General features: G+C 37.3%; 4 protein-coding genes and 1 long non-coding RNA gene across 5 annotated transcripts; 1 reads left to right on the plus strand and 4 right to left on the minus strand.

Moving 5' to 3' along the window:
* The first annotated feature begins 68,482 nt into the window (after positions 1-68,482).
* LOC141280020 (uncharacterized) lies at positions 68,483-71,364 on the plus strand. The gene is made up of 5 exons (XR_012334826.1): positions 68,483-68,568; positions 68,992-69,034; positions 69,914-69,970; positions 70,037-70,135; positions 70,912-71,364. It is a non-coding gene; the product is annotated as an uncharacterized lncRNA (long non-coding RNA).
* Positions 71,365-74,339: 2,975 nt separating this feature from the next.
* Positions 74,340-83,415, minus strand: rragca (Ras-related GTP binding Ca). The gene is made up of 7 exons (XM_065298374.2): positions 83,050-83,415; positions 82,201-82,404; positions 81,672-81,871; positions 77,726-77,840; positions 77,114-77,256; positions 75,875-76,023; positions 74,340-75,707 (listed from the first exon to the last, which is right to left on the minus strand). The coding sequence occupies exons 1-7, from the start codon at positions 83,227-83,229 to the stop codon at positions 75,571-75,573; spliced, it is 1,128 nt and encodes a 375-aa protein (XP_065154446.1). The 5' UTR covers positions 83,230-83,415; the 3' UTR covers positions 74,340-75,570.
* A 3,422-nt stretch (positions 83,416-86,837) lies between these two features.
* gja9a (gap junction protein alpha 9a) lies at positions 86,838-88,313 on the minus strand. The gene has a single exon (XM_065239866.1). The coding sequence runs from the start codon at positions 88,308-88,310 to the stop codon at positions 86,838-86,840; it is 1,473 nt and encodes a 490-aa protein (XP_065095938.1). The 5' UTR covers positions 88,311-88,313.
* A 5,874-nt stretch (positions 88,314-94,187) lies between these two features.
* On the minus strand, positions 94,188-100,943 carry rhbdl2 (rhomboid, veinlet-like 2 (Drosophila)). Its single transcript, XM_065298372.2, has 8 exons — positions 100,584-100,943; positions 99,870-100,101; positions 97,649-97,797; positions 97,269-97,381; positions 96,264-96,364; positions 96,111-96,171; positions 95,917-95,978; positions 94,188-94,962 (listed from the first exon to the last, which is right to left on the minus strand). The coding sequence occupies exons 2-8, from the start codon at positions 100,095-100,097 to the stop codon at positions 94,777-94,779; spliced, it is 900 nt and encodes a 299-aa protein (XP_065154444.1). The 5' UTR covers positions 100,098-100,101; positions 100,584-100,943; the 3' UTR covers positions 94,188-94,776.
* A 181-nt stretch (positions 100,944-101,124) lies between these two features.
* Positions 101,125-110,020, minus strand: akirin1 (akirin 1). The gene is made up of 5 exons (XM_065298373.2): positions 109,632-110,020; positions 105,683-105,829; positions 101,987-102,121; positions 101,738-101,809; positions 101,125-101,618 (listed from the first exon to the last, which is right to left on the minus strand). The coding sequence occupies exons 1-5, from the start codon at positions 109,834-109,836 to the stop codon at positions 101,608-101,610; spliced, it is 570 nt and encodes a 189-aa protein (XP_065154445.1). The 5' UTR covers positions 109,837-110,020; the 3' UTR covers positions 101,125-101,607.
* Between the last annotated feature and the right edge of the window lie 11,876 nt (positions 110,021-121,896).

The following is a 121,896-nucleotide window of genomic DNA, read 5'->3' on the forward strand; positions in this document are numbered from 1 at the left end:
TGGGTTAAAAAGGGACAAACGCAGCCAAAACTGGGTTGAATATATGCATATGCATACGCATACAAACACACACACAAGCATAAAAATAAACTATGCTGCAGAAGTTGATATATTAATTTGTTTTTCACTTAAATTTTATTTATATAGTGCTTTTCACAATAGTTTAATTGTTTACATATAGACTGTGTAAATATAGAAAAAGTCTATAGACTATGTACATCTATGTATGCAACATCTACTATGAGCATCTGCTGTGTATGTGCAAAAACAACAGTACAGTTGATGTGCAAATTAAGTGCAAATAATTACAATAGCAGAAGATGTGCAAAATGAGATGAGGCTACTTGATCATAAAAGCAGCAGTAACAAAATGCAATAATACTTAAAATAGCACCACAACATGTGCATGTTTAGATGAATGACCAGTCCATCTATTCTTTGAAATACATTTATGTCACTACATAGTTACTACAGTAAGCAATTTTTGGCAATTACAGGTTTCTAAAAACTATGAATATCCTCCAAAGCTTATAATTATCTGCAAGATTCTGTGAGGTTTCTGAACTGCTGAAAAGAAATAAGATACAGATCAATGCAGTGTTACAGTACATACTGTATGTTGCTATGTTGTGAAGCACTGTAAGTGGTTGATAAGGATGTATGTGATTTGTTTTCTAAAATGCATATTACAAACAATTATCTCAATCTCTACTGCATTATGTAATTGTATTTAAGTTATTCAAACAGCACATGAGAGGAGTTTAGTATTTCCGTCTGGGCTAATCCCATTTGCATCAATTGCCACTTATCAGTATCATGCAAATGCATAAATGCTATAATGTCGTTTTTATGGATTTTCTGAATGAAGTGCTGAAAATGATTATAATTGCTCAATATTTAGCGGCTTGTGCATGTGGAAGAGCCTAATAATAATGCTCATAGTTGACATTTTTATCAGCTTTATATTAATCTACTGAGGTCTTGACCCTTTTTAGGCCAAGGACCCCTAATGGATATAGAGGAGGAACATGGACCACCACTACATTTATCAAATTAAGACTTTATTTATTATTATTTATAAGGCATATTTTGTTATTATGGTTATGTTACAAATTAAAATAATATTTTTTGGCATACTACACAACTTTATTTTTATTATTATTAGCCTATTAATTTATTTTTGTTTATGATTAGTTTCACTTTTCCCAAAACATTATTTGCATTCAAACAATATTTGGAGGACCCCCGGTAACACCACCACAGACCCCCAAGGGTTCAAAAACCCTCTATTGAAGACCTATAATCTCCATAAAACAATGTGGATTGTGGAGGGCTACTTTTTTGATATAGTCTACTCAAAACTTGTATTGTTTTACTTGATTAAATTTTATTTTACTTGATGATATGTTTTATCATTGTTTAAAATGTTAACATACATAAAAAAAGCCACACAAATATAAAAATGTGTAATACTAGTTGAGGCTGTTAGATGAATGTGCTTTTGTGGGCAACTTACAGACTTAAAGGCAACCTGGTTGGAGACCATTGATCTACAGTGTTAATGCCAATTTTTCATAAAGATAATGGGCTTGCATTTAAATTCTTTAGAGAGGAGGGATGAAAACAATCATCCTTAATCCATTACAATAACATTGTAATACAAATACTATATGACTAAAAGGAGGATGAAAATTTAAAAGTGTATTTAAATTTAAAAAAAGTGTAAAATAGACAAATATGCTCAGATATAAAAAGCCACACAGCAGTTTCCAAGGAAGATGGAGGGAAAGCGTGAGATTTATTTCAGCCCTGTTGTTTGCTCTGTTTGTCAGCTTTTGCATGATTAATATTCTGGTCCACCCCATCCCATCGCACCCCTGCAGACACCCAGCAGCCTAGAGCTCGGACACTGCACTTCCCTCCAAAATTCCACCCCGAAACTATACAAAGGCCCGCCAACGGTTAAAAGAAGGATTCTGGTGATGATGGTCCTAGTGAGGAAGCTAATGATGATGATGATGATGGTCTGAAAGACAAGTGAAGGCCCTTCTGGGAAATGAGTTGTGGGGGTGATGGGGGATGCGGTGATATGCAGCGTCCATTGTGTAGCGATTATGTAGGACGAACACGTTGGGTGCTAATCTTACTGTGGGAGGGTACGTGCTTGTGAATGATTGAGCACGAGGAAAAACAGAGCAAGGAGGAGAAGAAATGAGGAAGAACAGAGAGGAAGAGAGAGAGAGAACCCCCTTAGCAGAGATTAAGAAATGGTCTGTCACAGATTAAAGCTGCGGGGAGGCAGAAGGGAGATGAGGCGCAGCCTCCCACAGATACGGGCTCATGAGGACGCTTTGCTGTGAATACCTGAGGTTATACGCAAGCAGCTGCTTGGGCGCACATAAACAGAAAAAAAAGGTGAGAGAAAATGAGAGGAGAGACATTGAGAGCGATGAGAGGGGGTAAAACAAACTTAAACCAAATAGGCCTGCAATTTACAAGGAATGAGGAGACAAGGAGAAAGATATAGCTTGAAAGAACAGTCCTTTATATTTTGGTTTCAGAAAGAAAATGGAAAAGTTGATTCTGTGGGATAATTATTCCTGGGTTCTCTTGTTTTCACACTCTACAGCTTTCTGAGGTGTACTGACAAAATTTCTTGACTTTCTCATTGGCTGATTGACACATCTGGGCAACTCGCTTCTCACAATGCAGCTTGTCGGTCAAGAATTGTTTTAGCTCAAACTGAGTGAAGAAAAAGCAGTTTATTGCAATCTCTTGATTGACAGGTGAGACTTGATTTGAACTGCTGGAGCAATTAATTGATCAGCCAGTTGGAACTAGATAACCTGCGGCCGTGCGTCTCGGTACAGGAGACAAGGAGTAAGAATAGACTATAAAACTGGTTAAAACAAATGCGATAGACAGTGTTATAGTTTTAGTTAACCAATTTGGACTAAGAACGGCAGCTTTATCTGGATCAATGTAAGAAGTTCAATTAAGAAAATGTGCTATTGTAATCATCTGACATTCCTTATTTATTGTAACTTGTTATCTCCTATACCTTTTTCCTTAAAACTGGAAATGAAGTGAATGTGATGTAACTGCCCACACTTAAAATGTGACCTCTGCATTTAACCCATCCCAGTGAGTTGCGAACATACACACATACATTCGGAGCAATGGGAAGGCATCACTGCAATGCACAGGGAGCAATTGGGGAAACATGCATTGCTCAAGGGCACCTCAGTTGAAGCCTGTCTACCGTGAGACTCGAACTGCTGAAGCCCAACTCTCTAACCACTATGCCACAATTGTGTCATTAAAAAAAATAACAATACAGTAGTCACAAAAAAGTGTTCCTGTAGCTCATTTAGTAGTGCATTGCGTTAGCAGAGCAAAGGTTGTGGGTTCGATTCCAAAGATTACATGTATAGCTTAAGCGCATTAAGTCACTTTGGATAAAAATGTCTGCCAAATGCTTAAATGTAATTGATTTAGGTATTTAGACACAAGTAAAAATATAAAAAATGTCACTGCTTTAAAAAAAATTTGACAAAAAAAATGACATTTATTTTAGAGGTAGCTCATGCACCTGTTATAGCAAATACTTAAAATTTTTGTTTTAAGTTGGTTTAAATTATTACGCATTGTTTTCGATTAGAAACTTTCCATGGGACCTTAATCTGGGGAACTCTGGAAATATTCCAAATTGGAAACTTAACTGGAATTTATGGGAATTATTTGGAGATTTATGGAAATTTGTATAAACTATATTATATACAAACATAAATAAACATTTTGTTTGATCATAAGCAGACATGCCTGCGAGGTAATACACATTTTAAAGAATCCTTACGCTCATCAAGCCTGGATTTATTTGATCAAAAATCCTTCAAAATCATTCTTATATGATTGATGTAGCAGCCCTTGGCTCAAATGCAGCAAATGTGGCTTCTGTGGTAGTCAAGGCCTAGAAAATAGAGGGAAATCCTCCTTTAAGGGATATATGGAGATTTTTTATTTTAGGGGGAATTTTTTTTACTATATTTAAGTTCCCTGTTATAGGCAACTCTGCAATTTTTTTAATTCCCAGTTTATTCCCATTAATTCCCATATATTCCTGTTAATTCCCATATATTCCCATTAATTCCCATGAAAAGTTTCCAGCCTTAAAAATTCCCAGAATTTTGCAACCCTATTATCGATACATTATTATAAAAGTAGTGCCTCAAATGAAAACAGGATTTGAAGAGAAAGAATGTGAGTACAAATACTACACTTCACCATAACTGGAAAAATGCATACATTTTATTTGATAGAAATTGTAAGTGGGGGTCCTCCAAATATTGTTGTGTACAAGGGGGGCATCAAATAAAAAAGGTTAAACCCCTCGTCTAAATTCTTTGGGGGCCTCTGTATGCAATCTGACAGTACAATTATATAGTCATAAATCTGCTCTAATATATAAGATTAGTACATGCTAATAATATTTGGGCTTGCAGTAAAGTATCTTGTGCTCTCTGCATTAAAGCATCATATGCAATTCCTTCTCTTTCAAGAGCTCCATAGACCTCCATTGCAGGTCAAAGGCACAACAGCAGAGCCGTGAGATTTCAACCTGTTGACCTGCCGGTCCCTAGTCCATCTCCACAAGCACTAATAAAACGCTGCGAGTTGTGAATTATTACTGCATTTCTCCCGACATGTCTCTGACAGGCTACGGTAGGCGAAGATAATTGCCCTTGCACTTGCTGCCTAATGAACATAATTACACGTTATTTTCCATTCTCCCCGTGATTAATTGTTACAACGTTTCTTTGTTGGGTTCCCGACAAATTGCCACTTCATAATGACACTATTGCCTCTCTGCAGAGAGCACAATCAAAAATGCTCCTGGCACTTCAGCAGGCAGGCCTGAGGTCCTTAACAAGCAAAGTTAAATTGGTAAAGTAAACAGTCTTGACATCTCTTTGACCAATAAGCAGTTAAAGCTCTTTATTACCTGCTGGCTTATTCTTTTGATGATATTGGGGGCTTAAAACCACAGTGAGGTTCTTAAGACGTCAATGATGTTTTATATAAACATTAGTCATATTTCATTTATAATACTAGATTGTAAGAGGCAATTCAAATAAATCTTTTAGACATATTCAACAATCATATGGTTAACCTGTGCAGGAAAAAATACTGACTGGTTGTTTGTCAATCCAAGTGCGTGTTTATCTAGTACACACTCTTTGCATGTCTATTTACTGAGTGTAGTCACTAAACACCTTTAAAATTGCATTTGGTATTACTGCATATGCTGCCATTTAGTCACCGTTCCCTGGTCCACTTTAGCATCGGGCACTGCATGTAAAGTGAAGGATAAACCAAACCAACGCCAAGCAAGCAGAGCAAACGGTGAGGTTGGCTTACATTCTCACATGCTGGCTATGTATGGGACAAAAGTTGTATCCTGACATACAAAATGAACGCCGGCCAAGTAGCACATTAGCTCTGCGCCTAGGTAAGATGAGATAACCTTCCATACCAGTAGGTGTCAGTAGTCTGTATTTATTACTAAATATGAGAAACCTGAAGAGCCAGTGATACAAAACATAAAGTGTAGAGGCATTTTTTGTCCTGGTTCGGTTGAAACACGCCCCATAATCACAGCCCAATTGAGCATTATTAGACTCATATTCTGTCTAAAATTGAGTATGAAAACGTTAAAGGCTACTTTATCATGGAACTGGTTGGCTATGCCAAACAGCCAATCAGAATGATCCAACTCCAAGGTGACCTCCAGAATCAGCCAAAACAAAGCAGTCGGTGTGTAACACACCAAAAAAACTTAGTCAGATGATCCTCAGAACCTGCCAAACCACCGACCGCCGGCTTGGTGTGTACCTAGCTCAAGACCATACATACTTAGTTCAAATCATAGCTAAAGCATTTTAAAATGACACTAAGCTAACGTTATTGTGTCAAATGTGTACTATATAATGTATACAATGTTAACTACAAATCGGCTACCAAACCTCCCTTCACATAGCGGTGATCCATGATCGCCGTCACCCCTCATCTTTAGAAAACCAAAACATTTGTTATTTTCGACGAGGTATTTGTGGCATAATTCAGTTTAGCCACCAGTCAGACCATTAAACAAACAGACACGGGAAGTTAAGTTCCATTTAGACGCGTAAACGCAATGATGAAAGCATTTATACAAACCAAACATCAAGCATAAAAGTGTCCCTGTAGCTCAACTGGCAACACATTGCATTATTTAATTAAAAAGGTCATGGGTTTGATCTCCATGGGTTCGGTACACACATTCTGATAAAAATGCGAAGCTCGAATGCACTGTAAGTCGCTTTAGATTAAATCATCTGCCAGATGTGTGAAAATAATGTAATCTACCGCAACCAGCATTACTGTATGGTCATCTCACATAATCATTCATTAGGAAAATATCATCAAACATTAATGCTCTTAGTTCGTCGTCAAGGGTGATAAGTTTGGGATGTTTTGCACAGAGAAGACTTAATTGAGAGGTTGTCTCCCAGTTAAGCAAGGTCTTTCTTAAAAACATTTGCTTAATAAGGCGTGAGCTAATGCAATAGGGTGCTTATTTCAAATTAGCCATGACAAAGACTATTTGAGCAAAGAGAGCGTATGGTAATGACACGAGAGACATTGCAGCCACAACAGCCGGAAACTGTGACTTAGACTTGAGGAATGAACTTTACTCGGGAGGTAAAGTGAGGTACCGTTTCCCCAAAAATGTCTGTGGGCCAGACCTGAAGAAGACGAAGCGTTTGTCGCTACGAAGGCTCACGCTGAGAGGACGTGCGTGTCTCTCTGCCTCTGTTGGTGAACTCCTGCAGGTTGATTGATTCGCTTGAGTGGCAAATCGTTCACGCTGACAAATCATCCGATGACACCGCAACACAAAACCGGGGCCGTATTCTGACACCTAACCTGTGAGGAAAACCGGTGACACGGGAACGAGGGTGGGGGTGCAGGAAAGGAGGAGGTGGGGAGCGAGTTGAGAAGCGGTTGACCCAGAAGATACGTCTGGTACGTCTCACTCTCTCTTTCTGGAGCAGGGAGTGATGAATTCCTTCTTAGTTCATTTATCCAGGAAGGCAAGGAGACGTGTGTGTGTGATGTGATCCATCTCTGGGCTATTCAGGAGAGCAGAGTGTCCCTGATCACAGACCTTATCAATCTCACTCATGGCCTGACATCACTACTGCTGTCATAGAAATCACCACTCCTACACATACCTGCTGTACCTGCACTAAACATGCTTGGTAGTTAAATAGAGGCTGTGTTAACTGTATTGTGAAGTACACCAGCAGTCAGATGTTTAGATTGTGCTAAAATGTGACCCTGCCCGTGAAGTCCAAGATGGAAAGCCAACACAATCTCAAGGAAATTTGTGCATATTGTATGAGGTGGCTAATTGTGATCCTGGACCACAAAACTGTGTTGCACAAGTATATTTGTAGAAAAAGTAAAGAATACATGGGTCAAAATTATAGATTTTTCTTTTATGCCAAAAATTATTAGTATATTACAGATCATGTTACATGAAGATATTTGTAAACTGGATGCAGCAAAATCGAGATCAAAATTGGCCAGAAACTTGCCTACAAACATTGCGTTGCAACCCGTTCCTTGGGGATTTTTGCTTTCTGGTGATGTATAAATCTCAATTTCAAAATGGTCACAATTGGGTTCAGGCCTGGATTGGCCATAGGGAGGACCGGGAGAATTCCCAGTGTGCGGTCTGTTTTTTTTTTGCCATGAGGGCTGGTGTTGGAATCCAACGGGTTGAAGGTTGCTGTCCCTAGGCTGCCAGCACTTATCCAACCCCACTCGCATAATTTGCGCGTCGTAAAGATGTGCCCACCGCTTTATGCACAAGTTGATTGTGTCCTGAGTCCAGAGCACTTATTGGAAGAATTCTTGCATTAGGGTCTATTAACATCTAAAAGCAGGACGTGCCATTTTCTTCTGCTTTTCAAAGCACTCGCCCCTAAACACAAGTTTTGTTTGAGACGCATCAATTATTTGTGTTTGATTATATGCACGATTATGGAAAAAATCATAATTGTTTAGGCTACTGTATTTGCATTGAATCAGAATTTATAAATTTGAAAAATACATTTAATTACAAGGTCGCAGAGAACAATGCACTATTGCAGACTTATGTTGGCAAGAGGACAGAGGGGGACAGAGAGGGATAGAGAATGAAGAACCATTTTTACCTTGTCTTTGTTGAATAATGGTAGTCTACCCGCATTCACAAACATACAAAAAGTGCTAGACATGCTAAACATCTCAGTCTCATAGAAATTCCTCTTTTAGAAATGTCAGCCAGAAAACGTCCCAATCTGAAAAACTGATGCTTATGACATCACAGGCATCTCCCTGCCCCTCCTCTTTAAAATAATTGGCTACATTTTTAGAGGGCAGCAAAGTCAGCCAATCAGTAATGAGATTGCAAGTTAAGCCAGTAGGGGGAGCCAAATAGGTGCAAAACCACTTGTTTAAAATCCCCCACCTTAATAGAGCTATCTGAGAGAGGTTTTTAGGAAGCTTCTAAGGCATTACAGACCCAAACAAAAACATTTTTGTCTACGTCACATCACAGAACAAGGATAAATACCCTGTTCAATCATTCTATGTCACCTTTAAGTGGGCTGGTTCAAGGCATGAAATTCCAGAGCTGAAAATGAGTCCCACTCCAGCCCTGATTTGTATTAATTCATATGACCACCTCCGTGCATTTTTTTTTATTTGCTTTCACCCTTACTGTGCTTTCACACCGCCGCCGGCGATAGCGTCAAAGTGGCTGGAAGTCATTCATTTTCAATGAGAGCCCGCAGCGAACTCCGTCGAGCAGCAGCACGTCATGTACGGTGTGAGCGTCGAGGAGAGTTAAAATCAGCTCAACTATATGGTAATGAGCTATGACAGGGTTCGGCGGCAACCAATCGGAAGGTGGAAACGATCGGCAGCAACTACACCTTTTCTATTGCGTCGTTGTTAGGGCAGCTGGAGCTTTTATTGACGCTCTCGCCGGTGGCGGAGTGAAAGCACAGTTATGGTTACGAGTGGGGCTTCATTATTGTTTTTTTATAATAATCGTAAATGTTTTGCAAATCGCTTCGTACAAATTCATACGAATTAACCAACTTGTAAAAGGAATTACGCTGGGAAAGCTTGTAAGAAATTGTCCATTGTGAACAGAGCTGTAATCTAAGCAAAGAAAATCTACTTCAGAGAGAGAAAAAAAGATTTTATTTATAACATTTTTGGTAACTTATGTCCATTCTATCAATTGTGTTATTTCCTAGTTTCGATGACTTTACTATTTTAAATGTGCGATATAATAATAACACAAAATGAATGCATGTGTCCAACTTTTTGTTCTAGAATTACTGTATAACACGTCCTCCCAAAATAAAATATGCAGAGAAATCAAACTGTATGTTCACACTTTATGAGCAGACGGAAACAGCTCAAAATCACCCACAATCCACAATGTACTTGTGAAATGCAAAAAAAAAACAGAGGACGATAATCTCCGGTGGGAACAAACTCAAGACAAACAGTTTTAAATATCCTACCTATATCCTGCCCACACTTACACAGCGAATGTGCACAACAGAATCAGCAGACCATAGAAGACCCGGTTTGTGCCCGACACTTTCGACTGATCAAATTAGGCTTGATCAAAACATGCCATTCAAGCAGTCCAGATCTGAGACACGCACACTCAGGTATATACACTCAGCTAAGACTCTGACCTTGGGAGCAATTAGCACGACTGCTGTGCCCTGAGCTGCATACTGAAATCGCAGTTCACATTCGTACGCAAACACATAATGTCTGTGTGGTCGGTCCAAGGGGTCTGGCATACAGACACTTTCCATTATCTGCACTAATAGGAGACAGAACTGTACCACTTCCATTCTTCATTTAGCACTCTCTTTCTTCTAATGCAATTCTCTTTTTCTCATTACTAGTCTTATACAGTATATACACAATCATTGACGTTATTCTTGAATGAAACTGCAAAAAACATACTACCAATAAATATTAATTGATATTCATTTACACAAAATATTATAAAACATCAAAAATATAATAAAATATTAAATACCAAATGAATGACAATACCTAAAAGAAAATCTGTCTGGCTCAATTGCATAATGGGATTGCATACTGGTTCAAAAAGCCATTACTGCCGTCTGGGTCCATCTATCCTCATCTAACATATTCAAATCCACCCCAGTCTGGGCATCCATGTACACTTCAGCAGAAAATAAGCTTACACTGCTTTCCGACGTAAACTGATACACATCCCGGATTGAAGCTGTGAAGCATAAGCGTAGATTGACTTCTATGCGTAAGCCTATAGAGAATCCACTGTAATCCATAAAAAAACGGGAACAACATAAACAAATGGCTTTCGTGGCCCAAACTTAACTCCCTCTAAAGTAGATTATTTATGATAACAAGGAAAATAAATAACAAGTGAATTACCTTAGTCCAGCTAGCTAAAGCGTATCAACTACTACACTGAGCTAACGTTAGTGTGTAAAATTAATGTATACACTGTGAGCTACAGATCCTTAAATTTTTGCCTGGTTGCAAAACCTCTCTTCACTCAGCAGTGATCCATGCTCACCATTTCCCTTAGTTCAGTTTAGCTACTAGCCAGATCATGGTCCGATTCACGATTTCCTTTGGTGCGTACTTGTGTATTAGTACATGTTAATATGCAAAAGGTACATACCCCAAAGTTATTGCCTCCAACGTAAATCTCTTTTCTTGGACTACAACAAACACACGGATTGTAGGCAACTATTTAATTTCTGGGATAGGTGATGCAGGCAAGAACGATATATTATCATAATTCCTCCCACTTCGGACTATAAGCCTGTAAGTTAACCCCTGTTAGCATTGCATTGTGACCGAATCTTTCAAACATAGTAAGGAGTGTCACATTTTCGGCTGATGTCAGAGGTATTCAGGCCAATCACAGCGTAGAGATTAGCTGGCCAATCAGGGACAGAACTCTTTTCAAATCGATGAGATCAGGAAGAGAGAGAAATCTGGAGCTTCAAACATGTACAGTATGCGGAAAATAATGTGTTTTTTTAACCATAAACCATGCAAACACAATGTATTCTACCAAATACACAAATAACGTTGTTTTAAGCAATGACAGGTGCCCTTTAAACAAACACAAGCGTAAGTTAAAGGGATAGTACGGCCAAAAATGATATTAAACCCATGATTTACTCACCCCCAAGCTGTCCGAGTTGCATATGTCCATCGTTTTTCAGACAAACACATTTTCGGATATTTTAGAAAATGTTTTAGATCTTTCAGTTGATTAAATCTAATGTTACGGGGTCCACGACCTTCAAGTCCAAAAAGTGCGTCCATCCTTCACAAAATAAATCCAAAAAGCTCCAGGATGATAAACAAAGGTCTTTTGAGGGTAATCTGCACGGTTTTGTTGTTGAAATATCCATATTTAAAACTTTATTAACGTAAATAACTACCTTCCGGTAGCGCCGCCATCTTAGTCGCGTCCGCATTCAGGATGAGACCTTACGCAGCCTACGGAGGCTACTCTGCTGCTGCTCTGTGCCCCTGCCCTCCGAATTTGTCATGCGTCACTAAGAAAAGTGTGTACACTACGCTAATACTCTCTCCTGAATACAGAGGAGTCTAAGATGGCAGCGCTACCGGAAGGTATTTATTTTCGTTAATAAAGTTTTAAAAATGGATATTTCTACAACACCACCACACGGATTACCCTCAGAAGACCTTTGTTTATCATCCTGGAGCCGTTTGGATTTATTTTGTGAAGGATGGACGCACTTTCTTTGGACGTGAAGGTCTTGGCCCTTACATGTAATCAACTGAAAGATCTAAAACATTTTCTAAAATGTCCAAAAATGTGTTTGTCTGAAAAACGATGGACATATGCAACTTGGACAGCTTGGGGGTGAGTAAATCATGGGTTTAATATCATTTTTGGCCAAACTATCCCTTTAACCTTAATACTGTGCATTTCTAATGAAACCGTCTATAGGCCTGTAGTATGTAGAACTCACATAGATTATGAATAAGATCATGCACCCCGCCTTTAAGGCAAATTGTTTGATTGATTTATGACAAAGATATAAAGTATAAGACATAGATTGTTCAATGTGAAAACCTCCTCTCCAGTGTTGGGGCTAGTTACTCAAAAAAGTAATATATTACGTATTACATATTACTCTCAAAAATAGTAATGCCTTACTTTACTTTATTACTCCCTGGAGAAAGTAACTAGTTATATTACTAGTTATATTACTAGTTACATTTTTTTTCTGGACAAGAATGTTTATTTGGGCAAGCCACAGCATAGAAAATGCTGGCTTCCTTACCCGCTACTGGACGTGGGGCACAGCGTTTGGAGAAACATTAAAGAGTGTGCACTTCACCGTCAAGTTATTTTCCTTCCGTTGAACATAATAAAATGTGACTGAATCTCCACCCGTCGAAACTAGCTGTCTGTTGCTGGGAACCTTACTCTGAAAAAGAGCTTGCCGTTGTTGACGCTTCCATTTACCCGATCTGTCTTTGAGTGTGCCGCTGCCGCTCTGTGCTGCTGGCTGCCGGGTGTCGACCAATCGGTGATGGTAAATGATACCTCGTGCCAAACTTAGACCAATCACTGTTCCATTCACGCCCTCCTCCCCTTCCCTTTTGTTCTCTGTGTTTTGTGCCTTGTGTGATGAAGGTGCTACTGGCGAATGTAACTTAAGTAACTAGCTCGGGAAAACTGTAATAATATTACCAATTTCAGACGGGTAATGCCTTACACTACTAGTTACTGAAAAAAGTAATATTATTACAGTAACTAGTTACTTTGTAACTAGTTACACCCAACACTGCTCCTCTCTGAGAGACACCTTTCCCCAGGAGACACGCACTCTCCTAAAGCACTTGCATTAAATGTGTTCAGCCCTGGCGGCACACCAGCTCAGTGTGAACAACTCCTCACTGCCAGATTATAAACAAACCAGAACTATTCATTAATTCTTACTTTCTCCTCCTCCTCCTCTCTCTCTCATTGGCACTAAACCTGCCTGGTGTTATGTTTAATAACCATCAAATACTGTATGTTTACATGCGCAAACAAATCTCCACATAATACCTCTCTCTTCTGTCATGATAGCACCTTAGTGTTATGCTAAATACTCCAGCTTCAATCTGTAGCAGAATCATTTATCAGTCTGTCTTCTCCTTCACCAAAAACAAAGAGCAAATATCCTGATAAGCGCTTTAGGTTTTCTTGACTTATAGTCTCCCTCTTCATTTAATATTGTGATGTAAATAGAACTGTTAGTTGCTTTTTGGATTTAATTACATTCAGATGTGGTGCACACAGTAAATACTGTTTCCTGCAGCACTCAGCAGCTCCATACATTAGACCTACAAAGCTTATAACAGCAATGCGTGTAAACACGCGGATGTTATAATGTGTGAATGCCATGGGAAGTAGTGTTCACAGATACTTTTTTTAAATGAGTGCTGTTCTTTATTGTGATGGAGTCTTGTTTTTGTCTGTTTATGTGCATAGTGTCTTGTTGTTTGTGCAGGGCTGTCATGCACTTATTTGTTATTTATACATTATGTGCCGATTTGAATCACAACCTTAAATACATCCAGGAAAAAAATAGAAATAACTATACTGTATTTATACCAGGGGGCTGTTGAATGCTTTCATGGGTATGCTACCCATTGATAAACGCACACCTGACTTGTCTCTGCTTCGTGTTGTGCCGCATTACCACCTTGGGTGTGCATTATTTCCGAATAATTCAACGGCCCCCTATCAATTATTCCTTACATATAAGACTAAACTTACCAAATTCAGACTTTTTTATAGCATTACTGCTTAACTCTTGATTTATCTGAGAGTTGATATTTCGTTTTGTGTGTGTTTGTGTGTGTTGAAAGCCTACTTAAAGTCATTAATTGCTAATTAGTGTTCACATATAACCATGTCTGATGCATTTCAGGGGTCTATGCGGGACTGGCAAGCACCAAATGAGAAGATCAGGAAACACAGTGGCCTTGAGTGGTCATGTCATGCCCCACAGCTACATTATTGAGCCATGCTAATAACCCGCCTTTATTCATTTAAACTAACTTTAACACAATTTTACCAACTTTACACATACACCTTTCCCTCACAGTCACACATTCAAAATAGACAAATCTGCCTCTCTTTCTCAAGGCTGTTTCGGCACTGGTTGCATGTGCTTGCGCAGATTTTAATAAGCACAGTAACTAGAATCACCAGCCGTACAGTTAGCAGCACCGGGAGTCGTTGTCGACTTAAACAAACCCTCTGCAAGCGCAGGAGTTTGCCACACACACAGCTTTACTATAGTGTTAATTGGTCATTAATGGTAGTAGTTTGCAGCCTCACTAAATCTTTAAACAGGCCATGAACAACAGAGGAAAGCTTGGCCTGCAGGAAAGAGAGAGAGAAACGTAAATGCTTTTGATCATTAACTCCGAATTAGACTGTCTGTTGATAATTGTTTTTGTTTATTTCATTAAACAATTATAAAAAATAAAATAATGTTTTTAATCAGAAATGTGTAGTTTGCAGATGCAACATGGAACATAACTTCATGACTAAATAATCCTTACAAATGCACATGAATTTCACGTTTTTCATATGATCACGTGTGCATGTGGTGACAATTGTGTGTTCGACTTCATGCAGGGCTGCACAGAACGATCAGCGTCTGACTTGAAGCAGTGCATGCCAGTTAGAATTTTTTCCGACTTGAGATGGCGCTGAAGACATCTGACGTATGGTTTTAAAGTACCGCAAGAGTGTTTTTTGAGAGTTAACAGTTGGCTCAGCGGGCGCAGCCTCTCCATAGCGGCTGCACAGAGTTCTGATGATGAAACAGCTCTTCGTGATCACGTGCGTCTGGTTGCAAACTACAAATGTTTGTTTTTTAACAAATTCACCCTCTAACAAGTTAATTTGCACTTTTTTTTTTTTTTTAAGATTTAGTTGCGCATGGTACAGCAAGCAGCAAGTGTCCGACTTTACGGCTTCGTCTTCAGCTCCTCCCTCAACTGAAAGCGGAAAACCTTAACGAACGGTCTGCGCAATGTCATTTTTTTACATGTGATCACATGTGGACAACATGTCACCACCACATGTGCCACATCTCATGCCCATAGATGGGTTTTACATGTGTTTCACACAATTTACACACAAATTCATGTGACTTTTCTGTAAGATAATAACTACAATCACTGTAACATTTTAAATGACTTTAAAATTTAATGAGACCATAGGTGACTCCGGGCCTGATCTGCACTGGATTCACGCCAAAGTCAGCTTCTCCGGTACAGATCTAGTGCAGATCCGGCCCGGAGTCGTCTGCTGTCTATCATGTACAGAACAGATTGGGTGGACCAAAATCTAAATGTTATAGTATAAAAGAGGCAGGTATTGTCCAAGGCAATTTATATATCTTATATGTACCTTATATGTATATGACTATATTTATGCAAAACCTTCTTGATTACAAATGTGCATTTTTTTATCGCCCTCTTATCGGCACCTATTTTCTGACTCACCATTTTACATTTTCTTTGTAAGTGTGTGTTAGTACATGTTAAAGATATGCAAAGGTACAAATCCCAAAGTAAACGATGATGCGATCGACGTTATCGTCTCCGTTCTTGGATTACAACAAACACACAGATTGTAGGCAACAGTTTACTTTCTTTGGCTTGTTGACGTGGACTTAACGGTCATTATCATAATTCTGCCCGCTTCTGAAATACAGCCTGTAAGTGGTCTATGTTTTCATATTTAAAGAATTTACTACTGACTATTTAAGCCATGACTCAAACACAAGTTTTGTGCAGTGCAGAGTATCGCATGTTGTTTCTATGATTAAATTCAGACATGGTTTTATGTTTTAGTATCCTTACCTTACCAATATGATACGTTTGCTGAAGCCGTGCTGGTAAAGTTGGTCGATCAGCTTGATCATTGCATTTTCTGGATCAGATTTGGCTCGTATTGATAAGGTGATAAAGACGATATTAACTCCTGTCAGTATTGCATTGAAAGGTGATCTTCCAAATAGGGTAAGGAACGTCACATTTCCGGCTGATGACAGAGAAATTCAGGCCAATCACAATGTACTGGTTAGCGCTTCTCAGAACGATGAGCTTTGTGCAAAAACAACACGTTTCAGGGAGGCGGGGCATATAACATTGTTTATATCAATGTAATAGGTGGTCTTTAAAGCGTCTGTTTGTCGTGATCCCATTTTTCGAACTTTAGTTGGTGTGGAAGGATGCAGTAAGAGCATAAATAATGCCTGCAAAATTATAAAGCTCAAAGTTCAATGCCAAGCGGATATATTTTCTTTAACACAATTCACTTTTTAAGGACTACAGCCATCTAATTCCCGGATGTATGACGTCATTATAATAGTTTTTGACAAACCTCCGCCCACAGGAATACGACAGTCGCCAGCTAAGCTAAGCTGCTGTCGAATCACAACACACTAAACCAGCTACACAATCAGAACTCGTTATGTATTTCTGAATGAGGGACTTTACAGAACAAGGAAGACATTAGCCCATTTTTAGGACAGTGAAAACAGTGGTATAGATATAGATAAGTAAATTGTGTGAAAAAATACTAGGTTACGTGCTGTAACGATTTGTTCTTCCATGCACTTAGAGGACTTGGGGAGCATTCGGTCAATAGCATTATCTAATTTTGGACGAAGGTGGTGTTTAGGGGCTTTTGCATCTGAGCTCTTCATATATACTCCTATATGTGTTATTTACCACATCACATACTACTTTCTACAGAAAGTGATTTCTTTAATGTCTTTTATAAAAGTGGTATCTTTAATAATACTTTTACATGGGAGTCTTTCTTAAGCAAGAACACTCTGCAGTGGACAGGGAGCCATTTTTGAAGCTGCTGATCTCCTGGAAATGTCTGATGTCACAGGTGCATTATGCGGATTTAACTCTCTGAAGAGCAGTACAACAGATTTAATCACTGATTTGTGCTCTCTGGCTTAAAAAGAACTTTGGACAATTACTACGAAATGTTTAATCCTTTAAAATTACTACGATTTATAATTATTACTTTTTGTTTTAAATACTTTTAAGTGAGCTGAACAATGTGTTAACTTTGCTTGCATATTAATGAATGCTACTGGGCAACTTTCTGTTTACATCTTATATTGGGTAGCCTATATTTAATAACAGGCATGTTTTTAAAGAGCACTTCTCCTTTAATAAAGCATCAAGCACTGTCAGACTTCATTTCTAAATCAGTAAAAACATTGTTTCTTTCAAATTTCTCTCTTTTCAAGTCTAAAAACTAAAGGCTTCCGATGTCAAGGGCTTCAAAGGGGACAGATAAATGTAAAGATAACAGCTGTCTCCCTAAGAGTGATGATTGTCACTGCATGACTTGTCTTTTATTGATTTCAGTCATGATATCACCCCCTGCGCTCCTGTGTGGGTACGCATATGTGCAAAATACCAGCAGTTGGTGTCCACGCAGTGTGTATGGAGAGGGAAAAAGGGAGAAAGCCAGCGTTAGGGTGTGCGTGGGTAAATATGTCAGGGGGTCGCCTGGTCTCCGTGACATCTGTGGGAGCTGGGGCTCATTGTTGGGGTATCAGTTCAGGCCGTCAATAATGAGGCAGCAGAGTGTGAAAAGAAGGGCGTGACCGAGTCCTCTCGTGCGCACACCCGTACACAGACACACACGCAAAAACACACAAACTAACCCCAGACCGCTGACCCCTCTGTCAACCCCCCTGCTCGAGCTATACTGCCGTCTGTGTCCCTGCACCCCAGCCTCTATCCTTTTTGTCACTGGCTTTTCTCTCATTGTCTCGTCTCTCTATTGTCTCAGCTGGAGATACACAGGACAGCCTGAACCCTCACATGTGCCACAGACAGAGGGCCCCCTCTTTTTGTGCCCGGCTTTAAACTCACCTTGAACTGAATCACTTAGGGACGGAAACATGGTTGTTTAAATGGAGTCTAAAGTGAGGTTCGTTGAAAACCAGAGCTGTATTTATACAACTACATGATGAGGTTCAAAAACGCTTAATCATTAAAAGTACAGAATTTAGACTGTTTTTAAAAATAAAAGTTAAAATAACAAAGTAGCCTAATTACCCTCATCACTTTTGAATGACTTCAAACTTGTACCTACCTTCTCCACGGTGGAAGACTCCTAAATAAAGTCTTTGCAATAAGTTTTTGCAAAAGTGATACATACTGAATGATGCCAATCCAAAAAAAAAATGCAGTGCTCCGTCTGTCTCTGTATGAAATAAAAATGTAGATTGAACTCATATAAACGTTTATCCCGGCCTTTTTTACTCGCTGCCAGTCAATGGATTTCAACACTGGCACTTTTTAAGGTTTTGACTGCCATCTACAGGATAGTTTTAAAATTGCATCGTCTTTTTCAATTGATGCAAGCGCAACTCAAATAAAAATAAAAATAAATATATATATATATAGGTTATTTATACGAAACATACGTTTGTCGTATGAATTATGATAATCAATTATAATTGTTTGTTTATTTATTTATTGACAAATGAAGTAATTTGATCAAGCAGAATAGTGAGTATTTACATAGTCGACCTATGAATATTGCGTGTAAAAAAACTGTGTTCATGTAAGACAACTTTTCTTTATCTACATTTTTTAAGATACATTTCTTGTTTCGTCATGTATCTTTAAAAAAATGCCTCACAATAAAAGTTACAAAGAGACTTATGAGACTATGGGAAGCTCACCGAGTGTCCCTGATATTAAACACTAGTTATAAATATAATAAGCCGGGGTGAATTGAGTTAGACTAAAGCCCTGGGGGTTTGCTGCGATGAAGCAGTGGCTACTTAACAACTGCGAGAGGAGAATATGAAAACAATACAATTATTTCTCTCAATAACTACACACAGCACTCTGCACACACCAAGTCCCAGAAGTATATTTAAGAAAAAAGGTAAATTTAATTCACAGCATACAAAGATGAGAAAAATGCGTTTACCGGAGAAACACTGTAACCCGGGATTCAATTGAAAACAACATCATATTGAATTGCAACGTGTTATAATAGCCTTGTGGTTTTAAAAAGAAATATATTTTTTGATGTTGTTTTTTGGGGTGAAAACCTTTACTTAATTATTGACATGCCCTGATTACTTATAAAATATTTCCCTTTCATTTTCTATACATGATAAAATGTCATAAAACGAGAGCTTTGTTTTTGTTTAGTTTTTTAAGGGAAAAAACAATTGCACATGTTATTGCATTTATTGCAGCCTATTGTATTACGACGAGCCTGTATGTAAATCTGTAAGACTGATTAGAGATTGTGAATTAAACAGCAGTATCACTCTCCGGATCAGCTCTCCCACCGTCTCGCTTGCCTAAAGTGATTTTTTTTTCAATAATGTATTAAAGCGCTTGTTTATTATTTACTGTTTACACAAGCTGTGGAGTGACAAGCTCAAGCTGTATGCGTTGTATGAGTGAGGCTCGCGGAGACGCGCTGCTCGCTCCAGTGAAGCCAAAGCTGCTGGACTGCAACATGAAAGACATCTCGCGTCATACGAACTTCTCTACACGCACCCTTAACTTGTCAAAGACAAAAAAACTGGGGGTAAACATGGGGTGTATTGAGTAGTGCTATTAATATTAATGGAATATTGTTGGAAGTGGCCATTGGGTTTATAGGTTTTGTTTATGGAGAAAGATAAAATAAGTTAATAAAAAGAGAGTAAGAGAAAGTTTTGTAGATGCTTTGCAGATGTCTTCACGGGATATGAAGTACTATTAAAGTGGTATTGACCCCTTAACATGATGATGGAAACACTGAAAATCCTTTGCATTGTGGAGGTCTATAAACATGTCCAACTGGTATTTGTTTGAAAGAAATATAGCACAAGCACATGTATTACTTTTTAAAAAAACTTGTTAGGTTTCAAATAATTAAACAATTGACTTGTCTTTCAAAAGTATTTTGTCTGTTTCTGGTTAATACACTAACATCCATATTTTGTTTAATAAATTGCACTTGTGGTTGCTCTGCTTAAAGTGCTATGAAGTTAGTTTAGAAAATTTCTAGCATCATTTGTCTGTGTATGCCACTCAAATGAATTATTTTTTTTTCTAATACAATGACATTCAGACATTTTAAAGTGTCCAAATTCCTGAATCTAATGTATAGTTTTTCCGTAGTTCAGATGGTTGAGCATGGCGTCCACAGTGCAAAAGGTCAAGTAGAAGTAAATCGACTTTGAATAAAAGTGCCTGTCAAATCCATAATCGTAAATGCAAATGCACGAATACATGTAATGATAGACTTTATGCACGTCAAACATAGCCAAACAACCACAATGATTATGTACTATAGTTACGGTCCAACATATAGACATACAGAATTTATCTTAATGTTAATTAAAAAATGATAATAATATATAGAAAAATTCGCAAAATTCAATCATGCTCCAATTTCATTGCTCCAAATGAACACAAACAAAATACCCCCCCCCCCCAAAAAAACATGCAATTTTCCAAACTCTAAAATGAGGGACATCAAATGCATGCAGCTATTTGTTTGAGGCCTGTTGTCAGGGGAATAGGCTACACGACTGCCTGGCTTCATTAGAATTCCTTTCAAGTTGTGAAGTGTGGCCTCCGAGTGTTTCTGTCTCTATATCCCCTGACCCTGACGATGCATCTCCATGGGGCTAAATAAAGGGCGGGGCATGCACGCACATGCACAAGCAGTAACATTCTCCTCCTTCCAAACACTGTCACCCCACTGCATCACCCTCCAAGGGATAGACAGAGTTTCACCTTCACTCATAGTCTGGGGAAAGTGGGATCGTGCATGAAAAGTATGCAGAGAAAGAAGTTAGGTTTGTTTGTGGCATGTGAAAGAAAAAAGACTATTCTGATGCAGAAAGAGGTCAATAATGAATGTATCGTCTTAGTCAGGCTAATATGCGGTTGAGATTGGGGGTAGTACTCCCATTTTTAGGATATATTTTAAGTCAATTTCTCCACATGGCTACTTAAAAGTCCTTGAATATTTTCACCATTATTGCCCAAAAGGGACACACAACCTGACCTTTTGTGTAATATGCCCCAAAAGCATTGATGTTGTCGTACTATACTGTCAAAGGTTCCTTTTTGTACCTTTATATATGGGTATACAACAAACTGAAGTTTTTTACATTTTTGGGTACAATATTATACCCTAAGAACCCTTTGTGTACCTTTAAGGACCTATTTTGTACCAATTAAATGTTAAGAGGTACAAAACATTTAGCTGTAACTTAACAATAGGTCTTTAAAGGGAAAGTTCACCGAAAAATAAAACTTCTGTCATCATTTACACACTTTCATGTTGTTATAAACCTGTATAAATTTTTGTTCTTATGAACACCAAGTAAGATATTTTGAGCAATGTTTGTAACCAAACCGACTGAGGACCCCATTTACTTACATTGTAGTAAAAAAGAATACTATGGAAGTAAATGGGGTCCATGGTTTGGTTACAAACATTTCTCAAAATATCTTTGTGTTCATCAGAACAAATAAATGTATATGGGTTTATAACAACATGAGAGTGAGTAAATGATGACAGAAGTTTCATTTTTGGGTGAACTATCCCTTTAAGGTACAGTAATGTACCCAAAAAGGTACAACATTGTATTATGTTTTGTATACCTGTACAAAAAGTACAATAAAAGGTACAAAACGGAACTTTACCCCACCCAGTGACAGAAAAGGTACAGTTTTGCCATTATGAAACCTATTTAAACCCATTTGCCATTAAAAAGCCTATGATTAACTTTAAAGCTGAATTAAATGGAAAAACAATTGTGGAAAAAAATAGAAAAATTAACATTAAGAATACCAAATCATTATTTCACAGGTGTTTCACTGTGGAGTCCTAAATAACTCACTTACTTTTAATCTACCTTTATAAGTTGACCCTTGTTTAAATGCATATTGTTCATTTGTTAATTTTTACTGCAAAGTTCCTTAAATTTGATTTTTAGTTTGGTTTATAAAATCAAGCAATCAAAAAAAAGACAATGAATGATAATAATTTCGTTTTAAACTTTTTTCATAACCTCCATTCTTTCCTATATTTTTACAAGGATAATTTAGGAAGTTTTTGATACTATTAAATAACACAATAAAGAACCAGAAAAGTAAAGATGCTATAGGATCACACAATAATGCAGGGCAGATTTAAAAATGTGTCTCTAAGCACAACAATATGTGCACTACCACGGTCCTGACCAATCTCACTAAAATTGCTTTTTACAAACACAGATTAAGGTATTTTTATAATGAATTCAATGTCACTCAGATCGCCAGAATCAAGTCTTTCTCTTTCTACAACATGACAGAATTTTAAACACAGCACAAGGTCAGGATCAACAGCTGTTTTCCCAGCTACGTGTAAACATCTTATTTGTTCTGGATCTTTGCACAAAGGTCTCATCAGCTGAATGTTCTATAAAAAGATATTCAACATTTAAGACTGCCATCTACAATGAATCTATGGACTCAAGTCTTTTTCTTAAGATACAATTTGGTGCAGAACATCCCTTATATTTGTCAGTTTTAAGCTACAAAGGTCATAATTTTTAATTAAACTACAGTCATTCTGCTCTTTAAAACGACAGGATACTGTAAAAAAAAAATATGCAGCATTTTTGTCAAATCAACATATCTTTATGTTAGTTTACCTTAAAAGATTCAGTTATGTCAACTTTTTAAGCCAAAACTTAGAATAGTAGGTTGAAAACTTCATGCAGCATCTTTTTACAGTGTATGTGTTGTTTTTGAAATCAGTTCAATTACATCAATCTTTTATATCTAAATATCTTCTCACCAATAAACACATTTAATAAATCAAACCATTTTAATGTTTTTGGCTGTATCTCTTTAATATCTGTATCTGTTTCTCTAAAACAGCAATGAGACTAAATGGGAAACAAATAGAAGCTTGTGTCTCCTCAGATAGTTCAACTGTACAGAAGACAGACAAGAGAGAGATCCTATCAATTTAACAAACTCAAGTAAATTTTAACAAACTTTAAGTAAACTCAAATTTACCAAGTCAATCTTACTAAAGATTTTAATAAGAACTCAAACATTTCTTAAAAAAAATTCATAACTTGATTATGTTACAATCTATCTAAGAAAAAGTTACTTGAACACAACTACCATGTCTGAAAAAAAATGGTCAATAATGGTCCCTAGCTGGGTAGTATCCTTTTAAAATGTACACGTTTGCACCTAAAGAGTTAATATTAGTACCTCAGAGGTACATATTGGTACCAAAGATTGCATCAAAGCTTCATATTACTAATTCAGACATATATGTTCACTCCTGTACATATAAACATATTATATACATACATACAATGTATCCGGTTGTTAAGTGAGGACGTAAGGAATACTGTTTCCGGGTCCAAACCTCACTCATTTTAATAAAGGATATTATTTAAACAGCCGATTATGAGCACTATTTATTCATATCACACATTTAAGCAACAATTTTATAAACTCACGTGTAAACTGCAGTCTCCATGCTCACGTTATGCGACGTCAGACTCAACAACCGGATCGTACCCTTGTAATGCACTGTAAATTTCTTTAGATTAAAGCGTCTGCCAAATGCGTACATCTATGCATATACCTAAATGGTACATAGGGCCTTTTAAAAGGGTATTGCCAAAGTGACAAAAATTTTTCGGACAGTGTAAGAACTCTAAGATCAAATCACCTGAACTATGAAAAGCTCTTTTGGACCTTGTGATAAATATAGCTTGTTACTAAAAAAGCAGAATAATTTTAAAACACCTAACACTTTTTTAGTTTATTTAGACCTAATTTTAGTTTTTTATTATACACTGATTTTTCATCAAAATATTTTTTAGCTAATGTAAATGGGTGGTGTATTATACACAGGATTTCCACAACAAATGTTTAACGATAAAAAAAGAGGGGGCCACAGTCATTTAGGGCATCTGAGGAGGGGGCTCTGGATGGAGGCCTTTGGCAGGACTCGCCGGATGGCCAGTGGTGGGTGCCAGGCCACGTGGGGTGAGGAAGATAAAGAAGTGGTGGGGGTTGAGGAAGGAGCGTGGGCCGACCGTCACACCCCACTGCCTGTCTGACGGGCCAGAGACCAGACTGACACCCATAGAGAGAGGGAGGGGGAAGAGGGCAAGAGAGAGTGAGGGTGGAAATCTCAGTGCCCGACATTGTGTACAGTGCCAAAGTGTCCTGAGGGCAGCTGCTCAGTGAGTGTGTCAGTGACAGAACAGACCATGTGCAACACAACCAGACGAAGACGTGAAAATAGCCAACAAAAATGTTCAGAAAAGTGTTCCTGTAGTTCACATGGTAGAGAATTAAGTTAGCAGCACAAGGTCATGGGTTTGATAGAGAAAATATTGATAATGAAAATGTATAGCTTGCCTTGTAATGCACTGTCATGCAAGTAATTTTGGATAAATGCATACCTGTGAAACTGTGCTGTGTCAAAATTAACTGCAGATTTAACTCTGGAGTAAAGCTGGAGGAAATCATTATTGCTCAAATTTTATAGTTGAGGAGAGTTCTCAGTTATGCGTCATTTAAGTAACAATTCTGTCTCAGATGGGTGATTCTCGTGAAATTAGACTTATGAGGTGTCATGAAACATTTTGATAAAAAAAGTAAATGCAAAGTAAGAGTATCAAAATAAGAAGCATACAGTTACAAACATTTTTCATGTAGTATTTTGCACATGATTTCAAATGACATCATACAAACCAATTTTGTCGTTTTTTCCACATGTAAGGGGAAAATTATCATTACCGCAACGTGTCCATGACTGGATTTGGGCTCTTTGACATGGAAAATTTATAATTAAAAAACGTAAAAAATAAAAAGCTTCAGTGCATGTTATATTATAAACATTTACAGTAAAGAAATGTGGTATTTGGTGATCATTGGTAAATGTAGAGACAATAATAAGGAATATAAATGTTCTCATCCTCCGCAACAATTTTCAATCATTGTTTAAGCCCTGAAGGAACTAACATTTAAAAAAAAAAGTTGGAAGGGACATACACTGTAAAAAAAGTCCGTAGAAATTACAATGTTATTGCAGCTGGGTTGCCGGTAATTTACCGTAGATTTACATTTATGTTATTTACTGGCAAGAGTTTGTTCAAAGTTAAATAAATTTTAAATATTAACAAGTCTTTATCTTTATAGAATAAAACTATACAATAACAGCCTCATGCAAAGCATTCTGGGAACCAGAAATCATCATAAACCTTTTTCTGTTTTTTACTTCAGATTTTGTTTCCCAGAATGTTTTGCTTGATGCTGTTTTTTTAGTTTTACTCTGTAAAGACAAAGACTTGTAAATGTTTAATGTTCATTTAACTTTGAACAAAATGTTGCCAGTAAATAACATAAATTTAAATCTACGGTAAATTACCGGCAACCCAGCTGCAATTTCTACGTATTTTTTTTACAGTGTAATTGACTGTGACACTCAAGATGGCTACCAGGTAAGCAGTTCTTATTTTTTCTCTCCAGATAAAAGTTGAAATTTTGTTTGTCATAGTACCTAGACAATTTTTTTGTTCTCATTACCGAAACATGAGTTTGTAAATGCATATATTTAATGTAATATCATGTTGCGGTAATCAAAAAAAATTAAATAATTCCATAGGAAATATTTTTTAAAACCTCTAAAAATAATGGTTATAGTAAGTTCAGACCTTCAAAATTGGCTTCATAGACTTTTAAAAAATTCTGATGCTGGACACCTTCTAAATCTGGATTTCGTATGAATCACTTAGATGTTTCCCCTAAAATTTGTCAAGAAAGATGACAAACGACAATATTATCCGCATGAGTGAGAGTATTGTAGAGCAATTAAATCACTTAAAGCAATTACATTAAATCAACCAACTTGGATTGCACCCCAGGAAATTTGGCTTTGAAAATATCTAAGGGTGTTTTCACATATAGTTCATTTTAAAAGAACCAAACCCAGTTCACTTAAAGTGAACCAGAAAAGGAACTACCCGAATGTGACCTCAGTCCTTTTGGTGTTCACAATATAGTGGACTCAAAAGAGGACCCAGTTCTTTTTTTGGTCCTCTTCAGAACTGAAATGATCTCAGACCTTTTCTTGTTGACATCACAACTTCATAAGAACTCAGACCCCAGCTTTCTGTGCAGCAGTTGATTTTGATACAATGTCAAAACAACATGCGAACCGGACCGGGACCTCATTGATTTCACATCTCAAAAAGAAATCGAACCACAAAAGAACCAAAAAGCGAACCGTACTCAGACCACCTTCTGACGTGGTCTGAGTTCGGTTCACTTTTGGGTCCTTTTAGGGGGGTCTGAGTCCACTTGGTTTGTTCACATATACACCCTAAACTGGTCCGAGAGCGTTTGGAGGGCTCAAACGAGCTGTGAAAACACCCTAAAAGTTCATAATTAAATAGAAACTTTGTCATTACTTCTCACTCTCATGTCATTTGAACCTTGTGTCTTTCGTTGTTCTTCAGAAACCATATGCAGATTTTTTTAATATTGATTGGGGTTTTCTGGTTAATGTGGGTGTAAATGGTGACCACCTCAGTCACTATGCACTCCCATATTAACCAGAAAACCCTTCAAGCTACAAAATGGCCCAAAAGTGTTAAATAAATAAGTTTTGTCATATATTTAAAGACATTCGAAGAGCACAGATGCAAAACCCCCTAAGTGCGTATGCATGTGAGATTCATTTCAGCTTAAAAGATCAGAATAATGTTGTTTTCCGAGTTGAATTGCACCTCTAACACGAGACGTAATGATGCTTGCTTTGATCTGTAAACACAATCCATTCTAAACCGCTCGTTTAGACTATGCAAACTACCCTGTAATGTAAAAGCTTTGATTTACAACCGATTTACAAAGTTTGCGGGTACAAAGTTGCAAACAACGTGTGTACGTGCATCGGTATGAAGAATAAAGTAAATAAAATGCTGACGCCCGGGGGGCAAATCCCTGACAGTGAGGAATGTGTTTGTATGTGTGTGTATTAACGTGCTGACATAATGCCTTTCAGTGTATTTGAGTGCCAATGTAAACATGACACCCTCACACAAAAACACTTACGTGTGGCCGTGTCGATTCAGATGACTCTAATTCTCTCTCTCACTTCTTTCTCGCACACGGTCGGTCAACGTGAGCCATTAAGTCATTATTGTGAGTTGTGACTTTATTTCTGTATGTATATTGCGTTGTTATGTTTCTGTTTGCGTAAGGGTAAGTATGTTTATTTACAGCGTTACTGAAGTACGTATTACGTTTTGTTTATATACACATTATATGTGTGTGTGTGTGTGTGTGTGTGTAAATACAAAGGGTTGGGGGCCTCAGGGGCCCTTGCTAATGAGCTATCTGTGTGTATTTCTAACAAGAACGCACTACAGCGCTCACAGCACTGTCATCAGGGGCCGTGGCTGACCTTGCTCTGCTGCTAGGCTCTGTCATTTGCTATATTTATGGCACCGGCACCTATTTTGTGTGTGTGTGCCTTTATAAAAGTGGGGAGGGAAAGAAGGAGCCCGTTCAGGAAGCAAATACTGTGTATATCAGCATAATGAATCAAGTGCCTCAGCGAGAGAAAGCGAGGGAGAGAGAGAGAAAAAGAGTAGGAGGAAAGGAGATCCATTTTTCTCTGCTACTTTTTCCCCTTTTCCGCCACAAACCCCTGCGGTTAGTATTCCTTCAGTAAGTCTGTCCCCCTGTTTTATTTTCTTTCCCTCTAACTCTCTGTGGTTGGAGCGAATGCTAATTTCGTCCATTTTTGTCACAGGCTTTCCCATGCGCTCAGCAATCACTCACTGGGGAAAGATCATCTGCGTATCACTCTCTTGATAGGTTGACTTCTCCCGGTCTCTGATATTGCGCTTCAAATCCTCGTGAAACATCTTTGCGATGTTTACTTGACGTTTTGGCAGCATTACCACAGTTGATAACCGCCAAAGCTTGAAAAACAGACCTAAAACATGCATGCCTGCGCATGCATTTGCGCGCTCGCACATCTGTCAGTACCCAAAGCCCTGGGCGGCAGGTTAAAAGACAGCAGCGCTGCCTGGAATACTCATTCAGTGTTGACGGAACAAAACGCCGAAAGGCACGTGCTACACGGGGACATCCACCTTAGCAGGACACATAAGTGGGAGATTACGGCAGAAAAGAAACAGAAACGGGCCTGGCCAAAAGTAAACGTTTTTAATTCTGCCCTCCAGGTTCGAATGCTTACTCATCTCTCAATCCATACATCCTCACCCGAGGAAGTTCTCCGTCGGAAATCTATTCAAATCACATTTTCCCTAGCTTTTATTGCATTCCGCATCATCCCATCACCACATGACAAATCACCTGTAAGGCTGGAGACAGACTCGGTCCCGCTGCCCGCGTTCCAGCTCCAACCGCAGTGTACTTTATTTACGTCCTTCAGCCCTAAACAGATAAAACTCGGGAACACAGCCTCACCGCAAGGACCCGCTGTCTGTCTGAAAGTTCTTAAAAAGTGAAGAGATAAGGCAGAAATGGTGTCAACACCTGATGGAGTCGCACAAACTGCTCAGTCGCACTCGCGAACACTCGCATACAGGATACTCTTCTCCTAATAAAGTTGGCGATGAGAGTGTCGGAGAGGATAATTAGTTTATCCCGACACATGACAGCAGCGCCGGCTGAATTGTTATTATTTCCCCTCTACCGTTGCCGTGACACTAGCGACGCTTCCGCGCCCCAGCCGCCTCTCCCCGCATCCAGCTCTACGCCACTTGATATATTCCTAATGTTCCTTAATATTTTCATTTTGATGTAATTTGTGGCCCCGGTTCTTTAAATATCCGCTCTGTAATAATGTTTAATTTCAAGGGTCAGTCTGCCAAGGAGTATATTAAAGCAGATAAAACTCATTTTCCAAAGCTCCAATATCGCGCCCAGATCAGGTTAGGAGGCCAGCCGCCGCGAATATTTCATCTTTTATCACGCCGATAATGGGCCGATGACAGAGGCGCGTTATTACAATGAGAGAATTGCTCATTTTCCAGGAAAGGGACGGGGCTGTGGGAAGCTGGGGGGTCTGAGTATGTGTGTGTGTATGCATGTGAGACTGAGTGCGTGTGCCGACTCACTCAATAAAAGGCAATTCTTCCAAAGAGGAGAGCAAAGAATGGAGAGAAGTGGAGTGAAGGGGGTGTGGGGAGGAAAGCAGCTTGCTCCAGCCCGCCTTTGCTCTTATTTGATTGGGATGAATAATAAATGCAGGCTGGGTGAGGCGGTCAGGAGGCTGAAGAGGGGAAGGTGATGAGAGCTGATTTGAGGAGGGCCGCTTTGGAATTAACCTCTTTAATTGAACCATTAGGAAGAAACAAAGGATGATGAGAAAGGTGTGGAGGAAAGAAGGAGAGGGAAGGAGAACGGGGGATAAAGGGGGCAGAGCTCATCAGGACTCCAGGAATTGGACTTGAAAGTGGAATGACTATGCAAGCCATCTCCGGCCCTCTCTAGCCCATAATAAATAGGCCCGATCAGAGGGGTCCTATGGGTCCTGTACAGGTCAGATCTATTAGAGTCAGATTAGCCTGCTGACAGACCCATCACATCACTCAATATAAGCCATGGTGATCATCTTAACCCAATTCTGCTGCACTTATATAGCCCATACCTCGATGGTAATATGCAGTGGGCCAGAGCGGCACTGTTTTGAGGATTGGCTAAAATGCATGACCTACATCATCTGACTCAGGTAAGAAGGTAGACGTGTTAGACAGTGCCGTTAGTTTGGCTTAGACTAATTTAATACCTGGAAGTAGTTAGTTAGTCAGTAAAATACTACTACTTAAACTTTATGTTAAAGGCAACAATCGTTTAAATCATACAGAAGTTTAGGTGTGCTTTTACTTTTTAAAGAAAAAATCCTATCATAACACCTAACAATTAATAATAACACCATAGCAAAAAACTAGACTAGAAAACTAGAAAAATGTTGGGTACAATATAGACAAACCCAACCGTTGGTGATGAACTTAGAAAAGTACATTTTTGACCCCACCATGGCTTGAAGCAGCCCAGCATTTTGGGCTTAAGCAATTCTAGCATATGTTAATTTACACCAAACTATGATGTTTGTCCATGTTTTATTCATCCAAAAAGACAGCATTTTGTAACCCAGTCTCACAGAGTTGCATATAAATAGAACAAAGTGTTAAAATCGTGCAATACATACGCCAAATTCCACTTTGGCGTATATATGATACCCCAGTCCTTCCCATTCACTTAAACGGCGCATCTTTTTTGTCGTTTTATTTATTGGTTTCTCAAATTTCTTGGGTTTAAGGTTAGAACAACTTTTTTATATAAAAATGACATCCTAACCCAAACACCAATTCTAACCCCAACTCCAAGTGACAATGGCTTAAATACATAGAGAAACCTGTAAATTAAAGGATAATTCCGGTATTTAACATTTTGAGTCTCATTTCTGGTTTGTTTTGGATGAACTACAGTGATGGACACTGAAATTTTGACAATGGGTCGTGTCTTGAGTTTTTGACTCGTTTAGAAGCGTCTCTTGACTGCTTCAGAATGGAAGTCGAGGGCCATGCACAAACATGTCATTAAAACAACACTTAATGTTCATTTTCAAAACTGTACTACTCACCGAGTGGTTCGTGGTGTTCGTTGATGATTAAAAACAAATATATTGGCGCAATGTATGATTTCAATTCGTGTTATTTGCTATAGTGGAACTATTTTTTCAGATACCTCACAACCGCGTATATACTTCCGCTCTATATTTGAGTCTGAAGCGTTAGCACACTCCCGACCACTTGATGGCGACAACCACTTTGCCATACAAGTACGCTCGGTGTCTAGCGTATAGACAGTCACAATTGAGCACAACTTCAAACCTGGCTGGTCACTGAGCCATCAAATATGGGGAAAATTTATTTAAACCGAGCGGAAAAACTACAACCACATGTAAACAGACCCCTTTTCCTTTTTCCAGCGGCGGAGTGATATATCAGCGAGCAATGAGTCTTCCAAGAGAAGTCAATGGAATTTTACAAAATGCCAAATAAAACACGACAGAAACTGTATTTCGCTACACAACTTGTTTTTATTCATCAACAAACACCACGAACCACTCGGTGAGTAGCACAGTTTTGAAAATGAACATTAAGTGTTGTTTTAATGACATGTTTGTGCATGGTCATTGACTTCCATTCTGAAGAAGTCAAGAGACGCTTCTAAACGAGTCAAAAAGTCAAGACATGACCCATTGTCAAAATTTCCAAAACAAACCAGAATGAGACTCACAGTGTTAAATACCGTAATTATCCTTTAAATAACCTCCTTAAGCAAATCTCAAATCTAACCCTAAACCCAACGAAAATGGTTTAAAAAACAGAAAAAAATTGAGAAACCAATAAATAAAATGACAAAAAAGATGCGCCATTTAAATGAATGGGAAGGACTGGCGTATCATATGCACGCCAAAGTGGAATTTGGCATATGTATTGCACGATTTTCACACTTATATGCACATGCTATTTATACGCATCTACATGAGACTGGGTAGGCATTTTCAAGGAGTGAATTAATTAGTCCTAGTGAACACCATAGCAACTGCCATGTTTAGTATCACTGAAAATATCGCAATACACCTTACCAACAGCGTGGTAAGGTGATCATAAACGACAAAACCATATTTGAAAATGTAACAATCGAGTGACATTTCATGCATACGTTACATTTAAAGCCAATATCCACGTATCACGCTAAGTACAGACAAGGTATTAGATCGAATAAAGTTTTGTCTTAGGAGTCTGAAGAGTTGATAAAGGTTTTAAAGGGTGATGGGTGAGTCAAGATTATAGCAGCGGACTGAATGATTGTATTAAGAGATGGCCCCGGGTGGTAATGTTCAACTCAAATACCAGCCACTAACAGCAGGGGATACATGAACTACACTCATCAAATCATTTCTCTCTCTCTCTCTCTCTCTCTCTCTCTCTCTCTCTCTCTCTCTCTCTCTCTCTCTCTCTCTCTCTCCCCTAATCAATGTACCAGCATTGTGCAACAGCACCAGGATAGTCTATCAACCCCCTCCGGTGTTCATGCAAATACCAGAGTGCTTCTTTTAAGCTTTAAGGTATTTTGCATGGAATATGTGTGACGTCATTAAATGCGAAGTACAGTAGGTAGATGACCCACAAGGCAATACTAGAGGAGGAGAGGGTAAATATTTTCTTATTTGAAGCCGAACATTAAAAAATATGACATGGTTCACATCATGGCAACACTCTAAGAAGGGATGTGTTTATTTTTAACACACTGTTTTGTTTAATGCATTAAATGTGTTGTCCTTAAGTAGACACAAAATGTGTTGTTTTAACACAACCGTTTTAAGAGTGTATCAGGCCCGGCTCCATGAAAAGTGAGCCAAGTGATATTCCAAGTGGGCCGGTCGGATTTGGGGAGGGGGGAGTTCTTTAATGCTTTAATCTCACATTATTATTATTGTTATTGTTGTGTTTGTGTTTTCTTTATTTAACATTTTGTTTTGTACATATTTTGGAACTTTTTAGTAACTTAGGACATGCTGGCCTGTTAAACACAGTAACTAAAAACTGAACAGAGAAAATTTGCTTTAAAGTTGCTTTAGTGTGGATTATGCAGTTTCCGCAGTGTTATAATCTGGACAACTGCTTAGATTCATAAAAGAGAAACCTAAACAAATTGTATACAATAATTCCTAATTTAACTTTTCATGGCAGCAACATGGTTACAGCCCTACATCCAAAATCCATCTTGGGAAAGCAAATTGGCAAAAGGTGACCCTTAAGTTTTTTCTATAAATAAAACAAAGGCAGTTAAACACACAAACATAACGTCAGATTATGACGGAGTGCAACAGATAAAGAAAATGAGAAGAGAAAGAAGAAGGGCAGGGGAGGTGTGAAAGGTCTCCACAACAGAGCTAACCATGAAAGAGGTGCCAACTTGGTCCCCAAAACCCCCAGGTCAGGGTGGAGAGAGAGGGGAAGATGGGCCAGCAGGCTGGGGCACCTTGGGGAGTTGAGGAGGAAGTGGCATGCACCATGTCTCTTGCTCCTGTTGTTCCCTCATTTGATTTTGATGAATAATGCATGGGGAGGGGGGCCCAGTCTTAAAGGGGCACCGCTGCCACAGTGGGAGTCATTACTGAGCACGCTGCACTGATGAGAAGAAAGAAAGAGAGAAAGAAAGAAAATCAGAAAGAAAGAAAGAGGCAGGGGGATGGGGACAGAACGCAAAAACAAACAAGAAAATTAGGGAAGGAAAACACTTCTTTGAATCTTCTTCAAACACCCCAGATAAACTTCATTTTACATTTGCTTTTTTACCCTGTGTGTTTTATCTAAATATGTTTGTGTTAGTTATGTTATGAGTTGGTTAAAAGAGTTATTTAGAGTCCCCTAATCCAGGGGTTTTCAAACTGGGGTCCAGGGCCCCAAGGGGGCCTCCAGGAGGTTCTAGAGGGTCCCCCAAAAAATGTTAGAGAAAAAAAGTCAAAGAAAATTATACAAATTTATCTCTCCTTTTTTGCTACACTTTAGAATCATTTATATTTGCTTTGTAGCTTTTTAGTGTGTTTCTTGTTACAGTCCCCTTTATTTCACTTCTTTGGATTTATAAGGAAGAATTCCTTATATAAAGCTGCTATGAAACAAGATTTGTTGTAAAAGTTGCTGTAGTACAAATATATTTAATCGAAAATGTATCTCTTCATGTTTATACATCCAGCATTACTCATAACTGTATAGTCAATTATATATTTGTTATACATAAAATAATATAAATAAAAATATGAATTAAATATAAAAAATATAATTTGATATATATATATATATATTAGGTTGTGGGTTCCTCACAAAAAGTTAATCATATTTTGGGCTCCTTCGCATCATAAAGTTAGAAAACCCCTGCTGTAATCTGATTGGACAAGTAGTATTTTAAGAGTGCTGATATTTAATATATCACTTCACTTGTATGTGTTTGAGGCATTATGAACAGGCTGTCAGTGTCTATATTGCGTGTGATATACACAACCATTGACACTGATTTGGCTTCATTCACAACTACTTATGTAAATGGAGAAAAATAGACAAAATTTCTGCCCACATTGTGTCTAAATTTTCACATGATGTCAATTTAGGATTTACAAAAATAGCAATACTGCAATCAAAATCATGTACTTGGCTATGATAATTTATGCCTACACTGTTAAAAATAATTTATATAAATTTATATAAATAAAATGAGTAAAATCTATTAAAAAAATGTATTCTTGTTTTTTAACAATTTTTTTTAAAATAACACAAAAGGGTGAGTAATTCTAAATGAACACATTATTTAGTAAATTCAACTAAATTTTATCATGTAAAATTTGTAAGAAGGAAATTAAATTAATATTTTTTGGTTGAAACTACTTGAATATATTTAAGTAAATAAAACTGACTAGTTATATTCCATGTAAATTCCATGTAAAACGTACTTAGTTTTTTTAGTAAATCCAGCGTATTGTTTTTTTCAGTGTACATTAAAATATGCTGGGTTTTATTATATTCTTGGATATAAAGGAATAAACCCAGCCTTTGGCATAAATTAACACAGAAAATGTTTATATTTGACCCAATAATGGGTTAAAACAATCCAGCATTTCCAGTTGAAACAACCCAGCATTTTCTGTTGAAACAACCCAGCATTTCCGGTTGAACCAACCCACACTCTAAAAAATGCTGGGTTGTTTTTAACCCAGGGCTGGGTCACTATTGGACAGAACACACTGCCGGGTTAAAATGACCCAATTGCTGGGTTACTGTCAATCAACCATGTTGAAACAACCCAGCAGTTGGGTCATTTTAACCTGGCAGTGTGTTCTGTTCAATAGTGACCCAGCCCTGGGTTAAAAACAACCCAGCATTTTTTAGAGTACAGCATTTCCGGTTGAAACCACACAGCATAGGTTAAATTACATTCCAAAGGGGTTGTGTTCGTTCCTTTTTGACCAAATGCTGGGTTAAAAATAACCTCTTAAATGCAAAACCAATGAGATACGATGTTATTGGAATGTAAACATAAATCAACTTAATGCACAAATCTGTATAGCCTATGTAACGTTTCGATTGCTAAATACACTTACATTTTTATAATTTATGTTGTTTAGTTACAAAAGACATATTCACCTACTGAAGACATTAGAAATATTTTAATGACGGGTGTATTTGCTTTTATCAGCTTCACTATTTTGATAGCATCTCAATACGTATCAAACAATTTGATAACTGAACAAAGGAAGTCATATAAGCTACATGTGGGATGGCATGAGGGTGAGTAAATTTTCATATTTGGGTACTATACTGTACTTTTATTATATCATTACCCTTAACCAGATATTTACCCACTTTATAGCAAACACCAAATAGAAGGAAGAATAAAGCTTTGAAATGCCACTCGTTGATTCCTCATGAGCAAAATAAAAGTTCAGCAGGATGTAAAAAGTATGACACCGCTGTTATGTCAGGTTGCGTACTATATCATTTTGGTGTACGGCCATCCGTGCAAGCTTTAGACATAAGTCGGGTCACAAAACACTCATACAACTACACTTGCTTTACAAAACTAGTGATATACAGCACACACACGTCTTTCAATGTTGCCATTACACCCCAGTAAGCCGATTTCACATAGCAGAGTTGCTGACTCACGTATGGAAAACGTATTTCCACTTGGGACTAGACACTGACTTCCAAGTCGAAGAAAGTATCGTGTTCAAGCAGAACTGGAAGACAGAGAGAGGCAGGGTAATGCTACGGAAGGGGATGCGGCAGGCACAGCGCAAGGTGTCATCACTCATTGTGATTGGGTATTACAGCATGACGGATGGGACCCCGCGGGCCACTGCGCGTCTCCTCCGTGCTTATTACGGCTGTTCTTAAGTGGGAGTTGATTTAGCTTAAATAGGTTGTTTCATAAGGAGAAGACACCGGCGCTGTCACCGCATCTCTGTTCCCTCGCACTATATCCCGCCACTTTAATTGAATAATGCCTCCTCTACATACCTATTAGTGTGCTTAGCTACATACCATGCCCCTATAATTGCTTATACAACCGAGCTAATTCTACCACTACCCCTCCTTTCCTCTCTTTTCATGCGATATTTCACGCGGTTAATATAGAGAGTGCGCTGGTGAGAATAAAGACTGCTTGTTTAAAGGGTTATCGGGTCCATGCAGTGCATGTTGCCTTTCCCCCTACGTAATGATTCGTGTAATCATTAAGCTGTAGTTTATCAGGTTTTAGGGGCTTTATTAATTATAATACTGAACGATTTCATGCCACTTTTTACACGCATTATTAGGGTCACATAATTCACAAGCCATCGTCATGCTTCCAGTGCAAAAGAGATGAACAAGGTTTTCACAATTCAGTGTGACATTATTATGTAAGATTTATCTGAAATCAAACAGCTCTGCTTTAATATTACTGAATTAAACACAGACATCATGTAATTTTGTAGTTATCCAAATTGCTTTGATTTTGTATTAAGACTATGCTCTGTGGGTCTCATAACGGGACCTCTAGCACTTCACAGAGATGCCACACTAGAACCATTTTTGGTATCCCAAAAGTTTTTAAAGAAACTAGTGTCAGACAAAAATGGTCAAAAAATGTCTGTCTGTCAGTGCCCTTTCAAAAAGTACAGCTTTGCACCTAAAGAATATCTCATATTGGTACCAAAGAGTGCATATTTGTACCTCAAAGGTGTTGGTACCAAATGTATACATAATCCGTACTTATATGGTACATAATACAAATTTTAAGGATCCAGAGTCAGTGACTGGTTGGGACCACTTTTGACCTTTTCCTTTTAATAGCTAAATAACATTTTACAATAAAAGAACCTTTTGTGAAACAGAAAGGTTCTGTGGCTGTTAAAGGTTCTTTATGGAACCATACAGCCAAAAGTGGTTTTCATACGCCATCATGAAGCACTATTTTTTAACAAAAAAAAGTATATTCTAAATTACAGTTTATACAAGTATCAAGCTTTTCAGATTTAATTCTATTTTTATTTATTTTAATGTGTAGATAATCTTATTGCTGTTGTAGAAAGACTGTACAAAGTAATTTATTCATTTAATTTATTTTATACATTTCTTCAAACCTACATTTCCTGTATAATGAAATAGTCCAGAAAACCAGCTCAGTTATTTGACCAGCAACACAATGTTTGTCCCTGAGATTTATTTGTGGATGTAGGGAAGTTTTTTGCCGGTCAGAGCTGTCCAGTCAGCACCATCCACAGAGGTCACTGACATCAGCACCATGGACAGCTCCAAATAACAATTCCTGCAACCCCTCTGTATTTAAAGCAAAAGTGAACTTTCTTTCGGTATTTACCCTTATAATCCTGTTTTAGTGGAAATAAATGCAATCACGTGCATTCCTTCACAAATATGTTACGAGTGTCTCTAAGAAAAAAGTCATGTTATTGGTGTCCAACTGCTGCATAGCTGCTATATTTGATTTGAGAGCTGTTGCAGAAAGGTAAATTATGATTGAATAATGAGTTAAATTTATAATGTCAGAAAATGTTTGCAAAAAATACTTTAGGATTTTTTTGGAGCATGGCATCCTTGCAAAGGTCTCTGCAAAAACTGTATAAAAAGTATTTTCTGTGTGTGTTCTACCAGTGTACACCTGAACAATGACATATTGCAACAACTTTAGTTTCACCCTGTCTACATAGCACAGTATTGTTAGAATTTTCACAAGAATATTGTGTGAACAACTATATTATCTAGATTTATTCACAGCTACAATTTATTGGCATTAAAAATATTATAAACAGATTTTTTAGAATGTTTATTTTGCTACAATATGCACAAAACTCCACATATGTATATGACTCGGACATAAGTAGTTTCACATAATTGACCAACCCTGTATCACGAAATTATGTACCTATAGTCACATAAATTTGTGAGTCTTTTCCGTGACACTGACACATTTTTCCGCCTTTTTGTGTGAACATATCACATATTTCTGTTTACGTGTCATTGTCACGTATTTGTTACTCAACTGTTTTGCCCTATTTTCAAACCATTGACGGTTCGGTTTAGGGTTAGATTTGGTGTTTGCGTTAAGATGTCACTTTAAGTTTTGGTTTATACATTTTTTTCATGATTTATTTAATATATTTTATGATTTTTAAACTATTGTCGCCTGGCATTAGGGTTAGAGTTGGGTTTGGGTAAGGATGTAATTTTATGTATATCTAACCCTAAACCGAAGCGACAACGGTAAGAAAATAGGACAAAACAGTTGAGTAACAAATACGTCACCATGACACGTAAACAGAAATACATGACATGTTCACGCAAAAAGGCGGAAAAATGTTTCAGTGTCATGGAAAAGACTCACAAAGTTTCGTGATATAGTCACGTATTTTTTTTAATTCTTTTTTCGTGATATTGTCACAAATTTCTGAGTTTTTTCATGATCGTATTAACGAATTCCTGTTTTCGTGTGATTATCACGTATTGGTTACTCAACTGCCTTTTCCTATTTTTAAACCATTGTCGCTTCGGTTTAGGGTTACATTTGGTGTTTGCATTAGAATGTAACTTTATACATTGGTTTATACTATTTTTTCTGATTTATTTTTTTATATGTCGCCTGGCGTTAGAGTTGGGTTTGGGAAGGGATGTCATTTTATGTAAATCTAACCCTAAACGGAAGCGACAATGGTAATAAAATAGGACAAAACAGTTGAGTAACCAATACGTAATAATCACACGAAAACAGGAATTCGTTATACGATCACGAAAAAACATGGAAAAATATAAAATAAAAAATGAAAAATAAAAATATGTGACTATATAACGAAATAGGTACGACTATAGGTACGTAATTTCGTGATACTGGGTTGAACTGACAGTAAAACAAAGGATGTCCAAGAACTAATCTGTCAAACTTCTACTATCATCCCTATCAGGCATCATAGGAGTCTCACAAGAAGCTTTAGTCTATCTTATTGTTAAACCCATGACTTTATATGTTGCTCTTTGCTGGCACTGATTCAATGAATCACTTTCATTACATAATCTATTAACTTACAGCATTGAACTAAGTTACAGATGTATTGCTGATGAAGTCACATGCTGTAAAATAAACTCCACAAGTATTTAAACTCCTTTTTACAAGGTGGGTTGGTATTAACTGCAATGACGCATTAGTTTCTAAGCTGTTGGTTTTAAGAAAGAATGTCAACACACAAATTAAGAAGCAGGCGGAGGTTGAGTTGTGCCAAACACAGTCTTAACATAAGTGATGCCAATTTTGCTGCCAGTCATTCCCCACAAACCTAAACATTCATATTTGTCATCAAACCCCTCAACTGCACAACCATATCTGTCCCACCCTACACAACGCAAGCATTGGCTGCCTGAGGTGCCCGCTGGTTCCGCATGATTGATGACGCCGATATAGAGGCAGATCATTTGGGTGCCCCTCTCTACCAAGGACGTAAATCACATCAGCCCACTCTAATGATTTCTCCCAGACCCATTTGGCAGAATCCACAATAACCTATTGAGCCTTGCATGGGGACAAAAAACATCAATAAAGTCAAATAATGATTTTATTTAACCACTTTATCAAGGATTGACACTCATTTCTTCCAAGGTTGGAGGGGGAGAGAATAAGCGTATGGAAACCGTCAAGGTGTCTTGGTATGTTAAAATGGCAGCATGACATAACTATTTGCAGGTGTTTTAATAAGTAAAGTTGTCTTTGGTGCACTACACCCCTCAGACGTTTGTTATCAGTGATAAATGACGATCTGGGGAGCAAATTTGGACTCTCCGGGCCTTGAGGGGTGACCCATTTCAACTTTTCATTAAAACGTCCAGCTCAGGCCAAGCCATGATTTGCTCCTAATTGATGAGGCCATTATGAACTAATTAACCACACATTTTCAAAGTGACACTTACTTTGGCTTCTTCATAATACTGGAATTGGCACCAAATGTTCAGATACTTGAAGATATTTGACAAAAAAGGGGCAATTAATTTAGTCTACGACTTCATTATGAAATAGTTGCTTAGGTACAATAAAGTTGTAAATCCATATCTTGACTTACTGGTCACATCATAGTGTTAAGATACAGCTTATTTGCTAAATAATTGTGAAATTACATGTGTGTACTTGAGAAGCTTTCTAACTAATGCTGAAGTCAGGGGTTTTGTCCGGTTGCGTATGAATAAAGTCAAGATCTGCATTATTTGACCTAACACTTACCTCTTGAGTAATGTTACATAAGGTTAAAAGTTTTGGTTCACAGATTTGTCTTTTCACTCAATTTCAGCTGCCAAGTTTATGCCAGTATTCAGCAACTAAACCCTGTGATTGAAATGTAAAAGTTTGTTGTTGATGTGGCTGGCAATGGAATGGCTTATGAAACTGGCTGCCAAACACTTTCTTGCAGCCCATGCCAAAGATTTGTTCACTGAGTTGCAGAGATCAATATTAAAAATCTGTATAGTTTATGGCAACTTTTTTCTTGTATAGCTCCCCCATCCAGTCTCTTCTGAATCATTCAGAGAGCAGAGCAGCAGGAGGGTAATTTAAATAAAATGTATAATTAGTCAACAATTTTGCCCTATGGTCCGATTCACAATTTTACATTTCCTTCAGTGTGTAAGTGTGCATTAGTACATGTTAATGATATGTAAAAGGTACAAACCCCAAAGTAAACGATGACGCAAGTTATCGTCTCCAACGTAAATCTCTTTTTTTTGGACTATAACAAACACATAGATTGTAGGCAACAGTTTACTTCCTGGGATTGGTGATTTAGACAAGACCGACATTATCATAATTCCTCCCGCTTGGACTGACAAGCCTGTAAGTTAACTCCTGTAAGTATTGCATTGTGACCGAATCTTTCAAACATGGTAAGGAGCATCGCATTTCAGGCTGACGTCAGAGGTATTCAGGCCAATCACAACGTACAGATTAGCCGACCAATCAGAGACACAACGCTTTTCAAATCGATGAGTTTCGAAAAAAAATCAGTGCGTTTCAGGAAGAACAAACATTGTTTTAACGTTGTTTTTAGCAATAAAATAGGTGCACTTTAAAATTAAATGTTGTTTAAAAAATAAAATTCTGTCATTTACTCACCCTTGTTATTTTACACATGTATACAATTCTTTGTTCTGCTAAACAAGGAAGATATCTGTAATCAAGCAGGAAGCAGGAGCACCATTGACTTCCATAGTAGGAAAGAAAAATACCATGGAAGTCAATGGTGATTCAAAACTGTTAGGTCACAAACATTGCTCAAAATATCCTCCTTTGTGTTCAAAGAATTCCATACAGGCTTGAAGCTTGAGGGTGAATAAATAATGACAAAAATATTTTTGGATATACTATGCCTTTAAGACTTTTAGCAAAAATGCACATGCTGAACCATGAACAATGGTCCCTTTAAGTCAATGATCCAAGTGGATAAACTGAAATAAACAGAAAAATAACTCATTTATCCAATTTTTGTTTAAAGAAATCTTTTTAAGTCGTAGTGGATTCTTTGTAAATCCTTATTTGATCCCTTTATGATACATAGAATTGACTGGATTGTCCTCTGTTGACGATACATCCTATAAAAACCTGCGGTTGCAAGACTGATACTGAAACTGCTTGCTATATACAATAAAACTAAAAGGAAATTATACATAGGCTAGTGTCTTATTGTAAAACATTGATCAAATGACTTACACTGTATCACATTTGTCATCATTCTACAACATTACAAAGACTTCTTTAAACAGTTTGCTTTGTAAAAGATCTGATTCAGTAAGTGGCATCCTTGGAAAAAGTCAACTTTAGTAAATGTGTATGTGTGCATGCTTTATTTCCTTATTAGAGATATAACGCTGTATAAAAACATAGCTACAGTAAGATTCGAATAATCTTCCCGTCCCCAGGCCAGGGTTTTTGTGTGGATAGAGAGAGTCGGGAAACAACAAAAAGAAAAAATGGATGAATGGTTGAATGAAAAACTTTCTTTTAATTTGGAGTCTAGAGGGAAATGTGCATATACAATTACAGCACACACCAGTAGAGCCTGCGAGAGCAGAGCGGCACTAAAGTAGAAATAGAAGAATGAAATCCAAAGAAATAAGATGATCTGAGGTCTTTTCGTTTCTTTCTTCCATCTGTGATCTAATAGCTTCCACACACACCGACACACACAAACAGTCTATCATGCAGGAAATGATAAATGTAAGTAATGCCACTGTAATCCATTATTAAGAACCGGCGGTTAGCACCAATAGGGCAAAGAAGTTGATAGGGGAGGGGCTGGGTTTCATCAAACTCAATTATCATCTTATTACAAGCACTAAGTGGCCTCATATTAGGGTCACTGCCCTTAATTTCAGGGGGGAAATAATTGGTAGCCCCCATAATAGCAACGCACAGACACCATTTAGCAAACCCCCGGAGGGATCCTTTGGGCTAATCAATGGAAAGTCGGATAACACAATGTGACCGCCGTCTGAAAAGTGCCCATCTCTATTTGAATTTGGTGTCTATCAAACTTCAAATAAAGCAATATAGCTTACTATTTTAATATCTGCAAGTTTGCAATTAAGATTAATGTACTTTTATTTTCAAAAGATCAGATTGGATTTTAAATTTATTTATTTTAAGTATGGTTAGTTCACCCTCAAATTCTCTAAGAAATCTCAGGCACCTTTGGATATATATATATTTATATATATATGGTCTGTCATAAAATCCAGACCTTGTGTGGCTCCTCAACTATTGCATTTAATTTAGAAGTAAATTGTATCCTCATGAGCCAACCGGAATGAAAGGCTTCTGAGAGGCAGATATGGGAAAATCATCTCTCTAAAGTGATATTGATATCAGATTTGACCAAACACTCATTCACAGCCCTATTTTTTATTCCCCAAAATATGCGCCTCAGGTCTCAGGAGGGATCGGTCAGAGATGAAATAATCCATCTGTATTGTAAAAGTAGTTTTCTTATTCAAAGGGCAGCCCCTCGGGTCCTCAGTTTTGTAGATTGAGAGTGACACTGCCCATAGGGCTCCACACACTGAATCGCCCTCTAAGTAAGTTACCCGAATTTGTGGATACTGCAGATTCAATATAACACTTTACTGTCTGTTCAGTTTTTTCGTCCACGTACCCACACTCCAGCCTATCTTCTCACCTTCACTGCTCTCTCTGTTTCATCACTGCTCGGTTAACCTGACTGGTTAAATTGGTAATGTACAAACAAGGTTTGTACCTTTCTTTAGAGAGGCTGTGGGCTTACTTGGTGCCTTAGTCAATAAAAGACAAAAACAAAACTTTTTATAACTTAGTAGTGAATATATAAAGGTTATTCTAATTAGTATAGTTTGCACTTTGTTTTAAAGTGAACCATGTTTCATACCAACTAAATCAACAAACATCACCAAATTAGAGAAATCTGCCACGAACAGCAACCATGTAACGAAACAATCAAAGATGCAAACCAGTTATGAATTTAACTATACAGGTTTGTGGGATAGATGCGTTTCTCTCATTAAGCCATCGCTGTAGCTCTTATCAGCGTTACAATTGCATTTCCTCACCCCTGCTTTTCCTTTATTTCCCAAGAGTGGGAATTAAAGGAGTTGCCCAAAATGCCTGGGGACACATGACATCATTTTGCGATACAATTAAGTTAAAGACTCTTATGGGATCTTTTAAAACTCTGTACTATGATCCTATCTGGCCCATAGGTTACTATATCTTACATCTCGAGAATAGTCTTTTCCCAGAAGGCTCCTTAAAAAATAAATACCATGCAATTATTACAATCGATGCGATAGATCAGATTGGAATTTACATAGAAAAAATTATAACACTTAACAATAAGGTTGTATTTGTTAACAATTAGTTGTTAGCTAACATGAACAATGAATAATACTTCTGCAGCATTAATTAATCTTAGTTTATGTTAATTTTAGCATTAATTAATATATTATTAAAAATTAAATGTTTAAACTGTTGACATTATATAATGCACCATGAACTAACATGAATAACTGTGTTGACATTAACTAATATTTAAGGGACACTCCACTTTTTGGGGAAATGTGCTCATTTTCCAGCTCCCCTAGCGTTAAACATTTAATTTTTACCTTTTTGGAATCCATTTAGCTGATTTCCAGGTTTGGCGGTACCACTTTTACCATAGCTTAGCATAATCCATCGAATCTAAGTAATTTTTAATAGCAGGGGACTATTTTCGGGCACTGCGTAATATCATTGTGCCTCCTGCAGCCATGTTACGGCAGCAAAGTCCTTGATTATTACGCCAGAATCAAAAAAGTATAGATCCTAGCCATAGATTGCAACTTTTAATTTTCTATCGGTCTTAGTACACGATGTTACTACAGAAGAGTCAAGTTTTAAATAGGAAAAATATCGAAACTCTTTGGTTATTTTTTAGCGCGATGCTAATGGTCTAATCAGATTCAATGGATTATGCTAAGCTATGCTAAAAATGGTACCGCCAGACCCAGAGATCAGCTAAATGGATTCCAAAACAGTAAAAATCAAATGTTTAACTCTAGGGGAGCTGGAAAATGCATCTATTTTCCCTTCAACAAGAATTAATACATGCTCAAAAACTGTATTGTTTATTGTTTGTTCATGTTAGTTAATGTATAATAAATGACAAAAAAACAGAACTATTATTGTAGATTTTTTTAAAGAAACATTACTATGCTCTGACAGAAGAAATCTACTTTAAAAATATTCTGCTTATATACCATTAGCATCCCTGCACTTTTCTAAAACTGTCACAAATTTTTTTAAAGCTGACTTCGTAAAACTAAAAAAATATCAACTTTAGACTGAAACTGTAAATTGAATTTGTTGAAAACTTGAATCATAAGCTATACTGTACATATATATTTTTTTCAAAGTGCTACACAATGCAATAAAGGAACCATTTTCTGCTGTCTGGTTAAATAAAGTGGTTCTTCGTAGTGAAAAAAAGAAATCTTTTGTAACACCTTTATTATTCTTACAACTGCACTGCACCAATAACCAATAATGAAAAGATTGAAAAAGTTAAAATGTCACCAAAACCTTCTTCAAATATGTTCATTTTGTCAGCATAGAAATAAGTTGCTTCCAGACCTTTAGACATCAGTAGGCACAATGATAAAATAAGTCAATTCATTGACGTTTAAAACAAAATTGTATTCTAAAAACAAAGTATTGGAATCGCTGGCACACACAGAATGTCAATGCATCTCTCTCAGCCTGCCACAACTCATTTATATTATCCATACCCAATCCTTAAACAGTAAAAGTAAGTCACAGTGCATTCTTCTAACCTGTGTTGCTCCTCCCCAAGAGACGATGGTCAGAAGTCAAGATCATTTTAATTCCTCTCACCTCAGTTTTCAAGGCAGCGACGCAAAACAACTCAGCCTTCCTTCAGTGCTACACCAGGCAAAGTTTTCCTCTCTCTAAGGGAGATGCTATTTGATAAGGTAATTACTACAGTTTTGGGGATCCCATTGTAGAGGGTGGATGGAGAAAGTGACAGAGCCTGAAAAAGAGGAAGAATAGAAAATAGTAAATGGTAATCAGGAAGTTTAGAGGAGCTGGGGTATGAGTGTGTGTATGGGTGATCTAATGTGCTGACCTGACCTGTGTGGTGAGTGTTTTGGTGATAAGGGTTGGAGATGAGGTGGGAGGTTCAGTGACAGTTCAGTAGTTGTAATTATTTTAAGGTTAGGTCACTCTCCCTGAGAGGGCAGAGGTGATGGAGGCTGGAGAAGAAGGGAGCGAGATGTCAGGAGGTCACAGTGTTGTTAGCAGTACAGTTTATTCTGTCTCACCCTTGCACACACAGACACAGCTCTGTCCTGACACCTGATCTGAGACACCATAAATGCTTCACATAACAGCACTGTGAAATACTGAAAATGTAAATGAAGGATATTTGGGATGTTGAGAATACTTAGGTTTTTACATTTTACTGTCTGACAATAAAGCTAAATTGTCATTAAAGAAGTATTATCAAGGCAGCTTATCAAGGTGTTGCTTAAAGGGGCTATTTCATGCATTCTGACTTAAGGGCTCATTATAGTTCTGCGTAGGTCTTACAGCATAAACCACAGTACAACAGCCAAAGAAGAAGCAGCTTGGCCAGTAAACCCACAAACGAAGAAGAAGAAGCAGCTGAATGTTATTTGAGAAGACCCACTGCGATTGAGGTAAATGGAAAGTGACTATTTTTTGCAGCTTATTTTTATCACAACCTCAACTTGGCCTATCTTTGTTTTAATTGTCACAGGTGGAAATTCGTATGAGGAAAGCGACGCAAATTTTTTTACCCTATAGGAGGGGTTTTAGCCGACCAATCATAGCACTTGCGGTCTGTGTAGAACAGACATGGCGTCACATTTTTGCAGAGGTGCACGTCAGGCTACGTGTAGCCTACAGTGTGTGATACTTCCAGGTTTTATAAGTTGCGGAAGTGTGCATAATAGTGGAATTATTGCGGAAAGCCGGAAATACTCGTCATTGGCAGGGACGCGTTTTCTCTTAATTGACAAGATAGAGTTAAAATGTACTTCAGTTGTAACACAAAAAAACTTTAGTTTTATAAACTTAAATTGCTTCACTTTAATTGGAAAAATGTATGTGATTTTTTTATATCTTCAATTGGTAACACCTAAAATATTTACTTTAAATATTACTTAAAGTAAAAAATTTAAGTTGAAAAAACTATTCTTAGAATCTTTAGGTATTACAGTCTATAGTAGAAAAACAAATATTATGAAAGTATTGTGATAATATTGAAGTATTGAAGATATCTTAATAAATGATGGTAAGTACACATTTCATGATTATAGTGACCAAAGTCATCTCGGTTATCAATATTATCATGGCTTTGTTAAAATGAGATGGAAATGTTCAAAAAGAACTAAACACTGAAAACATTTGAATTTGTTTTATTTTTGAAAATCACAATTTAATATTTCATGTCCCTGAAATAATTTCTGTGGTAAAAAAATAAATACAGTAAATATGTCTAATAAGTTTACCATGAATGCAAATACATTATCCCTTAAATGCCTTCTTTTGCAAAAAAACTATGTTGCATGTGCGTGCCTGCTCAAACTGATTTGGCTGGACAGGATTTACCCCAAGTTTTCAAAATAACCGTAATCAAACACGGTTGTAATGATAATTCAATTTTAAACGATAATACTAACCGTCAGGACATTTTATCATGGTTAATCGTGAAACCGGTAATCGTCTCATCCCTAATTGAAGGTCCCCATTGAATTTCATCGTATTTGTTTTTCCTACTATGGAAGTCAAGGGTTACAAACAGCTCTGTGCGAACCATCATTTTTCAAAATATCTTCTTTTGTATTTATCAAAAAAATTCATACAGGTTTAAAAAAAAAACTAAAGATGAGAAAATTACAGATTTTTTTTGGGAACTATCCCTTTAATGGTACGATACAAATTCAAAACAACAAGAGAATGAGTAAAGAATCACAGAGAAAATGATGACAGAATTTAATCAAGGTCTGCAACATTGCTGCAAAGGCTATCAGTATGTCAGTAAGATCTTAATTTTCAGGTGTGCTCTTCATATGGATTTTAATCCAAACATGTTCCTGTTATAAAGATTATGACAACATTCCTCTTCAACAAACCCCATAATCACACAATGTTACAGCTTGCAAACACATTGGGCCACAAAAGAGGTTATTTTCATGTACAATATGAACCTGGGCAAGCAGTACAACAAGCCCTCCACATATCACTATGGCCCTTCTCTTTTCTTTCCTTCTAAAAACACTCCACTCTTTATCAGTGCAATTACCACACAAACAGATCCATCACAGCTCCAACTGTCCTCTTGAATCGCCTCTCTTTCCACGTGCAACCTAATTAGTCTTAAAGAGACAAAACTGATGCTAGAATAGAAAAAGAGAGAGCGAAACCGAGCGAGTGGACCTATCATGTCCTTCTCTATGTGTTTGCGATTGTGACTGTGTTTATCTATTTCTCCCTCGCTTTCCCATTCTTTCTCTCTTTATCAGCAAAGAGAAAGCCTTCAAAGGAACGATTGCGCAGGCGGCAAGCTGAAGTGGCCTGTTGGTAACGGCAACAGAGAAGGCGGACAACACAACCTAACAAACATGGTTGCATCTAATCAGGGCCCTCGGTTAATGTAAACAATGTCATTTTTTGGCCTTAATGAGCCAATTTTCCCCGGACAAGAGAGGCTAACAATTGGGGCAGCGCCTTTGATGTTCTTCATTTGAAGGTTTGTTTGTGATTGCCGGCACTTTTGTTTGGATGCCCCGTGCCGGGCGTCTTTCATCTTGCTGAAAAGGGAGAGTCACGTCTCACTTGGACGCAAAAAAGAAGTGAGAGAGGGAGAGAGACATGACATACCCCCCTATTTACCAAAAACAATCTCTCATCAGCTGATTGTCTCTGCTTTCTTTCCCTAAAAACCCTCTTCCTCTTTTCACCCTCCTCTTCAAAAAACACACACACATGAAGGAATAAAACAAGCACATGGGTTTTGGTGTCTATAACTATCAAATGGCAGGCTCATTAAAAGGCGCCCCGGTGAGGGTGCACGTGTGTGTATGTGTGTGTGCCGCTGATGGGGCTTAATTAACATGAGCCTGACAAAAGGTGACGCAGACCAAAGAGGCAGCCGGTGAGCCAGGTGCGTGTGTGCACGGTGCCTTTCAACATCACACTGCGCAGACATCCCACGCTGACCGATATCGTCCATGTTCTGGGACGAAAGAGAGAGAGAGAGGGGGATCTAGAGCGTCAAAGCACAGATCAGGATAATTGAGCATCTACTTTCCATAGATAAGACTACTTATAATGTGTTGAGAGTTGACTTAAGTATACTTTAGGGAGCCTGTAAAACTTGAAAGTTGAAACAATAAGGAGAATGGTGAAGAAAGATTTTACATATTTTTCCCTCTTGTTGAGAGACAAAGAATCAAATTCATAAAAGTGTGACTTTTAAAGATAAAGGAATTTTTAGATAAAATAACAACTTATGGGTTCAGGGTATCTCAGTAAAGTCTTTCAGGGACAGAACACAGGCACATGCACACAGGCACTGTGAGTCAGGGGCCTCTGGAGCCCTGTCACTGCACCTGCTGGGCCCTGCGGAAGCCAGCTGTCAGCTCACATGTGCACCGGACTCTATATGTAAGTGTGTGTGTGTGTGTGTTTTCTAGAGGTGAGGGGTGATGGTGTCCAAGGGAGAGAGGGAAGAAGAAAAATAAAAAAAGAAAAATGCAAATAAGAGTCCCTTAAAAGTTACATGCTTTAGTTGCAAAGGTAAAAGGAACGAGCAGAAATTTTTTTTCCAAAGTTCTTCTCCAAAACAAAAATCTGAAAAGTGATTTAAAAAACAAATAGCTGAATAACCATTTATACAGCATTAAAATTGGATATTTGATTGTACAGCTAAAGAAGATGGCTGGTTACACCATTTGATTAATTTGGGTGTAAACACCCAAAATGTGAAAGAAATTGTATTTGAATATTCAACTTTACAACAAAAGTTACCAAATAGCCTTATAGCCTTTTTTATTAACCTCCTAAGACCCGAGCTTTGGTTTGTGTTTATTTCAGATTTCTACCAGATATTTTGGGGTTAGGAACAGGGTTCCCACACCTTAGTTAACTTCAAATTCAAGGACCTTTCAAGGACTTTCCAGGTCCAGTACCCTCAAATTCAAAGACTTAATGTGGGGACACATTTCAAGTGAGAGCAATGTTACATTGTGTTACCTTTTAAGATACATTGTTACAGTTCCCTTTCGAGGGAACTCGCGCTGCGTCACTGTGGTGACACCACCACCTTTGGGGACGCCTCCAGGGGTAAGTGCGTCTGAATGTGTATATCAAATTCAACCAATGGTGAGGCTTAACGACAAAGGTAGGGTGACGCGGGAGCCAGGAAGTATATCGCTATCTGAAATATTGCCAAAGACAATGTTACAAGGACGCTGGAAGTATGGCAAGGGAGACGCAGCATCTCATTCCCTTTTCAGGGAACAATAGTTACATACGTAACCCGAGACGTTTTCATGTGTCAAACACAGCTATGCAAAAAAGCATTTTGGTATGAATCAACATTCGCATACAGAAGATTTAAGCATTTAAAGTGAACAGTTTAGCATGTGTGCTTTAAAAATCTACATTACACAGGGAATAATATGGATTTCAAGCATTTTTAATGACCTGTATATATGTATGTATATTTTAAAAAACTTCCCAGGGCCTTGAATTTTTACCCCTAGATTCACAAACTTTCAAGGATTTCAAGGACCCGTAGAAACCCTGCAGGAAGAACCAATAATAACATAATAACGAAATATTTCTCTTTGAACATGAAGCAGTGTAATTCTCCATGTTTGTGTACAACAAGTTGCAGTTACACAGAATTAAGTATTATGGTGCAAACAAACAAAATGTGATGTCCATGTATGTAGACATCCAGGTCTTATGAGGTTAACCAACCAAGCACAATTTCAACTAAATTTGACAGTGAATGAGCATTATGCTTTATAATATGAAAAACAACATAAGTTTTGATTTATAGGACACACTGAAAATGTTTAGAGCAACAGAAGCGTCTTTGTTTAAGCAAACGTTAATGTTTGATTTCTGACACTTTTAAACTACAATTGTGTAACTTTATGCAAATTATGCAAATACTTACACATGATTCTGTTAATAATAAAACATTCTCCTACACTTTCAACTTTCAACTTTCAAAAGGTACTGTATGATCAGCTAAACTGTTAAAACATCTCTTTCGCATGACAATAAATGTGCAATCAATTCAGTATATTTTTTCACTATTGTGCTACTTTCAAAAAAATGAAACATGGAGATAGTTTCGGACAGGTGTTCTCTACATCTGACAGCAGAAACAACAGATGCGTAACCTACTGTGGTTGAGAGAGGCAGAGAGAAGAAAATAGAAAGAGACACAACAAAGGCAGAAGAAAAAAATTTACCGTTTTGGAAAAATCAATAATGTTCACTGATATGAATCATTTCCCAGCAGGACTATCTCTGCTGTGCAATCTGGTTTTGTTCCCCTGAGGTCAAGTGTGCATGAGTGTGTGTTTATGTGTAAGCCTTAGAGACCTCTTAGCAGACTGAAGTTGTGCTGGAATGTATTAGAGCGGCCCGTGTCAAAGAAGGCTAAAGCAAGCTTGGCATGCGCTAAAATCCATTGGGCTGTTCTCTAAAGAAACAGAGATACCTGTTTAACTCTATTAGGGTGCAACAGGTCAGAGTTTATCATTTTTTAGAGATTATTCTTCTAATAATAGCATTGCGACTGTGTTATAACTGCTTTATTCCTTTCAGCCATTTGTATTTCATAACTAAGCCTCTGGGATGAATTTATACTGCACATGGTGGAAGCTGAAATGCTAATAAGCTAAAAACAAGTTTGTAAAGCGTTTATAATCTGTGGCAATAGTTGGTGGCACTAAGTGCACTATTTTGGGCAAAACCTCCTTTTAACTAAATAAACTACTTGACTGTACATTCTTATAAACTAAATCACTTGACGTTAAAGCCTGCTGTCATGTTATATTTTCTCATGGCAAAAACATTTATTGTAGTACTTATTATTATTGTTTTGAGTGTTTGTGTCATGAATAAACACACAAATTGCTTTAAAAGAGAGTTTGAACGGTTGAAACTCTGCAAAGCCTGCAGCTCTGTTCTCCAGCAAATGGAGCAAATGTGGAGACTCGTGCCTTAGTTTACATAAGACTCCGGTTAGGTCCATCTACACTGCAGCACAACCCCAGAGATTTCAAACTACAATGGAGTCTGCAGCATTTAAAAAGACTGTTTACAAGGGTCAAAAACTGCAGAGTAACCTAAGTACATGCAAAAATCTCCACTTCTTAAAAAAATTCTCCAGTCACTCTTTACTATCCTTGCTGAATAAAGATTTAATGAAAAAATTTGGTTAATATCCTAATAGATTCTGTAAACCTCTTTAAATCGTGTTAAAAAAACTCCTTCACCTTGACGTACAAGCGCCGTCGTTCATCCTGTTTTTATTCATGCACTTATGGACTTTGCGGCTTTTGCACCAGAGCTGTACATATGTCACCTTATGCATTTTGAATTAGCTTTAAGCCTCCTTAAAACTGGTATTTATAGAGAAACAAAACTGATAAGTCACTAGATTTACATTTATGAATTTGGCAGATGCTTTTATCCAAAGCTTACAGTGCATTTATGACAACTGTTTAAATTTCAACTTTTCAACTAGTGAAGAGTTGCTATAAATTATAAGTTATTTCAACTTTATTTGTATAATATATAGCAACTCCTTGTTAAATCGAAAAACTAATCGAGATTACAATTACATAATCGCCTCAATTAAAGCTGTCATTTTTGTGCTCATTTCTGTGCGTTTCACCAGTATGTTTGGGTACCAAATACAGTGGTGAATCATCCATTTTTAAATTGACAAGTTGATGTCCTTTAACCAATCATTTTTTATTTTTTACTCACAACATTACTCCTATAATTATTTGTTATTTACAATACAATTCTATTATTTAGTTTTGGATGTTTAGGGGGTGTGCACCCCAAAGCTTTTACACCGCTGGCCAACATATGTTTTCAATTGTTTCCAATGGAAGCGCTGCGTTTAAAAAAAAGCCAGCAGCTGGTGTTTTTTTCCGTGCTGAAAGCCGCCGTTTTGCCGTTTTTTCTGCGCTCAGCACTGAGCGCCAAGAGTTTAAAAATATTCAACTTTAGGTGAAAAGCTCAGCTCCGTCAATGTAAGTTCTCACACGGCCGTCCAATCAAATATCACCACAACCAACCGGCTCATAGTAAAATGACTGATAAATGAAGCAGAAGCGCTCATCTGAAAAAAGGTGGCAGTCAGCAGAAAAAAAACTGTCAGTCGGCGTCCGCCCAGACGTTTTCACCCACATTTGAAAGCTTTGTGTGCACACGCCTTCAGAATTTACCATGCAGCTGCTTCACAGAAAGTTATAAAACCTTTTAAAACTTAAATGTAAAGTCTATTAATCGACAATAATAATCGCATTACAATATTAAAGTGAATAATGCAGTAAGAAAACATTTCCTGTACAGCAAACGAAAGAAAGAAAAAAAGAAAGAAAGAAAGAAAGCAAATAAACTAAAAACGTTGAAAACTACAGTACTGTACAAAAGTCTTATGGTGCATTCACAAAAACGTGCTACTCGCGCGTAGTTGGACGCTTGAACATTTGAGTTTACTCGCTTCATTTATGTGAAAGCTGCGCGTACAGTATGATGCCTAACCGCGTCTTTGCATTGACTTAACATGTAAATCACTCGCGTGCCGCCTCTACCACTTCTGGTGTACACACCAAACGCGGGGCATCACGTTATTCGCTCTAGATTAGTCGCGGGACTTAACTTTGTGTCATGCGAATTTCCGCTCGAGTGAATAGTTTCAGCTTGGGGGAAGACACGTTTGAGGTGAATAGCTCGTGTTTTCGCGGTAAAAGCACCGCCCATTTCGCGTCATTCGAATCGCTTCACGCAAGGATGCATCTGATCGCGTCTTTGCATTGACTTTGTATGTAATCTACTCGCGCAAATCGTTGAACTTGCGTCTGTTGTAAACCCACAGTTAACCCTGCATTAAGCCACCATGACAAAATTTGAATTGTTGTTTTTGCAATGTTATAGTGATCATATATAATTGTTTCTCAATCTCTTTAATAGAATACACCCAGAAAATACAGGAAAAAAGTAAACTGATGTGTCAAGTTTATAGAGCAAATAAAACAAATAAAATGAACTCCTAATTTTAAAGAAATTCGTCTTTTTACTTCATTCTGCTCAAAAATGCTCAAGATGTGTTTAGTGCCAAAAGAGGTCACACTAAACACCAACGATGCCTAATGAAGAAAATTATGTTTTTTATTTTTTTGAATATGTTATGTTTGTATCTTAACAAAAAAGATTGAAAAATAAATATAGATGGACATTACAACTTCTAAAACACCAAGTCTGGTGGTGGTGGCCTAAGACTTTTGCACAGTACTGTATATTATAGTAAAATACAGTTATCTGCTTATATCTAAACTATATCATGTTCACATGAATAAGAAACTGTGTCAATGCCTATAATGAAAGCTTGTTATACTCTCTCACGCTTTGTACAATTACCATGATTAGAGATAAGCTAGAGGCAAATAATTACACAATAATACCCAATAATGAGAGAGAATAAAGAGAGCTCTAAAAGACAAATCCATCAAAGAGGGAACACAGAATCAGACAGCTGGCTAATTATAAATGACCATTCCCTATTACACAAATCACTTTCCTTTTTATCTCCCCTTATCTCTCCTCTCTGGAGAAAGTCGGAGTTCTTTGCATATCGGCCATGTGTTGTTTTGTGGGTCTGGGAGGTGAGTCGAGTCGGTCGCCACTGGGGTAACGTATCTTTACTTCCATCGTGACCAAACCGTATACTCTCCTCCCTACACATTTCCTCACGCCTCCCAAACCTACCCTCCTCCCTTTCCACGTCACCCCTATACACTGGCTGTCCCCATCTCTCCAGGAGGCAGTTGTCAATCATCAGCGTCTCTCAGAATCCCGCTGGAGCTCATTGTGCCCGCGGTCGCCGGCGGAGGCAAGCGCTCGGAGGCAGCGGCGGGCCGCAGATGGAGAGTGCGCTGTCAATCATTGTCACTAATTATTAATTTCTGTCACTCAGCCCCGTGGCAACCACGCTCTCTGGCTCTCCCTCCCTCACCCCCTCTCTCTCCGTTTCTCTGTGGCTTCTCTCTCTCAGGCTGAGTTGATTTGGTATGCCATCTCTGTGACGGAAGGTTCAACCTTTCATTATGTGTCACACACACACACATAAGATTCTCACCTAGGTCACTCCCCTTGACTCTCTGCTTAGTTTTAATTGTATTTTACCTTCCTTGCTCAGCTGAACCCTTTATACCCTTTGACCTCCAGCCTATACCAAAACCCCCCACCCGGACCTTTTCTGTTCCTACCTCCGTCGCTGTCAACCGTGGAGAAGGTTGGAGGAGAGGGACGGTGGATGTTGTGTTTACTTTATCAAATAACATCTCATTTGATTACACTATTAGAGGATGTAGGGAAAGATGCTGGGTTGAACTTTGGACAGTTTTCCTCAACCTCTCCCAAAGCCTGGATTTCTCATTGCCCTTCACTATCAAATCTTTAACTGAGCATTTTTCATGCCAACTTCCTTACCTGCTTACATCCGTTTGCTCTATCGGTTCCCCTCCTAAACTTGAAGTCACCATCGTCCATGCCTGCTCCACTCATTTCCACCTCTTCATCATCCTGTCTCACTTTACATATTTCTGTTTATATCTCCCTCTCTTCTTATGTTTTTCAGCCCTGTAAAGAAAAGGCGGAGATGAAGCAGCATTTATCTGAAGACTTTAGCATATCCTCAGCTCAGTCTGTGAGTAATAAAAGCCGGATCTTTACTGACATCAACCACTCACGATCTCCAAGATCCAGCAGCACCCAACCAGACCCTCAGCGAACAAATCAGACATCACTGTAAAGCAAGCAACTACTGTAAGCATTCTTCAAAAACAACTGTCAGCTCCACAAAGAACACCATTTAAGTGTGTGACACATAAGAGATCCTCATATGGCCTACATTAACGCAGCAATTCGGCTTGATTATGTTTCTTTTGTAGTCAAAGAGGCATGTCAGAGAAATAATCTGTTGAGCTGAGGTGAAAACAGAAATGTCTGTTTTAATACACTAACAGAAAGAAATAACAAATGCAAGGTGAACAAATTTTTTAGGTGAACACATCATGTCCCACTCTGACTTAAAAGCCCACTGTATCCGGTAATAAGCAAATAATTGATTTCATTTTGTCTTCTCCTTTTTTGACATTGTGACTTGAAGATTTATGGATTTAATTGCGAGAGGAGCTGAAAAGCAAATTGCGCGTTAATTAAGGTTTAGTGGCTGTAAAAAAAATCATATCTGAGGATTTGAGGAGCGATTCTGAAAGGAAGAGACTGAAATGTTCTAGTGAGCTGTCTATCAAGTATTTAAGGACCATGCTGGTGCTGTACTGAATTAGGAATGGTTTTGGAGATTTGATTGAGTAGCAGGTTATTAAGGAAGCATAATGTGTTGTCCCAGAATCCACACATCTCTGTGTTATTATTGAAATCATACTTTTAACACAACTTGTGTAATTTTAACACAAAATCAACAGAAAATGACACATAATGTAAAGTGAATAAAAAAGTATGTAAAGTGGCACATAATGTGTAAAATGCATAACACAAAAAAATAAAAAAGATGTGTAAAATTAGCACATCCTTACTTAGAGTGCACTTTTCAATCTAAGAGTAATAAATTATGTCATCAGTAGTTTGGTAACACTTTACAATAAGTTTGTATTTGTAAACATTAGTAAATGCATTAGCTAATATAAACAAACAATGAGTAATATAGTTTTTGAGCATTTATTAATCTTTGTTAATCCCAATATACAATTGTTCATGTTAGTTCATTGTGCATTAACTAATGTTAACAGTACAACTTTTGATTTTACAAATGTAATAGTAAATGCAGAATTTAAGATACTGATGTACTGTTTATATAAGCTAATGCATTAACTAATGTTAACCCTATTCGGATGGGATTCGTTTTACAGGGGTAAATGGCTTAATGTAATTTTACCAGGACGTGGTCTGTAATATTGATGGTCAATTCGGACGGGATTAGGAATCTCAGTAAAACATTCAGAAGTGGGATTGGTAACTCGATTGCGCAGCGCGTCACCTCTCGTAGTCAAGTGCACATTACCTTGCTTCCTGATATCTCATGTGCAAACAACATGACACAGAGGAGGAAAACGCGAAACACTGTGTTTAATTTCAGTTTGGGGAGAATGTCAGTTTCAGAAACAGTTCTGTGCCTCTGAGAAGTAAATTTGGCTTTTTTTTTAAAGTTGTTTTTCCACCTAGAACGCAAGTAAATGCTTCTTTAAGCGCTTTTATATTTAAAAGAAACACGCAAATTACAACTAATTCCGTCCAAATAGTACTAAATACACCGTATTATAAAGTGTTACCAAAGGTTTTTCTTAAATTGTTGTTTATAGATTTTGATGTTATTTTTACATTGCTACTTTAAGGGGGATTCCCAGACAGTGTCTAGATTAATTCAGGACTGGGCCTTAGTTATAGTAGGACATTTAAGTCATCTTTACAAACAAACCTTATGAAAAACAACATCTTAAGACAAAACAATGCCATTGAAATATGTTAAGATATGTCAGTACCAGTGTTGGGTGTAGCTTAGTTACTAAGTAAAACAAAAAAGTATGTAAAGGATTACTCTTTTTTTCCAGTAATTTAATTACAGTTACTTCTAATGTAATTGAACTTAATACTGTGTATGGACTGTAGAACAATTAAATATAATACAATTGTGGATTTAACATCAAAATTTAAAGTCTAAGGTTAAAATGCATTTTTTTATGTATCCTACTCACTTTAAATACTTAAGTGAGTTAATATAATCCTCTAGTGTAGTAGTTTCCAATTCTTACTATTAACCAGTTGGTTATTAGCATTAATGTTACTGAGATATTACCTGTTTATTAATACTTAAAAAGCAAATATTAATGCATGATTCTACAAAACCTTATTTTACATCCTTAATACCCAATTCCTACCAATACTTAAACTTAACAACTACTTTACTAAGTATTAATAAGCAGAGAAAATGGCAAAATTAGTTAATAGTTAGTTAATAATGAGAATTGGACCTTAAAAAGTGTGACCAGAATAATGTATGGAGTTTTATATGATTTATTTGAGCCGTTTCAAGCCTATCTTTTTATCATTTACTAAAGGATTTAGAAAGTAATTAGTTATAAGTAATTAAATACTTTTTGGAGAGAGTAATTTGTACAGTAATCTAATTACATGATTGAAGATGTAATTAGCAACTAGTAATTCAATTTTTTAAGTAACTTACCCAACATTGGTCAGTACAAGGTGTCTTTAAAATGAAGGCAGCTCAAACATGCATTTTAGCCTGGGACTAGGATAAGCCTTGCCTGGGAAACCACCTCTAAATGTTTTTAAAAAACGAGATTAACAACATATCAGCATAAATTAACATTAAAATCAATGGCCAAGGTGTAAAGCACTATATTATAATAAAGTAAACAAAATAAAAAGGTCATGCTACTTTTTTTAAATATAATGTGTATTTATTGTGCATTTAATGTTTAATGTGTTATACAATGTGAATGATTTTAACTGTAATTTGATATGGCCTGAATTACACTGTGACAGAAAGGGCATCATCCAAGTGACAGCTAGGGACCTTTTTTTTGACAGTGTAATACATAGCACAAAATAAATCGAATATCAACAGCTAAAGAAAATCTTTGCATATCATAGTACAACCTGACTCTAAGAATAAGTGAAAGTGAGTTACAAAGGAAAGAGAAAGACAAAAAGAAAGAAGGCCATAGGATTAAAAGCCAATAGCCAGAGGTGCTTGTCCTGTCTGATTTGTTCTTAGTTCAAAATGTTTTCACACGGTAAAATCACCCCATCACCACAGGTGTTGGCACAATGCTGTGATTGCCCTTGACAAGAGAAAACAGCAGAAAGCCTCCAAATCCAGGAAACTTTGAAAGACAAGGTCACAACTTTGCTTGACATCAAAGGTTAACAATTTTAACATAGAAATAAAAGAAAAACAATAAACAACCAAGTTTATTCAACGTCCTTGAGGTATCACCTTCGCCCAAAAGAAAAAGGGCTCTTTTGTGTTTTAAAATTTCTCGATTTTATGTTTTTTGGACAATAGTGAAGATTTAAATGAGAAATTAAGCAAAGGAAATTACTGGTATAGATCCAAACCTCAAATGAAAGGATGGGCTACACAAGACTTGATTTACACAGGGAGAGAGAAAGAGTGGATGAGCAAACAAGAGAAAGAGAGAGAGAGAAAGAGAGAGCAGAGTCAGTGTACACAAGTTTGAAGTTCATACTGTGCCTTTCTCATCTCTTTATTTTTTAGTCTTTTCAAAAGATACTACATGCGCCCCTTTTCATCACAGCTTATCTTGTTTGTATTGTTTGTTCTCTATGATATACAGAATATTCCATGCGTGCAGTTTGTCTTTGCTTTAATTCTCTCTCTCTCTTTTTTGCTCTTGCTTCGCAGCCTGACTGCTACGTAAGCACTCTCATGTGCACACTGTACCCACAGCAGCGGATCTTTAGCTGTCACTTCTCTTCCTCCACACTTGTTCACACTCTCTATCCATCACCCTGCGAAGGTCCTGATTCTGACAGTCACAGCAAACACTATCTCGCAAGAAAATCTGAGGCAGTCATCACTTTTAAATATTGCAAAAGAGCATCAATGAAAAGTGTATGTTTGCCAGAGATCTGACACGCACTTGCAGAACTGGCTGCTCAATTATAACCTTTGGGCTGATATATAAAATTCTGCTGATGGCCTCGCTGGAGTCAAAGTGTCACATGTGGTAAAGTAACACTAGTGTTTCTGTCATTCGCAGCTTAAGAGGACCTATGCAGTAGTTAGCGCACATGCTCATGATATGTTTAGCTATGGTGCATTCAGAGCAGACACAGATTCAAAAATTTTCTACTTCTAACTTTGTAATAAAAAAAATCTTTTTTTTTATTTAGATAAACAATTCATATGAATGTTAGTACTTCTCAAAAAAACATCAATGTTTGGTTACCTAAAACACATGATTCTGATTGGTCAGTATATCTACCAGAGAATCTGGTACACTTTAAAAAAATAAAAGTGATGGTAAAGGTTTATCACAACGATGCCAATGAAGAACCATTTTTTGTTTCCCAAAGAAGCATTCAGTCAAAGGTTCTTTAACGCACTATTGTGACCTGGACCACAAAACCAGTAATAAGGATCAGATTTTTGGCCAAATGAGTGTGTCCGTTGCTTGATATCATTATAAAGTAATTAATTTGATAGATCCTGCATTAGCAGAGAAACAACAGCAGGAACCTAAGTTTGTCAACAAGGCTGATGGGACAATAATATTAGTATTATTAGTAACAGTTACACAAAAATACACGCAGATAAATCAAACTATATAAGAGAAGGCAAACTATATGCAGCTGTTAGCTACGGTAATATTTCCAACCAATCAAAATCTGATTTCAGTTCTTTTTTATCATTACTGCAATAAATCTTTTGTTATTTTGATTAGATAATCATTAAATTTGAAACAGAAGCAAATAAAGTAGACTACACATATAATATACATTTATGTATTTTACCAGTGGGAGTATTTCACATAAGTATTTACTTCAATGCTTATTTATATAATTAATATACTGTTATTTATACATTTATTTTATTTAGCACATTTTCATAGTCTAGTACTGTTGTTTTCTTACTTTTGTAATACAGCACTGTTTCACTTTGAGTGTTATGTTTGTTTTTTATCCAGTATCCATTTTAAAAAACGAGTCAATTAATCGATTATTAGCATGCAGGGCCAACTTAGTTATCGGTATCAGTAAAATCCACTATCGGTTGACCTTTATCTGAGGGTGCAATTATAAATATATATATATATATATATATATATATATATATATATATATATATATATATATATATATATATATATATATATATATATACATATATATATATATATACATACATATACATATACATACACATACACATACACATACACATACACATACACATACACATACACATACACATATATATATATATATATATATATATATAGTAGGAAATTCACCAAATGTCTTCATCAAAGATGATCTTTACATAATTACCTAATAATTTTTGGCTTTTGCACAATTTCTTACCTTTTTATAATCTAAGAACCTTTTTTTCACTTTTGTAAAACAGAAAGGCTAATCATTATAGTATGGCAAGGTTGTAGAACCTTTATTATACACAAATGTATGCATTTATATATTAGAGGACTATAACTAGAGTGCTGCTATATTAAATATCACTTACTGGATATCGCTTACTGGTGAGGGAAACACTGTTATAAAGTAACCTGGTGAACGAGAAAGCACATATGCACAGACTTAAAAAAAAAAAAAACTGCTTCTTACCCCAGGCCAAATCACTTCACTGCACAACATTTACATATTGTGCTCCGGAACGCCAGGAACACAAGCAAGTGCAGCGATACGTAAACATCTGTACTATTAAACACTCTTATTATTATATGCTATAATATGCTGTATACATGTAATATTGTACTATTATTAGTGCACAGCACCATGGCAAACATGAGGCATTATGTTATAATACAACAAACATGAGTTTGAATGATAATTGCAAATGCTACATCATATGAAATATGTAACCTCTGTTGGTTGAAACCCAGACAAAGTGTTTTTTGTGATTTACTGTTTTCATCCTACATAATTTAAAGAACATTCTGGAAAAATATAACCTTGATATCATTAAAGGAAAATAACACATTTTTTCAATATTATACTATGTTCTTACCTCAACTTAGACTAATGAATACATACCTATCTTTTTTTTAATGCGTGCACTTAATCTTTGTACAGCGCGTTGTGAATGTGTTAGCATTTAGCCTAGCCCCATTCATTCCTTAGGATCCAAACAGGGATGAAGTTAGAAGCCACCAAACACTTCCTTGTTTTCCCTATTAAAAGACTGTTACATGAGTAGTTACATGAGTAAGTATGGTGAGACATAATAAAATGTGGCGATAAAAAATGAGAACTATATTGTATGGCGTAAGAGCACTTAGTTTGTAGCGCTACCACTTTGGTGCGCAGTAACATCATCACTCCTGACTACTCTCCTCTTGCTCAAACTTCTGCCAATATTACTGCGCCCGAGGTCGAAGTGCTGCAAACGAAGTGCTTTTCCGCCATACAATATAATTCCAATTTTTAGCTGCTTAAAAAATCGCCACGTTTTATTTTGTGCCACCATACTTACACTGAAAAAAGATTCATTTAATTTACTCAATTTTTCTAAGGTAAGTGGTTGCAATCAATTTATTAAGCTCCATTTAAACAAAAGTGTTTTATTTTATTTTATATATTTTTTTTAAAATGTAGCTTAAATAAATTGATTGCAACCACTTATTTTAAAAAAATGTAGTACATTTAATTAATCATTTCAGTGTACTCGTGTAACTACTCAGGTAACAGTCTTTAAATAAGGAAAACATGGAAGTTTCGACAGTAATAACTCTATTCGGGACTTGATTCATTGTTAGACAGAAAACACAAAATACTTTGTTTGGTCGCAAAACAAGTTTGGCCGTTCAGCGCAGTGTTATGTATGCTCGCAGCGTTTCTTTAACCAGAGTGCTTTTCTGTGCAAAAACAAAAAAATTACATACATTAATAGAAACATGACAACCACATGCAAAGTTGAGTGTTTATGTGCATGTTGTACGTTAATATCTGCCTTATTCACTGTGCGTGAGGTAAAATGTGCTTGTTTTGTACTTTTTTAGTGGATCAAATAGATTGTGATCTCTTCTAAAGTCGATAATGGCCGTCTTCAAGATCAATTACGATATAAAATCGTCAGATCACACACCCAGCCCCTAATCTCCTAATTAAATTATGACACTTTACTCCGACTTTCACAGGCATGGTCCCATATATCAAACTGTATGCTTATCAGTACATACAGGTTTGGTTTTCTCAAAAAATTTTGAAGTCTACACACTCCAGTAATGATCCTTGGTATAGCACAAGGCAGAATGTAAAACAGCACAGACCATGTCCGAGGGATGGCGTGAAACACAGATCGTTCCAGAAAGGCTGAGAGCAGAAACATTCGTGCCATTAGAGGCATCCAGAGCAAGCCACATTTCTGAAGGAATCAGTTGACTGCTCTGGCAGTGACCACGCTGTTCCTGACCGTTGGAGAGGTGATACAGCCTGAGATGTGGTTTCTGTGGGATTTATTACCACCTCGCTGTGCTGTCCTCAACTTTTTCACTGCAGCAAAACACACTCTTCACACCCGTCTACACTCTATGTAAAACTGTAAAAGAATGTGAGATCTTTGCAACCTTCTTGTTGGCTTGTTGGTCCATGAATTGTCACCATCCCTGTTAGCCTGTCGATGTGGAGCGTCAAGTTACTAGCGCGGGTAGTACAGCGCATGCAATGTGCTGGAGAGACTCTGTAAAGAGGACAGGGTGAAAGGCTGGAAGAAGAGATGGGTAGCAAAGTTTCAGGAGTCTTTGATTAGTTCGGCAGTGTCAGTATAAACAACGGGACTGATGGAAAGAAACAGATACAGAATAACACATGAGAAAGAATGAAGACAAGCCCACAAAACAAAAGAGTGACAGGTGGAACTGAGGACATAAAAAACAGCATGGTCACTTAATCTGTCATTGCAAGGAAGGAAAAAGAGAATAGAAGAAGAAAAGGAGTAAGAGGAACCATACATTCAAACGAACAGGCTCGTTTAGCTTCTTCCCGGTTCCGTCTCTCTTTACGCTAAGATAGCCTCGCACTTCACATCTGACTGGAGGAAGCAAATGACTTGAGAGGTGCCAATCCACTGTCAACAGCCATTGCCATAGAGCATATCACTCTTTCAGACCACTGCACCTAGCTGAGCGCGGATCACATTTGTTATACCCCCCAAAAATGTTTCCTAATGACTCCCAAGCTCAAACTGATCCCTATTTCTGCCCCACCGCCAACCTTCCGATAACTAGAACATCCCTAGCGATGCGAGAAGAACATGTTTTAAAGCCGAGTCTGATGAGGGTGGAAGGACGGCAATATGTTGAGAAATGCCGATGGGTCTTGCTGGATATAACGTGCATGTGTGTGTGACAGATTAGAGGAACAGGCCATCGAGTTTCATTAAGTTTAAACAAAAACAGAGGCACAACTTCTGCGCTGGGCTGAGATGTCCAGGCCATTGTATCTACATGAGGATGAGCTAATGGCATCTGTCGCTGTTCCTTTAGTCACAGTCGACCCAGCGCTGCCCATTAGCCAGCTACTGGCTGACTGCCCTGGCTCGACACGCTCTGATGGCCCAACACAAAAAAATACAGGATCCGACCAGCACTCCTGTCTCGCTCCTTACTTTGCTCTTCTCCCTCCCCCTCCCTGTCTCCCGTTCTCCTACTGTCATGACTAGAGGCTGTCTGGTGTTGGATTTTGTTGGCAAAGCAGCGCTTTAATAAAAGGAGACCCTGACAGTGCTGAGGTTTGACTACTGCTTTCCTCTGATCCATACCAGAGTAGGACAGGCCACAGAATCAGGTCCCTAATTCACAATCAGAGTCCTGCTGCTGGAAGACAAATCTCTCCTCACAGGACAGCTTGCAGTAAAAATGGATCGCAGACCTGACAGAACTATCCCGATGTAAAAAATAACCAGCATAAGGCACCTGGCAAAATGGCAACCAGAGCAGTTTTTTCAAGTCACATCACTTTGTTTTGAGAAAATCCGGCGTTGTTTCATCTATTGCAACGTTGTGTTTTCTTTCGACTCCTACAGTGAGAAAAGTTGGAAGCTTGTGCACAGCTAACAAATGTCTATCAGTGCCGCACGCTTCAATCTCAAATGTTCGCTGTACTTTCTAAACTTAGCAAGACAGAAGGTATTTTGTAGTAGTTGCAAAAGTTGAAAATACTTTAGGATGGTAACAAACATTGTATGTCAGATTGTGCAGTTGGGTAGAGATGTGGAGCAGTAAGTGTTCCAAATTATTAGCCAAGTTTTGTCATTAACGTCTGGGAGCGGAGGGGGGTACGAGTCGCGTCAGTTTTGATAAAGCAAAGCAATTTCAGTGGCTGCTATTCAGCCAAATTACAGTTGTACATCATGCTGGTTTCTCTCTCATTGTACAAGTGCGTGATGTTAACATTTCATTAGCATGTTGGTCGCCACTGAAAGGGTGAAAGAGACAAGACAAACAATAACTACGCATCGAGGGAGAGAGAGAACAAGAGAGAGAGAGAGAGATTAAGGGCTAAATTATAAGCACTGGCGCCATCTACCCGATCTTTATAGCAGTACAGAGGGATGCGCTTCTCTCACTGGGAAACAAAGTGACACTAAAAATAATCTGTGCTTTATTTCTCTGGGTTGTATGTGGTCCCAAAACGCAAACATAGTCCTGTTTCAATAAATAGTTTAAATAAACACTTATAGTGTTTAGTTAATTGTATCTAAAAATATAAAAAGGTAATTTGAAGACACAAATTATTATTTACTTCAAAGATGTTAAATTCCTGTATAGCTCGGTGGTAGAGCATTGTGAAGGCAGCGCAAAAGGTAATGGATTCGAACCCAGGGAACACAAATACTGATAAAAAAATGCATGTAATGCACTGTAAGTCGCTTTGGATAAAAGCATCTGTCAAATGCATATAAATTTATCCATTTATTTATCTTATATGAACAAATGATTGTAAACCTCATGCAGAAATTAACTTTATGTCTTTATCAGGCTGTATGGTTCCACAAAGAACATTTAACATCCACAGAACATAAAAAATCGTGCATGTGCATATTGTAATGGTTTGCAATAATGAGCAATTTAATTGTAATACTTCAAACAGTGTGTACGGTTAAACTTTTAAGTCGATGCAGATAATAGTATCTGGCATGCGGATGTTAGTTGGGATTTGCGTGCATGTGCAATTGTGTATGATAGCTGTAATATTTATTTTATACATTAAAATATTTTGCTTTGTTTACATGGTTAAAATGTCTGATTTGTTTTATGTAACAGTAAAACATGGCTGTTTACTATAGAAGTGGTGCTTTCTTTTTCCAGAAATATGAAACATATGTTGGTTATATAGATGGTTTCATCGGACGCACGCGCGTTGTCACGTTTACGTGCCTGAACCGAAGTGATCTTCTGGTTTGTATTTATTTATCAGTCTGGCTGGCTAAATTAAAAACAAATACCTTGGCAAAAATAAAATGTTTTGGGGAGACGACGAGAATGGATCACAACTATGCAAGAGGTTTGGCAGCCAGTCAAGAATTCAAGGACCTGAAGCTAATTTGTATACTTTCATTTTGCACAGTAACGCTTGCTCAGTGTGATATTTGATACGCGTTAGATATGATATATGAATGAAGGTAATTTACTTGTCATTTATTTTCCCTGTTATCAGAAATAAACTACTGTAAAAGGACTCTGTTGTCATTAACTCTATGTGGAAGTCTACCGGAAGTTGCGTTTAGCCCACAAAAGCCGTTTGTTTGTTGTTGTTGTTGTTGCTGAATCCATCTAAAAAAAATTAAATATGTTGATCAAACGACTTCTGTAACTTGGTAATATCAACTATCATAAAAATAAACTACCCACGAAAAGAAAGGTCTTTAAATTTAAAGGTAAGCTAAATATAGTTTTACAGTAGTAACCCTGCTGAAAAAACCAGCTTAAACCAGCCTAAGCTGGTTGGCTGGTTTTAGCTGGTTTAAGATGGAAATAGCTGGTTTTAGCTGGTCTCCCAGCCTGGTCAAGGTGGTCTCCCAGGCTGGCCAGGCTGGTCAAGCTGGTCTCCCAGGCTGGCCAGGCTGGTCAAGCTGGTCTCCCAGGCTGGCCAGGATGGTCAAGCTGGTCTCCCAGGCTGGTCAAGCAGGTCTCCCAGCCTGGCCAGGCTGGTATTATGGCTGGTCAAGCTGGTCTCCCAGCCTGGTCAAGGTGGTCCCCCAGGCTGGCCAGGCTGGTCAAGCTGGTCTCCCAGCCTGGCCAGGCTGGTATTATGGCTGTTCAAGCTGGTCTCCCAGGCTGGCCAGGCTGGTCAAGCTGGTCTCCCATCTGGGCAGGCTGGTCAAGCTGGTCTCCCAGCCTGGCTGGTCAAGCTGGTCTCCTAGCCTGGCCCAGCTAAGACAAGCCAGCCGGACCACCAAGCAGGCATGACCAATCTTCAACGTTGAAATTTGGTTGAAATAACCTCAGTTGTTTTTTCAACATTGAGACAATGTTGAAACAACGGTGAATGGTAAACGATTGCAAAAGGTTAATACAATGCTTAAAAATCAACTTTGAAATTTGGTTAAAATGATGCCAGTACGGTGAATGGTAAACGATTGTATTATGACATTTTAATTTGTGAATCCTTTAGATAAAAATTTAAAAACTCATTTAATGAAAATACTTATATTTTATGTATACTATTTGATTGATTTTAACACTGGTGGGGCATGTGATTTCCATATGAATTCAGGAGATGGATTAGGCTGGATAATTTTTTTGTAAGTATTATTATGGTTGTTTTATTTTTATTAAATTTTCATCACAATGTCTAAAATATAACGTTTCAAATATACATTTTAAGAATACCATTAATAATATAATAACATCCAACCTTTTATCGGCTTTCTTTACGGTGCCACAGACAGGTCCCTCAGCCTTTTGTAAGCAAAACATGCCCATGCGGGCCCACTGTGGGGTATACTGTGGGACAGTGTGGGCAGGGCAAACTCACACCACATCCCAAATGGGCCCCCGAATTATCATTGGTTGTTATCTTAGCAGATAATTTTCTTTTGATGTTTGTTGTTAAATCAAAAACAAGTTACTACACTTTTATTATAATAAAACCATATTTTTATTTTTATTTTTTTATAAAGCTCTGTCCATTTAGAACAAAATGTGCAGGCATGCTTATGAAATAATTGAACCCACCCCCGGGTGAAGATCCAAAAAGCTATGTTTTAAAAGCACAATATTTCTGTTTATTTTAATACAAGAAATATTTATTGTAATACAAGTTCTAATTTTCAGTTCAGTCTGGACGTGGGACATCTTTTTTTACCATCTTTATTGTTTTTTTAACATGTTGTCTTTTGTTATGTGTTATTAGCTATGGTTATTAGTCATGTTCGACTTCATGCAGCGCTGCTAGAACAGACATCATACGTTGATGACGTCAATGTATCGCGAGAGCGAGTCAAGAAATTACACTCTCGCGGTACATTGACGTTATCAACCTGTCAGCGCAGCAAGAAGTCGAGCACACGTATTTGCGGGGGCGCGCCTCCGTCCTCGTGAGTTCAAAGTGGATTTTAACCGTTTACCTCCGACGACAGTTTTCATTTCTATGGCAAATTCTAAGGTAAGTTTTCATTAATTCCTGATTAAGTCATTAAAATCAGTTCACAGTTATGTTTATTTTGTTTTTAGTAACAGTTAATTCGATATGACTAAAATATTCTGAACTTTAATGTTGACTGTTGATGCAGTTGTTTGACTGAGCTCGTGACGCATCTGAGCTAATGTATGCAGATCTTTTATTTGTCTTTACCTTCTATAAAAATGTGTTATCCTCGTTATTCAAATTTATTTGACATTGTTTAGATAATTATAACGCAAGTTATTTCAATGTAGGGTTTGACGCGTAAATGTAAGGTTATTTAACTTACAGTACGGGCACACAGTTTACAGTAGCCTGTTAAAACGGTTAAGAATTTAAACCGAAGCCATCAATTCTGGATTAAGTTAATAACTATTGTATATTTATGTTCACTTTTCTTTACAGGTCATTTTCTTGTTGTGTTTTGATGTTTTCCATTGGCTGAAGAGTAAGTATTACTTTGTGTTTATATTTGCATCCAAAACATAAGTGCTCAAAAAGTGCATATCTGGTTTATCATTGTCATTAGGAAAATATAAGAAAATAATTTAGGATACAACAATTATTGTTCAGCACAGCAATTCATTTCTTTTGTATGTCACTATTCCTTCTACAGTATGTAGGCTTACATATTTCAAACCCTTTGTTTTCAATAGACAAAGACACAAGTTAATTCATAGTTCAGAGTGGATGTTGATGCAGGTTTTAGAGAGGCTTCATATTGACATATAAAATTGGTCTTTGTGGTGGTGTACATAACAGCATCTTTATGTATTATGGTTTTAATCATAATTTTTTAAATGATGGCTATGTCCATGAGCTACCACCCACCATTGTAAAGCACCACCAAGCTAGCATTTTGTAATAGAAATCAATAATTTACTATTTATTTTTGAAGCATCTCCCCTACAACATTACAATGCATTTAGTATTTGTTTTGTATTCAGATCAAATTCTACTAATCATAATAACTAAGATGCAGTGTTTTGTATTTCACAATTTATATTTTCTTTTGAAAAGGGGCCATGACTTGTTTTTTATTTTATTATGTGTTTTATATTGGAGGCAGATTACCATGCAATTTGAAGAAGTGTGATAAAATACACAGAGGTGAAGTCATTTGTCTTTCCAGATGCCCAAATCTGTACCACTCAAAAAGTAATGAAGTGACAGTGTACCATGACAAAAAATTTAAACATTCTTTATTTCTTTCAAAGTTGTACTTGGGCCACAGTTTTTTGTATTTCTAACCAAAACATTACATTTATGATTGTATACTAATGAAATATGTTTTTCTTTTTCTGAACTTTATCAAATGCAATGATAGCTAAGATGAGCCTGAAGAGGAGATTTGGGAAGTCTTTGCTTTGCCAGATCACCTGTGGTAAGTTTGTAAAACATATATTAAAAATAGGACCAGAACATCTCCTAATCAATTTTTTTTTATCAGGTCGGGATGTCTGCTAACAAGATGCCTTGTTGGTCTGGGCGAGTTTGAAGTCTCTCACAGACAGTCCAGAAGGTCTGGAGTCCATCTTAGCTTTTATTGGTAAGTGACTGCACAAAAGGCTGTTTGACCCACACGTAAAGCAACCAGTCAATGTTTGCTCTGTTCAGCATCTCTTTGGGGGGGGGTTAATATTGATATGACCCAAGTATTCCGACCCTTTACTCAGTACTTAGTTGAAGCACCTTTTGAAGTAGCAATCTTTGCAACTCCTGGATTCATTTGTAACCAAAGCGATCAGAAGCACCATTCACTTCTATAGTATTCTTTTAGCCTATTATGGAAGTCAATGGTGCTTTCCGGTCAGTTTGGTTACAGACATTCCTTAAAATATCTTCATGTCTTTATGCGAACCCATCAGCAACCATCAAGAGAAATTGGAGGCAGCTGAGCTAAACTGCAGATATTGATGCAAATGATCTGAATATGTATAATGTAAATATAATATTGCAGTTTTCTTTTTTCATACATTTGCAGAAGTTTCTAAAATTCAGTTTTTACTTTGTCATGGGGTATGTATTGTAGATTTATGAGGAAAATATCTAAACAATTACAGTATCATGCAACCACCTTAAAATTTAAATGTGAAAGGGGTCTACCCTGAATACTTTCTGAATGCACTGTAGGTGATCTTGATTGAGGCTTATTGTCACCTTTGTAAACACAAAAGCTTTCTTCCTTCATCAGATGGCTATGCAATGTTTCTAGACAGACTATTAAAGAACACACACACACCCTGATGTGCAATAACAAGATTTTTTTTATACATGGGCTAAAAATGCATCATTTTTTGAAAATGACTTTTGTTTTCTCTTTAGATGCTGTCATCAGGTTTTAAGTACAGTATGAGCCAGAATAGATGGGTGGTGGTGGCCATAAGAAGACTGTGAGCTAAACCTACAACAAAATTCTTATTTGCAGTTTTCCTAGAATATTTTTTTCTATTCAGATGAATAAAATTACTTTAAAATATTATTTTGTTTTCATATTTTATGTTTTTATTCTGTATTTGGAATATTCCACTTCTGCACTACTAACTGGAAACCTAACTGTTTGAAAGAATTTGTTTTTATCTATAAAAGATCAATTTTAACAGCTGCTTTTATGTTTATTTAGAAAGGGTAGGCACATGCCATCATTCACAAACTTTACCTACTTTAGGTGTTTAGTTTTATGGATGGGGTTGTACTGTAGGTAATGAGCAGCAAATTGCATTCTTGTAATAATTACACTAAAACATGATATGTACAGCAAATCATTTGGTGAGTATTAAAATGTAATGTAAAAATCTATATTTAGTGTTAAAAAGTGTGTTAAAACTGCGTCGCGATATCAACCTTGATTCACCTTTGTTGAAAGTGTGATGTTGAAACAACATTGAAATGTTGTGAAATCAACATTGAAACAACGTTGTGAAGTCAACTTTGATCCACTTTTGCAAAACCAAAAGGTAATTCAACATTGATGCAACGTTGGTCCCTGACGTTGATTCAACGTTGAAATGCCGGCCGAGAATCTAAGACCAGCCTAAACCAGCTAAAACCAGCCTGGACAGCTAAGACCAGCTTAAACCAGCTAAAACCAGCCTGGCCAGTTTAGACCAGCCTGTCCATCTTAAACCAGCTTGACCAGCTTAAACCAGCCTGACCAGCTAAGACCAGCCACCCGACCAGCTAAAACCAGCTAAGACCAGCTTAAAGCAGCCTGGCCAGCTTAATCCAGCTAAAACCAGCCTGGCCAGCTAAGACCAGCCTGACCAGCTAAAACCAGTCTGTCCATCTAAAACCAGCTTGACCAGCTTAAACCAGCCTGACCAGCTAAGACCAGCCACCCGACCAGCTAAAACCAGCTAAGACCAGCTTAAAGCAGCCTGGCCATCTTAAACCAGCTAAAACCAGCCTGACCAGCTAAGACCAGCCACCCAACCAGCTAAGACCAGCTTAAACAAGCCTGACCAGCTAAAACCAGCCTGACCAACTAAAACCAGCCTGACCAACTAAGACCAGCCATCCTGACCAGCTAAGACCAGCCTGACCAGCTAAAACCAGCCTGACCAGCTAAAAAAGTCACCAAAACCCCTCTTAAACCAGCATGAAACATCCAGGCTGGGAGACCAGCTAAAACCAGCTTGACCAGCTTAAGCTGGTTTTAGCTGGTTTTTTCAGCAGGGAACAGCTATAAGGCAATAGGGGATTACTATAATGAATTTGTACAAGCCATGCCTTGTAGATAAAAGCTGTAATTGTCAAGCATTTCAAATGGTAGAAAATAGTGGATAGGCTTGATTTAACTTTTCCTTTTTTCAACTGTCAATAAACCTCTAAATCCCAAAAGAATTATGCACTTAAAAGTTTGTGACAGTATAGAGTTGCTTGTTTAACACATATTTCTACATTACAGCAGGCCAATAGCCATTTAAAGGATTAATGCAACATTTTTACAAGAAATTAGAAGCTTAATGAAGTGTACAGAATTCTGTCAGTGTTTTATTGCCTGTAGATTGTGTTGATGTGGGGCTCTCATAATGAGTCGTGACAGTTGCTGCGAGGCGTATCTGTTTTTATTGGCGTCCTACACGTTCATATTTAACAAGACTGCTCGAGTAATGGGTGCCATAATAGTGCAACTCATAAAATTGAATTACGCCTTCAACACTTAAAAGAATGAAAAATAGAAAGATCTCCTCAATTATTATTAGAGCGGTATTTAAAGTGCTGTAGACAGTGATCGCCTCAATTGTTTAATGAGGCTTTTAGCACTTGTTCATATTGGACCTACAGTGGAGAAAATATAAGGAATAAACCAACAAGGTAAAATGTTTCAAACGCCTTCGACTTTGCTCAAAGTATGACTTACCTCACCGACATGAGAATGTGATTTTATTGAATATTTTTATCTTTTGTGATAGTTTTTAGTACTTTGGCGCCCCCTTCAGTTAAAAGTAAATGTGTCGTTTCGCTTAGACATATTTATACCTTAGCTGTCCATTTTCTTCAGCCCAGTTTTTCTTCACAAACATTACATAAGATCAGCCTAATTTTACATACAGTGCTTAAATTAAGCTAGGCCTTAGAAAAAGTATGGCATTGAAGAAGCTTTTATGTCTCAAGCGTGCCTTAAAAAACATTTCAATAAAACAATGACACTGGTATATAAGAAGTCATTACATCAAATTTTACATTTTAAACCAAACTTTTAGTCTGAGACTAGGTTTAAAGCCTTGTCTGGGAACCAGGCATACGTTTATTAGTCTGTCCTATTGGCTATGCTTTAATGACAGACATCCCTTGCAAAAATTAACCATGTTTTTGTGGTAAAAGTGTAGTAAACATGTTTGGGGTTTTTGGTGTATTGATTACTATTAGCAAAACCATGGTTTTACTACAGTAACAAAGTTTCTTTTTTTAACTGTAGTAAAACCTTGGTTATTTCGCAAGGTATGGACTGAAGTAACGTTACACAAGTGTGATATCTCAAAATATTTTCTTCGTAACCAATATCTCGGGTTACATTCAAGAATATTTAAAACCGCAATCTTAAAATAGTTACACAACAATCGAGAAAGAAAAGAACATAAACCATCTGTGTTTAAAATAAAATATCTCCTTACCTTACCACAGTTCATAACGGCAAAGTTTTTAATAATGACTCATCCATTGAGATGTCGGGTCGGATTTCGCGGGTAAAATGTCCTTCCTTTTTTCAACAAAGTGCCATGGATGACGTATTTTTGTAGGCCAACTGAAGTTTGCTTGACACTGGTTCCCTCTCTAAAAGCCAATATCTATTTCCTTCTGACTTTTGGATTACTGCAAAAAATAAATAAACTTAAAACTTAACAAAAGTTTATGGCTCTTGTTTTGTCCAACAAAATTATCTTCACAGCTGAACACAACTTATACATCTTTTATGAATTTTGAAGTCTAAATGCATATGGTAGAAAAACAAAAAAAACAAATTAAAGACTTAATAAAAGATGTGTTCATATGTTAAGATTATCTTGTTGGAACAACTTGAATGTGAGTAAATGCTGATGACAGACTTTCTGTTACATGCAATTACCTATTAAGTTTCAAATCTCTCCATTTCCAGTGTGTGAACAAATCAAATGACACAAAAAAACAAGTTTCCTGTGTTTGTACACGTTTTATTTTTTGTGAATGGTAACAATTTGGCAAAATGCAACATAATTTCCCCTACATGTAGTCTGAGAAACAAGAATCACGAGCAAACTTGATTTGCTTGCGTTTTCTTGTTTATGTAGTGCATATCCCATTAAACAAAACTAGAAAGGTTGAGCTGATTGCAAGACAACATGAAGTATCTCTATAGACATGCTTGGAATGGAATTAATGGATTTAATGTAATTTCAGCCATCTTTACCTTTCATTTACAGCAGACTTTCTCCAAAGCATGCTGATTGGTAAATGGAACAGTGAAGGTGACGATTAGCGAGTTATAATGCAAGTTAATGTGAGTCTTGGCACCTCAAAACCGGAATGTAAGTAATAGGTTAATCTCACAATGTCCTTTAATCGCATGAGCTACATGCCACAGAAGATAGCCTACTATATAACCAGAGGGCAACAGTACTGAACAGCATAGCAGGTTGAGTTTAGGTAGGATCCCTCACATCCACTGAGGTAAACGCGATCACAGTGTTCCAGGAGGTCAAATGGAACGACCTTCTCAGTCTCCATGTGGACCCTAAACCTGTAGACACGTACATGTAGATACACCACTCTCTCCAACACACACCCACATCACACGCAGTCTCCACAAACTCAAAGCCACACTCAAATCCCTTTTTTTTCCCTCTTTCTAGTAAACCTGGGGCAGTATGGGTGACCGCTTGTGTATGTGTGTGCAAGAGATTTGCATCAGACAGGCCTCCTCTACATAAGGCTTGAGAAGTTAATGGGTACACTCAACCAAAGCTTACTTCAGTTAGGTGTACCACAAATTTCACAGACATCTGCCACATTCACTTGTTGAGGACTAAACAGGTACGCATTTTTAAACTTGGCTACTGTGTTAGCAGCATATCATACAGCATTAGTCCAGCCTGACAGAGTGAAGGGGGTTTCTAGCTGTGCTTTATTTCCAGTGACTTGCACTGCGTAACTTGTTTACAGTCTTTTATTTTCTTCTTGAGGAACAGTTTGTTAATGCCTTTAAGTAACACAAACAATGATCCACATTTTTGTGCCCATTCCCTTACATCCTTCTGTTGCTTTGCATTTGCATATCCATGTTATATTTCAGCATCAGCCCCGCCCACTGCAGCAAGTTTTTTTTCCCCAGTGAATTTCAGGACTTCTGCTTTGCTTTTGAAGCTTTTGGGAGCAGTAATTGCAGTCACCCGCCTCAGTATGCATCCCATCCTGTAGTCTCTCTCTCTCTCTCTTTGTTTTTTAACCTTACCCATCGACTCTACACTCTCATTTACTTAATCTCCATCCATCTACACAGTGCTCCTAGGGGGTGCCATTTAAGGCAACAGTCTTCAGAGGAGTGCCATCTGGCTGGTTGCTTGTTCTTGGGGTGGACACACCCACTTCGAACACCTCGTGAATGGCTTTCCGGAAACAGTGGAAATTGTAGTCTATCAGTCCTGTGGCACAAAAATGTTAAATAACCAATTAGAAAACAGAACTGCATCTGGCAATGAAGAAATAATTCTTATAAAAGTGATACTTTTTGTTGATGATTTTTGGACACAAAGCATTCTTTAAAACCTACAATGAATGCATGAAGCATAACAAAAATACTGTCGTCTACCTTTCCGTTCAAAGCTCTCCTCTCTCAGTATGCAGACTAGAGCAAGGAACTTTGTGACCTCTTTCAGGTAGAGCACTGTGGTGTTATTGAGTTTGATGATGGCCAAAGACTCCTTGTCATATGCACTGCCGCTGCCATCCTCCTTTAAACTGGAGTCAAAACACACACAATTTAAGAAACTGCATAATAGAAACATGCCAATTCATGCCAATAGAGAAAAAAAAACTACATAATGCTTAATACACACATGCATTGACTACTTTACTATGTAAATGGACCTCACTTTGTACACAGACATATTATCACGATGAAACATAAAATGCCTGCCTCACAGTGAAGGCGCACTCACATTATGCCAATCAAACTGCGCCCAAGCCTGGTTCATTTTACTAGTGTGATCATTCTGTGCCATGCACTGGGCACGGTTTGGTAAATCACAGAAGTGGGCTCGGGCACGGTTCAAAAAGAGAAACGTCAATAGCGCGACCACTCACATTTATCTGCCTTCGTAAAAACCTTCTGATGTGTGAATATTTGAGCTGCACACGTGACAGATTAACTAAGCAATAAGATTGCACATGAGAGGGATCTTTGCGCACCAAACAACCCGGAATAAAAAAACAGAAATGCTGGGCTCCAGTGTTAAGAGAGTGCATTACTTCTAAAAAAAAAAAAAATATTCGCATCCTCATGGCAAAAGCGTGCCCGGATCAGTCAAAGTACAGTGTGAGTGCATGCTTCTGGGGGAGTAGGGAGGGGGACAATTGTGCTCGGGCACAGTTCGGGTGGGTTATGTATAATATGAGTGAATATTTGAGCTGCACACGTGACAGATTAACTAAGCAATAAGATTGCACATGAGAGGGATGTTTGTCTTTGTGCACCAAACAACCCAGAATAAAAAAACAGAAAGGCTGTGCTCCAGTGTTAAGAGAGTGCATTACTTGCGGTTTTCTTCTAAAAAAAAAAAACAACAAAAATATATTGCATCCTCATGGCAAAAGCGTGCCCGGATCAGTCAAAGTACAGTGTGAGTACATGCTTCTGGGGTAGTAGGGAGGGGGACAATCGTGTTTGGTCACAGTTCAGGTGGGTTAGGTATAATATGAGTGCGGCCTAAAAATGCTTGTCTAATGAGATTGCCTTGCTCTATGCTTGAGTTGTTTCAGTATCTAATATTCTTTGGGCCATATAGTGTATGCGCTCCAATATGAAGACCTATACCATACAAAACCTCACCCGTAAATACAGGAGACGTCAATGACCACATCGATCATGTCACAGCAGAGCTCATAGGACTGCATGTCCACCGGTGAGCTGTCGGTGGCGATGTAAATCTTACTGACGACGTCAAACAGGAAGGCCTTTTCAATCCCTGAATTCTATTTGCAGAGAAACACACATACAGGAAGGCATGACAAAATGCCCTGCAGGGTTCGATATAGGATCTTACAGTACTAAGAGCGTAATAAAACATGCATGAGCATGGCTGCATGGGAGATGGAAAAAGCCATTTCCCATACACAATTAACTATTTTCTTACCAGCTTATGAAAACACATTTTTATAATGATGGCTGAAGTTAAAAAATACACTTGAAGAGTTTCGTTTCAAAACGAGATAAATCCGTTTTTTTAATTGTTCAGAAATCTCGTTTTTTGGTTGTGCATTCCAATTAATATCAATTCAACTGCAGTTGGTTTGTTTTGATTTAAACCTTCATAACTTAAAAAATACAGCTAAGTAGCACCATAAAACAACACAATAACATGATACCATAATAATAAACATGTTTTGACAAAAATGTTAAAAAATGGATTTATCTGGTTTTGCAACGAAACTCTTCACTTACAGATATGAAGATGTTGAGAAGGTTCTCCAGCGTGGGAAGCTGAGGGATGAGCTTCTGCACCACTTTACTGAATGCCTCGAAGATGGAGTGATCATAGATACTTGTCAGATAAAAACTGTGGAGGACAAAAAACCCATAAGAACAATGAGAGTATAGTTCGTAGTCATATCTGCCTAGAAAAATCGCAACTTTTAATTTTCAGTCGGTTTAGTACATGATGTAACTACAGAAGATTCAAGTTTTAAATAGGAAAAATATAGAAACTCTTTGGTTATGTAACCTCACAAGCATATGTGTGTGTGTGTGTGTGTGTGTGTGTGTGTGTGTGTGTGTGTGTGTGTGTGTGTGTGTGTGTGTGTGTGTGTGTGTGTGTGTGTGTGTGTGTGGTTGTGTGTGTGTACCTGGTAATTATCAAGTTGTGGGTACCAACTGTCCCCACAAAGATAGGAATAACAGTAAATTTGTGACCTTGTGGGGACATTTTGTAGCCTGGTCCAACCAGACTCTCGTACATTCATTTCATTTGTACAGAGAGTCTGGCCATGCTCCATTGCAAACCATTACTTCCGTTAAGGAGGGTCCATTGTTGAAGTTTAAAACTATTGGATCTGCCCAGAGTCACTCAGGATCTGCCAAAGCCAATCGCTAACGTGTGGTCATGACGTACATCATGCACCAAAACCGTCCGGAAACAACAAGTCAGAATACCGGTTATCAAACAAACAAAACTTAGCAAACCTGGTTCTTGCTCCGGCTTTAACTTGTGTATATTCTGCAGTTTTGCAACAACGGACCGAATAGCTTTTCTCACGTCTTTCTCCGCTGCCATTACTGAACTACAACTCAAACTGACGCACGACCTCAACGTCATCGTCTTAGCCACCCCCATCTGTTCGCTGATTGGTCCTGCAGATTCTTGGAGGAGAAAACGAAACTCTACAGAGCCATCCCAGACGTACTGCTGAAGCGAAATGAAAATTAAGCGGAAGCACGTAGAAGGGCGGAGCCAGGCTAGACATTTTGAGGTCCCCATGAGGAAACAAGGTAATATCAAACAAAATGATGTTTCCTAAAAAATCTAAGGTACAAGAAAGTTTTTTTGTGATGATTGGGGTTAGAGGAAGGGAATCAAATTTGGTACAGTATAAAATGCATTACATCTATGGAATGTCCCCACAAAACATGGAAACCAGAACGTGCGTGCGTGTGTGTGAACTGTCAAGAGCTGGTACTGCATTGCATTTGTACATAAAATAATCACATACACTGTATACAAAAATATTTTCTCTATAAACATCCATACATAAGATGTGTCATTGGACCCGAGCATCAGGCACTGCAGTGAAAACGCAGCCCATTATTTGTGATCATGTTTATGTAGACAAATTTGCTGCCAAACAAACACAATGTCATTGAGATCACAGAACCTCCCAGAAAAGAAGTGGCAGAAATAACCCTGCAGCGTTGGACAGAAGCCTCTGCTTCCACCTTTATCCACCTTTATTAAACTAATAGAATTTATTTATATCTTCATGCAAACTTCTCTACCTGCAGAAAGTCTTATTTGTAAATATAATAAGCTATTAAACGAGGTTTAAGAAACTGTATTCAGTTTCTTTGAGAATATTTTTTATGTATTTATGTTAATTCTGAACAATATCAAACCAACATAAAACAATTGTCTGAAGCGTTGAAAAACACAACTGATATTATCAGGTTTGTGCTGCAACGAAGGTCACAGAGGAATCTGACAGTATGCAGAACATGCTAGAATTCACTCTTGGCTGTTGTTCACGAGGTACTGAGCACTCAAGCCTCCATCCACCAAAGCTTACTGTACTGATGTCACAAAACAAAGTTAAAGAAAAACTAAGTCATTTCCTCCCTAGCATGGCTTCAGCATGCCTTATAGAGTCCTGAAGTACTGAATTAACAAAGATATTATTATGGTTTTGTGGTGTGGACGCTAATATAGTTATTGGTATAGTTAAATTCGCAATGAAAGTAAAATAAAAAAAACCTGTAATTTGTTCTGTAATATTGTGGTATTTTTTTTACAAATGATTTATCTGTGAGCTTCATTAATTTTTAAAAATTCATGTGCCCTCATAATCTCCTAAAAACAATCTCTCTTTACTTCCGGTCATAATGTATGGCAGGTGGGCGGGGTCCGGGAGAATATCGCTGCGATTAGCAATTAGCAACACGACCCAACTTCAAATGATCCAATCAGATCTCGATGGACAAATTCAAATCCAGCTCTTCCTTATTTCATTTCAGAGGCCGGTTTTACTTGGATACACGTCACCACAGGGAAAATTTGGCAATTGATACTTCCGTTTCATGGCGACTTTACCGTTATGGTTATCGCTAGTCTTACGGCCCTGTAATACTAGACTTGGCTTTCTAGTAATGCAATCGTTTTATCATTGAAGTGACCTTACCCAACATATCCAAAGCCAAAGTAATTTTAGTAAAATAATCTTCATTTTCTATTCAGCTATTAGCAGTTTGGTGAAGCATGACTTATATAAAATGTAAATTGTTTTTGAATAATGCCTTAAATGTTCACTTACATTTAAACCAGCCAGCAGAATGACTTACAACATTGTTTTAGTGTCTGATACAGTAGAGAGGACTAAGTAATTATTCATCTTAAGTGAAAAAAGCAGTAAAACTATCTAATGTCTTGTTTTGCACCACACATAAAAGGGCTTTAAATTAAAAGCTTTTTAAATATTAATAAGCCAATTAATATTGAAAATGCCTATAATTTTAGATATTTAACTCATGAAATACTAACATGACTGCTTCCAGGAAAACTCTTTTTAACATCACCATTTATCCTATTATTTTATATGAGTGACACTTATATCTTTCTCTACAAATATAAAATAAGCTAGTTAAAGAAAAGGCCTTAATTTATCCAGAACCCTGAAAGAGTCTTTCTCTGTAACATTACCTGGCATGAACAACTAATAAATAACATAATCTCGTTCTTTTTTTTTTAAATAAAAAATACTTATACATCTTTTTACATATGTTGACATTACTTAGATGTTCTGCAAAATGTAAACAAAAGAAATGAAATGCAATCCCAGCTAAAGTCTTTTTTTCTTATTTTCTGTTTTCTACATAATGTTAAGAACATTCTGTGAAAATATATAACCTTGATATTTTTAATATTGTACATTCACACCAAATGCGGAAGAGGCGTCAAAAAGCGATATTCACGCATAGTTGGACGTTTGAACATTTTGAGTTTACTTGCTTCATTCATGCGTGAAAGTCGCACGTAAAATTCTAGTCAATTACGCGTAAATTTGAATCATGGGAAGGGTTTATATAGCTCAAATTGAGTCTTACCAGACTGTTCGACCTTCTCACTCTCTTTCTTTCAAACAAGATTATTTTAATTCCTGTAAAAGTACACAGATGTGTCGTGTAGCGATGATGATTGCCCTCCATTGTTGTTTGGTTTTTCTGCCTCTGCTCGCTTCCTGTAATCACGTCACTGCTAGAGCAAGCTCCTGATTGGTTAAAGCGGCGTGAAAACTAGCGACAACGCTCAATTCGAGCATGTGTTCCACGGCACGCCTTCCGCGCAATTCTCACCGCGCCATTCACGCCGCAGGATGCCTATTCGCATCTTTGCTTTGACTTAACATGTAAATCACTTGCAATTGCCGACTCTTCCGTGTCTGGTGTGAATGCACCATTAGGCCAACAAAGATGAAAATCAATATGAAATCACTGATTTAAATCAAACTTTGATGGTTAAAAAAAATCCTGATTTTACCGACAGGGATACAAAATAATGTACCATGCATCTATACATCCATTGTATGTATCCTGTACTATCAGTATTATACATGCATTAATATTCATTATTTGCAAGTCAATAAGAAGAATCTGGTTTAAAAATGCAAATATGCCATGTGTTTACCTGAGATGTAGTTTCTCCAAACTGGCATCTGCAAGGTCATCATTAGCCCTCTGGTGTATGTCCCTCTGGGTCTCAATTTTATGGTCATCAGACAGGCCATCAACTTTATGGATGAACACTTCAAAGTTGATTTCTGGGTTTACCCTATACGCCCGTGACACGGTTAGGTGGAGCCGACCAAGGGCCTCTACATAGTCATCCTGTGACACAGAGGAAAACATGCAGTGTGGCATAAGATGGCATGGCATATGACTGTGATGCATACATTTAGCTACCGAAATGAGCAGAAATAAGCAATGTTTTACACACTGCTAACTAAATTAATCACTGAAGTGCTGCGATAAGACTTTTAAGAATCAAGATAGATAAATAAGAAGAAAGAGAGCCCTACTGTAACTATTCCACAATTAGCATAGCTGACAAACAATTTAAATGTTTCATAAAACGATTAGGTGTTTTCAAATGAGGTGTGTACAAAAAATGGGTGTATACAGAGATTAACACCAAGGTTATGTATTTCCTGTTTCACCTGTGCATCGATGACAAATATCAAGGCCCCGGTTCCTCTAAAAATCATCTCATAATCAAAGGTCGGGTCAAAGAAGTCGACTTGTCCAGGGAAGTCCCAGATCTGAAAGTTGACAAAAGAGCTGCTGGAGATGTCATCTTTGTAGATCTTGTTGGTGCTCTCCAAAAACAGGGTCTCATTGGGGGACATTTTATGAAACACCACCTAATTGTAAAGACAGAGCATTTAAAAGCATTTTAAAAAAACAAGAGAAAATGGTTGCGAAATCCAAAAGCTTATTCATATGCCTCATTGCCTATGAGGGGCTTACTGGTGGCAATGATTAAATCTTAGGGGGCTTAAACAATTGTGTTGTGGTGACATTTTATAGCTTCACCTTTATTTTTTGCTATACTTTGTCTCAAGCCTTAATTCACATAATAACGTATTTTGATTAAAAAATTAAAACCGAAACTAGGCGAATACATCACCTACTTCTAAATATTAGAAAATTGTCACTTATAATGTAAAGCTTGGATATAAACAACGTTGTTTGCTTGTATGAAAGGGTGTGGTGGATGCCTATGATCAAGTTAAGCACTTGAAAAAGACATCAAGGGGCCACATTAATGAAATGAGAGCTTACACAACCTGAACACAGGACGTGTCTTTCTTGACCAATAGACTGATGTGATGTATCTTAGGCCTGCATGCTATCAAGCATCTTTGGGTTAGTAATGGCTGTGTTTGCAGATCTATCATACGCATCCTGAAGCGAGGAGCGTGATGTTGCCCGGTTGCTACGGGACTTTGCACCGGTGCTAACTTGTTCGGCTAGTCAGCTGTCCTAATCACATTTCCTCCACCAACCTTCTGAATAGACGACTTTCCGCTCCTGCGCAACCCCATCAGCAGGATCCTCGGTTTGCTGTCGGAGGACGTAGAGCCGTCCTCGATGTCGCCCTCCTCTTCTCCATATCCGAAGTCTTTGGGGAACGAGTCCGCTACCCCGTAACTGTCAGCCAGCGGTGCCTCGTACTGGATCGACATGTTAACCCCCCTCCCCAACCCCTTTAAAATGTAACCTGAACGATTTTAGCGCACAGTTGTCGCGCTATAATCAAACACGAAAAAAATATTGAGTGAACAAATATAAAATCTCGTTTGACTATAAATGCAGGACTAAAAACTTAGTACTGTTTCTCCTTTAAATCTACGATCTCTTGTGTTTCCCTTCTCGATGAAACGCCCACTTGAGATCTATACGTGTGTGTGATTGGGCGGTCGTTAGGTAACTCGCATGCTGATTGGCCAAATGAAGTGTCTGTCTGCTAAACTGTTAAAATGCCGAAAATGCGGGTGGCTCGTTCCAAGTCATGTGCTTAGTGGTCACCTGACAAACAGAGGGGTGAATGGGTAGGCGTGTTTAACTTTACGCGTCGCATCGCAGACTGGTCGGCATATGATATGGAAGTACCGCGAGAGCTATTCAAAAGCTCAACTATCGCGGTACTTCAATGTCATATTCTTACTGGTTTGCGCAGCGCCGTATGAAGTTGAACACGTCTGGTGTCTTTAGCGACCTTTCACCTGAAACTAAATTTTTATGCTGATTTGGTGCAGATTATTGGTGAATGTAAAATGTGGCATAAGATGAAGAAAGCTTGTGAAACACTAAACGTGTCGTTTGAACATTTTAATATGAATTAGGGCACAATTATGTATTTTTTTTAGACAATAACAGCGTTTACCAACCATGTGTCATGCTACAGACTGCAGCCAACATCGTTATTTTTCAGTTTTACAAATCTACGGTATTAAGTGAGTACCTGTGGTTTATTTTTCACAATTCTAACAAACTTTAAAGTAGATGAAAGAAAACAATAGTTGAGACGATAAACAATATTTGCTATTTAGGAGCTCACCACATCACCAAAAGTATAAAGCAGCTATAACTTTAAACTTATTTTATTCGGTTTTGTAGTTAATCTACTATTGGAGTTTTTAAGAGACATGGAACTGCCAAACGAAGTGTGTTGATCTTGCCAAATATTTGGTACTTCAGATGTGTTTAATTGTTCAGTAAATTAGTTTCTTCTTAAACGGGACATATCATGAAAATCTGACCTTTTCCATTTTTAAGTGCTATAATCGGGTCCCCTGTGCTTCTATCAACCTAGAAAATTTTTAAAAGATCCACCCAGTAACTTTATTTTGGTAAACCATTTTCTGCATGCATGTGAAAAAATAAGTAATTGAAATGTGGCTCCCCCTGTGATGTCAGAAGGGGATAATACCGCCCTTTAATCTACACTATCCAACCACGACACTGCTATTTAGTGCTGAGATCAACTCATTTGCATTTAAAAGGACACACCCATAATTGCTCATTTTTTCTCACACCCACAAAGTGGCAATTTTAACATGCTATAATAAATGATCTATAATATTTTGAGCGAAAACTTCACATATGTACTCTGAAGACGTGAAAGATTTATTTTACATCTTAAAAAAGTCTTGTGAAATATCCCCTTTAAATAAATAGCCTTCATATTTTTCATGCATACATATTTTCAGGTGCTGCAAATTTCCTGTACCTTTCGGTTTTAGTCCAGTAGATGGTGCTTTAAACACAAGCAGTAGACAGGACCAAAATTAGGAAGGACCAAAAGAAAAAGTTCATACTCTTCTTAGTTGCATCATAGAAGTACAAGAAACAATAAAGATAACAAGGAATTCCAGATATTTCGACCAGTTTAAATGTTTTAATGTCTCAAAAAATGTATCTCATTACAATCAAATTTAAGACACGAAAGCACATATTAATACAATAAATGCATACAATATACAATTTATATTTATACATTTTGTACGGTGCATCAGATAAAATATTTTTCTTTTTTAGAATTGTTCTTTTACACCATAGTACTGTTTTGTGTTATTTCAACTCACATTTGACTTTAACCCCACTAAAAGTGAGAAATGTCCATGTCAGAAATTATATTCCATTGAACAGTTATTTATCTACCTTACAGTCATTCCGCCTAAAGATAATAAAAAATATCTAACGTTAATTATTTTGCAATTTGATATGTAAAGAGAAAAATCACTGGTGTTTGCGTTTATATAAAAGTATTTCATAAATTTAGAAAAAATTCTAAACAAATCTATTTACAAAGTAACTTCCCACTATGAATCCTGAGTATAAAACCTTAAAATTTGTTAAGCTTACTTTTATTGCTGTATAGCTGCAAAAAGTCATGCTGGAGCCAACAGAAATGAAGCCAAAACTATATTTACCAAAACAAATGATGGATTAAAGGATTATTAGGAACACTATACTAATACTGTGTTTGACCTCCTTTCGCTTTCAGAACAGCCTTAATTCTACATGGCATTGATTCAAAAAGGTCCTAGGAAAGCATTCTTTAGAAATGTTGGCCCATATTAATAGGATAGAATCTTGCAGTTGATGGAGTTTTGTGGGATGCACATCCAGGGCATGAAGCTACCGTTCCACCACATCCCAAAGATGCTCTATTGGGTTGAGATCTGGTGACTGTGGGGGCCATTTAGTACAGTGAACTCATTGTCATGTTCAAGAAACCAATTTAAAATGATTCGAGCTTTGTGACACAGTTCATTATCCTGCTGGAAGTAGCCATCAGAGGATGGGTACATGGTGGTCATAAAGGGATGGACATGGTCAGAAACAATGCTCAGGTAGGCTGTGGCATTTAAACGATGCCCAATTGGCACTAAGGGGCCTAAAGTGTGCCAAGAAAACATCCCCTACACCATTACACCACCACCACCAGCAGCAGCAGCCAGCACAGTCGTAACAAGGCATGATGGTTCCATGTTCTCATTCTGTTTACACCAAATTCTAATTTTACCATCTGAATGTCTCAACAGAAATCGAGACTCATCAGACCAGGCAACATTTTTCCAGTCTTCAGCTGTCCAATTTTGGTGATCTTGTGCAAATTGTAGCCTCTTTTTCCTATTTGTAGTGGAGATGAGTGGTATCCGGTGGGGTCTTCTGCTGTTGTAGCCCATCTGCCTCAAGGTTGTGCGTGTTGTGGCTTCACAAATGCTTTGCTGCATACCTCGGTTGTAACGAGTGGTTATTTCAGTCAAAGTTGCTCTTCTATCAGCTTGAATTAGTCGGCTTATTCTTCTCTGACCTCTTGCATCAACAAGCCATTTTCACCCACAGGACTGCCGCATACTGGATGTTTTTCAGTATGATGTTTTTCCCTCGATTGTGAAATACTCAGACTGGCCCGTCTGGCACCAACAACCATGCCATGCTCAAAATTGCTTAAATCACCTTTCTTTCCCATTCTGACATTCAGTTTGGAGTTCAGGAGATTGTCTTGACCAGGACCACACCTCTAAATGCATTCAAGCAACTGCCATGTGATTGTTTTTTTAGATAATTGCATTAATGATAAATTGAACAGGTGTTCATAATAATCCTTTAGGTGAGTGTATTTCAGGTGTCCTGACAAATCAAAAACATTTCAAAATGCTTAAAAACATGAATTATTGTTAGGTCTAGAAATAATTAGAAAGTAAATCCATGTCAAAACATAATTTACATATCCTTTTGGCAATCTCTACTAGTTCTCTAAAGCAATCGGATACAATTTTTCTCATATCTGTAAGTCTGTAGGAGCTGCACGTCTACTACTGGCACTGCTGGCCAATGAGGTGCGACGGCTTGGTGACGTTCGTTGCGGACTGTGCCGTGACTCTGAGCTGGATTCTTCTACTGAATCAGGAGTGGCGGGTCTACTCCTTTTGGAGTCGGACCTCAATGATGTACGTGCCCGCACAGTTGCATAGGGACAGGGGGTCTTTCCTCCTTCTAAAGAATCAGAGTCTGAAACATTACCTTCTACAACTGTTGAGCAATTCCAGGGTGCACTGACTTTCCATGGCTTCTTTCCCACACCAGATGATGTGTGAGATGAGTCTCTGTGATGGCTTAATGGGTCTGAAGTCTTGAGCTCCTGCTTTTTATTGTGTGTAGGTGAGGGGAGTGAATCCTCCACCTCCTCTTGCTTTGGTGGCGTGACAGAGTCACAAGGTGGCGAGCGCGTGTCACTGCTCGTGTTGTTGGAGTTGCTGTTGTGCTCCGTTGGATCAGATCCAACTTTGTTCGGGATATCACTCTGAACAGGCAAGAAAGCAGAGGATGAGTTTATCAAAGGAGGGTAGGCAGGTCCATCAGGCGGTCTATCAAGCATCAGGTTGTATCTGCTGGGGGCAGATGCAATGGTGGCCTTGCGCCCAGTAGAGGTGCCAATGCACATCTGATGCACCACAGAGTCTTTCTTCAGCTTGTTAGGATAGAAGCTGTCATCTACATCATCCTTCAGCTGTGGGTAGAACTTCAAGATGGCCTTTTTAAGTTTCTTGTAGCCAAGGTGCATGATCTCCAAAATATTAAGGAACAGTGAGATGGCAGCTATGGATTGCATGAACACCATGAAGACACTCTTCTCAGTGGGTCGAGATACAAAGCAATCCACCGCATTGGGGCAGGGTTCCCGCTCACATTTGTAAAGCGGATCTAGTTGAAAACCATAGATTAGATATTGTCCGGTCATGAACCCCACTTCTACGGCCGAGCGGGTGACTATGTGAGCCACATAGGTTCGCAGCAGTGACCCCCTCAGTGGAGCTTTGTTCAACTTTCCCTGGTCAATCTGCCGAAGCTCTCGTTCAATTTTGCGCCTTACCTCTGCCATCTCCATGTCAACGGCTTCGAGTTCTCGCCTCAGTGCAATTTTTTTACGCTGGCGCTCTTTCTCCAGAGCACGGAGGCGGTAGAGGGCATGGCCCATGTACACCAGCGAGGGCGAGGACACAAAAATGACCTGCAGTACCCAGTAGCGGATGAGAGAAATGGGGAAGGCTTTGTCGTAGCAAACGTTGCGGCAGCCGGGCTGCTCAGTGTTGCAGATGAAGTCAGCCTGCTCATCGTTCCACACGTCCTCTGCTGCCACTCCAAGCACCAGCATGCGAAAGATGAAGAGGATGGTCAGCCAGATCTTTCCCACCATGGTGGAGTGGATATGCACCTCCTCCAAAATCCCACCAAGAAAGTTCCAGTCTCCCATTTTCACTCTGACATCTTTGTGTCTGAGAGAAGGATCATGAAAAAGAATAGTGGTCTGCCGTTAAAGAAAACGATTACTGAAATACATAAAAGTGAATACTTATTGAATACTAACAATTTTCCTATTTAAAGGAAAACACCACTGTTTTTCAATATTTTACTATATGCCTAACTCAACTTAGACGAATTAATACATACCTATCTTTTTTCATGCGTACACTCAGCGCATTGTGAATGTGTTAGCATTTAGTCTAGCACCATTAATTCCTTAGGATCCAAACAGGGATGAATTTAGTAGTTACAGAAGTTAAGTATAGTGGCGCAAAATAAAATTTTGCGATTTTTGAAGAGGATAAAAATAATAAGAACCACATTGTACTGGCGGAAGAGCACTTAGTTTGCAGTACTTTGACCTTGGGGGCAGTAATATTGACTGAAGTTTGCACGCGAGGTCGAAGTGCTGCAAACTAAATGCTCTTCCGCCATACAGTATAGTTCTCATTTTTTATCCACTTAAATATCACCATGTTTTATTTTGTGCCACCATACTTACTCGTGTATCTACTTATGTAACAGTCTTTAAATAGGCAAACATGAAAGTGTTTGGTGGCTTCTGAATTCATTCCTGTTTGGAACGTAAGGAATGAATTGTGCAAGGCTTAATGCTAACACATTCACAACGTGCTGTACACAGATTAAGTGCACACATTGAAAAAAATAGGTATGTAAGTTGAGGTAAGAACATAGTAAAATATTGAACAACTATGGTGTTTTCCTTTAAACAAATCTTAGATTTATTCATTTTAAAATATAAATGTTCTAAAAGAAACTAAAAACATCATAATGCAAGTCAATATATATCAAAATACTTTTAGAAATGCCACAAATGTGTTGAAGTTTTTTTCAAAAGTTAGCAGGAAAGATTACAATTACAGGAAATAACAATATTACTAAATCATCTAAACAACAAAACTGTACGTTGTTTCATAAACATTAAAACGTATCACTGTAAAAAGTTGGATCAACTTAAAAATTATTTCAATTGGCAACAAATATAATTTTAAGTTGTTTCAACTAACATTTTTTACTTAAAGTATTTTTCACCTAAACATTTAAGTTGATCCAACTTTTCACTTTTTACAGTGTAGTAACACTTTGCAGTAAGGTTGTACTTGGTAACATTAGTAAGCTAACATGAACTAAAAATAAACAATATGTCTGCAGCATTTATTAATTTTAGTTCATGTTATTTCATCATTTACTAATACATTTTAAAAATCAAAAGTTTTAACATTAGTGCACAATTAATTAACACAAACAATTATTCTGGCATCAATTAACATTAAAACATGCTGATAAACTATATTGTTCAGGTTAGCTAATGCATTAACTAATGTTAACAAATACAACCTGTGACGTGTTACCCAAACTATGCCATAAAATAACAACATACCTTACAAAAATGAGCACAAAACTAAGTAAATTAAAATCTTCATTGTAATGCAAAACCTACTCATTGTTAAAAACAAAAAGCTTATCAAGTTAAAATAAATTCATCCTGGTCATGTTCACGACTACACACAAAACAAGCAAACAGAATAAGTGCCAACTTATACTCATGCAGGAGAAATCAATTATGTCAGTCCATGTCATTACCTTAAAGCAGTATGGATAGACTGCCGGTGCTTTAAATTCCCGCAGGTCATACAGGCGCGACAAGGCCACCAAAATAGTTAAAAATCGTTGGTACCCTGCACATCTGACACAGCACATCACCTAAACTCGTGTGAACCCCACTTTTCTCTCTGCTGGCACCGAGAGGAGGTTTCAGAATAAGCGAAGCTCTGCTGGCAAGTGCCCTGCTTTTGACTGTCAGCATCATACAGTGCGTCAATAAACAACCACCCCATAAAAACATGAAATGAACTCTGAATTGATTCAGTGCGCTTGCTCTTTCAATGCATGCCATGTGTAAATAAAAGATGTTACAATAAAGTCTGTGAATAAGTCTATATGTGCTCACTTTATGCACCTGTGGATCATGTAGACAGCATACATGCATGTTTGCCCTGCTGAAAAAAAAATTAAATACTAATAATACGCTTTAAAAATGTTGGGTTACTTTTAACCCAGTGTTGGGTCAGAAAGGGACAAGCCATTTGGTTAAATTTACCGAGAAAATGTTTAAAATCATCCAGTATTTAGAAGCAACCCAGTGAGCAGGCTCATTTATAACCCAATGAGTTGGGGTTGTACCTTTTTGACCCAATGCTGAGTTGAAATGCAGCATTTTTTGTGTGTGTATAACCATTTTAAATACCATTGTGAATCATCTATTAATGTGTGTTTGGGCCTTATTTCAATAGGAGTAAAGGTGTTTAATGGTTCCCATTTGCTATAACATCCCACGAATAGAACCTAACACATTACGAGACCCACAGAGACCATTATGGCTACCATTAAAAACGATACAATTCTCATTATGACCGTTGAATCTATTATATATATCTATTTATTAAGGAACAATTGTTTAACTGCAAAAATAGCTCAGCTGCATGTACTTCCACAATTTTATCTGTTCACTAGATTATGCACAGAAAACAAAATGATTGATATTATTTGTGTAATGTCGGAGAAAGCAGCAGAAAGCTAAAAAGATGTTGTGTTTATTGTCATCCACTGCTAAACACCTCTTTCCAATGGCGCTTTGTCACGTAGTATGTTGGCACTACTTTTATTAGTCAATACTTTTAATCAATCGGTCATGTCCGATTTCATACTCTGCTGGGTTCTGCCCAATGTAATTAAGTTGTCTGCTAGTTGTGGTGATATTTTATTCCATTTAAATGCAATCAATGGTACAACCCCATTACACTCACTAATATGGTTTTGGTTGGGGCATATCTTGACATTACTCATAATCTGATTAGGATCAGGCATTATAATAATTTACTAAATTGAGAGTTTAATAAGGATGTACTATGACAGCACTCAAATTTGGTATTAGGTTTGCTTAAACACATTTCATGCTCAATATAATAAATTAAACATCCTAATGTTTTGTAAGTGTATTTAACAATAAATGTTATTTTATTCCTTACAATGACCATAATAAAGTTACATACATTTATGCATTTGGTAGATGCTTTTATCCAAAGCATTGCATAGTTTATTTATCCTATTTTTAAACCTAGTCCTGTTCAAAATGTAGATTAAAAGATTTATCCATTGGTGCATAAACTGAATCGAAATAATTGACATTATTATTATAACAAATAATAAAGCCCTGACTTTACACTCTCAATGCCTGTTGGGTCAAAAAGGGACAAACCCAAACGCTGGGCTGGGTTGTTTCAACCCATGGTCAGGGCAAAAATAGAAATTTTCTGGATTAATTTAGCCCAACAGACTTGGGTTTGTCTCTTTTTGACTCAACCATAGGCAAAAATAACCCAGAATTTTCACCTAAGTGTTAAATTAAATATAATTTCAGCTTACTTGTGTACTTTGAATGTAAAAAGAATGATTACCGCATGCATAAAATTGTACATCTAAAATCTGCTAATGTATAGTAGTAGAGCATTGCATTAGAAGTGTAAGAGGTCATGGGTTCAAACACATACAAAATAAAAAGTATACCTTGTGATAAGAGGTTGTGAGGTTTTCTGTTTTGAATATTTTGTAAAATCTCAATAAAGACATGTTCTAACAAACAGTATTGTAATGCCATTAGAGCAGTGTTTCTCAAGGGGGCATTAAAATGATTTAAAATAAGACCAAAAAGGTATAAGATAAACAAATCTATTTCTAATTTGTTTGGTTATTTTTGTAATGAATATACATCTGTCTAGTCATGCCAAGCAATAAAATACTCTATTTGGTTGGAACAAAGTGAATGGGTGGGCCTTTAAAGGTGCAGTGTGTAAGTTTTAGCTGCATCTAGTGGTAAGGTTGCGAATTGCAACTAATGGCTCAGTCCACTGCTCACCCATCGCTTTTGAAACGCACAGAGAAGCTACAGAAGCTGCCACCGGACAAACATGTCATCTTCTGAGACAACTTAGTAAAAAAGTTTGTCCGCTAAGGGCTTCTGTAGAAACATGGTGGCACAAAATGGCGACTTCCATGTAAGGGGACCCTCAGTATGTAGATAAAATGTCTCATTCTAAGGTAATAAAAACATAACAGTTCATTATGAAAGGTCTTTATAGACCTCTAATAATATAGTTTTGTATATTATTTTGCATTTCTGTCAAGAGATCCTTCTGAAATTACACATTGTACCTTTAAATATTGTTGTGGGCAATGGGGGGCTGGAAAAGCGTTGAATGAAATTTCTGTAAGTCTGTGCCTATAGTGGCAAAAAGTCTTAGCTTGAATCTTCATAAGAAAAATACTCAGGAGACAAAGGTTCCAGGTGCCAAACAAAAATTACTTTATTTGCTTGAGCCAACAAAGTGAGACAATCAACACGCCTCAAACAGAGTTTAAAGATTATCTGACTCCCAACATCTGACTCCCATTTTTATACAGTAAGATCAAACACTTCTTATCTGAGATGACGTACACTCTTCTCATTGGTCTCGGCCTGCCACAATTTATTTACTTGTTCGAGTGCAGCTGAATCCTTTCTCATCTCTACAATGACATATTCTGCTTATTGGTTCTCATGGCCTTGGCCTACTTAGCTCGGCCACCTTATTGTTAATGTAGCAAAGTACAGCTGGATGACTTTTCTAATCTAAAATGACGTACTCTTGTTTATTGGTTGTCTTGGCCTTGTTTTTTCATAATAATCGTGGGGAGAACAATCGTGGCATAGTGGCAGGATCGCACCTGGGCTCTTTTAATTATGAAACAAAAGTTTGAAAGAGGAAATGAAAGTCAGCTAAGAAATCAAAAAGTTGGCGGAGAAAATTAAAGTTTAACTGGGTGTCATCATAATCTTTATAGGCACAATAATCCAGTGTAATATTAATACAGTATATTATCAGTAATATACCCAACAGAAACTTCCAAACTAATAATGAAACTTTTGTTAGTGAAACATTAAACAGTGACAAAACATGGTCACTGTTTCTAAAACAAGTACAGAATTAGATTAATACATATTATTGTAGGGGTGAGTGATTCGCATATTGATTTCCTCTCTGTTATTCTCGGTCTACTGGTTTGTTGTCTATGGTTCTGCTTGTCATAAAGTTACCTAATTGATGTGATTGGCCTTGTTTAGCATTAAATCCCTCTTCTTATCCTTAAATAACCTTTAAGGTCATAGCAGACGTGCAAATACTGTTCATTTCAGAATCACACATTGAACCTTGAATGGCAAAATTAAACTTAAATTCAAGAATATAATTCTGTATAAAAAACACTGTAAGGTTTAAAAAAAAAACGATTTCATTAAACACTTTGCCATTAACATTGCACACAAGTACTGCTTATAGAGATGGACGCACACGCTTTGTTGCAGTTACCTGGACGGAACTTGACTTCCGGTCTCTGCTTGTTTTAATGTTTTGGCTAGTTGCTAAAATTTACTCTGGAACAAATACCTAATCGAAAAACACAAATGTTTTGGTTTCCTAAAGATACACACGATATGTGCCGATACACATTTATACACACATACACATTAAACACAGTAACATAAGCTTTTGATACGCTTATACTATACAGTAATTAACTTATTTAACTTGTTATCAGAAATAAATTATTCTTAAAAGTACTGTCATTATTGATTTTATTATTGAGGAAGTTGTTTGTCCACGAAATTTTGTTTATGCTGAAACCACCTATATATGCATCAACATTTCTAAGCAGCTTGCCAAACTAGCTATAAATAGAACCAAGGGGCAGAGAATAAAATAGGCAAGTATGGCTTTAAAAATGTTTAATACATCATCAAAAAAATGAGCCATAGAAATAATAATTGTCCAAAGTGGTAAAAAACATCAAATCTCTATTCTACTATTTATCATTCCAACCTTAAACCTATATCCAAATTGAATATGATAACTAGAGGTAAATATGCAAGATAACTGTACATGCATTTCATTAGCATTGATTTGACACAATTTCATATTGATCATAATCAATAACTTACGCAACACCACATTTAAATTACATTGTGGTGCGTTGTGTCAAGTAGAGATCTGGCCACATACTGAGTAGTGCTGCCATCTACAGGTAGTTTTTGTAAACGAAACAAAATTGGGTGAAATCTGAAACCACACACTTCATACTCTGAGTAATTTGACAAAACATGATAAGCATTTAAATAAATACTTAAAAATTAAACACTTATTGCAAAGGGCTTAATGTTGTTGTTGTTAAAAAAAGTCAGCAAAATGATTTACTTAAGAAGTGTAGTGTTTTAGCATCCAGCCTTCAGAGTCTTTAAACTGGTGAACAGGATTGAAAATTATCCAATGTGAACAGTGACATGGCTTTAACCATACACATACTCACATTCCGGATGCAGGAGATAAAAAGATGTTAAAAACGACAGCGAACAAAATAAAGACAATGTATCCCACGATGCACATCCAGAAGCGTGGGTCTTTCAGGAGCTGTTTATTGTAGTTGGTAAAAAACACATAACCAATGGTCATGCCTGCTACTCCACCCCCAATGTGGGCCACGAAAGAAACCTGACAAAAGGAAGCAAAAGATTGCATGACCTTCTGCATTCAAATGAAAGTTTATGACTGAAAATAACACCTTGATTTTATAAATAAGATTCCTCCTTTTTTCACAACTTTATCAATAGCATTTAATGATTAAAGGGACACTCCTAGAGTTAAACATTTGATTTTTACCCTTTTGGAATCATTCATTCAGCTGATCTCCGGGTCTGCCTGTACCACTTTTAGCACAGCTTTGCATAATCCATTGAATCTGATTAGACCATTAGCATTATGCAAAAAATAACCAAAGAGTTTCAATATTTTTCCTATTTAAAACTTGAATGCCCGAAAATAGTCCCCTTGGTTACTTCAATAGCAGGGGACTATTTTAAGACGCTGCGTAATTTCACTACACCTGCTGCAGCCATGTTACAGCAGCAAAGTCCTTATTTATTACGCCAGAATGAAAGTATAGTTTAATTTTCCGTCAATCTTAGTACACGATGTAACTACAGAAGAGTCAAGTTTTAAATAGGAAAAATATCGAAACTATTTGGTTATTTTTTTTGCGCGATGCTATGCTAATGGTCTAATCAGATTCAATGGATTATGCTAAGCTATGCTACGTGGTACAGCCAGACCCGGAGATCAGCTGAACGGATTCCAAAACGGTAAAAATCTAATGTTTAACTATAGGAGAGCTGGAAAATGAGCATATTTTGTCCCTTTAAGAGTGCATTCGCATGCAAAAATTTGTAAAGACTTATTTTGAAGCTTGTAGCTTGTTACATTATAAAACCAGGTATTCCAGTTTCCTGTTCCCAGAGGGAACCAACACAGCTAAAGGAAAATCCCTCAACGTAAAAGCAAGAAACACACATTTAATTTTACATAATTTTCCCTAAAGTAAGTGTTCCCTAGTAAAGGTGGCTTAACATCATAAAAGCACATACTAAAAGAGGTAAAACAGTGTCTCACCTTCATGGCAGTATCGTGGACAATAAATCTTCTGTAAAGAGCAAATCCAACATCTGTCCCAACTAGAAGATAAAACACTTAATCAATAACTAAAGATGATACAGTAGGTCAGGACTAAATTCTTAGTTTATACTGTAAATAATATAGATGTTGATGCCAATAGTGGAGTGGAAATTGGAAATACATGGACGTACCGATCAAAACGATTATTAGAATGCGAAATATTCCCATAAGCGGAATCATCTCCCTGAAATTCTATAGGAAAAGAAAAAGTTTGGATGTCTGAATATATAATCTGAATCAGAATTGCATGTACCACATTAAAAAAACTTTAAAAATCAACTCACCACCACAGCGTTCATAAAGTAACCGCCCATGAGGGCATACACACCACCCGAGGCTCCCACGAGGGCACTGCGTGGATCAAAAATGGAACTGGCCAGAGAGCCTGAAAATGTATTCATATATTTAAATGTTATATAAGAATAAAAAATAAATCAAACATATAGACAATATAAAGTGTGGACAGAGAACAAGATTAAACTGATTGAAGACAAATAGGTATGTGCTTGATTGTAAAAGTAAAATCCTTAAGGGGGTCATATTATGAGATTTTTTTAAAGATGTAAAATAAATCTTTGGTGTCCCCAGAGTGCGTATGTGAAGTTTTAGCTCAAAATACTCCAAAGATAATTAATTATAGCATGTTAAAATTCTCACTTTGTAGGTGTGAGCAAAAGTGTGCTGTTTTTGGGTGTGTGCTTTAAAATGCAAATGAGCTGATGAAATGCAAACACTGATTGCAATGACGGTGGTTTGTTGCAATTGAAACTCAATTGTGCTGTCAATTGTTTTTTCTCTCTCCCTCTGCACTAAATGGCAGTGCTGTGGTTGGATAGTGCAGATTAAGGGGCAGTATTGGCCTTTCTGCCTACCTTACAAAACAGGCAAAATCTGAGCGACCCAATTTTTCACATGCTTGCAAAGAATGGCTTACCCAAAACTAAGTTACAGGGTTGCTCTCTTTCACATTTTCTAGGTTGATAGAAGCACTGGGGACCCAATTATAGCACTTAAACATGAAAAAAATTCAGCTTTTCACGCTATGACCTCTTTAAACGTGTATTATTTGTAAATGGCACACAGTACGTTCTAAATATAATACATCATACTACCCATTCAAAAATAAAAGAATATACTGCATACTATTTTGTAAAAGTCCAATGTGTAATAAAGCAGTACATCATAACCACATTTCTGGTCGTATACTGAACAGTTCTCAAATGCTGTGTCATCTGTGTATTCAATGCATACAGAAACTTTAGAGACTGACTGTACATGCAAATGGCTACCTGCAAGAACACCAGACATATAGACCATTCCCACTTCAAAGCCCTTATGTACCAGCTCCAGGGGGATGCCCAAAAGCAGTTGCATTAACAGATTGCCCAAGATGTGCTCCACCCTAAATGATGAAAGATAGTCAAATGCACATCAAGCACCAATAAGGTATTCACATGTATGTCTGATCTAGAAACCAATCTGATCTGTTACTTTACATAAACCAAGTGAAAACATGTCACTGAAAGGTATAGCACTCATTCATTTGTTGTTTCCCATCATGCATTGTAAATAGAAAAGCAAACTGTGCTTTTCAGTGAGAGTCTTTATGTATGTTATAAAGGTCAAGCTAAAATTTAGGCAACTTGAGGAAAGCAGCGTAATTCCTTACCCAGCGTGCACAAACATGTAGGACAAAAACCGCCATGCCTGCTCACGAAGTTCAGGTTTATAGGTAAGAGGACTCTCCCAGATTCCCACACCTATGGTTATCCACTGCTTCTGGGGCTTCCATACGGCATAGTAGATAAACACTCCCAACTGTTAAAAGTAAAAAAAAAAGATAATTTTGACACTAGAAAATATACACACAGACCCTATCACCCATAGTTCACTTAATAATACTCCACTTATGTTGAAGTCTTGCATATTTGAAGGAAACGTGACAGAAGAAACAAATATCACAATGTCACTGAAATGGCATAATTTACCCTTTCAAAAAGTACAGTGGTGTTCAAAAAGATAGCAGTGCAAAACCAGTGATCATGCACATGGAAGAATACAAGCAACTTCCATTAAAACCAATGGAAGAATTTTCAGGATGGAAAATATTTAGCCTAAAAAGGGTGTTTCAACAACAATCCCAAATACACAAACAAGAGGGAAAAATCTTGGTTAGAGACTAGAAGGATTGAGGTAATGAAGAGAACAGCTCAATCCCTGATCTCAATCCCCTCACTTGAGGAGTGATATTATGTTTTTGAGCAGCTTAATATAAGTTTTATCTTTGCTTCCCCTTAAAGGCACACTCCACTTTAAAAAAAAAAATATGCCCATTTTCCAGCTCCCCTAGAGTTAAAACATTTATTTTTTACCGTTTTGGAATCCATTCAGCTGATCTCTGGGTCTGGCGGTACCACTTTTAGCATAGCTTAGCATAATCCATTGAATCTGATTAGACCATTAGCATTGCGCTTAAAATAAGCAAAAAAAAGTAATATTTCACTCTTCTGTAGTTACATCGTGTACTTAGACCGACAGAAAATGAAAAGTTGCGATTTTCTAGGCAGATATGGCTAGGAACTATAAACTCATTCTGGCGTAATTATCAAGTACTATGCTGCCGTAACATGGCTGCAGAAGGGCGTAATGATATTACTCAGTGCCTGAAAATAGTCCCCATGCCATTGAAAGTTACTAAGGGGACTATTTTCAGGCGCTGTGCAATATAATTGTCATTTTTCAGTGCGATGCTTATGGTCTAATCAGATTCAATGGATTGTGCTAAGCTATGCTAAAAGTGGTAGCACCAGACCCAGAGATCAGCTGAATGGATTCCAAAACGCTAAGAATCACATTTTTAACTCTAGGGGAGCTGGAAAATGAGCATATTTTCAAAAAAAGTGGAGTATCCCTTTAAAAGAACAAGACAAACTTGATGAACTTTGATAAAGCTTTGATACAGACACTTGATATTTTAACACTTAAAATAAGAACATAAACCTTATTCACTTTTATTAGTACACTGCTATTTTTTAACACCAATGTACAGCTCAGGTTAGTACCTCAGAGTAACGTATTGGTATTAAAGAGTGCATATCAGTAACTTAAAGGTACATACTGGTACCAAATGCATACACATCCCTACCTAAAGGGTATTTGGACCTTTTTAAAGGGTACTGCCCCAGTGACAGCTTGGGACAATTTTTCCTGCCAGTGTAAAAACACATCTTTTCTATAAATACTTGACAGAAACATGCTGAATACTAAAAAAAAACTTTGATTTTTTTCTATCTCCCATATGGTCTCTATCAATAATTAAAACTTTGTAAATAACTTTGCATTGCACTTCTTATAAGACTTCCTCCTTACAATGAATTGCTTCAATGTTTCCTCATTTTAGTAAATCTTTTTGAATACAAGTATCTGCTGTATGTCTATGTCATATCCTTATGCCAGTTCAGTTACCATAAGGTATTGCCAAAAATGTCACCCCATGTTTTTCAGTATCATACAAGCAGAATGAAAATATAAAACAATATTAACAAAAGTTAACTATGGTATTTCTAGTGTAATATCTACAAACACATGAATAAATCTGGCTTTTCAAACACTGTGGCTAGCGCTTGCCATCATGAATGGGAAAGTGGAAAGTTTTGCTCAAAGAATTTCTGTTCTGTAAAAAGGCCACGTCCCAATTTAAACATGCTAACATTAATGGAAATCTACTGGATGGCATAAACAGTTACTCAAAATGAACTAAATCCATACTTAAAAAAGGACAAATAAAACTAGCTGTGTTTTTTAGTTTAAGTGTTTTGTTTACTTTTTCAAATCACAAGAAAATGTCATTTCAGAGACAAAAAAGTTTGAAATGTATTTTTTTTAAATACCTCCACTAAACTGACGAGGATGATGAAGATAGGAGGGGGACAGCAGTTGGCTCTTTCTAAATAAGTCTCTCGTATCTCCTCGGGCAGCATCCATTTAGACACATTCTGGTGCAATTTCTCCACCCTGCGTACTTTTTTCTTTTCATTTGGTGGATTCCAACCATCGTCTTCTTCTTCTTCTTCTCTCTCCACTGTTAAGTTGCCTTGCTCTTCGATGTCATTCTCCATTTCTCTGTATCAAAGGGTCGTGTCGGCTTAATGAGAATAAGCAGCAATCTCCACCACACATACAAAAAACTACCATTCTTGATGAAGAGCATAAGTAAAACTTGAATAAGCTGTCACACAATGAACAAAAACATGTAAGACCCATATTTTAATTACATATAACCGTTAACCCTCTACGGCTGTCTGTGTTTATTTTTAGGAAAGTTTGTATTTAGGTTACTCTTTCTCTCTCTCTTCCGGAGTTGATAGCTCTTTCCTGCATAAACAAATCCATCCTGTCACGATTATTTACTTGGTTACTACAGGCTGTACAATGAGGTTTTTTTTATTATGATTTGTGTGGATTTGCGTGAGAAAGGGTTACATTCACTTAAAAAGTGTAATTACAGACGTTCTTTAAATGCGGTGTGTAACTAATTTTAAATAGCGTAGATTAAAAAGCAAACAAGACAACGTTACAACGTATTCACGTAATTGCAAACATACCTCTCTTCTGATCGTCACCTCTCACGCGTGTACAGGAGATTTCTCGATAATCCCACGCCGCCCTGCGCTCATTAATGTTGACTCGACAAAGAAAAGCCAACGAAAAAAAACTTTTATTTTAAACTTTCAGTTCATTCATAGATAGCTGTGAAACATCCACTGATCTAAAGACTCTCTCTGGACAATAATTATGGCTTCCATCCAGCTTTTCCGGTTCCAGTCTTCCTCTTTGTTTCTAAATGGAGGGTCTGCAGAATCGTTTTGTTTGGTTTATTTAAACAAAACAACCACCTATGACCCGCCAAAGTTTAGTTGACTACACTTTGTACCTGCGTTTCCGCAAACTACCACACCTGAAGTCACGTGATTCCATATTTGCTTTAAGCGGTTAATGCGCCAACCTGTGTGCAAAGCCATGTAGGCCTATTATTTATTTTTTTGCACAAACACTTGCATTAGTATCTTATTTTTTTATTATTAAAAAGTATTTGAAAAAACCTAGATGCGCAACTAAAAGCATTCAAACCACAAGATGGCGACATATAATCAAGCGTCATGTATTCATGATCATCTGGACCAATACAACTTCATTAATGAATAAATGCAAACATTCAGAATTTTGACTTATCACAGATCTTTAATTTGTCAAAAAAAGGAAAAAATATGGAGAGTTAAAAACAGACTGAAGAAAGAGGGAGAGTTCGGTATATCTGCTGCAGGTCAGTCACATTACATTATACAGAGATGATCACATCAGCCAAGCTTTATACAGCGGTAGTTGGAAATCTTTTCCCACAGATTTTTTCAAAAGATTAAACTTCTTTAGAAGGCATCTAGATATGCGTGTTTGGTGTTGGGCCATCAGTAACAAGTTCAGCAATAAAAATGAGTTAAATGTGGATAGACCATGGCACCCAAGCATTGGGAAAAAGAAAACGTAGTAGGAAATTTTTAATGAAACAAAGGGGGCTGGTTCTACAGCAATCAGCTTCTGAAGGGTGGCTAGTACCATCAATAACATTCTTCAAGACACATCTGTAAATAAATAAATAAAAAGAGAGACCATAAATACAACAAAAATTTTATACAAAGGAACAAATGAAGAGAATGTTAATGGACTAACAGGCTCCAGCAGGAATGGTTAAAATACTTACAGCTTGCAGGCCTGGCGCCATATCTTCGCATAATCTGATCCTGTGTGAATTTCACAAAGGACTCGTATTGTTCTGGGAAAAGGAGAAAAAGTATTTTAAACCAAAAACTGTTTATTTTACATTACACTTAACAGAGGACAACCGCCATACCAAAATATGGGGAAAGGTTACTCTTACATATAGGACTAATAATCTACCAAATTCTTATACTTTTAATTGGTTATTAACAAAATTATGTTTTAGTTTTACCCGCCAACTTTGTGTTTAGTATCTGTTCGTACTCTTCACGGATCGTCTCCTCGTGGTCTTTGATAAGGCGCTCACACAAATAGCCAACCTGCCTCAGTGTGAAGAGTGGCTGATCCTTCTTCAAGGAAGAGGCACCTAAAAACACACAAGAGTACCATGGACAAAGTTATTACGTGTACATGTTTGATATGATTATTATAAATTTCGGCTTTACAAAATTATGACCAAGACCTCTCATCACTTGCTAATTAAGGCGTTTCCCATTATCAAACAGTATGCATTCTTGCACACATACACAAGACTAAACCAACATGTGATCAGCCTATAGACCAGTGGTTCTCAAACTGCGGCCGTGATGGTGCCAGGGGCCCCCAGTTTCATGACTTTTATTTAAAAAATTCTGTGCAATTAAGCCTCAGTAAAAATAAGTCTGCTAACCAACAACACTACATTGTATATTTTATATTTTGGTTAATTCAAATTCTAAGTTTGAGATTGTTTTATGTCATGAATTTTCTTTTGGGGGTTGTGGCGCACACCAAAGTGTTTTAGAACCACTGCTATAGACCAACATACAGTTTTTACAAATAGCATTATCTTGACAACTTCTTAAATTTGGTCTTATTCTGTCAGTGTTAAAGATCAAGGTTATATTTTCACAGAAAGTTCTTTGTGTGTATTTAAAAATGTATTTGGGTTTTCACATGCAGAGGCATACCTTGCACCTGCATTTGCTTAAATAATTTTATCAGTAAATATATACTGTCACAAAGACAACATGTGCATGAGCTCACAGCTGTGATAATACACAAACCAGAGATGGAAAAAGCTATTTCAAGAACTACAGATTGTTTTAGATTATAAAGTTCTCATGTCCCTTTAATATCACAATGTTGCTTTTGGCTAATCTTGTTTTTTTTTTGTGCTAATTTATAAGGAACATACATCATACTAAAATGTTCAGATGAAATGGCAAAATCAGAGATATTGCAATACCAATCTGCAATTTTAAAAGGTAATACATTAGTTACATTATTCATGCAGAACCTATTAAATAATCAGACAGAAATAAAAATTAAATACAGGATAAATACATTGATTTAATCAAAACAAACAAATATACAGTGCCCTCGATAAGTATTGGGAAAATAAGGGCAAATTTGCTGTGGGAAGAAGAAATTTGTAAGATGAATGAGGCAAACATACACAATGTTACATTTTATTAACATTTGATGTTGATACATGCTTTTCCAACAAAGAACAACAACCTTTCATCCTGACTTGCGTGTTGCCACCAAATGCAAGACTCAGAAGCAAAAGATCAAGCTAATATAACACATTTTCTGATTTTCATATGTGATAAATGAATGCATCAGCTTCACACTTGTCAGAAAGACGTCTCAATATGCTCACGCTAGATTCCGTTGAGTTAGTAAATAGTATATGAAGAGCTCAGATGCAAAATTCTCCAAGTTTGTCTGATGTTTTCTTGTAAATGAGCATTTTTAATCAGAGTCTTAATAGATTCTGCCAACAGACCGGTATTTCTAAATGGCTTCAGGCCGGGATTAAGCAGATTTGAAGAAAGGTATTTGATGAATGTATATACATGCCAAAAGCATTCACGAAATTAGACTCATGAGGTGTCATGAAACATTTTGATAAAATAAGTAAATGCAAAGTAAGAGTATCAAAATAAGAATACAGTTACAAACAGCTCTTCATGTACATGATTTCAAATGACATCATACAAACCATTTTTTCCACATTTAAGGGGAACATTATCATTACCGCAACGTGTCCATGACTGGATTTGGGTTCTTTGACATGGAAATATTTATAATTAAAAAATCTAAAAAATAAAAAGCTTCAGTGCATGTTATACTATAAACATTTACAGTAAAGAAACATGTGGTATTTGGTGATCATTGGTAAATGTAGAGACAATAATAAGGAATATAAATGTGTCCAAAACCAATTTTCTCATCCTCCGCAATAATTTTCAATCATTGTTTAAGCCCTCAAGAAACTAACATTTACAAGGGACATAATTGACTGTGACACTCAAGATGGCTACCAGATTAGCAGTTCTTATTTTTTCTCTCCAGATAAAAGTTAAAATTTTGTTTGTCATAGTACAGACAACTTTTTAGTTCTCAGTACCGAAACACGAGTTTGTAAATGCATATATTTAATGTAATGTGTTGCGGTAATGATAATTTTTGATAATGATAATATAAATAATTATATAGGAAATATTTTTGAATCCTCTAAAAATAATGGTTATAGTAAGTTCAAAAGTAAGTTTAACCTTAATCTTATGTGCAAAAACTTTGGATTCAAGGGCTTTAAAAAAAAATTATGATGCTGGACACCTTCTAAATCTGGATTTCATAATTCTCATTTTTGACAGAGGTGGCATTTAGCTGCTTTTGCATCCGAGGTCCTCATATATTAATTATGTGTCATATAATAGATACGAGATGAAACAAAGGGTTTCCACTCTAAACCAAATGTCAAATTCCCTGACTTTCAAGACTAAAAAGCTGAATTTTCATGACCTATGTATGAGGTGCAGTTAGCCTGATATGTACACTGTGAGTTTATTTGCTTAAATGCATGAAATGAATAAACAATGCCAATAAACGGCTGTTTAGATTGTAGTCTAACTTAAAATCAGTAGAGGCTTAGACCCAGAAATGGCATTCCTTACATCAAAGCTTCAAACTAAAATTTTAAGCAACAAATAAAATCCCTGATATTCCATGTCTTGGACAAAAAGATATAAAATGCCCTAACTTTCAATGTCTGGAATAGGCATTTTAAAATTCCATGATATTACAGAAATTCCATGACCCGTGGGAACCCTGGAGACATTATCACCTGTATCGGTATGGTCTGATATGACCCTCCTTTCTTTGATAAGATGTTAGCTTTTAAAATAAGCTTGCATGTTGTGCAGCTGTATATTTTTAAACAAGGAGGAAAAACATCTTTGGTTTCAATAATGGTAATTGATACATCTCACATAATGCTTTGACTTGCATGAAAACATTTATTCCACTTTGTAGAAAATATAATTATACTTATCCCAAAATTACTCAGATATGAATTTTGGTCCACATTGCCAAGCCCTATACAGCAGTGATACAAAGTAAATTCTGCAAAAATGACCATCTGACTATACATTATTTCTTGCATAAATACATTTGCACAATGGGTTAGGGTTTATAAAGCATGTGTTTAAGAAGAAAGCGTACCCTTTTATTTAGAAAACAAATAAATTAAATGTGGATCTGTTATTGCTTGGATGAAGTTTCAATCAAAATGTAACTGAACAGTTATAATTATTGGTTTATAGGGATAGTTTACCCAAAAATGAAAATTCTGTCATTTACTCACTCTCATGTTGTTACAAACTCAAATAAATTTCTTAGTTCTGATGAACACAAAGGAGGATATTTTGAGAAATGTTTGTAACAAAACCATTTGTGGACCCCATTCACTTCCATCGTAGTAAAAAAATATTATGGAAGTAAATGGGGTCCACAAATGGTTTTCTTACAAACATTTCTCAAAATATCTTCATTTGTGTTCAAAATATGAGAGTTAGTTAATTATGACAGAATTTTCATTTCTGAGTAAACTATCCCTTTAAAGCGCCCAAGTGGGAAAGAGACTTTTGGGTGGACTGACCTGTGGGAGAGTTTGGTGAGGTGAGAGCGGGGCTCGAGCCCTGGGCATCATTAGAACCACAGGCCTCACTTTGGTTGAAGGCTCCTTCCAACTGCCGTCGCCTCTGATAGCGGCTGTACTCCTGACGAATGTTCTGAAAGATTTGCTCTATTAAGCCAAACAATAACAAATAAAAGAAAGTTAGTAACTAATAAGAAATGGGAAAATTATTTTGGCCCAAACCTTTTGAAGCATACAGGTGTTTAGTCAATGTTTAAGAACCTTCGATTGATATTAGAGAGGTGGAGTAAATAACAACTTGACGTGCCTTCAATAATCACTGGCATTACTTCAATAACCACAAACAAAACACAGAGGAAATCCTGCTTTCAGAATCAGTCTCATGACAAATGAGCACAGAGGGTGTTGTATGAAGTTTCACTTCGCTTTTATATGCAGCCACAATTAAAAAAAACTAAATTATTCATTAGTGAATCATGTTAAGCCAATTCCAACATACAAAAGAAAAATGGATGCCAGACAGTTTCACATGACTTTGTAATGGGGGCATGCTTTTCTGGAAACGGAATCTAGGTGACTAGACTGCAATGCGGAGGGGCTGGGGGGCAATATAACCAGGAATGGCTTGAGCCTCTTTATTTTTTGAGAAAACTGGGTTGGTCCCTGTCCTAATCTTCAACACCAGCAGACGGCTCAGAACGGAGCAGCAATGTGGCTACCAAGTGTAAATGATTAAAATAGTGTTTTTTAGTCTTAATTTATCAAGTAGGAAAATATTGAGAAACAGACAGACAGAAAAACAAGTAAAGTAGGTCATTAAAGGTTGGTGGAGAGAAACATCAATTCCTCCAACACACCAACCAAACACCACATATCTATTGAACACCGCATCTCTTATCTTGGGTGGAGAGCTCAAGGTTTTCCCTCTGTTAGTGCTTGCCATCAACTAGAGGTAGAAATGGGGAAAACTCGAAGGGTGCCAGCTACTTGATGCTAATGCATTCCAGCAAACCAGGCAGTGTGGCAACAACCGAACAGCGCCTCAATGGAGAAGAGACTTCCTGTATTTACAATGCAGCTCTCATTTGATTGGGTTTTATTTATTTAAACACAGGAACGCTTTTGTGTACAATAAAAGGGGTTTTATGGGGGCTCAATCATAACCATACAGTAGAGATCACTTGGGACATTATTTTAAGGAGCTAACATAAGGAATTTTAAACAATCTAAGCGTCTCTCACACTAAACGCTCTCCATTCAAACAACCACTTTCTAAAGGCTTTATAAAAACCCAATGGCTTTCCTGCAGACAGACAAAAAGCTTTTAAAAAGGATCAGAGTATATAAATATTTTAAAAACAAACAAAGACTAGGGCAGCACAATATAGCAAAACTATCGCAATAGTTTACAGTAACTGAATGTTTTTAAAACTTTAAAAGGTAAAGTCAAAGTTTTAGCAAAGAGCATACAATTGTTACTGCTAGCATATGTTGATCAACAATCAGGAAGAAGGCATTTTTGTATACATTTATATATTTTAATTAGTGATGCACCGATGTATCGGCCACCGATATTTATCGGCCGATTTTTAATGAATTTGAAACCATCGGCATATCGGCAATAGCACGAGAAAGGCAGATACCGATTGTTTATTAATTAACTGCATAAAGAAATCCATTATATGTAAAAAATTAGTTAATGTCGTTAATAAAATAAATGCTGAATAGCAAAAACCACCTTTGAAGGTTGTCATGTTGTCTTATTATATTTGTTTTAGCTTAATTTATGCCTCTCTTATTATGTTGGTCAGTTGAATGTTAATTAGATCCAATCCATGTTCAGGTAAAAATAATTTGATGCAGTAATAAACTAGCTAATAGACCAACTGTATAGTATTGTATACAAGTGTTTAATATCGGTATCGGCATCGACCAGAAGTTGTCTGTTTAAATCGGTATCGACCCAAAAAATCCTATCGGTGCATCCCTAATTTTAATGAAGTTCAAACTGATTGTACAAACAAAGCATTATCCTAATGCACATCATATTATTCAGCAAGTTATTGCATATTGCATTTTTCTTCGATATCTTTCAGCCCCAAGAAATGCTCATGACAGATGCGAAGGTTTTGACAGTCCATGGGCAACACTAGCCCCTGTGAATGACAGGTGAACTCCTTCTCCCACTGCTGGCAATATCAAATGCTGCCAAATGCTGAGACTGGGTCCAACAGGTTACTTAGCAACTGTAACCTTATATGGTCAAACCAAGCAATCAATCACAGTTGCTTCCTGAGAAGTGATTCAAGGCCCAGAACCGCAGAACAGGAATACGACTACAATAGAGGTGTGGGATGAACTGGACTTGGGGGAGGGGAGTGTAAAGGGTGTGTAGGGATGGGGTGTCTAATTCACTTCGGCGCTTATGCTTGGAGGAGGGAATTTAAAAATCCCCATGCTGCTAGGAAGTGCCCCCAAGCTCTCATGCCTAGGGTGTGTGTGACTGCAGGGAGCGGGTATTGCTTTGTTTGGAATTGGTGTGTATTAGATTAATAAGCAGTTCTGATTCAATAGACTTGAAATAAGTAAAGGAGACGGCGAAACTTAAAAGGATAGAAACGGCCCAAGATATTCAAACTGGAAATAACAGATGCTTGTAAAGAGAAACCAATATTTCCCAAGGGTGGCTAACTGTCGAGACGCAAGTATATGGATGTTAATGAGTGTTTTTCCTTTCAAACAAGATAGTTGTTGGTTTTACAAAGACATAACTATACAGTACACCTTTTAAAAATAAAGGTTCTTCATAGTGGTGCCATAGAAGGAACACTTTTGGCACCCTAAAGTACCTTTCAGTCGGAGATCCTTTTATAGTCGGAAATACCTTTTTTATCACAAAGAACATTTTGAGCAACAAAATGGTTTTGTTGATGTTAAAGGGATCTTTATGGAACAATAAAGCCTGACAAAGAGCATTTTAGGAACCTTTATTTTTTTTTAAGAGTGTTCCAAGCTGCAGAATTCATATTTCAATCAAGCTCTGATTTGACAGGCGAACACTGCACTTAAATTCATGATGTACCAAAAGGCAAGATTTTGCTCTCATGTTACATATTTAATCCTAACGTATTTTGCACATGGTTCACAAATCTATTTAGAGTGGCGTCACGAAGTCCTTAAAACCATCCGTTTAAAAACCGGTAAAAAAGCGGCATTTGGGAGGGTTCGTCAAAAGTCCATAAAATTCTTATTAATCAGTAAAGCGTTTACAGACTTGGTATAAATGATGCAAATGCATTTGAAATTATCAATACTGAATATTACATGGTTGACAGCTTTTGTTTTAGGTAATGCTTGCGCTTTAACAAATGCATAACTCAAATATTTATACAATGTTTTCATCTCATAGGTCTTCAGTTTTAAATCATGCCAATGCATGAATCTGGACCACATACCAACCTTTCCTCTTTGTTTGGAAATACTGGTTCAATCCTGCTGTTAAACTATCTCGCCTTAAAACAAACGATTCCGTTCAAAGCCAAGCATTTTTACAAAGGCATTTTTTGTGTATTGTTTTTCAACAGCAATGGCCCATGAGTCCGTTTACACTAAGCCACGAGAGTTAAATGAAGCTCCGTGTCAGCTAACGTTGGTTTGTATTAGCGGCCGCTTTCAGACTAGCTAGCCGAGTTCAAAACAACTAACGTTATTCATCCAAACTGCATAAGTTACTTATCTATAGTCCAAACCGACCACTAACAACTACCTTGTTATCTAATCGTAAACCCCGTTACAAATGTTAATGAGCACTCGGTAAAGATTGGTAAGACGAACTGGCTGTCGAAATTCAAATCTACTAGCTGGTTAGCCTAGATTAAACATCCCCCATCCCCGTCCCTTCCTTCCTTCTCTATGTCAAACATACCAACCCGAAAATCGAGTCTTTTACCTGGGGTTAGCCTGTGTTCCCCTCCCATGGACTGAGGCGACATTGAGTGTGCCGGGCTTTCTGTTGGCGGACGAAGGCTGCATCTCTGCGGGGAAGGAGTAGCAGGAGTCCCCGGTAGAGGATTGCACCTCCTCCGCTTGGGGGACTGCGGACTGAGAAGGGCCTCAAACTCCATAGATCGCTTCAACGTCGCGCCACAAGCCATGGTCGCTGAATCAACGAAACGATTAACAAAAGAAACGACAATATGAAACGTTTCAGGCCACAAAATGTCGTCGAATCCCCTTTCAATTTCGCCTTTTTGTTGTTGAGCTTTGTACTCTATCGGTGGCTCCCCCTGCGTTCGCAGTTGCACACCGGTTTAAACGCCAAGTGCCTGATTTGTAGCAAAAAATGCTAAAACGACGCAGCCGAGGACTGTACCATTCCTAAAAAAAGGTGGGCACGTATAAACAGGTTTGTTTTTATGAAAATATGACGAATTTCTATGTTGAATAGTTACTTAGCAACCATCCACGTGTACGCGGCGCAACGTACCGTGCATTAATATAAGTCACATTTAAAATATTTGTGTACTTTAAAAGTGAGATTGCTAACAGTTGTACGCGTCCCAACCAGTGCTTGGGGGTTTGTATTAAAGCCCTTTCAGTTTCCAGAAATTCCAGTGAAGTGTTATTACAAATCATAACGATTAATAAAAGTGAAAGTTACTTACGTTAGGTTTATGTTTGCCATTGTTTAACCTAACCTCTCGCTAACATGCATCTTGCATCGACTTTATATGCAAGCTGTAACTTATTCGACTAGAAATATTTAACTAAAAACGTATTATTTTAAGATTATTATACCTAGAGATCTTTTTAGGTAAACACGTAACATAAAAGTAATATACTTTTTTTTCCATTACAATCTTTTCTACAATTAACTTTTGCAGCATATTATTGACTCTTTCTTAACTGCATATCAAATCTTTAATTCTTTCTTAACTTTATATTTGTATATTCATGATCTAGTATGGAAATCATATTAATGACGATCTAAAAGGCTTAGCTAATAATTTATAATGTTATGAAAAATACGATAATCCAAAAATGAGACCTTTTTTTTGTCTTAATTTTGCCACAACTTTTTCTGTGTTTTAGCAAATGTAATGATTTTTGGTGACAAATATTATATTTACACATATTTTAAGAAAATGCTTTGAAATTTTTCAAAAACTCAACAATATACAGTGGGCAAATTTACTAAGCTCTGTTTTTTGCACATGCCTACTAAAGGGTTAATGGTGCAACATGGTGATCAACAGTAAAAATGACAAATTTTACCTCTTTGCAAAAGGAAAAACCACCAACAATCAAGAATGCATGATTATATGGTGTCATGGCTTTGCAATAAAAAAACATTGTTATAATGGAAGTCAATGGGGCAAAAATCTATTTTTCTATTTTTGGGGAGAAAAAATTAAATCTGATGCTGCACAAGAACTAAAAATGCATCAAAGCTAATGTTTTTACTAATCTTTGGCATGCCCAAGACTGTGAAAAAGGTGTGGGGGGAATCCAATCCACAATCACTTTATATATTGAAAATCAGTCATTTTGTGTTTCCCCCCTCAAATCAGTGACATCACTTATAAACTTGCCAATTAAAGAGTTAAAATCATGACATTTTTGTAAACATTTGGTAGTTTTGATCAGTACTGAGGTCGATTAAAAATATTCATCTGATACATTTTACACAAAAGGGTAGTGAATTGGAACAATGCACAGGGGTTAAATGATTGTTTCATTTAATTTGTTGAAAACCAAACAATTGCTTAGCTTTATTTAGAGCTTAAAGCATGACATACAATAATGCAGAATATCTTTAGTTAAAACTGTTTTACATCAACTACTAAACAATTTGCATTCTTTAACTCGTGACTCCTGGCTACGTATAATAAGCCTATTCTTATAGTGTATTGTAGTCTTCCTAATAGTACAAAAAGACAAGACGAACGGTGAAGCCAGAAAGTGATGACAAGATTGCAGTATCACAATACTTAAAGTATAATCTATCAAGAAATGTAAGTTTTTGTTAGTGGTCATCGTTAAAGCTGTAGGTATTTTGTTTCACAATGTAAACCACTTATATTGTGGCAAAGGTGTTTTCACGCTTGGTTCACAACAAAGTAGCTGATGAGTTCAGCTGTTTTGAGTCTGTTAGGTCATTTAAGCACGTAGTTCATCTAAGTTCATCTCAAAATATGCACAGACCTATTGCATTTTTATAAAAACAAAATATCTAGCGTTTTTATTATTAATGACAGAATCCAAACACATACAGCGCTTACGAAACATACATACATAAAATAAACATGTCAAGGCATCTACTTCAGTTTATAAACAAACCAACCATTCTCTCCCATATAGGTTTAGAATGTAATATAATAGATGACAGCAGAGGCGTCATGCCCATTCAAACTGAGGGGGCACCTGCCCCCTTGGTTTTTTTGAGCCAATGGATTTAGCATCCAACCTCAAAATCAAATAAGCGTCCATTAATCTGTTATTTGACCTTTAATCTGTTTAATATGCACAATATTATACATTCTGTGCTGCATCCTTGTCACTTTTCAGAGATTTTCGCCGTTTTGATAGTGATTTGATCATGTTACATTACTTTTATTCTGGCGGCAGCTGGCGCTGCAGTCAGAGCGCAGTCGCAGACGTCATCAGCGTCTGGGCGTGCTCACGAGCTCTCTGCTGTTGCTGGCTTGCTGCTGCATTTGGCTATCTGAGGAATTAAAATGTATTAGAAACGCTCACAACATTTCCAAACCCCAGTACGGTAATGTGCAGTTAACCTCCTCTGTGTAGAAAATGTATGGTTTTAAATGTGACCGTCTCAACGTTATATTAGTAGAGATTCATCTTCTTGGCACAACGCCAAAGTACTGCGGTCAGGCCACCCTCCACTTTGAAAAAGACAGTCAAACTAGCCCTCACGTTTTTTTTCTGTGTGCACATATATTAGGCATTACGGTAAATGCATGAGAGGAATAATTTCAAAATAAAAGTTTCTCACTTAATCTGTTGATATTTCTGTTGCATTCTGTGTGTATTTTAAATCGTTGCTTGGGTATTATGGGTGGTTTCTAGGCTGTTTCTGTTGCGTTCTGTGTGGTTGCTAGGGTTCTGTAAGTGGTTGCTAGGCTGTTTCTGTTGCATTCTATTTGGTTGCTAGGCTTTTTCTGTTGCATTCTGTGTGTATTTAAATCGTTGCTTGGGTATTATGGGTGGTTTCTAGGCTGTTTCTGTTGCGTTCTGTGTGGTTGCTAGGGTTCTGTAAGTGGTTGCTAGGCTGTTTCTGTTGCATTCTATTTGGTTGCTAGGCTTTTTCTGTTGCATTCTGTGTGTGTTTTAAGTCATTGCTAGGGTATTATGGGTGGTTGCTAGGCGGTTTCTCTTGCATTTTTTGTGGTTGCTAGGCTGTTGCTAGGGTTCTTTAAATTGTTGCTAGGGTATTATGGGTGGTTGCTAGGCTGTTTCTGTTGCATTCTGTGTCTGTTTTAAGTTGTTGCTAGGGTATTATGGGTGGTTGTTAGGCGGTTTCTCTTGCATTTTGTGTTGTTGCTAGGCTGTTGCTAGGGTTCTTTAAGTGGTTGCTAGGCTGTTTCTGTTGCATTCTGTGTGTGTTTTAAGTGGTTGCTAGGGTATTATGGGTGGTTGCTAGGCTGTTTCTGTTGCATTCTGTGTGGTTGCTAGGGTTCTGTAAGTGGTTGCTAGGCTGTTTCTGTTGCATTCTATTTGGTTGCTAGGCTTTTTCTGTTGCATTCTGTGTGTGTTTTAAGTCATTGTTAGGGTATTATGGGTGGTTGCTAGGCGGTTTCTCTTGCATTCTGTGTGGTTGCTAGGCTGTTGCTAGGGTTCTTTAAATTGTTGCTAGGGTATTATGGGTGGTTGCTAGGCTGTTTATGTTGCATTCTGTGTCTATTTTAAGTTGTTGCTAGGGTATTCTGGGTGTTTGCTAGGTGGTTTCTCTTGCATTCTGTGTGGTTGCTAGGCTGTTGCTAAGGTTCTTTAAGTGGTTGCTAGGCTGTTTCTGTTGCATTCTGTGTGTGTTTTAAGTGGTTGCTAGGGTATTATGGGTGGTTGCTAGGCGGTTTCTCTTGCATTCTGTGTGGTTGCTTGGCTGTTGCTATAGTTCTTTAAGTTGTTGCTAGGGTATTATGGGTGGTTGCTAGGCTGTTTATGTTGCATTCTGTATCTGTTTTAAGTTGTTGCTAGGGTATTCTGGGTGGTTGCTAGGCGGTTTCTCTTGCATTCTGTGTGGTTGCTTGGCTGTTCCTAGAGTTCTTTAAGTCATTGCTAGGGTATTATGGGTGGTTGCTAGGCTGTTTCTGTTGCATTCTGTGTCTAAGTCTTTGCTATGGTATTGTGGGTGGTTGCTAGGCTGTTTCTGTTTTATTCTGTGTCTGTTTTAAGTCGTTGCTAGTGTATTATGGGTGGTTGCTAGTAGGGGTGGGCAAAAAAATCGATTCTTAGATGAATCGCAATTCGGACGTGGGCCGATTCTGAATCGATTCACAAATGTCAAGAATCGATTCTTAAATGTTAGTTTACAAAATAACGTCACGTTATCAGAACCAAAAGGCAGAACTCAACTGGGGGAGCGGTGATGCACACGGACAACTTAAGAGAGCGCGCCCTGAAAGAGCGCATAGCGGAGCTTACAAGAACAGAAGAGAAAGAACACTTTAAATGCTTGTAGGACTATACTGCATATATCTTTACATTGAATTTAGGGCTGTCACCATTACTCTATTCTTTTTGAGGAGTTTTAAAAAAAATCCTTCAGTACATGTAGAGTACTCCTTAAAATAGCGGAGATGCGGTTTAGTGAAACAAACAGTATCAGAATACAAATCAGCGCTACGCTGCCTCTCTCTCCCTCTCGTTTGCTCGCTCACACACACCGTGCGTGTGAATCAGCAACTGCGTGAGGCAAAAATGCGCATCCATGTGAATTTTGGAAGTTAAAGACGACTGAGCTGCAGTGGCCTGGCAAAACACATTTCGAAGAAAGGCGCAGCAACTCAAAAAGACCTGCATGTTTCACAATTACTCCTAAAGACCATAATGACAATTTTGCGCGTGGAGCAGCAGTTGTGCGATCTACCGGCATTGCCTTTGCGATCGACGTATTGGACACCCCTGCCCTAAACCATCCGCTGACTGTTTAGATATAACATGAATATACTTCTGTAAAAATATGCACATAGTTTGTTATTCAGTCGCTGGGTGCGCTGCATTATACAAATACAGTAATACTGCCAATCACTGTGTATAATGATGATGATTAGACGCTTAACGTTCGTGGAAGTTAATGCCGGTTAACATATAGAATTAATATGTCACGTTAAATTAATATTTTTACTGGTTTTAATGTCTTACAACAGAAACAGGACATGTATGTATATAAGAATGACATTATTTATCCCTAGTTGCATTAAAGTACAGTATATGACAGTACAGAGACTAGCAAAAGCGCAAACATTAACCTGGCTTTGAAAGCAATGCGACGTAATGACGTCACAGATATGCAAATTAGTACGTCAAGAATCGATTCTGAATCGAATCGGGACCCTAAGAATCGATTCTGAATCGATTCATGAGGGTCCAAGCGATTCCCACCCCTAGTTGCTAGGCTGTTTCTATTGCATTATGTGTCTGTCTAAGTCGTTGCTAGAGTATTATGCGTGGTTGCTAAGCTGTTTATGTTGCATTCTGTGCGATTGCTATGCTGTTTCTATTGCATTCTGTTTCTGTTTTAAGTCGTTGCTAGGGTTTTATGTGTGGTTGCCAAGCGGTTGCTCTGGCATTCTGTGAGGCTACTTGGCAGTTGCTAGGGTATTATGGGTGGTTGCTAGGCTCTTGTTGTGGCATTCTTGTTGGATGCTATGCTATTGCTCTTGTTTTCTGGGTGATTGCTAGACTGTTGCTAGGGTATAATTAGTGGTTGCTATACTGTTGATAGGGTGTTATTGGTTATTGCTAGGCTGTTGTTGAGATATTATGGTGGATTACTGTGAGGTTGCTAGCATATTAAGGGTGGTTGCTGGGCTGTTGTTGTGACATTCTATTTGATTGCTAGGCTGTTGCTAGCCTACGGTATTTAAATTGGTTGATAGGGTATTGTTATGGTTTTCTTGGTGATTGTGAGGTGAGGCTGTGGCTTTCCTAATGATTGATAAACTTTTGCTAGGGTATTTTAGGTGGTTTATAAAATTGCTAGGCTGTAGAGGGTGGTTGACACTGAACTGCTATGCATTTAATAGAGAGTCAGTAAAAGAAAACAACCTGTTTCCACAGAATCATTCCACTTCTATATACTAGTACACCATCTCAGGTTGTCACTCCTGCAATATCACCACAGTCTGATATGCTGTTTTTAAAATAGAGAGCTCTAAGAAGTCCTATAAACTTGCTGTATTTTCTATACATTTGGTTAGATGTTAAAGGGAAACTACCTGTTTCCACAGAATCATTTCACTTCTGAATGATAGTACACCATCTCAGGTTGTCACTCCTGCAGTATCACCACAGTCTGATATGCTGTTTTTAAAATAGAGAGCTCTAAGAAGTCCTATACACCTGCAGTATTTTCTATACATTCGGTTACATGTTGAAAGGAAACTACCTGTTTCCACAGAATCATTCCATTTCTAAGTGACAATACACCATCTCAGGTTGTCACCACTGCAGTATCATCACAGTCTGATATGCTGTTGTTAAAATATATAGCCCTGAGGTATCATACACACTGTATTTTCTATAAATTCAGTTAGATGTTAAAGGTAAACTACCTGTTTCCACAGAAACATTCCACTTCTAAATGATAGTACACCATCTCAAGTTGTCACTCCTGCAGTATCATCACAGTCTGATATGTTATTGTTTAAATATAGAGCCCTAAGATACCATACACACTCTGTATTTTCTATACATTCAGATAGATGTTAAAGGGAAACTACCAGTTTCCACAGAATCATTCTACTTCTGAATGATAGTACACCATCTTAGGCTGTCACTCCTGCAGTATCATCACAGTCTGATATGCTGTTTTTAAAATATAATGCTCTACGATGTCCAGTAAACTCTGTATTTTCTATACATTTGGTTAGATTTTAAAGGGAATCTATCTGTTTCCACAGAATCATTCCACTTTTAAATGATAGTAAACAATCTCAGGATGTCACCACTGCAGTAACATCACAGTCTGATATACTGTTTTTAAAATAGAGAGCTCTAAGAAGTCTTATACACTTGCAGTATTTTCTATAAATTCAGTTAGATGTTAAAGAGAAACTACCTGTTTCCACAGAATCATTCCACTTCTGAATGACAGTACACCATCTCAGGTTGTCACTCCTGCAGTATCACCACAGTCTGATATGCTGTTTTTAAAATAGAGAGCTCTAAGAAGTCCTATAAACTTGCTGTATTTTCTATACATTTGGTTAGATGTTAAAGGGAAACTACCTGTTTCCACAGAATCATTTCACTTCTGAATGATAGTACACCATCTCAGGTTGTCACTCCTGCAGTATCATCACAGTCTGATATGTTATTGTTTAAATATAGAGCCCTAAGATACCATACACACTCTGTATTTTCTATACATTCAGATAGATGTTAAAAGAGAACTACCTGTTTCCACAGAATTATTTCACTTCTGAATGATAGTACACCATCTCAGGTTGTCACCACTGCAGTATCATCACAGTCTGATATGCTGTTTTTAAAATAGAGAGCTCTAAGTAGTCCTATACACTTGCAGTATTTTCTATACATTCGGTTACATGTTAAAGGGAAACTACCTGTTTCCACAGAATCATTCCATTTCTGAATGATAGTACAACATCTCAGGTTGTCAATCCTGCAGTATCATCACAGTCTGATATGCTGTTTTTAAAATATAGAGCCTTGAGCTATCATATACACTCTGTATTTTCTATACATTTGGTTACATGTTAAAGGGAAACTACCTGTTTCCACAGAATCATTCCACTTCTGAATGATAGTAAACCATCTCAGGTTGTCACTCCTGAAGTATCACCACAGTCTGATATGCTGTTTTTAAAATAGAGAGCTCTAAGAAGTCCTATAAACTTGCTGTATTTTCTATACATTTGGTTAGATGTTAAAGGGAAACTACCTGTTTCCACAGAATCATTTCACTTCTGAATGATAGTACACCATCTCAGGTTGTCACTCCTGCAGTATCATCACAGTCTGATATGTTATTGTTTAAATATAGAGCCCTAAGATACCATACACACTCTGTATTTTCTATACATTCAGATAGATGTTAAAAGAGAACTACCTGTTTCCACAGAATTATTTCACTTCTGAATGATAGTACACCATCTCAGGTTGTCACCACTGCAGTATCATCACAGTCTGATATGCTGTTTTTAAAATAGAGAGCTCTAAGTAGTCCTATACACTTGCAGTATTTTCTATACATTCGGTTACATGTTAAAGGGAAACTACCTGTTTCCACAGAATCATTCCATTTCTGAATGATAGTACAACATCTCAGGTTGTCAATCCTGCAGTATCATCACAGTCTGATATGCTGTTTTTAAAATATAGAGCCTTGAGCTATCATATACACTCTGTATTTTCTATACATTTGGTTACATGTTAAAGGGAAACTACCTGTTTCCACAGAATCATTCCACTTCTGAATGATAGTAAACCATCTCAGGTTGTCACTCCTGAAGTATCACCACAGTCTGATATGCTGTTTTTAAAATAGAGAGCTCTAAGAAGTCCTATAAACTTGCTGTATTTTCTATACATTTGGTTAGATGTTAAAGGGAAACTACCTGTTTCCACAGAATCATTTCACTTCTGAATGATAGTACACCATCTCAGGTTGTCACTCCTGCAGTATCATCACAGTCTGATATGTTATTGTTAAAATATAGAGCCCTAAGATACCATACACATTCTGTATTTTCTATACATTCAGATAGATGTTAAAAGAAAACTACCTGTTTCCACAGAATTATTTCACTTCTGAATGATAATACACCATCTCAGGTTGTCACCACTGCAGTATCATCACAGTCTGATATGCTGTTTTTAAAATAGAGAGCTCTAAGTAGTCCTATACACTTGCAGTATTTTCTATACATTCGGTTACATGTTAAAGGGAAACTACCTGTTTCCACAGAATCATTCCATTTCTGAATGATAGTACAACATCTCAGGTTGTCAATCCTGCAGTATCATCACAGTCTGATATGCTGTTTTTAAAATATAGAGCCTTGAGCTATCATATACACTCTGTATTTTCTATACATTTGGTTACATGTTAAAGGGAAACTACCTGTTTCCACAGAATCATTCCACTTCTGAATGATAGTAAACCATCTCAGGTTGTCACTCCTGAAGTATCACCACAGTCTGATATGCTGTTTTTAAAATAGAGAGCTCTAAGAAGTCCTATAAACTTGCTGTATTTTCTATACATTTGGTTAGATGTTAAAGGAAAACTACCTGTTTCCACAGAATTATTTCACTTCTGAATGATAATACACCATCTCAGGTTGTCACCACTGCAGTATCATCACAGTCTGATATGCTGTTTTTAAAATAGAGAGCTCTAAGGAGTCCTATACACTTGCAGTATTTTCTATACATTCGGTTACATGTTAAAGGGAAACTACCTGTTTCCACAGAATCATTCCATTTCTGAATGATAGTACAACATCTCAGGTTGTCAATCCTGCAGTATCATCACAGTCTGATATGCTGTTTTTAAAATATAGAGCCTTGAGCTATCATATACACTCTGTATTTTCTATACATTTGGTTACATGTTAAAGGGAAACTACCTGTTTCCACAGAATCATTCCACTTCTGAATGATAGTAAACCATCTCAGGTTGTCACTCCTGAAGTATCACCACAGTCTGATATGCTGTTTTTAAAATAGAGAGCTCTAAGAAGTCCTATAAACTTGCTGTATTTTCTATACATTTGGTTAGATGTTAAAGGGAAACTACCTGTTTCCACAGAATCATTTCACTTCTGAATGATAGTACACCATCTCAGGTTGTCACTCCTGCAGTATCATCACAGTCTGATATGTTATTGTTTAAATATAGAGCCCTAAGATACCATACACACTCTGTATTTTCTATACATTCAGATAGATGTTAAAAGAGAACTACCTGTTTCCACAGAATTATTTCACTTCTGAATGATAGTACACCATCTCAGGTTGTCACCACTGCAGTATCATCACAGTCTGATATGCTGTTTTTAAAATAGAGAGCTCTAAGTAGTCCTATACACTTGCAGTATTTTCTATACATTCGGTTACATGTTAAAGGGAAACTACCTGTTTCCACAGAATCATTCCATTTCTGAATGATAGTACAACATCTCAGGTTGTCAATCCTGCAGTATCATCACAGTCTGATATGCTGTTTTTAAAATATAGAGCCTTGAGCTATCATATACACTCTGTATTTTCTATACATTTGGTTACATGTTAAAGGGAAACTACCTGTTTCCACAGAATCATTCCACTTCTGAATGATAGTAAACCATCTCAGGTTGTCACTCCTGAAGTATCACCACAGTCTGATATGCTGTTTTTAAAATAGAGAGCTCTAAGAAGTCCTATAAACTTGCTGTATTTTCTATACATTTGGTTAGATGTTAAAGGGAAACTACCTGTTTCCACAGAATCATTTCACTTCTGAATGATAGTACACCATCTCAGGTTGTCACTCCTGCAGTATCATCACAGTCTGATATGTTATTGTTAAAATATAGAGCCCTAAGATACCATACACATTCTGTATTTTCTATACATTCAGATAGATGTTAAAAGAAAACTACCTGTTTCCACAGAATTATTTCACTTCTGAATGATAATACACCATCTCAGGTTGTCACCACTGCAGTATCATCACAGTCTGATATGCTGTTTTTAAAATAGAGAGCTCTAAGTAGTCCTATACACTTGCAGTATTTTCTATACATTCGGTTACATGTTAAAGGGAAACTACCTGTTTCCACAGAATCATTCCATTTCTGAATGATAGTACAACATCTCAGGTTGTCAATCCTGCAGTATCATCACAGTCTGATATGCTGTTTTTAAAATATAGAGCCTTGAGCTATCATATACACTCTGTATTTTCTATACATTTGGTTACATGTTAAAGGGAAACTACCTGTTTCCACAGAATCATTCCACTTCTGAATGATAGTAAACCATCTCAGGTTGTCACTCCTGAAGTATCACCACAGTCTGATATGCTGTTTTTAAAATAGAGAGCTCTAAGAAGTCCTATAAACTTGCTGTATTTTCTATACATTTGGTTAGATGTTAAAGGAAAACTACCTGTTTCCACAGAATTATTTCACTTCTGAATGATAATACACCATCTCAGGTTGTCACCACTGCAGTATCATCACAGTCTGATATGCTGTTTTTAAAATAGAGAGCTCTAAGGAGTCCTATACACTTGTGGTATTTTCCATACATTTGGTCAATTGTTAAAGGGAAACTACCTGTTTCCACAGAATCATTCCACTTCTAAATGATAGTACACCATCTCAGGTTGTCACCCCTGTAGTATTATCACAGTCTGATATGCGGTTTTTAAATTAGGGGGCTCTAAGATCACATATACATTCTGTATTTTTATAGATTCAGTTAGATATTAAAGGGAAACTACCTGTTTCCACAGAATCATTCCACTTCTGAATGATAATACACCATCTCAGGTTGTCACTCCTGCAGTATCATTACAGTCTGATATGCTGTTTTCAAAACAGAGAGCTATAAGATATCATATACACTCTGTATTTTCTATATATTCGGTTAGATGTTAAAGGGAAACTACCTGTTTCCACAAAATCATTCAACTTCTGAATGATAGTACACCATCACAGGTTGTCACCCCTGCAGTATCATCACAGTCTGATATGCTTTTTTTAAAATAGAGAGCTCTAAGTAGTCCTATACACTTGCAGTATTTTCTATACATTCGGCTATATGTTAAAGGGAAACTACCTGTTTCCACAGAATCATTCCACTTCTGAATGATAGTACACCATCTCAGGTTGTCAATCCTGCAGTATCATCACAGTCTGATATGCTGTTTTTAAAATATAGAGCTATAAGATATCATATACACTCTGTATTTTCTATATATTCGGTTAGATGTTAAAGGGAAACTACCTGTTTCCACA

This window comes from Paramisgurnus dabryanus, chromosome 13 (assembly GCF_030506205.2).
Source record: "Paramisgurnus dabryanus chromosome 13, PD_genome_1.1, whole genome shotgun sequence".
Classification (NCBI taxonomy): Eukaryota; Metazoa; Chordata; class Actinopteri; order Cypriniformes; family Cobitidae; genus Paramisgurnus; species Paramisgurnus dabryanus.

What these genes read in the sequence shown, in the direction of transcription:
- rhbdl2 (XM_065298372.2), bottom strand. Translation starts at nt 100,097, where the DNA reads ATGGAGAATGACATCGAAGAGCAAGGCAACTTAACAGTGGAGAGAGAA. An exon ending in TACATGTTTGTGCACGCTGG is followed by an intron (nt 97,382 to 97,648) that starts GTAAGGAATTAC and finishes TTCATCATTTAG; the next exon opens with GGTGGAGCACATCTTGGGCA. An exon ending in TCTAATAATCGTTTTGATCG is followed by an intron (nt 95,979 to 96,110) that starts GTACGTCCATGT and finishes TTTATCTTCTAG; the next exon opens with TTGGGACAGATGTTGGATTT.
- rragca (XM_065298374.2), bottom strand. Translation starts at nt 83,229, where the DNA reads ATGTCGATCCAGTACGAGGCACCGCTGGCTGACAGTTACGGGGTAGCG. An exon ending in TTGGAGAAACTACATCTCAG is followed by an intron (nt 77,841 to 81,671) that starts GTAAACACATGG and finishes TGTCCTCCACAG; the next exon opens with TTTTTATCTGACAAGTATCT. An exon ending in GGAGAGCTTTGAACGGAAAG is followed by an intron (nt 75,708 to 75,874) that starts GTAGACGACAGT and finishes TTTGTGCCACAG; the next exon opens with GACTGATAGACTACAATTTC.
- akirin1 (XM_065298373.2), bottom strand. Translation starts at nt 109,836, where the DNA reads ATGGCTTGTGGCGCGACGTTGAAGCGATCTATGGAGTTTGAGGCCCTT. An exon ending in GGAACACAGGCTAACCCCAG is followed by an intron (nt 105,830 to 109,631) that starts GTAAAAGACTCG and finishes TTGGCTTAATAG; the next exon opens with AGCAAATCTTTCAGAACATT. An exon ending in ACTAAACACAAAGTTGGCGG is followed by an intron (nt 101,810 to 101,986) that starts GTAAAACTAAAA and finishes TCCTTTTCCCAG; the next exon opens with AACAATACGAGTCCTTTGTG.
- gja9a (XM_065239866.1), bottom strand. Translation starts at nt 88,310, where the DNA reads ATGGGAGACTGGAACTTTCTTGGTGGGATTTTGGAGGAGGTGCATATC.